Source organism: Populus nigra, chromosome 9, assembly GCF_951802175.1.
Source record: "Populus nigra chromosome 9, ddPopNigr1.1, whole genome shotgun sequence".
In the NCBI taxonomy this organism is placed as follows: Eukaryota; Viridiplantae; Streptophyta; class Magnoliopsida; order Malpighiales; family Salicaceae; genus Populus; species Populus nigra.
Genome location: NC_084860.1, coordinates 10654277 through 10798455, shown reverse-complemented (window position 1 = coordinate 10798455; position 144179 = coordinate 10654277). Strand labels below are relative to the sequence as shown.

General features: G+C 32.0%; 8 protein-coding genes and 2 pseudogenes across 20 annotated transcripts; 4 read left to right on the top strand and 6 right to left on the bottom strand.

Annotated features, from left to right (window-relative positions):
• The first annotated feature begins 4083 nt into the window (after positions 1 to 4083).
• On the top strand, positions 4084 to 4582 carry LOC133702744 (cytochrome f-like; annotated as a pseudogene).
• Positions 4583 to 24965: 20383 nt separating this feature from the next.
• On the top strand, positions 24966 to 32531 carry LOC133703727 (ubiquitin carboxyl-terminal hydrolase 15-like). 4 transcript variants are annotated; one of them, XM_062128351.1, is made up of 13 exons: positions 24966 to 25206; positions 25939 to 26357; positions 27428 to 28068; positions 28148 to 28293; positions 28429 to 28517; positions 28947 to 29032; positions 29135 to 29297; positions 29416 to 29539; positions 29684 to 29841; positions 29999 to 30083; positions 30376 to 30588; positions 31349 to 31410; positions 31534 to 32531. In XM_062128351.1, the coding sequence occupies exons 2-13, from the start codon at positions 26071 to 26073 to the stop codon at positions 31970 to 31972; spliced, it is 2493 nt and encodes an 830-aa protein (XP_061984335.1). In that variant the 5' UTR covers positions 24966 to 25206; positions 25939 to 26070; the 3' UTR covers positions 31973 to 32531. The 4 variants fall into 4 exon arrangements, with proteins under 4 accessions (XP_061984335.1, XP_061984334.1, XP_061984333.1 ...); XM_062128350.1 differs by having other exon boundaries at positions 24968 to 25214; positions 28145 to 28293; XM_062128349.1 differs by having other exon boundaries at positions 24969 to 25206; positions 28145 to 28293.
• Positions 32532 to 34954: 2423 nt separating this feature from the next.
• LOC133703835 (putative callose synthase 8) lies at positions 34955 to 53685 on the top strand. Of its 2 annotated transcripts, XM_062128532.1 has the most exons (41): positions 34955 to 35301; positions 36125 to 36225; positions 36593 to 36711; positions 36799 to 36886; positions 36996 to 37106; positions 37358 to 37471; positions 37655 to 37747; positions 37836 to 37927; positions 38182 to 38308; positions 39749 to 39865; positions 39953 to 40029; positions 40116 to 40275; positions 40945 to 41070; positions 41159 to 41276; positions 41459 to 41787; positions 42686 to 42738; positions 42830 to 42890; positions 43900 to 43981; positions 44067 to 44116; positions 44339 to 44425; positions 44506 to 44637; positions 44726 to 44820; positions 44903 to 44987; positions 45070 to 45230; positions 45443 to 45566; positions 45663 to 45757; positions 45856 to 46015; positions 46387 to 46538; positions 47417 to 47523; positions 47621 to 47806; positions 47916 to 47984; positions 48137 to 48305; positions 48392 to 48503; positions 49306 to 49425; positions 49496 to 49611; positions 50457 to 50540; positions 50835 to 50947; positions 51022 to 51251; positions 51827 to 52675; positions 53000 to 53185; positions 53255 to 53685. In XM_062128532.1, exons 1-41 carry the CDS (start codon positions 35073 to 35075, stop codon positions 53486 to 53488), a joined length of 5913 nt encoding a protein of 1970 aa, XP_061984516.1. In that variant the 5' UTR covers positions 34955 to 35072; the 3' UTR covers positions 53489 to 53685. The 2 variants fall into 2 exon arrangements, with proteins under 2 accessions (XP_061984516.1, XP_061984517.1); XM_062128533.1 differs by lacking the exons at positions 34955 to 35301; positions 36125 to 36225; positions 36593 to 36711; positions 36799 to 36886 and having other exon boundaries at positions 37020 to 37074.
• Positions 53686 to 57102: 3417 nt separating this feature from the next.
• Positions 57103 to 59035, bottom strand: LOC133703935 (uncharacterized). Of its 2 annotated transcripts, XR_009843956.1 has the most exons (3): positions 58348 to 59035; positions 58132 to 58230; positions 57103 to 57464 (listed from the first exon to the last, which is right to left on the bottom strand). XR_009843956.1 is itself a non-coding variant. In XM_062128683.1 (2 exons), exon 1 carries the CDS (start codon positions 58835 to 58837, stop codon positions 58352 to 58354), a length of 486 nt encoding a protein of 161 aa, XP_061984667.1. In that variant the 5' UTR covers positions 58838 to 59035; the 3' UTR covers positions 57984 to 58230; positions 58348 to 58351. The 2 variants fall into 2 exon arrangements, 1 of the variants encoding a protein (XP_061984667.1); XM_062128683.1 differs by lacking the exon at positions 57103 to 57464 and having other exon boundaries at positions 57984 to 58230.
• A 10981-nt stretch (positions 59036 to 70016) lies between these two features.
• On the bottom strand, positions 70017 to 74151 carry LOC133702580 (calcineurin B-like protein 3). The gene is made up of 10 exons (XM_062126888.1): positions 73959 to 74151; positions 72385 to 72465; positions 72159 to 72301; positions 71669 to 71751; positions 71426 to 71485; positions 71194 to 71302; positions 70902 to 70954; positions 70704 to 70784; positions 70456 to 70568; positions 70017 to 70250 (listed from the first exon to the last, which is right to left on the bottom strand). Exons 3-10 carry the CDS (start codon positions 72268 to 72270, stop codon positions 70193 to 70195), a joined length of 669 nt encoding a protein of 222 aa, XP_061982872.1. The 5' UTR covers positions 72271 to 72301; positions 72385 to 72465; positions 73959 to 74151; the 3' UTR covers positions 70017 to 70192.
• A 6779-nt stretch (positions 74152 to 80930) lies between these two features.
• Positions 80931 to 84149, bottom strand: LOC133703001 (E3 ubiquitin-protein ligase At4g11680-like). Of its 3 annotated transcripts, none has more exons than XM_062127379.1 (4): positions 83459 to 84149; positions 82797 to 83339; positions 81746 to 82136; positions 80931 to 81605 (listed from the first exon to the last, which is right to left on the bottom strand). In XM_062127379.1, the coding sequence occupies exons 2-4, from the start codon at positions 83273 to 83275 to the stop codon at positions 81459 to 81461; spliced, it is 1017 nt and encodes a 338-aa protein (XP_061983363.1). In that variant the 5' UTR covers positions 83276 to 83339; positions 83459 to 84149; the 3' UTR covers positions 80931 to 81458. The 3 variants fall into 3 exon arrangements, with proteins under 3 accessions (XP_061983363.1, XP_061983362.1, XP_061983364.1); XM_062127378.1 differs by having other exon boundaries at positions 82797 to 83351; positions 83459 to 84147; XM_062127380.1 differs by having other exon boundaries at positions 81746 to 82127; positions 82797 to 83351; positions 83459 to 84144.
• Positions 84150 to 92808: 8659 nt separating this feature from the next.
• LOC133702678 (small ribosomal subunit protein uS4y-like) lies at positions 92809 to 95367 on the top strand (annotated as a pseudogene).
• Positions 95368 to 105154: 9787 nt separating this feature from the next.
• On the bottom strand, positions 105155 to 107616 carry LOC133703889 (glucan endo-1,3-beta-glucosidase 12-like). Its single transcript, XM_062128615.1, has 3 exons — positions 107463 to 107616; positions 106058 to 107368; positions 105155 to 105360 (listed from the first exon to the last, which is right to left on the bottom strand). The coding sequence occupies exons 1-3, from the start codon at positions 107545 to 107547 to the stop codon at positions 105326 to 105328; spliced, it is 1431 nt and encodes a 476-aa protein (XP_061984599.1). The 5' UTR covers positions 107548 to 107616; the 3' UTR covers positions 105155 to 105325.
• Positions 107617 to 113895: 6279 nt separating this feature from the next.
• LOC133702830 (protein NOI4-like) lies at positions 113896 to 116716 on the bottom strand. 2 transcript variants are annotated; one of them, XM_062127142.1, is made up of 3 exons: positions 116556 to 116716; positions 115144 to 115329; positions 113896 to 114302 (listed from the first exon to the last, which is right to left on the bottom strand). In XM_062127142.1, exons 1-3 carry the CDS (start codon positions 116691 to 116693, stop codon positions 114258 to 114260), a joined length of 369 nt encoding a protein of 122 aa, XP_061983126.1. In that variant the 5' UTR covers positions 116694 to 116716; the 3' UTR covers positions 113896 to 114257. The 2 variants fall into 2 exon arrangements, with proteins under 2 accessions (XP_061983126.1, XP_061983127.1); XM_062127143.1 differs by lacking the exon at positions 113896 to 114302 and adding an exon at positions 114439 to 115016.
• Positions 116717 to 125640: 8924 nt separating this feature from the next.
• LOC133703438 (E3 ubiquitin-protein ligase UPL1-like) lies at positions 125641 to 140939 on the bottom strand. 5 transcript variants are annotated; one of them, XM_062127945.1, is made up of 16 exons: positions 140805 to 140939; positions 140353 to 140448; positions 140053 to 140259; positions 131904 to 139826; positions 131514 to 131831; positions 130241 to 130442; positions 129872 to 130155; positions 129403 to 129686; positions 128046 to 129171; positions 127807 to 127953; positions 127599 to 127679; positions 127233 to 127458; positions 127009 to 127148; positions 126717 to 126823; positions 126421 to 126611; positions 125641 to 126312 (listed from the first exon to the last, which is right to left on the bottom strand). In XM_062127945.1, exons 1-15 carry the CDS (start codon positions 140838 to 140840, stop codon positions 126509 to 126511), a joined length of 11280 nt encoding a protein of 3759 aa, XP_061983929.1. In that variant the 5' UTR covers positions 140841 to 140939; the 3' UTR covers positions 125641 to 126312; positions 126421 to 126508. The 5 variants fall into 5 exon arrangements, with proteins under 5 accessions (XP_061983929.1, XP_061983928.1, XP_061983932.1 ...); XM_062127944.1 differs by having other exon boundaries at positions 125641 to 126309; XM_062127948.1 differs by having other exon boundaries at positions 125641 to 126309; positions 127233 to 127341.
• Positions 140940 to 144179: the final 3240 nt, after the last annotated feature.

The window sequence follows — 144179 nt, the reverse complement described above, 5'->3', positions numbered from 1 at the left end:
CCACTATTTTCTTGTAAATTAGTAGCCTTCCCTATTAATTCGAGAAATCTTGCTTAGATTTTCTTTGTGGGTTAGGATCCCATTTAATTTATTTGACCTTGAATGACTCAACAAATCAAAATAAATTAAATTAGATAGATAACATAGTTTACCAATCACATCTCTATGCGACTCCTACATTAGTTAGGTGACTTGTTATCTAAAAACCCAATGTTGAATGACTCATCCAAATCATATATCTTAGTTAAGTAGAATTTAATTTTATAGCATTAAACATATTCGATTAATGGTAACCTTGAGTGACTCAACAAGTTATCCATGAATAAAACTTTGGTTTTATGCATATAAAATTGAAAGACAGCTTTTCATGTTCTCAACATGTACTTAATATTTTAACAAGGGATTTAATAATTAAACAAGTCTTATTCAATATATATACATAATAATTTATATATAAACATATACCCATAGCATGTCATTCTAATTAGATGATTGTGAACATATCTAAGCTAATTCTCTTGAGTCATTAAAAGGAATTAGATGGTCAAATCTTAAATAGTTGCTGCAAATCTTTATAAGTCCTTTGCAAACACCTCGGTTGTAGCCTTTATTGCTATTTCTTTCTTCGTCTTGAATTATAAAATAATTTTCTATCCAATTCCTACATTTCTAAATTACATAATATTTACATAATTAATTAAGAAACTTTGAGTTATATTATAGAGGAATTAGATGAGAAAATAATTTACAATCTAGAAGAAAAATAGAAATAAAATAGGACACGCAAACCCTATTTAATAAAAAATTATAATCATTCGACCATAAAATAAAAACACAATCACATTGGTCGTTAATATTTATAATTATCCATCATGCATAAAAACATTTTAATATCACGATAAATTACGTCGCATGCTTCAATTTTAATTATTGGCTTTGTGTGATACTATAAAATAATATTTCTAACACTTAGAAATATTCAAACAAATCTAATTCGATAATTTCCCAACAAAACAAATTTTATTTTACATAAATTCCATGAAAAATATTTTTCAAAATTTAATAAGAAAAATAATCACATTAAAATTCTTATTAATATCCTAAACTATTTTAGGATTAGTTAAATAAAGTGTTCTGGCTTAAAAACTCATTATTTTATAAAAACCATTTTTTCTACGTATTATATAATTAAACCATTTAATTAAATCTTAATCCTATCAGGATATGACAAAACTAAAAAAGTTTGAATTAAACATTTTAATTCAATCATAATCTAATTAGCAAAATTAATTCTATAATTAATTTAATTTAGAATTTTCATATAAAATCATTATTTTATATATGGAGGGGTAAAATCATAATTTCAACCTCAAATATACCTAAGATTAATTAGATATAAATTGTAGTAGAATCATAATTCTACCCTTGAAAACCCTTAACAAAGCTTAGGGGCAAAAGTAATAGTTCTATATTCCTTGTGCTTTATTATGTATACTCATTTAGATATAGATAGTATCATTATATAGGAATTCTAATAATTTTAAATGATCTTTCTGTTTAATATATCTTTCTAACAATATAATATAGCGATAAGAGGTAAAAAAAATTAATATAATAATAAATAAACAATAGGTACAATTATTAAATCAAGGTGCCTATTCTATGACAATTCACTTACCTTTTATTTTGCGTCTTTAGTGGGCTTATTATTTTCGGCAATTGCAATGGCTTCTTTATCTCTTCATGTTAAGAAAAATTAGATTTTTTAGATTTGATGGGAGCAAATTTCATCTATTTTTTTAGGACTTAGATTTGGATAATAATATAGATATCTATTCAGTATAATATGGTATAACTTGTGGCTTCTTTCAAACAGAAAAAAAAGGACAGGCATAAAAATAAATATGATATATGAGTAAATGAGCTATTTGAAAATAAGTCGTGATTTAAGCGGATGCTTGAAATAAATGCAAAATCCATATATGTATGGATAAGGGTGTTAGAGAATGATATAAATCATATCATGGAATCTCATCTAACAACTTAAGCTATTGGGCTGAAATAATTTTTTTGATAAATGGATCATATGAAGGGGCTCCTATTATTTTACTTTTAGATCTAATGAACTGCTTTAAAAGATTCGCAACAGAATAATGCAAGTTGATGAAAGTTCATGTGGAAACAAAAAAACATAAAGTAAAATTCATTTTGGTCGATCCCCCACTTCTAATAAAATGCAACTAGATCTAGTATGAGTTGGCGAGTAAAACATATATGGATAGAACTTATAGTGGGGTCTCGAGAAATAAATAATTTATGTTAGGCCGTTATACTTTTTAGGTTTATTAGGGTTTTTATTGATTGAAATTTCCAGTTATCTTGACAGAAATTTGATATCTTTATTCCCATTTCAGCAAATCATTTTTTTCCACAAGGGATTGTGATGTCTTTTTATGGGCTCGTTGGTCTGTTTATTAGCTCGTATTTGTGTTACACGATTTCGTGGAATGTAGGAAGTGGTTATGATTGATTTGATAGAAAAAAACGAATAATATGTATTTTTCATTGGGAATTTATAGGAAAAAATTGTCGCATCTTACTCTAACTCTTTATGAAAGATATTTAATCTATCAGAATAGAAGTTAAAGAGGGTTTTTATGCTCGACGTGTCCTTTATATAGAAAGCAGAGGCAAGTGGGCAATTCCTTTGACTCGTACTAATGAGAATTTGACTTCACGAGAAAATGAGCAAAAAGCAGCAGAATTGGCCTATTTTTTGCATGTACCAATTTGAAGTATTTTGAAATAAAACGAAGCTCTTTTCTTAGTAAGAGGTAAAAAATCAAAAAATCCTCTTTGTTTTCTTTCTATAACATAATTTAACTGAAATTTATTCATAATACTAATGAACCGAAAAAGATGTGTATTATATATATATATATATATATAGAAAACATAAAAATTCAAAAATGAAACTTTTTTTTATCCGCAAACTATTTTTTATGCGTATGTAAATTCACAAAATTCAAGGACTAATAAAAAAGAGGGAATATATTTGCGGATTCAAAGCTTTTTATTCTAAATTCTAATATTAGAATAGGACTTATGCTTGATAGAAATATTAAATCATATAAAGTTGATGAATGAAGCGGATTCATAAAAAAATCACAGATGCAAAAATGAAAATAAGAAAATAAGAAAACCATTCATTCCCTTTCTATATCTTACATCTATAGTATTTTTTCCCTGATGGGTCTCTATTTTATTTAATAAAAGTTTTGGATCTTGGAATATTAATTGGTGGAATACTAGTAAATCTGAAACTTTTTTAAATGATATTCAAGAAAAGAGTATTCTAGAAAAATTAATAGAATTTGAGGAACTTTTTCTATTGGACGAAATAATAAAGGAATATCTTGTAAACACTTCTACAAAAGTTTCATATCGGAATCCATAAAGAAAAGATCCAATTGATCAAGATGCACAATGGAAATCATATAGATACAATTTTGCACTTCTTGACAAAATGGTTATTCTTTTTTAGTTAATAAAGAACTTTGTATTCTTAATTCTTGGGTTCAAGAATTCATATATAACTTAAATGACACGATAAAAAGCCCTTTTTTATTTTTTTATTAATCAACTTATGTATAGGATTCCATTCACCCCATAGTTGGGAACTAATGATTAGCTCTTTCTACAAGGATTTTAGATTTTCTCATAATAATCAAATTATATCTGGAGTTGTTTCCACCTTTCAAGTCATTTTTATACAATTTTTAAATATTGGATTTTTTTTATTTAAATCGTGTATCTCCATCACTTGTAGTGATTTATTATTCAATGAATGACTAAATAATGATCAACTAATCTAATTAAAAAATTTTATTTTGTCCATAAGTAAAATAAAACATTCAAAATCTTTTTTTTTATACACTTATTTGTTCTATACATCCAAGAGATTCAGATTCCTCCTATATTTGAGTAAAAAAAATTCAGTAACTAGTAGCATCGTGGATAGGGAACTATCCTAACAACCTACCTAATTTTATTGTAGAAATTTTCTAGATCAACAAATGGACCATGCAAACTAGAAAGACCCTCTCTTGGATAAAGGAAAAGATTACTCGCTCCATTTTTGTATCATTCATGATATATTTAATAATTGAGGCATACATTTCAAATGCGTATCCTATTTTGCACAACAGGGTTATGAAAATCCACACGAAGCAATTGGTTGTATTGTATGCATGAATTGTCATTTAGCTAATAAGCCCGTAGGTATTAAGGTTCCACAAACAATACTTCTTGATATTGTATTTTAAGCAGTTATTTGAATTTTTTATGATATATAACTAAAACAAGTTCTTACTAATGGTGAAAAGGGAGCTTTGAATGTTGAGGCTACTCTATTTTACCTGAAGGGTTTGAATTAGCCCCTCCTGATTGTATTTCTCTAGAGATGAAAGAAAACATAGGTAATTTCTTATTTTAGAGTTATTGCCCCGCTAAAAAAAATATTCTAATGATAGGTCTCGTTTCTAGTAAAAAATATAGTGAAATCATTCCTCAACTAGTTTAAATAAATTAATTTTTTATTAATAATAAATAGATGTTTACATAAATAGTGTAACTAATTAACTACATACAAACTTGCAACACTAGATAGTTATTTTCATGTCACGGGAGAACATGTTCTTATCAACATGTGCATGAATGAGTTAAAGAAAAAAGACACGTGGGAGAAAAAAGAGGGTCGTCCCTTGTTGACTGGTCATGGAAGGAGAGGTGAAGCAAGGAAGGTGGGACCTCTAATCAAGAAGGTGGCTGAGGTTTAAGACGTAGACCCCTCAGAAAGAAAGATCCTTTTGTACTCTCTTTTTTTTCTCATGTTTGTTTCAATTTAGGGACAGTATGCACACGTGTTTAAAGGCCAGCCTCCAGTCCAATAGTCTGGTTACGTGTTACGCGTGGAACCCCTCTCCATCTTTATCTTCTATTACGTGTCCTTCTCTTATTCATAAGTTTCATTGTCGGTCAATTATCACTCGAGTTAGTTTACTGTGTAACCCTTCTTACTTTAGTTACCACGACTCACGAGATCTCTTTATCTCTCGTCCCATTACTAAAACATTGTGGCGGTAAGCACCTTTACTTTTTTTTCTTTCTTAATTTTTCAACTTTTTTCTTCTTCTAATTAGACTATTCTAAAATTTAATTCGTTAAAATTAGACTCTTTTTTTTATGTTAATTGCATATTTGTTTTCTTTTAATTTCATTATCGTGCTTTGAAGATTAAGTATTCGGATTGTCGTGTAATAAGCATATTGAATCACGTCAAAGCAATTTTCATACAATTTAATTTTAAATTTGAGCCAGATAAAAAATCACTTCAAGATGGTTTTTCCTTTTAATTTCATTTTTTTTTCTAAATTTCATTTTCAAAATTTTTTTACTTGATAATCAGATTATTTTTGAATCAATCAAGTTGACTGGATTATATCAGAGCAACTCTTACATGATTTAATTTAAAGCTTGGAGTAGGTAATAAGCTCGATCAAAATTATTTTTTTTTCATTTTCATCTTTTTTTTTTCTCAATTTCATCATCAAGATATTTTTTTTATCGATCGATCATGTTACTTTTAAACTGGCCAAGTCAACTAAATCATATTAAAATAACTACTAAATAATTTTATTTTAAATCTAAATTAGATAAGGAATCAAATCGAGAAATTTCAAAATTGATTTGATAAACTAAATTTAATAATAATATAAAATAATTCTTTATTATCTAATTTTTTTTTTAGTCAAGTGTAAATTTTTCTGGATCCCAATCACAACATTACGTACGTTGCGTTGGCTTATAAAAAGCCTGTTTGGGAGTGTGGTTGCGGAGTGTGGTTGCAGTTGTTTTACAAAATGTTTTTCATGCTGAAATATATCAAATTATGTTTTTTTAAAAAACAAAAATTATTTTTGTGATTAAAATATCAAAACGATCCAAACTACAAAAAAAATATTAATTTTTAGTAAAAAAAATAAATTAACCACATTTCCAAACAATACCTAAATAGTTAAATGCGACATTGTTATGGTAAGATTTCACCATCTCCAAAGATTCTTTTACACTTAAAATTTTTAAGGAACTACTATTATTTTGTTATTTTGTGCCCAAAATTTTATTTAAATATAACAAATTACACAGTTTCATTTTTAATATTTTGAATATCATATCATGTGATTATATCAACCTAAAAATTTAAATTATTATATGAAATTTCAAAAATAATTTTTATATAAAATCTTTAACAATTATTACGTACTATTATATCACGGTTTTGTTTCTTTGCTTTTTCGCTTTTTTTCCTTACTATCATATCACTTTGATAATATATAGTCATAATTCACGGAAATTTTCAAAACCCAAATGAGCATATCACTTTGATAATATATAGTCATAATTCACAGAAATTTTCAAAACCCAAATGAGCATATCACTTTGATAATAGTTATAATTCACATAAATTTTCAAAACCCATATGAGCATGTCGTGGTTTCATCCTCAATTTGAATTATACCCATGTCCCAATCTCAATATTCTATGCAATAATGTCAGATTATCTTCACAACTCATTTAAAAAAAATAATAAAATAAAATAAAACCCAACATTATAAAAACTCAAAAAAGCAATCTTGAGATAATTCGGAGCAAAAATTAAACAAAAAGAGCATATAAAAGGAATATTCCTCTTCTTACTAATATTAAAATTGATCAATCTAATCAATTACCAATGACATGACAACTGATATTATTTATTAAAAAATATCAACCATGTTCTTAAATGTGTTATTTTAGCACATCAACCAATTAAATCATTTTATATAACAAAGCTTTAGCTATTTTAAGCATGATGTTTATAAAACTACAAAATACATATTTATCCTATAATCAAATTGCAAAACTTGTAATTAATTCCCAACGCAGAATATCCTTCATAAAATCCTCAAATCCTCACTATAAAAAATAATAGATTTTTCTAGAAAATGATATGATCTAAAAACCCTAAACCGTTAAAAAAAAAAACACCTTTTAACTATAACATCCCTTACATTTACAAGTAGTTTAGAACATATAACCAAACCACTCTTATGAAAAATAAGACCATATATATTCATCTTTTTAATTTTAAAATGTTTCTTTCCTGCAAATCACATAGTATATTCCTCTTTTGTATTTTAATCATATACAAAGTGTATTCATAACACAATTTTCTTTTTCATTTATGAACCTATATGATGATGATTTTCATTCATTGACTTTCGTTTAAGATGGTTATCTCTAATTGTTTATAGCATTCACTTGTAATGTCATGGCATGCATAATATTGAATGACAATTTTGGCTTTTACATCGAGGGGGATTTTTGATGTGTTGAGATAAATCATAAAAAAATATAATTTAAAAGGACCTAATATTATGGTCAATAGAAAATCTAATGGTCTGCGAGAATTTAGGTAAGGAAACTAGTTATGCATGGAGAAGATATATCAACCCTAGTGTACTCTATTTAAGGTAAGTTGCATTATTGATTGATTGATTGTTTTTTTTCTAAAGTAATGTTTCTATTAGCTGGTTTGTCTAACATTTAAGAAGGTCCTCCTTAATAAGGAGGTTCTTTTTTTATCAGGCTAAAATCTAACCGTTCTAAAGCACTCTAAAAAAAAGTAAATCCATATCCCAAAAAAATAATTAAACAAAATGATTTTTGTGGTGTTTTTGAGATTTTAGTCAAATTCTAATGGATAATCACAAATTTGTTACGATATCCATTAGTTTTTTAATTTTTTCAAAGTATGATAAAGATGCAATTTTTTTGTATTTTTTTTATAAAAAACATGCATGAAAGTTTTTTAGAAGTTGGTCATACACACACAAATAAAAACATATTTTTGTGTTTTTTGATAAGAATTTTTATTATTATTATTTTTTTAAAATTTTAAAGAAAAAAAAATATATTTAATATTGGGTCAGTATCTTACAATGTAAGTTTACAATCCAAATATTAAATGAAAATATTGGAAAACACATGAGAGACCTACAAATAAATTTAAAATGATCTTTGATTTTTTTTTCAGAATTTTTAAAAATCATTTAAGGTCTGTTTAGCAAAAGCATAAAAACAAAAGGAGAAAATAAACGTTGCTGGAAAATTAGTAGGGCATCTTTGCCAAACACGTCCTTAATTAAAAATCAGAGGCTTAAAAAATATCTTAAGGCAATGTTTGAAAAACACGTCTTAAGGAAAAAGTATTGTGTTTTTTCTTTGATAAAAATTAAACAAGCAAAACATAGTCTTAAGCTAATAAACATAGCACAACTACATGGGCTGGGCTTTCTTGCCTAAGCCTAAAAACACAGTCTAGAAATAGAAACCAAAAATTGAAAATCAAACGACGATTTTCTTTTATTGAATGTCATCAAGAATAGTGGAGAACAATATGAAGAACCCATAAATGTGAATTTTAGTTTAGACCATATTATATTAAATTAAAACATTATTCAAATAAGAATTTGAGGTTGGATCATCACAATTAACACCCAATCATCATGATTAATTGATTTTATGCAAAAAAATATATATGAAATAACCGAAGATCAAATGTCATGATTTCTATATTTTAAAGACATTAAGACCCTAGATTAATGATCAACAAGCATGCACGCATACGTAAGAACCAATAAATTATATAACAAAAAGAGAAGTAAATCAAGGACCTACGACAATCTTCGACATGAAAACTAAACTTAGAAAGAATGAAAACCTAGAAACCCAACAGTAAGCGCTCCCACAACATTTGTCAAAATAGAAACGACATTGAATAACAAAGCAATATGAGCATGGTGTTTTGCCACACCAATAAACGCTAGTTACAATTGATGGAAAAAATAATGAATATAATATGCAGATGGATTCTCCTTCATCATCAAACCTTTTAAGCCAGTAAATCCACCTTGCAGGTTACTAGCTCCATCATAGCCTTGTCCACATAGATGTGATATACTTAGCCCATGATTGGCAAACAATGCCTCAATTGCCTCCTTAAGCGATAGAGTGGTTATGTTTTTAATTCCAAGAAAGCATTCAATAATGCATCCCTTCACATCTACATAACGTAGAATGACAGCCATGTGTGGACTTTTGGTTTAAGTGGTGTGGGCATGATATATATTTCATTTGAATTTTTTTGGACTATATGGAAAAGTGGCCACATACTGGATTCGTCCCTATGTGAAGGGTTCACTCAATATGATCTGGTCTTGGCAGGTTGAAAGGCAACGTGGACAACTGACCAAAACCTTATTGGACTTAAAAACAATCAAGATACCATTATTTGTTTTTTAAATATTTAGACGATATGTTGGATTAATAACATTGTTTTTTCAAAACTAACTTTTGTTTAATTATATGATAACAAAGGCCCCGTTTGTTTGCTGGAAAGTAGTTTCTTTTTGGAAAGTGAATTCCGGAGAAAATGAATTCCGGAAAAGTGAATTTCGAGAAAGTATTTCCGATGTTTGGTAATGTAATGGAAAATAAGTTGAAAAATACTTTCCAGTGTTTGGTTATGTTATGGAAAATGAGCTGGAAAATAACTTATTAATATTTTATTTTTTTCAAGTTTATTAAAATAATGAGGAACAAATCTTACAAATTAAAAAGTTGAATGAAAATGAAATTGAAAATAAATATAATTTCATAAATTATCTCAGATAAAATAAATAATAATTAAAATAATAGAGATCAAATAAAAAATAAAAAAATTGAAAGATGAAGAAATTAAAATAATAATAATAAACATTTCATAAATTATTTCAAATAAAATAAGTAACAATCAAAAGAATGAGGACCAAATTTGATAGATAAAAAATTTCAATAAAAAATGATAAGAAAAAAGCAAATAGTAATTATAAAAATAAGGACCAAAGTTAATATAAAAATTAAATTTTAAGAGAGGAAATTAAAAAATAAATATTCAAAACAAAATATATTTAGCAATCAAAAGTTTGAGGATCAAATTTGATATAATCAGCAAATAATGACATTTCTAAATTTTTCACAACTTCCGGAAAGTGTTTTCCGCCCAAATTTTTCAGGAAAACACTTTCCTAAAAACCAAGAAAAATTTTCCTTTGACTGGAAAGTGTTTTCCGTTGACCAACTTTCCTAATGGCAAACAAACACATGAAAGTTTGGAAAGTGGTTTTCCAGAAATCACTTTCCGGAAAACAAACACAGCCAAAAGGGAAAATACTTTCTTGGAAACCAAGTAAAATTTTTCTTTGACTGAAAAATATTTTCCGTTGACCGGAAAGTGTTTTCCGTTGACCAATTTTCCTAATGGCAAACAAATATAGATTAAAGTGGTTTTCCAGAAATCACTTTCCGGAAAACAAACACAGCCAAAAGGGAAAACACTTTCCTGGAAACCAAGTAAAATTTTTTTTGACTGAAAAATATTTTCCGGTGACCACTTTTTCTAATGGCAAACAAATATAGAAAAGTTTGAAAAGTGGTTTCCCAAAAACTACTTTCCGGAAAACAAACATGACCAAAGATAGATGCACGCAAGAAACGAACCACCTTAATTTTTTTTTAAAATAAAATAATAATGATGGATTGTACAAAAAAAAAACGTTTGCTAATATTGTAAAATACAACTATAATTTTATTAAAAAAAAACAAAGTAAAATTTGAATGGCATTTAATAAAATAATATCTGAAATATATCCTTAATAAATTTAAAAATATATTCAAATAATATATCTAATATATTTTTAATTATTTAATTTTAAATAAATAAAATTTAACTTGGATGGAAAACATTGAAAAAAAATTAACAATAGGCTAGAGGTGCAGACTTAGATGTCCCAGCATGCCTAGCTCATTAAAAATAAGGCTAGGTGCATGAGCCTATTAGGTGAGATCCACACGCCTAACCTTTTTTCTATTTTTGAATTGGGCATATGGCTCGTTGTTCGCACAATGTTTTTCTTGAAAAATAGAAAGTTGATGATGTGTCGTCTATAGCAGTAAAGAATCGTCGTCTTCTAGCTCAAATGTTGTTCGCTAGGGAGGTAGCTGAAAAATCATGTTAGGGTTATTTGCCCTAAAAAATCAATTTTTAACCCATTTCACCTAAAAACATACAAACAACACTTTTATAACTTCAATAAACTATTTTTTCAAACTCCAAAATCAATTCAAAAAAATAAAATTAAACTAAAAAAGTCTCGCTCAACGTCAATTTATTTTTTCTAGAAATATAAAAATTTAAAAACACTTCAATAACACTCTTTTCATCAAGATGAATACTTTAACAACAAATTTCTTTTTTTTTTACAACGAACTCTTACCAACAGAATATCTTCTCTCTCATCTGTTATTTTTTAGTGAATCTTTTTCTTTTCTCTCAAACTTAGAAACTCAAATGCAACCAAAATGAAGTTTACCAGCAAAATGATAAATTTTCAAATTAAAAGGACAAAAAATGAAAGTGAAAGAATTCCTTAGGCTAAAATCTTTCAAAAGACACACATTCATTAGTAATAAGAAAAACCCTAGAATGGTTGTCTTCTTCTCTAATTTGGTTCCGAATCTTTATTTTTAAAAAGAAATAGAACCAAATTATTTTTGTATAAATAAATAACAACTAAATTTCATGATTTTTTTATGCCATGTTAACATAATAAAAACAAATCAAAATATATTTTAAAGTTTAATTCTCAATTAAAATATTATAAAAAGATAAAATTAAAAAATATATATTGGATGACTACAGTAAAAATAACTTAAAAGAATAAGAAAACAAATGTTATTTCAACTATAATTCATAATGCATTGTGTTTTGATCACAGTGCTTTTCATATTTCTTTTAGGTTTTTGTTTATACAATTAAAAATATAATATATTTTTAAAAGTGTTTTTTAATTAAAAATATTTTGAAATAATTTTTTTTAATTTTTTTTTAATATTAACACATTAATATAATTAAAAAATATTTAAAAATATCAATTTAATTTAATATGGGATAAGAATTCTTTAATCAAATTAATATATACAAACATGAATTAAAAAGTGTGGGTACAAGTTGATTTGACGTAAAGATGAAACAAGAAAATAATATGAATATTACGATTAGTTATTAGGCGATGTATGTGAATTGTGAAGAAACAAATGAGAAAGATCCTCCGAAGATTCTCTGAAGAAGTGATCATGGAGAACGATGGGGACAGTGGAAGGTTGTCCCCTTTTTTCTCTATAGTCAACAGATCAGACATTGACCGCATTGGATTCTACAATATCTGAGTTTATTGGCATGCCACGTTGTGTACTTTGTAAATGCTGTTGACGAGGAGCAGAAGTCTTATGCTTGGCTCCATAACTCAAAAAGGATTTTATCCAATCCTACGGGTATAATTTAATTATTTAAACTTTGATTTTATTCCTTAAATATTATTAGTTAAGTCCTATATTAAAAGTTTATAAGATAATTAATTTAAAAGTTTATAAAACTAATTGAAATACATGCAAGCTGATTTCAACACCTATATTAATTTTAAAAATATATATTTGATCTCGAAAATCAACAACCATTGCCAATTACTCTTTGCCCCTCTCAAGTGAGTAGGTTTTCTTTGGAATGGATGCCTGTTTTGGGAGTGTAATTGTGGTTGTTTTTTAAAATATTTTTTGTGTTGAAATGCATCAAAATAATATTTTAATAATTTTTATTTTTTAAAAATTATTTTTAAGATCAGCGCATCAAAATGATTCAAAAATACAAAAAAATTAATTTTTAACAAAAAAAAATAATTATGAAACATGATTTCCACCTTATTCTATTCATGTGCGTGGATAAGATTTTAAAACAAATCTTACCGAGTCGAAGAAAAACTGCTGAGGACGATCCTTAATAGAATAGAATCATCTGGACTGCAAACAAAAAAACAAAGATGCAAATAAGATTTTGGCTTTGGACGATATGATGGCCAGGAAAGTTGTCAAAAGGAGAGAGCCGACAAGAACAAAGTCAAGCTCCTTTCAGCCAAGGATATATTTATCAGATTAGGATAAACTCTGCTAAAGCCTCGTCCAACACGTATAAAAGGTGAGACCATTGTTGATGTAGATATATTCCCATTCATCCACTACAAGTGTCCATGTTTTTGTTTGGATTTTTATGTTCTTCAAGGATTGACCGTTCGTATTTTAAGGATTTGTTCTTGTGTGTCCAGATGATTTGATTAAATTTATCATGTTCTTGGTCCGTGGTTAAGTTTTCATTGGATATTTTATTATGATGAATTATCATGATTGAGCCTCAACTGTAAAATAATTTTTAAGATGCTGTTTTCCGACTTTCATTGATTAAACCCTAGTTGATTTTATTGTTCATATGAACACTAAAACAGTTAAATATTTTTTTAATTTTTAATTTTTAAAAAATTTCAATGAAACCTTTTATAATCTAATTATATAAAATCAGGTTTCAAATTATCATAAAAGTAAAAATTTAAAAGAGAAATGACTAAAATATAAAGCATTAAAAAAATACATAGTTAATCTCAAATTTACTATAATTTCTATTTTGATTTCAAAATTTATTTTTCTTAATTTTCAGCTCTCATATTAGAGAGAGGAGAGAGAAATTCACTTGAAACAACTAAAAGAGAAAGTTGTTGATCGAACCATTTTTTGGTGAAGAAACTTATTATTTTTTGTGTTAATATGTTTCATTTGACAATGAGGTTTGTTGGTGGTGGTGTTGAACATTTATATTGCCTGAAAAAATATATCAAGTTCAGTTTAGAGATTTTTTATTCTATTGTTTTTTGTTTTATTGGGTGATTTTAAGGTCTTTTGGGATTATTATATGGTTTAGGAAGATTTATATAGTGTTTAATAAGTGTTTTTGGGTGAAAATTAATTTGAAAATAAATTAAAAAAACCCTTAATCTATTTTTCACACCACAATAGTGAATGGATTTTGGATTGGTGCCCAATAGGTGACATATCATTTTTTTTTAAAAAAAAATTATATATGGTCTAGGCAGATAGGCCTACCTCAGACCTAGTGTCCGAGCTTTTTTTTTTCATCCAAGTTTGCACACCTAGCTTTGTTTTTTTTTTTCATATTTCATCCTTCAAATTGAGTTTTTATTGGTTTTTCCTTTTAATTTTATTGTTCAATATTTAATTGATTTTGAATTGATCTTTATATTTTGTTTATCATATAATTAAATTAAAAAAAAATGTTATTGAACTGAATAGAGTTCATGACTTAAGTCACGAGTTTGACGGGTTAACCTGGATCAACCAATATATTTCCATCTCAATGTAAAAAAAAAACTCGTCTTGAGATATTTATTTAAAGTCAAATCATATTTTTACTAATCATTTAAGTTTTTCTTAAACCTGTGTACTTGGATTTATTTTTTTTTTAATTTTTTTTTCTTTTGATATATTTTATTTTTTAACTAGTCAAGTCAACTAAATCATGTCAAGATAACTTTCATATAATTTTATTTAAAACTCAAAATAAATAAGAAATCAAATAAGAAGTTTGATTCACTAGAATCAGGTTAATAAAATGTCAAAGAGTTCATGGTACTTGAATATTTCATTTATGTTGAAGAAAATTTTCCTTCAATCCGCAGTGAAATGCCGCAAATTATCTAGTAATGTTTATGAAAAAGGGAGAATATTATAGATAAATGCAATTAAATACGCAAGGAGATATGAAAACAATTATAAGGAATATGAATTGATCAGCTATTTTTTGTGATTTTTTATGCATAATGATTTTTTTCTATTAGTCTCACTTGGCTGATATATATTACATGGTATGGAATCAAATATAGAGAAATTATATATATATATATATATATATATATATATATATATATATATATATAGACACACACACACACACACATGCCAAGTTGGATCAAAATTCTATTTGAAGTTGATATTTATTTAAGATTATTTCTTGGTCCGAGGGAGAGGGAGAGGGAGAGATTTACAACATTCATCCAATGGCTTCTCAGTTTTGCCAGTCTGAGATTATGGCCATGACCTGGTGATTTGTAGCCAGGGATGGGCTTGAAGGACTCGACCCAGTTGATTTCCCACGTTATTTAAGAGTAATGATTCATGCAGGTGAAAAGTTAACTATCAGATAGCCCTAAGTTTTTGAAAATTGAGTAACGTTGGTTTTTTTAAAGTATATTTTTTAATATATTATAATAAATTTTTTAATATTAACATATCAAAATTATCTAAAAATATAAAAAAAATTAATTTAAAATAAAAAAATTTTAATTTTTTTTAAATAATTTTAAAACGTCACAATAAACAGTTGGCTTTCTGCTTCTCTTCCATTATTTTTATTTTTGTTTTTATTTCTATCTATCTATCTATCTATTTATTCTTTCCTTTTCTTATCTTTTATTCAATTTAATATTTCTTTTATTTCCACACCATTAGCCATGCCTTAAAAGGACTTCTTTTGATTATTTGATTGATTGAACTTACGTTAATTTAAACTCACTTCATAACAAATTCAAAAAAGCACTAATTGATAAATGATTTATGGTAGAGTTAATTATAACTTAGTCCCTATTTCTTAGCAAAAATAGTAAATTAGTCCTTTTTTTAATAAAATATCATTCAATCCCTATGCTCTTATATTCATATATAATTTACTCTTTTTCGTCCATTCCATATTCTTTTTCATTTTATTTTGATTTTTTTTATACAAAAGGTTAAAACCTAGTAGACATGATGGAAAGTTTGAGATAAAAGAAAAATATATTTGAAATAAACTAATATTAATTTAAGCATGACAATTAGGGGCGGGCAAAAAACCCAAAAAAACTGATTAAACTAAGAAAACCGAAAAAACCGAATCATGAAAAAAAACGATTAAACCGATTAAAATTTTAAAAAAATTGACCGGTTCTGTTCGATTTTATAAGCCTGAAACTGAAAAAACCTAACCGAACCCAAACCGAAAAAACCAGAAAAAACCGAGCCAAACCGATCCAAGCTGAAAAATTAAGCCAAAACCGAAAAAACCGAGCCAAACCAGAAAAAACTGAGCCAAACCGGTTTGAACCGGTTTTTTCCTAAAAAACCGAACAGAACCTAACCGAAATCGGTTGGTTTGAACCAGTTTTGGTTTTTTTATATCAATTTGGTTATTTTTTTTTATAAAAACCGAACCGAACTGAAAATGATTATTTAATTTTAATATTACAGGAATTAGTTTGTTTTTTTTTCCTTTAACGTACAAGGATTAAATAACAATCAACTCTTTAGTTTAAGATGTTTTTAAACTCCCCTATTAATGTCTCAAAAACTATAGATAGGTAACCCTTCTATGATGCAGAATTATAGGTTAAGGAGCATAGAATATAGGTAAAATAGCACTCTGCAGACAAAACATAAAGTTAGGAGCTTAAACTAGCACAAAAGGGTAGAGCCACCAACAGCTTAAGAAAATCTCCGCCCGGACATGGCTGAAGGAGTGAGGAGGAACAAACAGAAACCAGAAGACAGGATCCATCCCCAGAGAAAAGCCAGTGAAACACGATGACCTTAGTGGCAGCTAAATAAAATAATATGATTTATTTGTACAATCTTCATCAAGCGGCCACCTGCCAAGATGTAACAGCTTTTTGTCTTTTCAATTTTTTTTTTAAATAGTTAAATTAATTTTATGTCCTTGGAGACGTATATAATAAACATGACAATGGTTTTTTCTTCGCGATTTTTTTTTTAATATAATATTAGTACACGGGCACGTGAAGGGTCATCATGCCATCGAATATTGCCTTGGTCTGTCTGTTTACGCGACAGTTTTTACTTTTAAAATAAATCACACATGGTGAATGTTTGATAATGTTAAAACATATTTTACTGTTTACATGAGATCCATATAAATTTTATTTAAATCATAAGTTTGTGGAAAGCAGCTGTGCGGACAATGGAGAGTGAAACTCCATTGTTCACATGAAGAGTGGAGTTACTCTCCACTATTCTGATCGAACCAGGTCCGGTACAAAGCTAAATATATTGAGCTGGGTTATAAACTCAGTTAAAAAAATTTAATTTTAATTTTAATTTTTAATTGTGTTTTATTCAAAAAATTAGAAGGAAGTCGTTTGATGATGTCGCATTTGTAAAATTTGATCGCAATCCCAATTTTATTCCTGATGATATTTTACCTGATGTTGTTACGCGCTTAAGAAACCAAGAAAACTGTAGTCCTTATCGGATGGATTTCGTATGCGATGAAATTGTAGATAGTTTAATGGAACAATTAAAAATGTTTGATATAAGTATTATTTATTTCATGATGTAATAACAGTAGTTAAATCTACAATATTTAATTTAAAAACCATCAATATATATTTAGCCTCAATTTGAAAAGCATTCTTTTAACCAAACACATTAAACTACTTTTTGTTTAACCTCAATTTCAATTACAGTTTTAACCAAACATATATAAAAGCCAAACCAACCTCAACTAAAAGTACTTTTTGTAAAACAACTTATTTTCAAACCACAACCATAAAAGCTACCACAATACCAAACACACGTGGATTGGAGACTTGACTTCAATTTCTTAGCTTTTTTCATGTAGAATGTTTTGGTGATCTTGAAAATAAACGTGTTATCTCGGATCTTTTTATTTATTGTTTTTTGTTGGGATTTTTTGGTTAATTCTTTAAATTGATATTATTTTCATAATTTTATCCTATAATATTTGAAATGATTTTTTAAACAATTTATAAGATTATAATTATTTTTCTATTTCACCCCTTTATTTTTTTATCTTTCAAATTTTATTTTCATTATTTTGACTTCTTTTTTTTTTTACTTAAGATAATCTTCTTAATTTATTGTTATCTATTTGTTTTCTCTAGGATTTTTCATTGATAAATGACTCTGGTTTTCTTAGATCTTTTTATTTATTGTTTTTTATTGGATTTATTTTGGCTAATCAATATTAAGTTTTTATCGGGAATTGAGATTCTTAATTAATCCTGATTCTAGGATTTCATGAGTTGTGAGTTTGAAATGTATGTCCAAGTTTAAAAGATTCACCAGGATTTTTTTTCATCTTTTTTTTTAACTCATGTTTTTCAATTTTATCATTCAATATTTATATCATTATTTATTAGGCTTTGTTTTTTTTTTTCATTATTTTCCTTCTATATGATTTTTTTAACCATTATTTGGTTGTGGGTTTCCATTTGTTTTTAGGTATGTCCATATGTCAACCTTTTTTTTCCTCAGTCGAGTCTATGCCTCGAGTCATATTTTTAAAAAAAAAAATTTAAAACACACTTACATCATAAAATTATAAATATTTTTTTAATTTCATCCCTTTTATTTTTTTAATCTTTTAAATTTTATCCTCATTCTTTTGTTTGTTATTTGTTTTGTTTTGGATCATTTTTATATTTTTTTTTACACTTTCATATCATTTTTTTTTAAAATTTCATCCTCTACAGGTTTTATTTCCTATCAAAGTTGATCCATTTTTTTTTATTGCTATCTTTTTTTACTTTTGCAAGTTTTTAAAATTGATATTTTTATTGCAAGATTTCATCCTTCAAAATTAAATTGGTTGAGAATCAATTTTTTTATTCAACTCGGGTAAAGGATTTTACCGGTTGGGAGGTTTAGAGCTTAGATTAGGTTTAGGAGGTTTGCTAGAATTTGTTTAGTTTTTTTTTTCATTTTTTAAAGCTAATGTTTTTTTTCACCTTTTTTTAGAGTATTGATTTATTATTTTTTATGGTTTGTCTTTTATGGGATTATGACCAATGTCACCGATTTCAAAACTTAATATATGTTAACTTTTATTTTTTAGTTTTTTCTAAATTGATTTATTTCTATTTAATCATTTAATATTTAATTTATTAAAAATTGGTCTTCACACCTTTTTTGCCTTTCCTTTCTATTGGGTTATTTCAATCTTATATCCCTAGTCATGAGGTTTGAAAATTAACCCAAGTTGACTCTTTTTTTTTCCTGATGCTTTAATTTTTTTTAGTTTTGTCCTTCAACATTAAGTTGTTCGATAATTGAGCTTAATGATTTTATTCAACTTGCTTTCAAACGCGGTCACTCTAATATCATGACCAAGTCAGAGATTTTGCATATTGACTCGAGTGGGCTTGAATCAAATTGTTTTTGTCATTTTTTTTAATTATATTTGTTCTTAGTTTTTGTCCTTCAATATTTTATTTGCTAGAGATTGAATTTCAACTTATGTTAAGCTTTATAATTTGTTTTTTTTTTTAATTTATGTTCTATGATGTTATCCCAATCTTATCCCCCTGGTCATGAGTTTGGATGGTTGAATCAAGTTGACTTGGGTGGTATTTTGTGTTCTTTTTTTAATTATTTTTTTCAATTTCATCTTTTAATATTAAGTTGATTGAGAATTGAGCTTCATAATTTATTTTGATTTGCTTTCTATGAAGTTATCCTAGTCTTATGACCTAGGTTTGACAGGTTAACTCAAGTTGACATGACTTATTTTTTTAGTTGAATTTTATTTTCAATTACATCCTTTTCTACTACATCATTTATATGAAATACTCTTTTGTAGTTTATGAATGGAGAGATAATAGAGAGGTAGCCTTGACAAAGCTAATTTAAGTAAACATATTCTTCCACCTAAAGAAAGCATTTTCCATTCCAAGTTAAGAAGGCCTGTTTTTTTATCTTTTAGAAAAAAGGATTCCAAGTAAAAAATTATTTCAGACTCCTATCCAATGGAATACCTAAATACTTAAAAGGCAGAAACCTAACTTTCATTTCAGAACATGAGCCACTTTCACACAATAGTTCAAAATCAACATTTAGACTAATAAGTGAATTTTTGTAAGAATTTACTTTCAAACCATAACATAATTAAAATAACCTCAAAATTCTTTTAAGATCCTTATCTATTGGGATAAAAATTATCATGCCATCAACATATTACAAATGAGAAAGTGTCATATCACTTCTCAAGGTAACTCCTTTGAAAATTCCACTCTTTGCAACCTCATACCCTTTTCCATTGCAAATTATATTGTAATAGAGCCATTAATCAAGACTGATATCTTAGAAGTACTAATGCATTTTCATCCAACAATACCATGATTGACTAAACCCTATGTATCTCATTATCTCCATCATAAAATCCTATAAAACTGAATTAAACATTTTATGAAAGTCAATTTTTAAAATGAAGCTAGTGATTTTTTTATATCTTCATGCTATGTAATATCTCATTCCTAATAAGAGCACAATGTAGAATTTATCTTTTTACAATGAAATATAACTAAATATCATCAATTACTTCATACATTACATTCTTCAAATTAAATGAGAACCTTAGTAATGATTTTATATAAACCAGTAACAAAGCTAATAGGTCTCATTTAAGAAAATTTATCCTCTCCGTTAACCTTTGATATTGGTGTAATAAAGGCATTACTAATATCTTTTGGCATAACACCCAAGTTGAAGATTTTCAAAACCATGCCAAAAATTTCCTTGAAAATAAAATTTCAAGTTCATTTATAGAAGTGGAAATTATTATTAGTGATAATTTAAAGGTTTCAATTACGTAGCTTTTATTATTTAAAATTTTATATAACAAGGTAAAAATATATATTCTTGCATTAAAATTTAAAAACAAAATCTAATATCTATGTTAAGCATACATTTGAATATTTAAGGTAACACTTGAATCAAACCAAGATACTAAGCTAAAGTCAGTGTAGATGTAAGATACTTAATTGTTAAAGCACTTAGAATTAGATTCAGATAAAAATATGTTTTTGTCAAGAATAAACCTTTCATTCTTAAAGCTTTATCGATCATTTCTTGATGCAAATGGAATGATTGCAATTAATCTCCCGAGATTTCAACAACATCACTTTTTTTTAATTGTGCTTTTAAACAAGGTTCTGGATGTCATGAGAACAAGACTCAAAATATCTCTACAAAGGATAAGAACCTGAGCTCTAGAACAGAGGAGAAAAGAGGAAAAATCTAGAGGCAAAATAAATTGGAAAAGATTAAAGGAGAAGACAAATAAAATGTTATAAAGGTGCACAAAACATCTCTCATTAAACCTTTTTTATATTGATTTTTAGAACAATGAATAATAAAGAATTACCACAATTAACTCTCGTCATTTTTCCTAATTACCTGTCATAAATAGATGAAAAACCTTACAAGTGTTGCCTTAAAAACTAGATGTTTTTACTTAGAAAATCAAATTTTTGAATAGTGAAAGGCCATTATTCAAGTTGTTAATTCTTAGGCTGACCAAACAAAATGAGTTGGCAAAAAATAATTCTTTTATAAAACAATAAATTATTTTACAGTAAACCAAAACCCAAGCTCAAAATCTATTATGAATAAAAAAATCTATTGGTCTCCTAGAGTCTGAGTAAAGGGATTAGTTATACATAGGGAAGACGCATTACCTCTAGTGCACCCTACTTATGATAAACTACATTATTGATCGATTGTGTTTTCTAAGTTATGTTTCTATTCGTTGATCTGTCTAAGGTTCAAAATATATCTTCTTTAGTAAAGAGGTTTCTGTCTTATCATGCTAAAACCTAATCGTTCTAAAGCCTAAATTGCAATGTTGTATTTATTTCTACTTTGTATCTTTAATACATGGGGATATACTTTACAATGTAATTTTATACCCCAAATATTAAAGTCTACAACTAATTCCTATAATTTATCTTTATTAATTCATTTAATACTGGAAATATACATTACGTTGTAAAATTCATAGCCCGAATATTAATTAAATAAATAAATTTTTATGGTATTTTTGAGATTTTGGTATAATCCTAATGGATAAACATAAACTGGTTGTGATACTTAATATTGTATTTTTTTCAAAGCATGATAAAAATGCAATTTTTGTTTTTTTATATAAAATATGCATAAAAAAACTTTTAGAATTTGATTATATGCACACAAATAAAACATATATTTGTATATTTTGTATATGGAATTTGTTTGATTTGTTTGTAATTTTTTTAAAAGAAAAAAGTATTTTTAATACTAGATTAGTATCTTACAGTGCAAGTCTTCCTAGCCTGAGGACCAAACCCATAAACATAATCCAAAGACAAAAACAAAGCAAATGAAGATCTAACAAAAGGTTTTTGCTGGAAATTCATGAAGAACACGTTGAAGAACCCAGCAATATGAATCTCGTTTCAGATTAGATCATGTCAAATTGAAGGTACTAAGACATGTAAAACCAACATTCAAACAAGATTTTGGGGTTAGATTAACACGATAATCAACCTAATATCATAATTATTGGATTTTTTTGTAAAGAAGAAAATGAAAGAACCGAAGATCAAATGCCATGATTTCGGTGCTTTTAAACCCTTAGGATCCTAAATTAATGATCAATAAGTTAAAATACGTGTAAGACCCGACAATTGATCCAAAAGACATAGAAATCAAGGGCCTAAAGTAATGTTCATCTAATGAATATCAACCTAGAAACCTAGAAAAACCTAGAATTGCCGAGTAAAATTTTAACCAAAAAACAAGTATTAAGAAGCCAGGAAATAACCTAAACTTAGCAATCATAGCTTAAGCATGCTCAACACAACTTGTTTGAACCATCAAAACAATAAGAAACCGAAAATCATAAGCGAAATAGTAAGCAAAGTCTATACTACCTATAACAACCAAAAACACATTTCAACATTGTTCCATTTACTATTTTTCATATTCTTAATCATAAATAACATGCATTTGACTTAAGCAAACACAATCAACCACTAACAATGACCTAAGGGAAGTGTCAAGGGTATATATAAAACAAAATTCATCAATGATTAATTTAATGATTTAGATGATAGGGTTGGTGTTGAGGTTAACCCTTTTCTTTTAAGATAGTATGGAATGTTTCATTGATTTAGCTAGATTGGTTTCATGGATGTATTTAGTCATTTTAAAAGGATTATAATAACAATAATTAGGTACTAATTATTGTTTTCATGCCTTGACCCTTTGGTGTGCTATTATAGGCGGCCAAATAAAAAACCAAAGCTCTTAAAAATACATGTAGTGGTGCAAGTAAGAATCGTTGTCACAAAGAGTATCTAGCTTGGTTTTATGCTACGTGAACAAGGATGAGGGGGGGTCTAAATATAACAAAAACAATTACAAGAAAAAAAACTAGGGAACAATTCTAAGTAAAGGATCGAAATTAACAAGAAGAACAAACACTGGTTAAGTCAACATCTACCATTAGAATTTTACAACTGATCATCGATGCAAGTATATATCAATTCACACTTTGAATTTTCACAATTGAAATTATTTTTATATCTCTTCTTAATTGTAGTTAATTAGAAACAAGCGATCTAATTAATCCCAACTACTAAATAACCTAAGACAAGCACTGAAAGTATAATCTAATAAGCAACTTTGAGAATTAAAGAGATCGATAAGACTAAACAACATAAGCACAAGTGTTTGCATTTAATTTAGTTGAATATTTTTTCTAAGATTTAATAGTTTATAACGAAGCAAATCATTAAAACTTAGTTGCTTCACAAATTAAAGGGATAAAATAATTACATATTTGATATTATCAACAGATTGCGATGAATAATACATTAGTAGACCTTTTAGTAATTAAATGAGACAATTATGAAAATATACACATAATAATATCCATTACTCAAAATGTAAATTGAACAATAAAAGCAAATCAGATCTCATAGTCTTATTGTTTCCAAGGCTTTTATCTTTTTTAACTAATTATAAAAATTCAACCATGCAAGACCATGATGAAAACCTAAAGTAGTTGTTAGGGAAAAAGGGAGAATGAGATGTCCCTAGTATGTTGATTTTCTTTCTTTTTAAAGTTTATTCCCAAAAAACTTGATATGTATGAAACTTGATATGTATTAAAAAAATCTTAATACCATAAAATAATTTGGCTTTTTTCATATGAAAAAAAACATATTTTAAGCTTTTAAAATTGAAAAAAAAATTAATAGGTTTTATTTATGAAAAATTTCACAAGGTTATATCTCTATAATATTATATGACATATATAATTATATTTTATAAAATAAGTTATATATGAATATAAGATATAATAAAAAAATTCATCATTACACTTTTTAGATTTTATTCTTTTATTGTAAGTGATTAAATATTTATATTTAATATTTTTTATATATTAGACAAATTTGAAAAAAAATATTTAATTCATTAATAAATTATTTTCCAGTTCATTTTCCATAATATAACCAAATACTGGAAAGTGTTTTCCCGTTTATTTTCTATTACACTACCAAATATTAAAAAATATTTTTTCAAAATTTATTTTTCTAAAATTTATTTTCTCTGAATTTTACTATAAAAAAAGAGATTATTTTCCTAAAACAAACGAGACATAATTGCATCTGACATTCATTTCATGGGCTCTTTCGTCTGAACACTCAGAACGACACTGTTCAAAACTTAAATTACTTTTCGCTTTACCATAACTTTATGCATTTCACACACTGTAATTGTACTATCTTTTCTTTTTCTTCTTTCTTTATTATTAACAGAATTACAAAATTCTTCTCTGCCCAACCCACCATTTATCCTTCACGATCGATCCCACACGTACACGTGGCTCGAGCGAAAATTATTGGGAAGAACATGTGCTATCTTTCCAAGACCACCCCCTGTCCAAAAGCGCACCCCAAAATTCAGAATATCCAACGGTTTATACTCAATCAGATAGTCTTCTCACCATCCCTATGTAGAACTACAAAATGGGCATCTGCCACGTGTTGGGGCAATGACTAGGGTGTATAGTTTTTGAGTGAGTGATAAGATATAGAAGAAAACCCTAAATGTTGAAAAGTGAATGAGAGGGTAGAAAGAAAGAAAGCGTGAAGCTAGAGAATTTGGTGCAGTTTTGTATGGTACTGCGTGCTTAGTTTTTCTATATGAGGAATCAATCAAGGAATCTTTTTGAAGAGAAGGAGAAGGAGAAGAAAGAAGTGAAACTGTTGTTTCTTTTGTGGGCTTTAAGATTTCTTTCCGTTTTTCTATTTTTTTGCTTCATGACTTGAGGTAGGCATGTACGTATTTGTGGATTTGTGAAAACATCTTTTTTCGTTTATTGTTTTATTTGTCATGGTTTAACCATTTTGTACTTTAATTTAATCTGAGAACATAAGTGAACTAATGTGTAGGATTTCTTTGCTCATTTGTCTCAAACAACATTAAGTATTGTTTTCTGAGGTTGTTTTAAAGGTTCTTGCTTCTAAAATGTTGGACTTTGTGGTTTTTTTCTTTGTTAATAGATTGTGTAGAAATGTGAAATTGGAGATGGGGGGGTTTTCACAATTTTTTTTTTAATTATTGGATTACAATTATTTTTCCTTTTGGGGGTCTACATAGAAATGGGTCACGCCAGTCTTCATTTGATTGAGGGTTTATATTTTGTGTAATGCGAGTGTTTACTGACTCCTGGGTTTGAAGGGACCTTGTGAACCAAAGTATCAGATTTCTAAAGATAGTACTAGTTGGCATATTGCCACTGACACTTTCTAGTTATTATTTTTTGAATAGTTTATGCAAATTTTAGAAAATGTTTCCATTTTGTTGTATTCTGTTAAGGGGGGAAAATAGATTTCTTGCTTCTCTTCTGATTTAGTACAAGTTTGCGCATTGAAAAATACTAACTCTATTAATATGTGTTCGTTTATCTATGATTGACTCCGAGGCAAAATGGAGAATGTGATTTCCTATTTGTAATGCCATGTTGAGTTGTGAGGATTCACGGCTTGAAAATTTTGGCAGGTTGAATGGCGGAGGATGATTTTCTTATTTGTGGCTTTGGGTGTTGATTTAGCTTCGCTTATGTAGATCAAAGGGACTTATTGTGGGTAGTGATTTTGGGAGGAGTTTGGATATGAATATTCTGGTGGGGACATGCTTGAACCAAGGGAAGCTGATATACCTGTCCTGTTTCTTGTCTTGGTCGTGCTTCCTCTGGTTGCTTACATTTTGCTTGGGAAATGGAGTGAGTCTGCAAAGAAGAGAGAGAGGATAAGTTTGCTTGCTCAACTGGCTGCTGAAGAAGCTTTTAGAGCAGAAGTAATGGCTACTGCATGTATCATTCCTCCCGTGTCTACTTCAAAGAATGTAATTCATGTTTGTGCTAGATGCTTTAGTCCAGCTACAACCCGCTGCTCCAGATGCAAGTCTGTTAGATATTGGTACTTTACTTGACCTTTTTCTCTAGATAAATGTGTTTATTTCTTACTTGTACTAAACTATCCTGTTTCTGTCCGCCCTGGCCTCAATAAGGAAATATTTGTCATACTATCTGTATTTCCTTAAATTTGCACAAAGAAACTCCACTGTTTAGAAAGCAATTAGAAAGGCAAGATCTTGACCGTGAATGGTCTAAATAATGTCTGTTATAAGATTTCTGTAATTGTAGACAAGTATTTGCATTGCTCATAGAATATGTCAGTTTCAAAACCATCCAGGTCCTGTGATTGAGTACCAAATGCTTCTTTTCAAAGCTTTGGAGGTTTTATTTTTTCGTTAATTTATTAAAGTAAATGAAACAAAGAGCCAAATGTAGAGAATTCATCTGAAGGTTTTCTGAGTTTACCAGTAATCACAAAAGCATCAGAGCTACAAACCTGGTTTGTTGCACTGATTTTTTTTCTTCGTATTCATCTGTCTGTTTTCTGTCTTCTATCTGGAGAAATGAATCTATAGGCTAATAAATCCTTGGCTTCAGGAGTGAAAGGCAAATAACAGACCAGTTTCACTAGGTAAAATCTCTGATTCAACTTGATCACATTCTTTCCCTCCACATCCCCAAAGTGCAGGTCAAAAAACCATAAATCATGTTCACTCCCTGCAGTGTTGACCATGTAAGAAACTGTTGCCCTTCCTCAGACAAACAAGCATAGGGTTTAATTCTATGGGAAACTTTACACAAAATTTCTGCTGTATGCATGCAAGGGTCTTTTTCAGATATAAAATGAGTTTTAGTTGTTAATTTCTTGTTGCAATTTTGCACAGATCATGTTAATAAACATGCAAACATGATTTCTTGTTTTTTCTTTTGACCCCCACCCCGAATTTTCTCTTGACTCCCCCACCCCAAATTGATGTGTCTCTTATAGCCTGTTAGTCTGTTTAGCATCAACCATGGAGCTGGGGAACCAAAGTAATGCATGTGATGCACATTTCCTACTTGTAGATATAAACCATAACTTACTGAACCAAGTTTCAAGTTTGTTAATTTTCATCATAAACCCTCATGCAGTTCTGGAAAGTGTCAAATAATTCATTGGAGACAAGTCCATAAGGAAGAGTGCCAACGGTTGGAAACTACAAGTTCATGCTCATCTCCTATGGCTACCTCATGTGATGAATCCATCTCTGAGAAGTTATCAATCAATGATGGCTTGGACTCATTTTCCTTAGGGTATAATAGCAAGCAGCCTGCAATGGATACTGGTCTTTCAGATAATAATGTCCATCCTTTAACAAGCACCGGTGCTTGTGCTGCTGGTAATTGTCCTGCAACTGTTACCTCTCAAGAAGCTATGCTACACAGAAGAAGTCCAGACAAGCAAGTTTCATGCAAATCAAACAAAGAAATGGACTGTGGGTCCTCAAGCTCATTGAATGCAGGAAAATATGGGATAAATGCACATGATATTGGAACAAACTTTGTTTTTAATGTAGTAGATTTCTCTAATGCGGAAGAATCAGTTGATGGTGAAATGGCAGGACCAAAATGTTCTTATGAAACACCTGTTACGAATGGAAATGTGAAAGCTAACACTGCATTGCATCCTATGGGAAACAAATCTTTGAAATCATCAAAATCAAAGATGAAATTCTCTGGAGACCAATCCTATTTTAAAATAGATGGAAAAGGACAACTTACAGATGATTCAAGTAGGTTTAATGGATCACCTTACCCAATATATCAGTTATTCTCTGAACTTCTTTTAAATGTATACCTGTGATGCAGAAGTTGCAAGAATGCGCAATGCAAACCCTGCAGCAGGAACCAATGGGGTTACAAGCATTGGTATTATGAAGATGATGGATTTAAGGAAGTCGTTAAAACTTGCTACTCAAGATATAACAGAGGTTAATGCTATTCACAAAAAATTAACGGTCAGTTTTGAGTTCTCTTTAAGCTTTTGAGAGTTCAGTTTGCGCTGTCCTTTTTTGTGTTTTGGTTATTTGACATGGCTATGAAGTCAGTCATAATGGAATATTTCTTCGTGTTATCATATCATTTCATCTCAGATGCTGTTCCCTTATGAAGAATTTGTGAACATCTTCAATTGTGAAGTTATTGCCTTAACACCTAGAGGACTTGTAAATTGTGGAAACAGGTATGAATGGATGTTTCTCTAATGCAAAATAAAGATGTGTGCAATGGTTTTTGTGAGCTAAAGAAAAATGAAGAGAATGTCAATTTACCATGCTGCCGTTCATAAACTGAAACATAAACTAGCTGCTAGTTTGAATTTTACTGCACGTAGATTGTGAGCAGTCAACTTTTGCATGGGTGAATGCCTGTATTGTAAATCTTATGTTTGAATATTGACATTTATATGCTAGGCAGTTACTGCTAATTGATGAAGGCTTACATGTACTTAACGAGACTAACTGAAAGTTTATTTACCTTTTGTGATTGTAAGTTCAAGTATAAAAGGAGCAAGTTTATATAAATTTATAACAAGCTAGGCTCTTATTTCTGAATGTAACAAGCTGATTATTTTCTTGTGCCTTTTCTATTACTCACATTTTCTATTTTGCAGTTGCTATGCCAATGCTGTCCTCCAATGTTTAACCTGCACAAAACCTCTGATCGTCTTCTTGCTTCGTAGATCACATTCAAGAGCCTGTATTCTTCTTTTCTCATTTTTCCTGTTGTGTGGGTATTTAAAACGTACAGTGGTAATTTTCTCTGATATTTCTAATTTTCATATCTGCATATGCTTGTTAGGTTGTGAGATAGATTGGTGTCTCATGTGTGAACTTGAGCAGCACGTAATGATGTTAAGAGAATGTGGGGGCCCTCTGTCTCCTAGTAGAGTCCTTCTGCATATGCGAAAAATTAATCATCAGATTGGCGATGGAAGTCAAGAAGATGCACATGAATTCTTAAGGTCGTCTAAAGATTCACTAGCTGATGTTTTTCTCTTGGTTTCAAATTTCATATTGGAGATGCTAGTCCCACTTTGCTTCATAATTCTTTCCTCCTATTTATGCGTGCTCTTCATCCAGGCTTCTGATTGCATCAATGCAATCCATATGCTTGGAGAAACTGGGTGGTGAAGACAAGGTTGATCCCAAATTGCAGGAAACAACTTTCATACAGCATACTTTTGGTGGGCGTCTTAGGTCGAAGGTGTTGCTTTGGTTCTTTGAACTGTCTTTTTGTTTCACTGTAAATATGTTTATTTCTTTTTTGTGCATCCTCATTTCTGCCATTTTAGTTGAAGACTTATTATCCCACACAACAAACATGAAGAGGTTAAATGTTTGCTAGTAGGTCAAATGCCTGAGATGTCATCATGAGTCAGAAAGATATGAGAATATTATGGATCTTACACTGGAGATATTTGGTTGGGTTGAGTCACTTGAAGATGCATTGACTCAGTTTACAACCCCTGAAGAACTAGATGGAGAAAACATGTATAGATGTGGAAGGTTGGATATCCTATTTCCTTTTCCTTTCCTTTCCTTTCTTTTTTTCCTTTCCTTTCCTTTTTTATTGTGTGATCACTACCATGGTATGTATTAGTGTCTTAGGTTTGGAAGTAAAAATCAAGTTACTTAATGGCTCTGGAAATATTTTGATGAAAAGGTGTGCTGCATATGTCCGAGCTATGAAGCAGTTGAGCATACATGAGGCACCAAACATCCTGACAATTGTTTTGAAGAGATTCCAGGTTTGCTTGCATATTTCAGTACAATTACTTTCTTTTCATATGTTCAATCTACTTGCAGGAATTATATAAGGGTGCCTGCCTTTAGCGTTAAGTTCACTATATTAATTTTGAGTCGTGGCATGATGTTTCATCACTTAATTTTTTTAGGTAGCAATTTACCAAATTAAATGTTTCTAACCCACCTAGACTGTGTAGGTTTTGATATCCTTTCTGGGATATTTACATTTTATATTCTTTTGGATGGATGATTTTAATTGTTTTGATTCTTGGATTGTTGGTTTTGCTTCACCAGGAGGGAAAATATGGGAAAATAAACAAATGTATCACTTTTCCTGACATGCTGGATATGATCCCATTTATGACTGGAACTTGTGATGTCCCTCCTCTTTACATGCTTTATGCTGTTGTGGTACATTTGGATACACTGAATGCCTCTTTTTCTGGACATTACGTGGCATATGTAAAAGATTTGCAAGGGAGCTGGTTCAGGATAGATGACACTGAGGTACACCCATTTCTTTATTTCAGTTCATTTCTATAGTAATTGGATCATTCATCTCTCTCTCTCTCAAAATATTTATGCTTTGTTGCATATTGTTTTCTGGAAAGGGTGAAACCACCTTATAATTCAGTGGCCTTAGGTTTCACATGTCATATTTAACTTATTTACCTTGGTTTCATCTGCTAACCAACTTTGAGATAGAGTTGGCTTAGTTTGGAAAGTGGAGAAAACAGAAGATGGAGATGATGTTATAAACTACAATCTTATAATATTCACTCTACAGTCAGGATGTGACCATACAATATACAGCTTTAAGACTAAGATGGCATTTTATAGACATGATATTCTGCACTGGTTGTACTTCTATCATGTCCAATATGGCCAGAAATTAGAACTGCTATTTGTCTATCTTCTAATTAATCTCCAGTGAAAAAAACAATCTTCAATTGTTTTTTGTTATTAGCATCTCAGGTTTATAACCGTACCTTCCAAAGGATAAACTTTTTTCTGCATATTTATGTACAGCTCTACATAGCTGATGAAATTCATGAAAGTGCTTTCCTTAGTTTCATGAGATCACCACAAGTTACCTCTCTCATCTCTCTTTCTGTTCTTCTTTTTCCCTCTTACGTGGTTGCCCATCATATGGATATTAAATAACAAGATCAACTGTATTTTAAAATTCTAATGTTTTAATTGTTTCCCTGATATTCTATATTGATGAATTGGGATTTCAATGATTTGGATCACGCTCTCGTAACAGGTTCATCCAGTATTGATGAGCCAGGTGATGTTGGAAGGAGCATACATTTTGTTTTACACGAGGTAAACATTGGGGTTGAAATTGACTACAATTACTTGGTCTCTTCTTTTCAGGAATGCTACTGTTAGTTAATGTTTACGTTTGTCTGTACTTCCCTCAACTTCTTGTAAGTGTTTATTTCTTAGGTCCTGTCCTCGCCCTCAAAAGGCAATTTGCGAGAAAGCCAGCAGGCAACAAGTTCCATTATCTTTGAGACACTGCATGTCAAGAACTCAGAAACCTTCTAGACAAGGACAGAGCAAATGCAGCAGCCACTTTATTGGCCCAGAAGCTTCATTGGATGTCAAACCAGAAAACGGTTCTAGCCTTGCCAGCTATGCTAATGGCATTCCAAGGAGGAGTGCAAACAAAAATACCACTCAGGTGATGGATTTCTCTGATGCTACATCAAGTGATCGGTCCCTTTTTACAAGCTCTGACGAGGCTTCTTTCACAACCGAGAGCACCAGAGACTCTTTCAGTACTATAGATTATGCTGATGCATGCAATGCAGATGCTTTCTCATCGATTTTCAATGATTTGTATGCTCCAGAATCCTCTTATCAGAATACTCTTTGCCGTTGAACATTTTCAAATAGGAGGCCACAAACTAGGTTCATCTTGGAGGAGAGAGGCCATGTTTTGGATTCATCCTCATCAACCCAACCTCCAGAGCCTGGAAAGGAGAAAATTACAAACAGGTCTGTGATTCATCAACCAAACTCTTTCCGGACAGTTCCTGCACCGTGTCTGTAGAAAATGGGAGAATCACAAAGTGTGGTCTTGATCGATCTTCTGGTCATTGTAGACTGTAGTGTGTAGATCCAAATGATGATTATTGACTTAGCTAGGTAGAAGCCCTGCCTCGAAATTTTTGTTTTCAATACTAAGTTGATTGGGGCATGTGGATTGTTGTTAGAGTACCCTAGGAAAGGAATATTCTTGTTATTATTGAAAATTGTAAAGTGCCACCATATCCTTGGCTCCATTTGTTTTAGCTTGTAGTATTATCACTTGCTTAGCTCATATTAGATAAGCTAACAGTGAGTCTGTGCCCGACAGTTGTCACATGTCAGCCGGGCCAGCAATCTAACTTGTTGTACTATGAAATACGAATGACAGTTTTCTTTGTTGTGTTGGGACACTACTTTTCTTCAGTTTATTTATTTAGGATTTGGTCAGGTTGCCATTATTTAAATTTAATTACCATGCTCGTCAAACAAGCAGTGTGCGCTTCTCGTAGGCCATTGTTCATGGCTCCGAGGAAGTTCCGGTCTTGTAGTGCGAATTAGCACGTTGTTATACCTCATGAAAGGCATCGATCCAACCAAGAATTTGGATTCCCTGCGGCCATTGCATGAAAACTGTAGCAGTCTCAGAAATGTTTTTCCGTTTAACTGGAGTTTCATCTTAAAACATTGAAGGGTGTAGAATTAGGGCAATATTCTCGTGCTGTTCACGGAGTTGTCGCTCGGTTTCCAGGTTCCACGACCCCACGAAGATTTTAAACTGCTTGGCTGTGGAAAGACAATTAAAGTTTCATTAATCATTGATCATGAATTATGCAATGCCTTCTGACTAGTGAGAGGATTAGAAGCATTAGAAAATGAATTATTAATAATAATGATAGTAAAAACTAAATTAATAATAAACACAGATAAATTGAAAAGGAGAGGGTAACTTGCTGTAAGAATCCAGTTCTGGTGGCATTAATATTTTTTTAACCCAACAGTATTCATCCAGCACCTTTTTGGAAAGATTCTTCTCAATTTTTATTTTATTCCCTTTTGGTTTAAAGGTTATATGTTTTGTCCAAACATTCATTTTATTCATATTTAAATGCTAGTGTTTAAGAAAGCATAGAGAAATCAGCAGAAAATAAAAAGGAAGAGAAAAAATTATTGATTATTCATATTCTAGCAATAAAAAGTTAATTTAATTAATCTTTTTAGAAAAGACATTAGCTGTATATTCTTGTTTTACATTAAAATTGTTTTTTGGTCCAATATTCTTGTTTTACATTAAAATTGTTTTTTGGTCCAACACATGGGATGTATGTTTAGAAGTGTGGTTACAGTTGTTTTTTAAAGTATTTTTTACTTAGAAATGTATCAAAATAATATATTTTTTTATTTTTTAAAAATTATTTTTGATATTAGCGCATAAAAATAATCTAAAAAAATTAAAAATATATTAATTTAAAGTAAAAAAAATATATTTTTTTAATTTTTTTAAATACTTTTAAAATGTAAAAATAAATAACTAATTAAAGAATAATGAAAGTACTTGGAGGAATTAATTGATAAAGACCAAATAAATTGAAACAACTCTGACAAATAGAATGAAAGTACCCTTTCTTTCCTTTTCCTTTTCTTTATATATATATATATATATATATATATATATATATATATATATATATATATATATATATATAAAGTTCAAACGTAGAATTAATGGTATTGAAGCAACTCAAAGACCAATCTCGTAAATAGATGAGTGTATTTAAAAGTATAGTAGTAGTTATTTCTTAAAATATATTAAAATAATATTTTTTATTTTTAAAAAATTATTTTTAATATTGTATATTAAAATGATCTAAAATAAATACGAAATTTCTTATTTTAAAAAATAACATGGGGGTGGAGTTCATTACGCTCTTGTCATCCGGGAAGAACAAATTTGCAATGAAGAAACAGGATGACAATAATCCCAACACGTTACTTTTCAAGTAACTGTACTTTTCCGTTTCCATCTCCCTGTTGGAAATCTGATTCAATCGAAAAGAACAAGACAGAGCACACTAATGCTGCAATTATATGAGCCGCGGTAGGCTCTAAAAAGTTACAATGAGCACTAAGCTCACAGGTGAAAAGCAGCCATGCATGCATGACCCATAAACATGCACGTTCTCCTTTTATATTTCTTAATTCGTAAGCAAAAAAGGGAAGGCATAAGCTTTCCATTAGCAAAGGGGTTTGCCCACTAAAATATTAGGTTTTGCTTTGCTTTATGTCCTTTTCCAGCATTCCTTAGCAGAGGGGCTTTTGCTTCTTCTTCTTCTTTTTCTTAAAAAAATACATATACACATCCCTTGTTTGGTTGGAAGACAACTAATTAATGGAGAGCAAATGAATTTATTGTAATGTAGAGGATATGTTATACAATCCAAGAACAAGAAAGAAAATAAATGTTGGATTGGAATCTGCAGAAGAACCCCCTGAACATATTGATCTTGGACTGGAAGCAGTGGAGCTGCAAAAAAAAAAAAAAAGAAAGAAAGAAAGTAAAGGGGAAATTAGCATTAAAAAAAGACCGCGTAATGGCGATAGAGTTTCGAAAGGAACTCTTTCTTCACAGTCTCACTTTTTTTTTTTGTTTTTTTTTTCTGAGACTAACACCAAGCAAAGCAATAAAGCAAAGCAAAACCCTTCCCTCCTCCCGTAAACCCATCACCAAAAGCAAAAGCTAAAGAGATCACAACCATACCAAACCCACAAAAAGCACTCTGTAGTCAGTCTCCTTCAAATAAAGTGTGCACTCTCCCTTTCTTATTAAGCAAAAACAAACAAAAGATGAAGCAGAAGATCCCACTTATATACTCTGCAGTATTATTCACCATATCCTCTCACTCTCACAACTCTTCCTCACGTTTCCCACCAACCCTTTTCACCATTTCATCAAAATGTCAGAAATTGTTCTCGCTGACCCTGTCATTGAGCCGCAGCGAACAGACCGTGCACTAGTAATTGATCATGCTGCTACTGCTGCTAGTAGTAGTGGTGGTGGTGGTGGTACTGGACCTGAGCCTTTTGATAGTGAGAGGTTGCCTCCCAGTTTGTCTAGGGAAATTCAAAAGTTTCTTCGTGTTGCTAATTGGATTGAAAGCGAGGAGCCTCGTATTGCTTATCTTTGTAAGCCATTTGGTTCTTTATACTATACGTTTTGAATTATCTTTCCTTCTTGGCGACTTGGATTTTGTTTTATGGAGTTTGAGTTTGGGAATTTCTGTTGGTTTTACTTGTTTCTGCTTTGTTTTGTTGAATTTGATTATAAAGTGCTGTTTGAAAGGTTTTGACTTTGGAGTGTGAATTACTAGTTGATGAAAGACGTTTGAAAGATTTCGACTTTGATTTGTAACTGATCAAACTAATGGTCATGATCAAATTTACCAAATCTTAATGAAAGACGTGTGAATTATGGTTTTTAATATTGTTCAGAGCAAGTTTTTCATTCTTAGTCTCCAGGTTAAAGGTATTTCAAGATGGTTGTGTTAGTTATAAGGAGCAACTGACAGGATTTTCTCTTTCTTTCTTACTATTGCTAAGAACCGGGAATGGCTAATGCAATGCAGATGGAGTATTATTTCTTCAATCTGCAGTCATTAGGAAGCTAGTTAGGTACCTGGGAAATGGACAGTGAATGAACTGAAAAATCTTACCACTTGGATTTTGTATAGTTGCTCATTCTTAAGTGACAATCTGATTTAGTTGATTGAAACTTCAATCTGCAGTCATTAGGAAGCTAGGTAGGTACCTTGGAAATGGACAGTGAATGAACTGAAAAATCTTACCACTTGGATTTTGTATAGTTGCTCATTCTTAAGTGACAATCTGTTTTTCTATTAACTTCGGTGTTGGTGGCACTCTATTTTTTTTCCAAGTAAAAATGAACTCTATTACAAACTTATACCCCCTGTTTTTTCTTATTTGTTAATTATGTGGGTTTCTTGGACAGGTCGGTTTCGAGCTTTTGAAATAGCACATGGCATGGATAGCAATTCAAATGGACGGGGTGTTCGCCAATTTAAAACGTCTCTCCTTCAGCGACTTGAACAAGTAAGAACTTGATGGTAGCTCATCATATAAGCATATCAAAGTTCTGCTGTCCTTGCAAGCTCCAAGGATGCACTGGGTTGAAATGATTGTTAGATCAAAGAAATGATGAGCATGTTGAAAAGATTATTAGATTAAAGAAATGATGAGCATGAGTGTGCTCTTATGTAACCTCTTGTACACTTTGCCTTCCTTGGTTTTCCCTTAACTGCTGCGTAGTGTTTGTATCTGCTTGATTTCTGTGCTTCACCACAAGTTCATCTGCTGCTTGATTTACTTTGTTTTGAGATACTTTGCGAAGGCTATCATCTCCTGTTCTTTTATTTCCATTTTGAAACCTTTTGTCTTTCTTGTCTTTTACAATGTCTAGGACGAATATCCTACCGTAATAAGACGGAAGGAGAAGAGTGATATGCGTGAGCTCAGACGTGTTTACCATGCATACAAGGAGTGTATCAAAAGTGGTGGAGAGTTTGATTTGGATGGCAGGTAAATGCGCCTACTGTATTCGAGCTGAGACTTCACTACATACTCTTCTGCTACTAATTTAGTTCGTGGAATTTTTATCTGAATTAGTCACAGAAAGAGGTTGACAAATGCACAAATGATTGCTTCTGTACTGTTTGTAGTATTAAAAACAGTAGCAAATGCTGCTGGACCCCAGGTGCTTTTCTCATTTTTTTTTTCATTTATTAATAATAGGATGCAATGACTAATTGCAGATTCCATGATGACTGCATGTGCTTCTTACTTCTATTCGTCTTTCTTTACAGGCCCTTGCTGACACAGATGGTATTCGTGCAAAATCCGAGCTCTATGTACCATATAACATTCTTCCTCTAGATCAAGGAGGTATTCCGCACGCAATTATGCAACTCCCTGAGGTCTGATGCTGTATGGATAATATAAGTGATTTCCTTCTTAATATTCTTAAGAATGGCCTGTCCCCATGATTTTAAAGACTTTTGAGTTTTCCTATAAGCTGCTAAAACTGCAAATTTATGTAGTTTGACAAGATGTTAGCCTACTTGCAATTTTACCTGTACCCCCCCAACCCTCCCTCCCACACCTATGCATCATGCCCGAGGTTTGATTAAATGGAATAAGTATGTTGACAGACTGATAAATAATACAGATTAAAGCTGCTGTGGCATCTGTTCGTAACATTCGAGGCTTACCTTCAACCGAGGATTTGGGGAAACCTTTCATGGATTTGTTTGAATTTCTAGAATTTTTCTTTGAGTTTCAGGTATTCTCTCTTAACTATTCCTATTTGATTTTGCTTTTCTTTTCTTTTCCTTTGGTTTGTTCTCTAGAGTTTGCTATTGATTCGCAAATAAAGTTGGAGTTGGGAAATTGGACATGTGTGACATAATGCTCTTCTTGCTTACATTGACATGAAAGGTATTACACTTTCTGTATGTTGTGTCAGGAAGGAAATGTTGCCAACCAGAGAGAGCATCTAATTCTACTGCTTGCCAGCACCCATATTAGGCAGTCTCACAAGGAGACATCTATTAATAAGGTCTATAAGCTATATGGCTCTTGAATTTTTGGTTAAGCTGCACTTATCTTTTGAATTTGAGATATATATATATTTCTCATGATATCAGCTAGGAGATGCAGCTGTGGATGGACTCATGAAGAAGGTTTTTAAAAATTACACTAATTGGTGTAAATTTTTGGGGAGAAAAAGCAGCATCGAGTAAGTGACCTATTTTTCTTGTTGCTTAGAGCCAGAGATGTTACAAATCCGTCGTCCAATTTCATTCTGAAACAGCATATCTTTCCCTTCTTTCTATTTTGCCAAAATATTTTGACAACTTTTTGCTGCTAATTTCTCCACATCTATGTATTTGGTTTTCTTTGTCCATTAATTCTATTCAGAAGACCTGTGACATGTCTGTTATATTCATTATCTTCAGGTTCTTGCAACAAATTTGATACTTGTATTTGCAGGTTGCCATATGTGAAACAGGAAGCTCAACAATACAAAATTTTATATATTGGACTTTACCTTCTTATATGGGGGGAGGCAGCAAACTTGCGGTTTATGCCAGAGTGTTTATGCTATATTTTTCACCATGTAAGCTTAAAATGTGTTTCTGTTGATTATTTCCTGTATAATCCACTCACAGGTTTGTGACCATATTGGTTGAATACTTTGTTCTTTCATTTCAATTCCCATGGGGTCTCATTCTTGGACTTCAAAAATAGTTTAACTTCATTAGCCAAAGTCACAGAAGCCTCTTTGCCCAACATTTCGAAACCACAGTTTCTATTGACTACATTACAATTCACTAATAGGAATAGATATGTTTCAATTTTTTTTTATCTGCAAGGAAATGACATTAATCAAAGGCTCTTCTAATGTGTTGACAAAACAAGATGAGATGTTTCTTAGAAAGTAGAGGAAAGCAAAGAATATAAATGAATATTGTTTGACTTCCTGTTGTTAACATCAAGCACAAATAACTTGTGTATGATGTAAATTGTGTACAATTGTTTCTTTCATGTCTAAATCATGCGCTCTGTGGAAATCTAACTTTCCATAGATGGCAGTAGTATTGGTTTCTTTTTTAATGTGGATAAAGAGTTGTTCAAAGGACTATCCAGAATTTCCACATCTAACATATCATGTCCTACGCTCTTCCATATGATTTATGAGATGTAGTAGTGTAAACCCAACTGAGAAAATGAGCACATGCATCAGTATTGGTTTCTGTTTGATGCAATTAAATGGTTTCATTGGAGCATAGATCATTATGAATCTAACTTGTGTCTGATTTGCACATTCCTTTTTCCTCATTCATCCAGCTAGGAGAAAGGTAAACTTTCTTGCATTCATAGGATAGGAATTGTAGATGATTTCCCTGCAGCTCGCCTAGTGTCTGCTCTTTAATGACGTGGATAAAGCTCTACATGCCTGCGGTCAACCTTGCTCTAGCAAAAAGTGTACTCTTATTCTGAAATGGAGTGCTACGCCTTGGTTTTTGGAACTGTTTGGTGGTTTCTGCGAGGTTTTATATATGATTTCCAGTCCTACCTTCATGCCTGAGGTCAACCTTGCTCTAGCAAAAAGTGTACTCTTATTCTGAAATGGAGTGCTAGGCCTTGGTTTTTGGAACTGTTTGGTGGTTTCTGCGAGGTTTTATATATGATTTCCAGTCCAACCTTCTATGCAAATGCAATTCTGCAAGACGGCAGCCCATATCATGTTTATTGGTGAAATGAACAGAGAGCTGTAGGAAATGTTATGATAGTGATTGAAAGCCCTAAAATTTGTGCTAGAAGCAGCATCTGATCTTTTACCTTGGTTTTTTAATGTTTTGGTAATTTGCACTGACACTCAGTTTATACTAAATGGCTATTGAATCATGACTGTCTGCTCTTCTGGGAGGCATCTTCGAAAAACTTGGTGTTCTTGAATAATATCTTTAGTTATACTATCAAGTTTATGAATGTTAGTTTCATATGATGATCTTAATAATTGAACAAGCGTGGATCTTTTCTTGTTTGCTTTCAGATGGCAGATGAATTGCATGACCTGTTAATTGGAAAGAAAATCACAACAGCATACAAAGGAGGGTCTGAGTCTTTCCTTAGAAATGTAGTTACCCCGATATACAGGGTTATATATGAGGTATATTCCTATTTTCTTTATATCTTGGTAAATATTTCCATATAAAAGCTAATTTTCTAGTGAAATTAAAAAAAAAAAAAACTGAAGGAAACTCTGAAAAGCAAAAATGGGACAGCTGATCATTCTACATGGAGAAACTACGATGATTTGAATGAGTATTTCTGGTGAGAATTGAATCCTTATTGTTTCAGTCAGCTTCAAAAAGTTAAGATCTTGAGGATACATTGTTATGGCTACAATATTTTTGCAGGTCTCGTGATTGTTTCCAAATAGGTTGGCCCATGCGTCTGGATCATGATTTCTTTTGTTTCAAGTCTTTAAATAAACGTGAGAATAATATAGAAGAAAAGAGAGAGAAAGAAGAAAACAAGGATGAAGAAATGGGATTAAACGAGGATGAAGAACCAGGGGTAAACTCTATCACTCTCGGTCATTTAAGCATTTTTTTTCTGTTTCCAGATTGCTATTGATTTATAAACTGAACAGATTTCATATAATAGTTTCAGTTCTTCTGTTTGTCTATTGTCTATTTTGAAATGTAGCTTCTGTTATTTCTAGTTTGTGAAGGGACACTAGTGCACTACATTCGAGCCATTAACATGCACATATAACTATAGTTGATATTCTCATTTCTGCAACATAAATTGATGATTTTATGTTGTGAAAAGGGAAAGCCCATTTTGATTTACACTTAGATAGCTAGTAACGTTCCGCATTTTAAGTCATTAATCAGAGGGTTTAGTGAGGTGAATCTTGTGTTTATATGGGTGTTGTGGGTGATCCTCTCAAACTTTATCTGTTGAATTTATTGCTTTGAACCTTTAATTCTTGGATTAAAGTGCCTGCATTCAGGAACATATATAATTTTTGATAGATCAGCTTTGATGCAACTCATCCTGTATCAGTAGTGAGAATAAGGAGAGAAGGATACCTTGTCTTCTGCTATATTGTGGCTTTTATATGAGCATCTAATTTTGGCGAAGTAGAATAATTTGATATCTCCAACATTGTTTTGGGAAGTTGGGTTGTCGTCTGGCATTTGATAATCCAATTTCTAACTTGCTTTTCTTTTCTATCAGGCTACTGTTGAAGAAATACATGAACCAAAATGGCTGGGAAAGAAGAATTTTGTAGAGATTCGCTCATTTTGGCAGATTTTTAGGAGCTTTGATAGAATGTGGAGCTTTTTTATTCTATCCCTTCAGGTCAAATACAACATACAACTGATTTGTTGGTTAGTTCCATTCTATGATGAATTAGCCGTGTCTAATAGTAATTTTTGTTGCATTTCAGGCAATGATAATTATGGCTTGCCATGATTTGGGGTCTCCACTTGAAATGCTTGATGCAGTAGTATTTGAGGACATCATGAGCATCTTCATTACATCTGCTATTCTTAAACTTGTACAAGGTATGTTACTATTATGTGCTAATAACTAATTTACTAGGAGTACTGTTAACACCAGGAAGATACAGGGTTTCGACAGTGTTAGTCACCCCCACCCCTTCTCAAGACATGCCTGCACAAACTTCATCATATTGAAGAAGTGATAGAGATCAATAAATTGATAAATAAATGTTTTTTTGTTGCAGCAATTCTTGACATTGTCTTTACATGGAAAACAAGACTCACGATGGATATTTTGTCAAGAAGGAAACAAGTTCTGAAGCTGTTAGTTGCAGTCATGTGGACTATTGTTCTACCTGTATATTATGCTAAATCTAGGAGAAAGTATACCTGTTATTCCACACAATATAGAAGCTGGCTAGGGGAGCTGTGTTTTTCTTCCTATATGGTTGCAGTTGCAATTTTTCTTACGACTAATGCAGTTGAGATGGTCCTATTTTTTGTTCCTGCGATTCACAAGTACATTGAGGTCTCGAATTGTCAGATATTCAAAATATTTTCCTGGTGGACACAGGTATGATTAATCAAGTACTTTTTGTTTTTAATTTCCCTCAGCATATGGTTTTTCTATCTTGAAGTGATGTGCTTTCCCCAAAATTTTCAGTAATTAGCCAATGCCAATTGTAAGACTGACTCTGATTCTGTGTTTTAAACTTGACTGGGGATTACAAGTTTCAAGATGTTAAAGGCATGCAATTAAAAACCACAGTAATTATTAAAATGAACTGTGGAGAGAAACTTGTCTTTACATGGTCAACCTTTTTCTATGATGGGATGACTGATAGCATTATACATAACATAAGATCATTCAGTTCTAAAGTGATACTACAAAACATGAATCCATGATCAACGTGTTCATGTTGAAAATCTAGGAGCACAATTGAACTTCTAAACAACTACATCATTTTTAGAAGTACAGGTGTAAAGTGAAACCATTTCATGATTGTAAATGGAAGAAAGAGCATCACTATTCTAAGAAAACACTAGCGATTTAAACATTTGCTCTACCAGATCTTTGTGGTGGTCATCCATGCATAAATATTCAAACTTTTGCATATGCGCATGTTTGTTTGTGGGCGAACACTAGGTTGACGGAGCCTTTCTCTATATCCATAGTGATGACTGATGAATAGCAATTACTTTTCATCAACTGTACAAGCACTATTTCCTTGGATTTAAGAAAACTGCTCCAGGGATAAAGTGTTATTCTTGTTTGTCAGCTATTTATTTTAATTCATTTGTAATCCACTCTGTTTCTCTCTAATTAACTGAGAATTAATTTCATACAAGTTCTGGTTCTTATCATTTTTATGCCATGTGAAGCATATAAACCTAACATTTATCCTCTTTTTTTTTGTTTATTATTAGATTATTGTATCCATAATTCAACAACTACTGTTTCTATCATGCAGCCAAGATCATATGTTGGACGTGGGATGCAAGAAACCCAAGTTTCAGTTCTCAAGTATCTCATTTTCCCATTTTAGAAGCTTTTCATTAGCCTTTTTTTTCCTTCTTTATTCTTCCCTAAACACAAACTCTTTCTTACTTACCAGATATACAGTATTTTGGGTGCTGGTATTATTGACCAAATTTTTATTCAGCTATACTTATGAGGTTAGAAGTGCTAAAATTCTCTCCCTTTTCTATGATTATCATTCGATATGTGATACATAATCCACAACTAGTGGCTGTTTTGAACTCTAATTTTACACAACAGACTGATTGTTGTAGATGACATGGATATTGTAATATTAAAAAGTTATTTACTGTGCCATCAAGGCTGAATGAGTTAGAAACATGCAGTACATTAGAAAGGAATCTGCACTTAGTTATGGCTTATTGGCACGAGATGAAAACTTGGGGACATGAGCTAAATACACTAAAGTCTAAACACTAAAATTAATGTTTACTCGGAACAGTCTTAATGTCTGCAAGAACATGTGTAGCAAGTAAATTATATTCTCTAGAATCATATGTGTATGTGCAAAAACAAATAAAAAAAATGCAAGTTAATATGAAATATAGAAGACCTGATTAACCAAAAGTGCATTTATTATCAACTGAATCTCAAATCTTTTCTGATACAAAGGACTATTCTGGTCTTGATTGCTTTGAATATTACTGTCTTTGGTGAAACAGAAGATCTTATTTTATTTCTTTCATTGCATCTTCTATGTCCTTATAACATGATTCAAAAATATTATACCAAGAGGCCACATAATCTTCTCATTATTGTTCAAATTTGTAATAGACAATTTATCACTCCTCTTAAAGTTTATATGTCCAGTCTATGTGCTAGTACAACTATTCTTTTCTGATTCTGGATTAAGAAACAGGACTTTATTTTTCGTACCAACTACCGATACAAAATAGGTCTTTCAGATTCATAAAGTTTTCCACTTGGGAATTGCAATTGAAGGAGCCATAAAGAATATTTTGAGAAACATTTCTGTTTACTCAATATGATAGTTGGTTGCTTATAAATGTGTAGTATCATGCCACTGCTCTTTGTGAAAGCTTAATTCATCTAGCAGTCTTGTAATATGATTTCACTATTGTCATGATGAGAGGTGTGGCAATAAAAGCAAAGATACTGATTATTCCTATCAATGGAAATATGCAGATCAAACCACTCATTGGACCAACAAGACTAATCTTGAAAATAGGTGTGCAAAATTATGACTGGCATGAGCTTTTCCCCAAAGGTAAACTTCATTTCATTCTGCATTTAGCTTCTGAGAGTTAACCACTTTCTTTATGTATATAGTAAGTGAGTTTCTTCTGTTGCAGTGAAAAGCAATGTTGGTGCACTTGTGGCTATATGGGCTCCAATTATAGTTGTAAGATTCTGATGTTCCTTTTCATTTTGGCACTGCTCTTTTAGTTTGATGCTCTGTTACAAATCTTTCTCTCAAGCTAACCCATGAAAGTGGAAAATCAAAATATTAAAACAAATACATTACAGTCACCAAGGCATGAATGATATTGAAGTTCTTGGATCATTGTACTTTCCCTAGCAAACATATAATGCCTCACATTTGCTTAGTTTGCAATTTTCTCAGGTGTATTTCATGGACACACAGATTTGGTATTCTGTTTTCTGCACAATTTTTGGAGGACTTTATGGCATTTTAAATCATCTTGGTGAGGTAAGTCTGGTGGAGTTTATAGCTATAATTTTTTCTCGCCAAATATTGGGGTTGGCTCTTATTTCTCCTATTATTTGTAGATTCGAACATTGGGGATGCTGAGAAGTAGATTTCACGCTTTGCCTTCTGCATTCAATGCTTGCTTGATCCCACCTTCAGCAAAAAGTGGTCAGAAAACAAGAAGAAATTTCTTTCTCCGGAGATTTCATAAGGTATGGGATTTGTTAATGTTAGAATATCTTTCTTAATTGAGGATCTCCTTTTTTTTCAATATGACAATTTACTGGATTTTATTTTCAGGTTTCTGAAAATGAAACAAATGGTGTTGCCAAGTTTGCTTTCGTATGGAACCAAATAATCAATACTTTCCGGCTAGAGGACTTGATAAGCAACAGGTACATTTTACTTGTTGGAGTACTATTCTGTTTCCACCTCTATCTCCAAGAAATATTTTATAGGTCATGTTTTCATCAACAGGGAGATGGATTTGATGACAATTCCTATGTCTTCAGAGTTATTTTCTGGCATGGTTCGTTGGCCTATTTTCCTCCTGGCAAACAAGGTTCGTTCCCTGTGTTCAAAATTTCGTAGTTTTGTTTTGATAGCATCATTCATCTATAAACAAAGCTCTTTATTCTTACTAGTTTTCAACAGCACTGAGCATTGCAAGAGATTTTGTGGGGAAGGATGAGATTCTTTTCAGAAAAATTAAAAAAGACAAGTACATGTATTGTGCTGTGAAGGAGTGCTATGAGTCACTCAAGTATGTCCTTGAAATGCTCATTGTAGGCGATCTGGAGAAAAGGTACAGAAGATTCAGCTTTTGATTGAATGCAATCTTCAATATGAAAAAACCAGACATTGATTTTTGAGTTCCGGCAAGTTTTGTATAGCATAGTTCTTTTTTGTGTTTTCTTGATTGGTATGGAAGCCGAGTTACTTCCCTCTGCTTGCTTCTCATATGTATCCTTTAAATACTATTGCTGACCTTGTGGTGTTGCCTGCTTCGGTTTTCAGAGTTGTATCCAGCATACTAAATGAAATTGAAGAAAGCATGGAAAGGTCAAGTCTTCTTGAGGATTTCAAGATGAGTGAGCTTCCAGCCTTAAAAGCAAAATGTATTCAGTTGGTTGAACTTCTGGTAACTATAACCATTGAGAATGAAAGTGTTAAGATTGACTATGCAGTTATTTCTCATTGCTGGTTATTAAAATACAATATTTTGCAATTTCTTAAGCTGGAGGGAAATAAAAATCAAAGAGGTAATGTTGTGAAAGTTCTCCAAGATATGTTTGAGCTTGTGACCTACGATATGATGACAGATGGTTCCAGGTTAGGTTTTCTCAGGGGCTCTTGTTTTAGGGATTACTCCAAATTTTAAGATCAACTTAATGCGTCACTTTACTCCATTTCATTTTCATTTTGAACAGAATATTGGATTTGATCTACCCTTCCCAACAGAATGTTGAGCAGACAGAAGAGAATTTAGTTGATTTTTCCAGAAGAATTGAACCACAATTATTTGAATCAGCTACTGAAAGGAATTCTATCCAGTTTCCGTTGCCAGATAGTGGCACTTTCAATGAACAGGTGATACTATTTTCTCCTTCCCTTTTTGATACAGAAAGTGTGTCATTCTTTCCTCTTGAGTCTGTTGAAAATATATGTCAAAAAGTATATATATCTACTTAATAAAATAGTTGAGTCCCTGCAACTTTTATCAACCATTGGTTATTTCTATGGACTGTCAAAAAGAGCTTCTTTCTGGGACGAAGAACTTGCACTCTTTTTTTCACCTTTTTTTAATCCATGGTTATTAGGCAATAAGCAACAGGTGTATTTTATCTGTTCTAGGAATCTTTTCCTTTTTTATGATTGCTTAGGAAACAGCCTTGCTATGCAATTCATTTTGGCAAACCTCACATACATATTACTAAGTTGTTTCAAACTTTAAATCGCAGATCAGGCGTTTCCTTTGGCTGCTTACAGTCAATGACAAGGCAATGGACATACCTGCGAACTTAGAGGCTCGGAGACGTATTTCATTCTTTGCTACTTCACTCTTCACTGATATGCCCGTTGCTCCTAATGTGCGGAATATGCTATCTTTCAGGTTAAGCTCTTAGTTCTTACCCTCTGCTTATGTTCATGACAGTTTTCCTGCTTCTCTATTGGCCAAGGCTCTCTCTGTTTGCCTTTTGATTTTTCATCATCTATATTTGGATCAGGCATTCAAGTTTCTATGTCACCTGATGATATATGTTGAGTATTTAGGAGGATTGAGACTTGCATTGCAGCACTACTAATGCTATAGAAATCAACTTGATTCCATTGAACTAAGGCTCAATGTGATATTAATTGAGGTGGACCACATGGGTCTTCTTCCTAAGATTTTCAACATATTCTTATAAAAAAAAATCCGCCCTCTTTAAAGGTGATGAACTCTTGTTTATTACTTCAATCCAATTCATTTTCAATCTAAAATGAATTTATCTTTTTCGGTTATTTTGTTCAGCAGAATAAACTTGAATACTGTTTTATGCTAGTGACCACTCATTGCAGTCCCTCTTTTACCCAGCTTGAAGACCACGGCTGCCAGGATAGGACACTGAAACGTAATTGAGTTTGAGTTTGTGATGTAATAATACAGTGCATAATAATTCAGGATTCAATAAATAATAACCTCTACATTAGACATAATATGATATCTTTTCATCTGCATTGCTTGAAAATTTTCATCATTGTTATGTAATTTGATTCTTTCAATTCCTGGAATATCCTAATAAACAATGAATCTTGAACATGTGCATGGATCAAAAGGGGAAATCCAACAAAGTACTTCTTGAACATTTATATAGATGGTACTAGTTATCCCATTAAGATGAAAAAAAATTATTATGCTTAAAGAAGCATGGTGTGGAATCTTGAGTTTAATAGAGAAATGATTCTAAGCCCATGTATACTTTCTCACATTAATATTCTGGTTACCAGTGTTTTAACTCCACACTTCAAGGAAGATGTTATTTATTCAATGGATGAACTTTATTCAAGCAAGGAAGGGGTTTCCATCTTATTTTACATGAAGATGATTTATCCAGGTGAGAAAGGACTCCTTTTTTATTTGTTTTTTACTTGTTTCTTCATACTAGTCCAAAAACAACTCTTATTATGTCTCTATCCTGTTGTTTATCTTAGATGAGTGGAAAAATTTCTTGGAACGCATGGGATGTGAAAATTCAGATGGAGTAAAAGATGAAAAAGAGTGTGAAAATTCAGATGGAGTAAAAGATGAAAAAGAGTGTGAAAATTCAGATGGAGTAAAAGATGAAAAAGAGCTCAGAAATTGGGCTTCTTTCCGTGGTCAAACATTGAGCAGAACAGGTGAATAGAAAGATTTAGTAATATTAATGTTTGTGGCCATTGATTTCAATGTGGCGGATATAATTAACTTCGATATAACCTCCAGCTTTGTTTTCTTTGCTTATAACAGTTAGAGGAATGATGTACTATAGAGAAGCCTTAAGAGTTCAAGCATTTCTTGACATGGCTGACAATGAAGGTTCGCTATGTAGACTCTAGCAGATAGCATCTGATAACCTTTGTCCTTATTACAAAAAGGAGAAAATCATTAGTGCATTACTTCAGATTCCTACGTATGAACATTGTATTACATAACATGGTCTTCGCCATTTTCTGGCTGTGCTTATCCAGATATTCTTGAAGGTTATGACGGTGCGGAGAAAAATAATCGTAAATTATTTGCTCAGTTAGATGCACTAGCAGACTTGAAATTCACTTACGTCATTTCATTTCAAATGTTTGGATCACAAAAGTCCTCTGGAGATCCCCATGCACAAGACATACTTGACTTGATGATAAGGTACTATTTTACCAAAAACAAATTAAATATTCCCAAACTGAAAGCATCAATTCATCTGATTTTGACCACACAATTATCACTTGAAGGTACCCCTCTGTCCGTGTTGCTTATGTTGAGGAGAAAGAAGAGATAGTGGAAGATAAACCTCAGAAGGTTTATTCTTCTATATTGGTTAAAGCTGTCGATGATTTTGATCAGGTAGTGACTTATTCAGATTGTATTACAACATGCTGTGAGGATTAATATAGAAACTTTTGGTTTGAGAAATATGTTAAGTCGAGGATTATGAAAAATTTACAATGCACTTAGCATCTTAAGAGAAAAGAACAGCTGAAGGTTGATTTAAAAGCTTACATTTTAATAAACTTTCAAGATGTTTAAAGATTTAGACAGTTTTTGAGAGCGAAATTTGCTAAACTGTAAGATTTAGACATTTAAGTAGGAGTACTATATTTGCTTGCTCAGGGAGGTTCAACGAGCCTGAACCTAGTCAGTTTTTCACTATGTTCTGTCTCATTAGTTTAGCTATCTTTTTACGTTTTACATGCAGAGTGATGAGTGTTTGGTTTTACTTAGTTTGCTATCATAATATGAACTTGAAAAGAGTTAAGTCCTATCAGAGGATACAACCATAATAAATTTTCATGCTTTTGAGTAAAGAAGCAAAAAGTCTACAGTTAGCTTTTCATTCACATGCTCAGATTACGTACAGTTTATCGCGTTTTTTAGATGCTAGAATTTTACAGAGCAGATGTTTGGATGAACCACATATCTGGCATATGGGATGTATCTTAGTGATTATATTTTAATTAGCTAGGTCCATCCTTCAAATTCTAAGCCTAGCTGTTATATTTATCTTATTGAAATATTTTGCTGTCAACCCCCCCACGAGAGAGAGAGAGATGCATGCAGCTAAATCAACATGTTTTTGTTCGTGTGTGTGAAGTTTTTTATGCACAGCAGCATATTTGGGCTGAATATGTTGTATGTTTTTCTATAGGAAATTTATCGAATAAAACTTCCTGGACCACCAAATATTGGAGAAGGGAAACCAGAAAATCAAAACCATGCCATAATCTTTACACGTGGTGAAGCTCTTCAAACAATCGATATGAACCAAGTACAGTTTCCACTGGTACCTATAAATACACATATCTTGCATTTTATACTTAAGTTCTCTCTTTTTGCAGGATAATTACTTAGAAGAAGCTTTCAAAATGCGGAACCTCTTACAAGAATTTCTTCGGCAGCGAGGACGGCGACCTCCGACTATACTTGGTTTGAGGGAACACATATTCACTGGAAGGTTAGTCCATTTCTCCCATAAATTAAACGAATAGATCCTGTGCCTATAGAAGACCAAAGTCATAAATTGATGAAACTTTATACTTTTAAAAGCCACAGTGAGGTTCAGTTCACAGCTAGACTCATTTACTATCAGAACAAGAGCTAGAGAATACCGACACAACCATTTATAAAGATGCCAGCTAGTTTATCTTTTAATTGCTTCATGCGCTGGTAGCTTGTCATGCAATCATTCTTGAAGCCACAGACCTAGAATCAGTCTGACCTTCACCAGTTTGGGAGACATAGCTTGATGCTCTACATAGTACAAAAGCAATTCAATGAGGAGCCCAAGCATTAAGGAATAGCCTTCAATTTATAGTCTTCAACACTAAACTAAGGATTCTGGATGCTGATATTAGCAGTTCTTTAAACACTTTGCATTACTTCAAACAAACTTTGAAATGCATTACTTTGTATACTTATGGAGCTGAGGAATTACAACTAAAACCTGCTTACCTGCCTGAACCTTCGAAAGAATCTATTTTCTTTTTTCTTTTTTTCTAACTAATGAGGTTGGTATATGCAGTTACTATTCTTTCAAATCTGAACTCTGTTGCACATATAAGTTCTTTAATACATAATATGTATCTTGCTCTAATTTTTCCTATAAATTCAGTGACATAAAATAAGGTCAAAGGAAATCCTCACATCTTCAAAATATGATTGTTACCGAAAATTACTTTTTTTGAACATCTGATGTTTTAAAAAATCATCCATATACAGGAAAGAATGTTGTCGATTTAGATGTCATGCCATCATTTTAGATCTTGAGTCGAGAATCTTACATTATCTTCGAAACTGCAGTGTCTCATCTCTAGCTTGGTTCATGTCATATCAAGAGGCTAGCTTTGTCACCATTGGTCAAAGGCTTCTTGCAAATCCTCTCAGGTACCCGTTTCCCTATTTCTATTAGCTTGTTTTTGGATCCTTTGTTATGAATCTCAGTTTATCATACTCATCAGAGATCAGATCCAGAAAATTGAGGAAAACTGTAAAAACAAACTGCTAATAATGTTGCATTGCATTGTAGGCTCATCCATTTTCCATATATTTGCAATTCCATTCAGTTGTCCTCTCCAAGTTGTTCTCGAGGCCTTTTAATTCTATGCACAAAAGTGATTTTTGCCCATGTGGTCAATCTTTACTAAATTATTCTCTTAATGTTCATCATCTTCTGCATAGGGTAAGGTTCCACTATGGGCACCCAGATGTATTTGACAGGTTGTTTCACATCACAAGGGGTGGCATAAGCAAAGCATCAAAAACAATAAACTTAAGTGAGGATATATATGCAGGTACGGACCAGTACTTTCACAAGTTGCTCTCTGTGAAGGGTGATTATTCATAGCTACTTGTGTATTATCTGCAGGATTCAATTCTATTTTAAGACGGGGATGCATAACTTACCATGAGTACCTGCAAGTTGGAAAAGGTCGTGACGTAGGTCTAAATCAAATCTCGAAGTTTGAAGCCAAAGTAGCTAATGGAAACAGTGAACAAACAATAAGCCGTGACATACACCGACTTGGACGCTGTTTTGATTTTTTCCGGATGCTATCTTGTTACTTTACAACCACTGGGTTTTACTTCAGTAACCTGGTATTTCTTTTGCACCCCGAAATAATCCTACATTCAAAGAAAGAAGTAAATTTAATGAGAACCATAAATATTTTTATCTTTGTGGAAAACTGTGCCCACATATAGGTTCATGTTCGTTAAGCAAGTATAAAAGCTAGATTTTATGTTAAAAAATTACACAAGTAAACAAGCTGGTATACGTGCATGGGGCGCATAGTAAGATAAAATTCTTTAGATTATTATGCTTATCCACTGTAGTTTGTTCTGAATTTCCTGGATTAATACTGCTCAAGTTTCCTTTTCTTGTCTAGCCTCATGCATATATAAGTTGTTAGCTTATGAAGAAGAATGATTCCTCGCTGTTTTTGATTTGCTAATTTATTACCAGTTCAAATGGTGTTTAGGGTTGTATGCTACATTGCTAATTCATGAACCAGATGATAGTTATTCTAAAGTTAAATTTAACAAGTTCTCTTGTTACCCTGAAAACATTTTTATTTGTGTTGCCCTCTCCATCTCTGATATGTAATACCAGTCAGTTTGCTCCTTGTTTGATAATTATATATTGACTCAAACTCCGCATGTAAAATCCACAGATTTCAGTAATTGGAATTTATGTGTTCCTCTACGGTCAGCTATACCTTGTCCTAAGCGGTCTACAAAAGGCATTCCTACTTGAGGCTAGAGTTCATAACATACAATCATTGGAAACAGCTCTTGCCTCCCAATCATTTATCCAGCTTGGCCTTCTAACTGGCTTACCGATGGTGATGGAGATAGGACTTGAGAAAGGATTTCTCACAGCCATCAAAGATTTTGTCCTCATGCAATTGCAACTAGCTGCTGTTTTCTTCACCTTCTCACTTGGGACAAAAATTCATTATTATGGTCGAACAATGTTACATGGGGGTGCTAAGTACCGGCCAACTGGGCGCAAGGTGGTGGTATTCCATGCCAGCTTCACTGAGATTTATAGATTATATTCACGAAGCCACTTTGTTAAAGGATTTGAGCTAGTACTCCTTTTGATTGTCTATGATTTGTTTAGACGGTCCTACCAGAGCAGCATGGCATACGTCTTAATCACTTATTCCATTTGGTTCATGTCGATCACTTGGTTGTTTGCACCATTTCTGTTTAATCCTGCTGGATTTGATTGGGAAAAGATAGTAGATGACTGGAAAAATTTGAATAAGTGGATCAGGCTGCCAGGTGGTATAGGAATTCAGCAAGATAAAAGTTGGCAGTCATGGTGGAATGATGAGCAGGCCCATCTTTGCGGTTCAGGATTGGGTGCTAGGCTGTTTGAAATGCTTCTCTCTGCTCGGTTCTTTATGTACCAGTATGGTCTGGTGTATCACCTCGACATCTCCCAAAAGAGCAAAAATGTCCTAGTTTACATTCTGTCATGGTTTGTGATTTTGGCAGTTTTTCTCTTAGTCAAGGTAAATAATTCCCTAATTGTCCTGTATTTATTTACTTGCGTTTCTGGTTCCCTGGTTTGGATCCATGCATTTCAACTATACTACATGATTAATATGCAGTTATGTGCTTGAAATCCTAGTTAACATCCTTCTAAAAGTTACATTGATCTTCAAATCTCCCACTAGTTTCCCGCAGTTAAATAACCACATATTCCTTCACTCGATTTAGTAGGAAAGTTCAGTGTTCCCTTGAGAACTGAAGCAGCTGGTTTGAATATCGATGGTCTCAGCTCAAATTGCAGTCTTACCAATTCAGTTTTAACATAATGTCGTGATGCTATGCAGGCTGTGAACATGGGAAGGCAACAGTTCAGTACTAATTTCCACCTAGCTTTCAGGCTTTTCAAAGCATTCCTCTTCATTGCTGTTCTGGCTATTATCATCATCCTGTCCAGCGTTTGCGACCTATCAATGAAGGACTTGATTGTCTGCTGTCTAGCATTTTTACCCACTGGATGGGGCTTGATATTGGTAAGCACTAATTTCTTCTTGAAAACACATCTATCCTAGTTCATCTGTGCTCATATTTTGGTCTGTCAGATTGCACAGGCTGCAAGGCCTAAGATAGAGGAAACTGGATTGTGGCATTTCACTCGGGTTCTTGCCAGGGCATACGATTATGGAATGAGCGTGGTTCTTTTTGCACCAGTAGCAGTTCTAGCATGGCTTCCAATCGTATCATCCTTCCAGACTCGTTTTCTTTTCAACGAGGCCTACAACAGGCACTTGGAGATCCAGCCAATTCTTGCAGGGAAGAAGAAGAAGCAGACATGATTCTTTTGATATCCCAATCTGTTCATACCATATTTGTACAGTCTTTTGCAGCGCAATTAAGAAACACATTTAAATTCATACTTTATATATAATAGAATTGTCCAGGAAAAATCATAAAGAGTAGGAGAAAAATTGATGTGTGTGTGAGAGAGATAACACATATTCTTAAATTAATAAAATAAAAGAAAGTTTGCAGAGGGATATTTGTGAAAACAAAATTTAAGTTGGTTTTATCGTCATTTTGATCCTCTTTGTTCCTTCATTTTATTTAGAAGAACAAAAAACTATTTACGAGAAAGAATTAAAAACTTAATTTTTATCTGTCTTCATCGTCTCTGGAGTACAAATGAGTAGGGTGATTATTTTTTGTTTGGTTCGGTTTTTATCTAAAAAAATAATTAAATTAAAATTTTTTATTTGAAAAAAAACCAAAACCGAACGGAAACCGGGTCAAATCGACTGGTTTCGGTCCGGTTTCTTAGGGCAAAAACTGGTTCAAACCGGTTTGGCTTGGTTTTTCCGGTTTTGGCTTGGTTTTCTGGCTTTGGCTCGATTTTTTCTGGTTTTTCGGTTTGGCTCGGTTTTTTTCTGGTTTTTTCGGTTTCGGTTCGGTTCGGTTCGGTTTTTTGCTTATAAAACCGAAACCAAACTGAATTGGCTGGTTTTTTTAAAATTATAATTGGTTTAATCAGTTTTTTTATTTAATTTTTTTTAATTTTTTTAATTTAATCAATTTTTTAAATTTTTTACTTACCTCTGAAAATTAGATCTCGGCCTCATCTTATTAGATGTTGTGGGCTTGCTGGTAAAGGGCTGTTATTTTAAGGTATGAGATTCGATACCTTTTATACTCTCAAACTGGACCACGTTCATTAGTTTGCTAAATATTTAAATCAATGGTTAAGATTTGATTGCACCACTTTCTAAAGATAAATCTACAGTTAAATGGAAACATAATTTTTTTTAGTATACTCCCTCCGTCCTCTAAAGACCACGATAATATTTAAAGAAAAAAAAAAAGATGGGCCATGTTATGCTGCTGCGGCCTCGCACTTTTTTTTTTTATAAAATATTTAGGTGTCATGAAAAAGTTTCAAATAAATAAAAAGTTTTAATAACTTGACTTATAATCTTAACCAGTCAAATAAGTTGATTTTATTTGAATTAGATTGAGAAAGAAAAAAGTAATCATATCGAACAAACAATTATTTTTTTAAAAAATACAACTATGATAATTTGAGAAAAAATCTTTTATTCGAGAGAAAAAAATCAATTTTATTTAATTTTCAGCCAATTAAATATGAAAGCTTGAAATAGAGTAAAAATAAAATAAAAAAACTAGTGTAAGTCAACTAGAGCAGCATGATAGACATGTAATCTGGGGATTAAAGAGTAAGTTAGTCCGGGTTAACTCGTCAAACCAATATCTTAAATCATGAGATTGTGTTAACCCACCAAATCTACATCTTAGGTTATGAGATCGTGATAACCTGATAGAAAAAAAAATAAAAAAAATAACAAAGTCATTCTTGAGTTTGTTACAAAACCATCATCCTAAAACCATTGATGGTGCAGACCTCACGGCTGTAAAACATACCCAAAACTCTCTCATCTTGATCAGAGAATCAAGCTTTGATGAATGTGGATCACTCTTTGATCAAATACATAAAAATCCTAACTTGAAACCCTATAAATACCCTTGGAAAATCAGTATAGAGAGGAAAGAAAGAGAGAGAACAAAGGAAATGGAAGAAAGGCAATGGAAAAAGTGAGAAAACGGTGAGGAAATGATTAATAACGAAACTCCAAGTGTGAAGGTTTAAGAACCTAACACAAGGATTTCCTCAACTTCGCGAGAAAGTAGCAAACTTAGAAGAAAAGAAAACAAGGGGCAGCAACCACCATTATGAGTTTCAGGAAGGTAAATTCCTTCACTAACCTAACAGATGATGCCTGTGAGATACATCTCTAGCTTGTTTTACATGTTTAAAGATATTTTTTTAACTTTTTTTTAATGTTATGATATTATTTAGTTTTGATTTCAATTAATACATAAAATGTTTGTTGTTATTATAAATCTTACTTAGAGTTGTTGTTGGTGTTATTGGATGCCAAGATAATATGTTAGTGTTTGATTTTGATAAAATAAAATGGTTTTTCTATTATACCAGTAGGTGTTTGATGTCTTTTTTAGGGCTTGCTGATGCATGTTATAGGTTCTTGGTTTTTTGTTTTAAGTTCTTTTGAATGTTAAGATATCAATTTTGAATCCAAATTACATAAATATGTAGGCTATTTTAAGTTGCAGTTTTGAAGATTGAAACCTGTTATATGATTTGGATGTTTTGATGTTATTTGTTAGTTTTTGTTTTATTCAAACATATTTGGTTATGGTAATATGACTTGTTAGAATGAATAAAACATGTTTTAGAGGTAAAAAAAAAAAAATCAGTTTTGGTGGCTTGATAATGGCTGGATTTATTTTTCTGGGTAGTGGTTGGGTTTAAGCAATGTTCTTAGAAAGAACATTGCCTTAACCCCAAGATTTGGACCAGTTTTAGTTCAATTCTTTGCACTAAATCATTCGGGCAACTTGACTAGTAAATAATCTTAGATTTATTTGCATCAATAACAAGTTTTGAAAAGTTTTAATCTGAGGGTTTTTGTTTTGAACCAAAACCCATTTTAATAAAATCGTATTAACTCTTTGATAATCAAAGTGAATAGATGCTAGATTATGGATACTTTCATGATTTCTAACATTTCTATATCTTTGTTTTGATTGTATCTAATTTAATTTGGGATCCACATTGTTGGGTTTTCCTTGGATGTTCTTCGTGTTCTTAAGTTGTTCTTAATTTTTCTGTGTTTGAACAGTTTTTTGTGTTTTTGTGTTTTTTTTTTAAGTTTGATTTGTTTTAAGTTTTAGTTTCAGTTTACTTTTAGGGTCAAACCAGTGTTTTTTGTTCGATTTATTGTCGAAAATATTTTTAGGTCAAACCAGTGGGGTCAAAATCAGTTCAAAGGGTTAAGAATCTGTTTGGCTTATAATACTTTTGCTAAAGGTTTTTTGGGTTTAAGGGTGTGTTTGGCAAACACCTCCTTAGACCTATTTTGACAGTTTTGATTTTAAGGAAAATGGGTTTATGCCAAACAAAATCTAAATAAAATAATAAAAAAAGATTTTTTTTCCCCTATCATATGGCCAAAAACCCTTAAAAGTATTTGACAATTTTGTTTTTTAAAAAATCTAAGATACTTTGGCATGTTTTTTTTTTAAAAAAAATAAATGTTGCATAGAGTTTACAAAAAAAATTGTAAAATTTCAAAGGAATTTGGTGATTATTTTAAAAATATTAAAAATATATTTTTGGCAAGAAAAATATATTATTCACTTATAATATAATGATAAAAAAACCTAAAGGGGGTTAATATCTAAAATATTATTAGGGGTAATAATTTATTATTACTCACTTTAATATAAAGATAAAAAAACCTTTATGAGGTTAATATCTAAAATATTATTGAGAATAATACAACTCATTCATTCATAATATAAAGATAAAAAAACCTGCAATGTATTTTATTTGAAATATTATCAGAATGATGCAATAACTAAAAAATTCAAGTTCACCCCGAAAGAAGCTTCAATGATAATTGAGCACATTTTACTTTTCTAAACCAAGTTCTTGACCTAAAAAATTTGAGCTTGTTCATTGTAGCAAACCCTTCATAATAAGTTGATAGAAATAGAAACATTATCATACCATAGCACACAAAGAAAAAAAACAATGCAACTTATCTCGAGTAGGGCGTACTAAGGATACTAATACCTTTCTTTTACGCAACCAGTTACTTACCTAGAATCTCTAAAAAGACCAATTAGAGTTTCTAGTAACTATAATACTAAGTGATGACTATTTTAACCAACCAAAGACCATTCTAGAAACACCGCTCGAGAAATGTCGTCGTGGCCCTGCAAGGAGAGAACACCACGAAATATATCAAACAATTTATTAAACTTGAAAGATAAATTTAGAAGTAAAGTACTTATTAAAGAAATATAGAATTAGTGTAAGCTAACAATAATTTGTTGTCAACCATTTATCTTTAAGATCTTTATTGTTCCTATCTTAGGTGCAAAGTAATTAAGTCGTCTAACCTTATAGGATTTTAGCATCATGTGGTTTAAGTTTATATTACTTTACTTAGATTTATTTATAAACTTTTAATTTTTCATCAAATAAACTATAAAAAAATCTTGTATTTTTTCTAGGTATGATAAAGGGTTTTGGATTTTACAACAAATATGTCAACTAATAGTTTCTTTAGATTAATTTTTTATTAACCCATATTATTTTAATCATGTTAACAATTATGGTTAAATAACTTAAGTGGGAGAACACTACTCAGCAAATGTTTAACTCTAAAAATAACCAAAACCAACTATAAAATTAGCTTAATAGGTAGTATATGTTAGAATTTATAAACCAAAGGTTAAAAATTTATTCGTTTGATTAAATCAAAGACTTTACAAAATTTTGAATGACTTTTGTAACAAGCTTTTGATTGAAATTTAAAATTTATATTTTCTATAAATGAAAAGTTAAAAATTAAATTAATATGTAAAAGTCATTACAAACCTGACTTAATGTGTTTCACATGTCAAGTTAAGAACAAAAAAAACACCAACTAGATCCAGCAGTTGCTCAAAGTAAACCAGGGGACTCCCAGATTGAACACTGCACATGTCGACGTTTTTAATAAACAAAAATATAAATATAAAATAAAGTCTTCTTCTCCTCCTCCTCCTCCGAACTAAATTAAAAAGAATACAATGAAGCAAGAGTACGACTTACCAGCTTATACAGTAATACTCCTATTATTATTATTATTATCTGTTGCTGCTGATGATGAATGTTTGTTTTTATGCCTAATAAAGCAGTAGCAAATGACAGCAGAAGAAACTAACAAACCCAATCCCGTGACCCCACACACCAAACTTGCCACCAACAGCAGGTGCCTCACATGATCATCACCACCGCCTTTACCACCACCACCACCAGCGGTTCTCCACCACGTCGTGTCGCTTGAGTTCTTTACTTTGGGCAATGCAACACCAGTTGACGGCGACATCGTATTTCTCGTCGCTGGATTAGATGCTCCAAAGAATTCTTTCATGTCAGGTGGGAATTTCGCCCCTGTTGGTGGCAGGCTCTGGTGATCCAGCCCGTGATCTGACGGTCGTACTTCCCTGGCTTTCGAGTGCTGTATGATGGTGATCGTCATGATGATCGACAGCTGCATGTAGATAGCCGTTACTTTGGTGATTTCTTTTAAAAAAGCCATTTTCAACTGTTCAGGCGATCCTTGTTTGTCTCTCGCTATCTCAAAGATAAAACATAGGAGGAGGAGAAGAAAACAACCGTTGATATGCAAGGAAGGATCATCTTCTATCTAGTGTTTGTTTATTTGTCGGTTAGGACTTAGGATAGGATGGTCTTCTCGTTTTTCTTGTTCTTGAACTAGTTTAAAGGCATTCGGGTTGCATAAAAAAAAATTAACATAACAAAAATACCTAGATATTGAAAAATTATTTAATATTTTTATTAAATTTGATTTCGTGATTCAATCTTAAAATCTTTTGATTTGATTTTTTATTTATCTCGAGTTCAAAATTAAACCATGTAAAAATTATCTATACATAATTCAATTTACTTTATCCATTCAAATGCTTCTTAGTCGATTCAAATATTTTCTACGTGTTTTAGATAAAAAAATGGATCGAAAATACATTTTTAGGTAAACAAAAAAGGGATTCTATTAATTTTTTCGGTCAAACCAGTGACCAAATTCAGTATTAGCAAACGATGTGTTGTTTGTTTTTTGCTTTAACTAGCTGGGACCGATAACACGTTATCCGTCCCATTAAACTTTTGAAAAAAATTAAAGGCCCACCCGCGGGCCTTTTTTTTATTGGATCAGGTGCTAGGCCTCATTTTTTTTCAATTTATTTTTATATTAATGGTTTTTTGTGTATTTTTTAAAAAATAATTTTTAAATTTATGTTTTTATTAATACCCTTTCTATATCATTCATTTGTTGAATACCGATTATTTTTTAATTATATTGGATATGCTTAATTTATTTATTTTGGGTTAGTATGATTAATTTTTAATTTTTTAATATATTTTATATAGATTAAATATTTATTTTTTATAATTTTTTTAATATGTGTAACCTTGAATAATATATTTTTTCCTTTTATTTTTTTGTAATGTGTGTCAATCTCTATTACAAATTGATTTTCATAAACAAATTCTTTAAACATTACTTAGTATATGATCCGTTTTGAGATATTAAATATCTTGATTTATATTTATATCTTAATTTTTTTAGAGATTTTTTATCATTAATTACTCTTTTTTAATTTATTTAAACAATGGTTTAGAAAAAATAATATAGATATACAGAGTAGGGTGGATACCAGGTAGTTATTGCATAAGAGCCTGTTTGAGATTGTGGTAGTGGTGGCGGTTCAAAGTGTTTTTCTTTTAGAAATGTATTAAAATAAAATTTTTTATTTTTAAAAATTTATTTTTAACAACAGCACATCAAAATATCTAAAAATATAAAAATAAAATTAATTTTAAACAAAATAAAATTAAAATTTTAAAAAACACAGCGCGGAAACACACCCTAGGTAACGTAATAACGAAGAAACGCGTGAATTGTTGCTGAGGACCCACTACACAAAAAGTCGCCGCCGCTTACTCTGTCTTTATAATATATACTTGGCACTCGCACGTGCTTGCTACTGCTGAAGGACTTGGACTGATAAATATAATAAAGAGCATTAAAGCAAAACGATGCAACAACTACACGACAGCAGTTTTCTACTCTCACATCACTCTGAATAGTGAAAAAAGAAGAACACATTGGAAAATAATCTTGTTTTAAATCGCTGTTTATGATTCTGGTAGCAGATAATTTTTAAAATAATTTTTTTCATTAAAAAATATATTAATTATTTTTTATATTAATATATTAAACAATTTAAGAATATAAAAATATATTAAACTTTTGTTTTGGCCGCACTTCCAGGAGCTAAATTTTACAGAAAATAAAGGATGATTAAAATGTAGTAATTATTTATAAGCCTTTTTCTCTTAATGCTAAAATTATGGGGTATCAGTGGCATTGATGATTTGTTTATCATCAAATCAAATGAGTGGATTCGTGGCCTGCCTGTGTTATCGTCTCTCTCTCTCTCTCTTCACTCTGCCAATTGTTCTCTAAGCTCACTCAGAAACAAATGTGGGAGTAGCTTTAGATGCAAGAGTGGTTCTAATTTTTGAAATTATTTTGGGTAATGTGAAGAATTGTACTAGAATTTTTGAAAATATTTTGGGTAAATCATGTCATGGTACAATTCTTGACCTAAACTTCTCCTAAGTAGGTTTCGGATGGAAGAACTTGTAAGGCAATTTGAATATCAATAAATAATTTTTTTGGAAACTTTTAAATTTAATTTCATTAATAAGTTCTAGAATTCATCATATAGTCTTCTTATCTAATATGAATGGTCTAATTAGGATTAGATTTAGGTATTTACATTAAACTCTACTATATTAATATAAATAGGTCATCTAGCTACTCAAAAATATGGTTAACCTTGTATATGCATTTTTTTTCTTTAATTTATCATTTTTATAGTTATGTTTTTTCTTTTAATTGCTATTCTTCTTCATTTGTTCTTCTTCTCATATGGTGCAACTACTTGGGATAAACATCCCTTTCTTAAAGTTTGAAACCTTGAAACACTCGCATTGTGTTTGATTTTATGAGATTGCTATCTATCTCCTCTCATGATTCAATTCCTAGATATACTTGAAACCTTGGCACATATAATGTGACAAAATTAAGTTATGTCCCATTAACCAAAAATTATGTATCTATGTCTCAAACACAAATGGGTATATTGATGTATCTACGTCTCAAACACAACCATATACATATCATTTCTCTAGGTTAGACAGTGTTATTTGGTAGTCATAACTAGTTATTAAAACAGGTCCATGTGGTATAACTAGTATTAAATGTGTCATGAGATGACTTTTCATCGTTTAACTATTCTCTACAATAATTGTATACCGATAAAACTCTAATATCCAGTAAACGAAAAAGAACATATATGATTATGAAACTTATCATTGGCTACTTCAACAAGGTCACTATACCTCATTCAATGGCCAATTCAAACTTTGATAAAGAGTTTGAATAAGTTTAGTAACAACTTATATCAATTATGAAACTTATAGAGAGAAAATAATTGAGATCATCATATTCAAAAAAACCCAAAAAGAATAACAAATCTATTAGTAAAGAAACAAAATAGACCAAACAGTCAATAAAAATAAAGAATACTCGAACTCTTTTCCTAAGCTAGCAACATCAGTGTTTGCTCCTAAATTAGTACAACTTCTTGGTAAAAGAGAAATGCAAGAGACTAGGCCTCATCGACCATGACAAAGGATGAAGTAGATTAGTGATGCTGCTATATGTAAAAGGTACATAAATTATGGTAAGGCCAAAGTAATGGTACAACATAATCATGATAAATATCTTTATGAAGTATATAAGTATCCTATTTGTGATACAATTATACTTAAAGAAGAAGACTTAGGGAGTAAAGCTAAACAAATTAGTATATAGTGAGAGTCCAATACCTTTAGTCTTAAAAAGCCTAATGAAAAAGAATGGCATAAGCATTTGCCACAATATAAGTCGTCAAACATGGTGATGAGGATGGAAAATTGTATAGTAATCACCAACATCTTTTAAACCTAGAAAAAAGGTGGCAACAATTGGATTCCCAAATATCATACATGTAGTGAAAAACAATAAAATAAAATTATTCAAAAGTCCATAGGATCTCGTTAGACAAATCTAGAGTTGTTTAAGGATTTATTAATTGAAGATTTGATCTTCTTCAGCTTTGAATAATTCTTTAAAGGCTAGTCACAAACCATAAGTCATCCAATTATCTAGTCTCCAATGGTAATTCACATGAATCACTAGTGAGAAATCTTTTAAATTCTTATTTAGGATAGAGAGATTGTTATACCTAGAGTGCTAGCTCTCTATTCTGTGACTTAAGTAGTTTTTTTTGTATAACAAACAATCACTTAAAAATAAGAGGCATAACTTACTATTTATAAGAAAATATGAAAAACCCTATAAATTGACAAAATATCAATTTGCCCCTTGAATAATATTCATATATTAATTCAGGACAATTTTAAAAATTAACTCAATCAAGTTCTTACTTGATTTTTCTAGTTCTAGAAATATAATCTATGTATTAATTATATTCTAGTCCTTAATTTCTAAAATATATTTTAATCAAGTCATACTTAATTAAATCATCACTATTTAATTCATGACTAATGGTTTTTAATGTGTGTAACCCATTAGATTTCTAATATGTTGACTCAAATATAAATTATGATTCTAATTAAATAGAAGTACATTAAATAAACAGATTAGTTTATTATAAATTTAACAATTGATTAATTATACTTGAAGATCATATGTATCGTCTAGCAACGTGTCATGATCCTCCAATATTAGAAAAGTTATTAGTTGTTTGACTTAACCTTTAAGTAACCGATTTCTCGGTGTAATTAATATCATTTCATAAATAATGTTTCGATTTAACATTAAAACATGGAGTATGTCTGTCATGTTAAATCATGTTTGTTCTTTACACAATATTCATTGATCATTTGAATAAGATTTTAAAGTTTTTTCAAATTTCATTCCATCTTGACTAAAGATTTCTCAGTCAATACTATTTGAGAACACATGAAACATTTTTCCTTTCATCAATCCTCTCTTGATCACTCAAGTACCTTCATATAGTTTGTTGTATACTCAATGGTTGCCCCTTCGTTACCTCGATTAAGATAACATGTAACATGATCAAAGTATAACATTTTCTATATAAGATAACTTAGTGATCTTAAGTCGAAGATTATTTACACAATCATAACATAAGCCTTTCCACAGACATAAGTGATTTCTCCATATGAAATTCTTATATGGGTCAGTTCAGTGTGCATATCTTATAACAAACATCTATATATTAGTTCTAGGTATCCCTTATATCTTAGCTTATGAGAACAATTGCTTCATTTCATAAAGAAAATAATATAATATGTACTAGTCTCTACGACTCTAATAAATGTCTAGTATTTAAAAGAGCATCAACCATGAATATTTTAAGAACAATGCTTTGATGTAATATGAATCTCATAATTATAATAATTTTATAATTTCATTTGCAAAGTATTTTTGTCCCATGGAATTTATTTTTACTCAAGATTTATAAATCAAATATTAGATTCATTAATCTAATATTATATGAATATTAAAGATAAATTAAGTCTTTATTAATAATAAATATGTATTTACATTAAAATAATAATGTCACGTATAACCAATCGATTTTCTACAAGGCATATTAAACTAAAAACCTCTCATTTGCACTTATGTATCTAATACCATATTTCTCCATGTAGCATTAATGTTTCTGTATGGATAGTGACTTAGTAAGAGGATCTTCTAGATTCTCTTCAATGGATACTCACTCTATCTTTACATCTTTCATTTCATTTATTTATCAAATAATGGAATTTCTTAAGTATTTGTTTGGATCATTGATGAGACTTTAGTTCTTTTATTTATGCAATGACTCCATTATTATCATAATTCAGGGCAACTAGATCAACAATGCTAGGAACCAACCTAGTTTATTGATAAACTTATTGATCTAAACAACTTCTTTGTTTCCTCAAACGTGAAGGTGTATTCTTATTTAGTTGTAGAATCAGTTGTGCTCTTTTGTTTAGAACTCTTCCAACTCAGAGTACTATCATTTAGAATAAAATATAAATTGACTAGTATTTACTATTTTTCCAATATTTCATTAAAAAAATCTTAATTCAAATAATTTTAAACTTCAACTTTATCTTCTCCATTGATGGATCCTATAGCCAAGTATAGGATACCATTTCCTTCATATATCTCTCAATTATTTCTTAAAACACATGTCTTTGGAAGGAGGTGGTCCATACAAAATAGATAAGAATCCAATCATGGATTCTTCCATGCTAAGCTATTTTAACATCTAGTCTATATGCATGGATTGATACAATCTAAGCAACCTTCTAGATCTATCTTTATAGATCTTTATATCCAATATATAGGTTGTTTCTCCCAATTTCTTTATAGAGAAATTCTTGGACAACCAAAACTTTACTAATTAAAGTAAAGATATGTTGTTTCTTAACAATAATATGTCATCTATATATAATATTAGAAAATAACACCACTCCCACTAACCTTTTATAAACACAAAGTTTATCCATATTTGTTTTATAAAATCAAATTTATTGATTATACTATCAAAATTGGATTTCCTACTCCTTAAAGCATGCATTGTATATTAGCACATTGCTTTCATGTTAGTCTTTCTCTTAAAGACCTACTTAAATCCATTGGATTTTATCCCTTTAAATGGATCAACCAAGTTCCAAACTTGATTAATACATAAAGTCCATAGCTTTAAGTCATTTCTTGGAATAAATATTATATATTACTTTCAAGTAATGCTTATCAATTATGAGCAATATGTCATTCACAACTTCCATGAGAGATACTTATCTCATTAATGTATGACATGTCCTCCTAAATTTATAAAGATTTTATATTTTTTAATGTTCAAGCTAAATATTTAATGTTTTAGCCTTGAGAATATATTTCATCTGGATTTAGTGTTCCAAAAGGTGTAGAGAGTCTCATTTTTTTTTAAATAATCCTTAAAATATTTGGTCAAATATTAACCACCTTGATCCAATCGAAGTTTCGTAATACTTATTCCAATATGTATTTCAATTTCATTGCAGTTTATATTAAACATAAGCATATTAAATTTAGGTATATACAAACCATTCATAAAATTACCAGATCTATAAAAACATCATTATTATAAATAAATAAAAAACAACATTTATCCTCAATAATAAATTTAAATCCATTTAATACTAAATAAAATGGAAACAATGTCTTAAAATACTAGAATAAAATAACAATTATCTTGCATCAGTTCATTGGGCAAAACAAAATAATTGGTTCTTACAGCTAATGCATAACTAGTTCCTACAACTAATGTAGCAACCCTTGCTCCATTACTAAGTTATAGGTCCATTTTTTTCTTAAACTAATTTTTTATTTTTTTTAGTTCCTACATGCAATTATAAATGTGAAAACCATATTCGGTATCCAATACCTAAGAACTATAATGCAAAGTAGTAAGATAATTTTCAATTATAAACATACATGAAATAGAAGCTTCATTAAACTTCTTTTTCTTCACGGTTTTAGGGTATTCCTTGCAATTCCTCCTCCAATGTCCTTCATTGCCACAATAATGACAGGCTTGTCTTTCTTAATGCTCTTAGTAGGTTCGTTTACTTTAGAGACAACAACTTTTATTATTCTTATCCTTATTCTTAGACATTTTAGAAGACTGAACTAGAAGATATGGGTTTTTTTTCTTCTTAAAGGCCCCTTCAACAATCTTAAGCATATTAAGTAATTCTAACAATATACTATCTAACTTGTTCATGAGATAATTCATAATGAATTGGGAAAAACTTTAGGGTAAAGACTATAAGACCAAGTCAACACTTAGCTCATGGTTCATGAAAAAACCCAAGTAGCTCAATTTCTCAATATAGCCAATCATTTTCAAAACATTGGTGCTTATTAAGAACCCTCTATCATCTTGCAATGAAACAATTACTTATAGGTCTCATACCTCTTAGTCCTACTGGACTCATCAAATAATTTTTTGAGATGCATAATCATAATATGAGCATCCATATTCTCATGTTGTCTTTGAAGTTCAGGTGACATACTGACTAACATCACACATGCAACATGTTCATCATCATCAACATGACGTTGAAGTTCATTCCTAACTTCTTGTTCAGCATCCTCAGCGGAGGCATTTAGAATTGAATTTTATAGAACATACAACCTCTTTTCTTTCTTGAGAACAATTCTCACATTTCAGTAACAATCCAATAAATTTGGTTCAATCAATTTGGTAGCATCAAGTATGTTTCATAGAGACATGTTACTACTTATTTTGATCTACCAATCTATTTATATAAAGATAGAGAGCATTAGTTCCATGCATATATATTTAAATTCCAGATTTAGATAAGGTCTTTAATTCTAATTTGATCTCCTACTATTTTGTTGCAAATTAATAGCCCTCCCTATTAATTCAAGAAATCTCGCTTAGATTTTTCTAGTGGGCTACAATCCCATTTAATTTACCCAACATTAAGTGACTCAACAAATTAAAATAAATTAAATAGTTTATCAATAACATCTCTATGTGACTCTTAGATCATTTAGGTGACAATTCTTTATCTAAACATATCTTACATGTTTCGCCTAACTCATGCCTTTAACCTCATATGATTATGAGTGACTCATCCAAATCATATAGGTTAGTTAAGTAGAACTTAATTTTATAGTATTAAATATATTCAATTAACAATAATCTTAAATGACTCAACAAGTTATCCATGAATAAAATTTCGGTTTTATGTATATAAAATTGGAAGGCTACTATCATATTCTCAACATGTAATTAATATATTAATGAGGGATTTATTATCAATTAATTAGGTCTTATACATAACATAACATAACATAACAGGTATACATTTCATACATAATAATTTATATATAAACATATATCCTTAGCATGCCATTCTAATTAGATGATTATAGATATATCTAAACTAATTCCCTCAAGCCATCCAAGTAAATTAGGTATTCAAAACCTAGGTAGTTGTTGCAAATCTTTATAAGTCTTTGGTGAGCACCATAATTGTAGTCTTTTTCGTCTTTCTTTCTTCATCTTGGATTACAAAATAGATTTTTCTATCTAAATTCTGCATTTCTAAATTACATAACATTTACATAATTATATAAGAAACCTCAAGTTACATTCGAGATGAATTAGATGAGAAAAGAATTTTACAACCTAAAAAAATAGAGAAAAAGCAAAATACGCAGACCCTATTTATTATTACAATCATTCAACCATAAAAACATAATCAAATTGGTCTTTAATGTTCATAACCATCTATCATGCATAATAAAATTATTGCATACTCCAATTCTAATTATTGGCTTTATGTCTAATTTTTAAAATAATATTTCAAAACTTTAGAAATATTAAATCAAATCCAATTTGATAATTCCCCAAATATGATAAATTTTATTTAATATAAATTTTCTTTAAAAAACCATTTTTTAAAATTTAATAAGAAAATTAATCATATTAAAATTCTTATTAATATTCTAAACTATTTTATGATCAATTAAATAAACTTTTTCGACTTAAAAACTCTTTTTATTTTAGAAAAATTATTTTTCTGAAAATTATTCAATTAAACATTTTATTTAAATCCTAATCCAAATAGGATATTACAAAACACAAAAAATTTGAAGTAAACATTTTAATTAAATCTTAATCCTATTACAAAGATTAATTCCACAATTAATTTAATTTGTGTTCTAATTTTTAAAGATAGTAATTATACCTAGAAAGCCAAAAACAAAAACCCATAAAAATGCACCAGGGGCCTTTGTTTTTTCAAGTGTGCATTGCTCACGCGCTTTGCTAGCCTTCTGGGCATCCATGGTTAAAATGCTCATATTGCTTTTTGATGACTTTAAGATTTGCGCTACTGACTTTCTGGTCTGTCTTAGCTAGCACTCTTTTGTTAGGGACATGTCTTCTTCACCAAGCTGTTCACTTTACTTTCCTTGATGCTTTTCAATTTCGGCCACATACCATCCCATTCTCGGCGAGGAATTAATGTATTTGAGGAATTAAATTAGTTTTATTTTTTCTAAATTCAATTTGATCAATTTGTTGTGACTAGAAAAGGAAAGTGTATGAACATTCTATGTGGCTAAATTCCTTCCTCCCTCTCTTTTTATTAAATAATTAATTTAGATTAGATTAGAACAATTATAGACAAACCATGCTCACAACACAAGACGATCTATGCTCTTTATTTTGTGTGTTAATCTAATCTACTATAGGCATAAAATAGTATAATGATAAAGCATGAAACATGCAGATAAAGGTCGACTCTAAACTCTTGGAGAGAAACAGACCGTATCATGGTGAAACATCAATGTATAAAACAAATTGTCATTTCTAATCACAATATTTTGTTGAGGACGTGCAAGTTGTAGTTTATGCTTTGATTCTGATTCCATGCAAGTTTTGGAGATCGAGGATAGCATCAAATTAGACACATAATTTGTTTATCATGGACGTGATTATGTAATTATATGTTATTATGTTTTTTTTTTTATAATTATAGATGTCCGGGCTAGCTTATATATATGATATTATATTGATTCTGCATTAATGTTGTATATATCATATCAGAGGCGACCAACACGTCTTTTACTCTTACCAAGAAGGAAACAAAAATATTCTCACATATATCTTTGGTTTTTTTAGGCAAGCTCTGAATGAGCTTCTGGGACTAAATCTTACAGGATTATACCATTGATCTGTAGGTGTATCTCCTTGTGGGATTTGCTGTTTTGCTATGATCTTTGATACTGTCAATCCCAAACCTCATGAAGGTATCAAAATCTGGTGTTAGGAGACGAGTTACAAAGTAAACTACCTAAAATGGTTAGCCGTGGATTCTTACATCATTGTTGTAAAACAAAAGGGCATGTTTGCTGGAAGCTTGGTTGTATGAATGCAGAGGCTATAATTACACTTATCACATAGTTTTTCTACAGGAGGACTAACTCTTCGCCATGCAGTGCTAACATTTGCTGGGAAGTTTTACAAATGTATCCTTGGCATCAAAATCTGATCTTTTACAGACCAAACACCACCCAATCAGAGCTGTCGTTTCGCCTTTTGCTTCCCCAGCAACACTTTTGTCTCTTTTGGTTTAAATGACTTGTGATCTTAGATTAGCTTGGCATTAGTGATGCTGCTCATTGCCATTGTAGCGCTTGCTTCACTGCCACTGTTCGTTGTTTAGCGTTGCCTTAGCCTTGCTTCTATACACTTAGATCGCCGTATTCAATTACCTATACACTTGACTTCTGTTTGGAATTTCTCCCCTATTAATGGAGCATGCCTGAAGCACGTCGCTATTCTCAATTTTGTACATTTTCGTTTCTCAACATTGTTGAAGAATTTCAATGCAGCCCTACGCAAAGAGCGAGCTATCTATCTAGTATAATACTAAAACATGTTGACATGCTAATTTTATATAAATTCTAATACAGCGCTCGGCAAAGCGGAGGCAAGGAAGTCGCTATCAGACCAACCGTTCAATGGCTGATCGACAGTGTCCTCGGTACAAATTGCTAGGAGGCCTTAAAGAACAATAAATATTGAAAAGTGATGGTCCAGGCATTCAATATAAATAAAATGTAAACAATCAAAGATAATCAAACGAACAAATAAATACAATATAGACACTCTCTCCCCCGCCCTTCACATATGAGAAGACCACATTTTATGTGGAGAAACAAACCATAAAAACCAAAGTCTATTATGGCTTGAATTCAGGTATCGTCCACTTGTGAGTGGAAGACAAAGCTTGGGAATGTAGTGGTGATGTCCCTGCCCAAGGAAATAAAGAAACTGAGTCATAGCTTGCCACTAGCATCATGTTCAACATGGAAATATTTGCCTAACCATTTACATTTTCTCACCCATCAATGGGGTTTGAAATGTCCAAAAAATTCTTTGGTTGACATGAAAATCCCATAACATTAGAGCAACACCTAATGAGAAAGGGAAGTAGGCACGTGTATTTTGAACTCACTTGAGGTATTGAAGTGTCATATTCTTCAAAAGGGATGGATGGCGTAAAACAAGGCTTCTCCACTCTTCCTTGTCAATCTTCCCGTCATGTTTTGTATCAGCTTCCTCAAAGGTCTGAAACAAGACTCCAAAATTCAGAATCTCAAAATTTTCCAACAAGCACTTGCAAGAAAGTAAAATAGTGTCGAAAGCTTTCAAGAACCATTTATTTAGCAAGAAAGAAAAAATTTGATTGAAATGAGGGAGCACCTTGTCAATTATACTTTCTATAACATCATCTGAAAGGTTCATACCAGATTCAGCAAGAGTAGCTACTACCATTTGCTTCACCTATGCATCAACAAGTTGATAAAAGTCTAAACACACCAATCAAATAAATAAACAAACAATTGAAAGGAGTTCAAGAGTCAAATAACCTAAAGTTAACCCTTCGACAATTAAATGTACCTCCTGTCTTTCAATAAAACCTTGCTGCTTTAGATCATAAAGTTGGAAAGAAACTGCAATGGCACATAACAAGTTAGCATAAATAGAGCACCAGGTATGAACGCCTGGAAAATTAAGAGCAGTATTTCAAAATTCATCATCCTAGTTACACGCTAAGACATGTCAAATCTTTAACCACAAACAGCATGCAAGTTAGTGCACATCTGAGGTATGCTCAAAATAACTTTGACCATACACAAGGGGCAAAGGAAAAGAATGCTTATGATGACAAAATTATCAATCCCAGACATACACTCAATCTTCTCCTCAATTGGGGCATTTGGATGAAATACGGAGAGGGCACGGGCAAACTCTTCAAAACCTAGTATCCCATTGTGTTTTGTATCAAACAAGTCAAACACCTGCAATCAATACGCAACAGAAGACAGTAGCAAACAAAAGATAATTAACAAATGGGTCAAATACCTCATGTATTCATAGGATACAATTGAAAGTAGATATTGGAAATGACAGGAGAAAAGTACCCTATCTGCAAACAAACTCTCCTTTTTGTTTGTCTTGAACAACGCCAATTGAAACTCCTCCTATATCAGGAAATTAGAGAAATATTCAAATAAGCATTTTGGAATAATTATAAGTAGCATTTACATGGAGATAATGAAACGTGGCATTGTTAGAGGAACCACTAGATTCATATGAAGACAAAAACACAAAGCAAGCTATTCCAAGAACGAATTTTGTATGGCCAGCTTGAATAATAAACAAACCTTATTGATCAGCCCATCATCAATCACGGCACTGCTGATCTTCTTAAAGAGCTCATATAATGCCTCTATTTCACTTACACTGACTGCATCCAAGGTTAGCAAAAACACAGTTGTCAATTGAATTATCAGTAAGGTTAAAGATATTATATTCATCATACATAAAACAAGACTGTTGTATGACTGTATCCTTTTTTATAGGCAAATAAAAGAACTATTACTATGAGCGAACATCTTCACAACTGAAATGAAATCAACAACAAAAGGTATTTACAACATTCATCATCAGATAACTTTTCTGGCAAGACTTTCATAATCTAAAACAAAAGGTCAAAGTTGAAGAAGAAATAAATAGTGCTAAACCACTTACTAACATAAAATCTAAGCATTTTCTGTTTACTAATGAAACTAAGAATAAGAAGCAGAAGGAACCCATTAGCTGAATGAAATAAAAAATTAACAAAGTTATCGTAAAGATTTGGCTAGTACATACAGACTGTCTCCCTCGCAAGAAGCTCAGGATCCTCAAGGCCTCTTGATTTGTATAGATCAATATCAAAACACCGCAGGAGGGAGGTAATGAATCCCTCTACACACTGGAACATGATAAATCATATGCTTGAAAACACTCCATACCTGTGACACAGAACTGAATAAGATACTCTTCACATAACTTTTATGTGAAGGTATAATAGATATCAAGGCAATCGATAGATAACCTTTTCACCATTTCCTGCTTCTGCTAGCCAATCCCACAATTAAGTTCAGCAAAAGAAAAACTTGGGCTCTCAAGAGTATATCTGTTTTTAGAAATAAGATTAATATATTGGTCGCTTCCTGATTTTAATAAAGAAATATTCAATCAAGAAGATGAACTGTAGTATATGAAAAGTGATAAGACATAATGCCTCCAGTTTAGTAATGAAAAAATGACCATGACATGGGACAGTAGGATATGAAAATGAGAAAAGAGATGGGATCAAAATTAGAAAAAAATGGAAAATCTTTTAATCGATGTGGTACAGGTGCATGTAAGCAGCTTATTTCATATATCAAGCTATATACATTATGTTATACACCAATGCGTCATAAAACATAAAGATTTGTTTTACATTTTCCCATTTTTTAGAGGGGGGAAAAAAAACCACCCCTTGATTTGTGCTTATGCACCAAGTAAAAGTAACTGTAAACCCAAGGAATATAAAAGAGGAGGAAAAGATAACAAAAGAAACAGCTACTTGTATCATTTCTTGATGCTCCTTGGTGTAGGTCAAATACTGCCTATGAGTAAAACACAATGCAAGGCTGGCCATTACATAACCTAGATGTCATAGCTCAAGACACAGAGTAGCAAGGGGGGCAAAACAAGTCAAGGCTATTGGGTAGAACTCAGTAGATTCTATTGTTTAGATCAAGTCTGAGGGCATACAACTTAATCCATTCCAAGAAAGTGGTTTTCACCTCCACGATGAAGCATGTAGAATGCTATCTAGCAATTTTCCAAGGCCCCAAACACAAGCAGGCATCAACATGTTGCATGTTAGCACAATTTCAAGCACTCACAAAATGCGACGCCACTAGCGCTTTCTATTATCGTATCTCCAACAATTACCACTCTTAGGTTTTCCCAGTTCTGTTTTTGGGTTGTTATTTACTTAAATCACACAGAAATTTCAGCTCTGCAATGAATTGGATAAGCTGTCTCCTTATTGTCAATAGGTCAATATCATGCATAACAATTTTTAAACTCGTACAAGAATTATTTCACATTTTATTCATCATTCTATCCAATCTTAACAATAAAAGAGTCGCCTTCATCATCCAGCAGTTGCAGCCACATGATCTAGGTTATTAGTATGCTACTCTATGCGCACCTAAATCATACCCATTAAATTTGACATGATTCCCGTCACTAAATAAATAAACATAAAATTCAACCTAATGCCTTCAAAATTCTGCGAAAGCAATTCGAGAAATCAGAGTAAGATCTTGATGTCTCTATGCTTCTACGAATTTCCAAAACCAAACCAGCACTCAAAAAAACATCGATCATCGTTTCTCCAAAACAAAATGCACAAAAATCATTAATATTCCAAATAACAGCATGATAGATCTGAAAAACACTTCAAATTTTCAAAATGTAATCATAATAACATAAAGTAGCTCAACGATCCGTTTGGATGCTGAGAAACCGCAGAAAAAATAGAAAAAAGAGAGAGAGAGAGAGAGAGATGTGGGTGCTAACTTGTGAGATTCCGCAGCAAACTTAAACACTAAAAAAAAAAAGTCTCACCTTGTAGAGAATCTTTTTAACTCGGAAAATCTGTGCAACTGCTCCTTCAAGGAATTTGATTCAAGTATGTAAACTTGGATTTGGAATACGAGAGATAAATTTAGAAAAAGAAAAAAAAATGGAAAGAGAAATTTGAAATTTAATTCAACTATTCAAAGCGACTCGTTATTTAGGTTGTGTACAATTGCGACGCTACTACATCATAAGATATTGAAGATTTTGTTTTACTATATATATTAATACCAAATCTACAACATTAATTTTTTACTTTAGTTTATAATGAATATTATTTTTTTTCACCAAACTTAAAATGTTATTTTATGTAATTATTAAAACCATGTTAAAAAATGATTTATAATCATCATAAGAAAAAATAATTCACTGTTAATAATATAATATAATTAGATTATGATTTACTCGTTCATTAAATTATTTTTTAAAATATATTTAATAATAAAATAATTAATTAATTCAATCATATACCAAATAAAATATTTGTACTAAGACAAAGTAAAAATCCATTGATCATTAAATAGTTTTTAGATCAATTATGTCATCTATTTTTCATCTTTTTAATTTAATAAAAAAACTATAATTAAAAAATAAATCTTACAAAGTAAATAGTAGCCTCAAAATATGAATTCTAATATATTTTGTATCTTCATCATATCTCCTTCATAATAGTCATATGAATTCCAATTAGCTTGTAAATTACGATATTGTAAACTACTTCATACTCTTATTTAAACTAGAAATTAGTAGTCAATGATGTGAATTTTTATTTATATGATTCATTGGCTTTCCATGGATGATCATGTCTTCTAGCTCTCCTAGACAATCATGACATCTAATTCTCTTAGTCAAACATTTTTTATCTTTCCTGATTGATTTGGACTTTTCCTAGTCTTTATCGATTCATTATTAAAGATCAATTTTAGCTTTATTTTTTCATATAGATGTTTATTTTTCATCTAAATAATACCCCCTCTCATGTTGCTTTACTTTAGAAAAAATAAAAAAAATATCTTTTTATCATTAATATGATAAAATTGATGAAACAAATTGACCATAAATAACATGGCAAATAAGCATAGTTATAAAAAAAAAAAAATGTTGATCATGCCAGTCAATCTGAAATGTGAGCCAATTAAATCAATTCAAACAAGCATGCTCCAGCTATTTAAGCATGAAAATTAGGTTTTTCAAATTGCAATGTTTAAAGTGTAATTATTACCTAGCTTTGCTAACTCTCTTTCATAAAAAAATCATAAATTTTTGGAAAAGAAATGAGACATAAACCCTAAGTTTTCCTTCTCTTTCCGACTTTAGAAATGGTGCCTTCAATTTATGTTCATACCTTTATAACCTATTTTCAAAATATTATTGATTGTTTTCTCATATAAATTGGTGTGTTATCAATAAATACATCGACAACTATGATTGGAAAATACCTCAATTCTCTCTAAAAAGAAATCTCCAATGAAGGAAACAATCTATTTATTGAAAGAGAATGGTCTCACTTTCAAAACTATCATATAAACTGCAACAATAGAGAAAAATATATTCCCTTGTAGCCTAGAATTTCTACTGCAGACTATATTGACTAATTGAATAAAATGTAGCAATGTTTTGGTGAGATATTAAAATGCTAGAAAATTTTTGTCAATATTCAAATGTTAAGTTTCTTAAAACACATGAATATAGTCGTAACACTAATTTGGAATTTTTTAGGAGTTTTATGGATCTGTTAGACAATTTGGGGTTAATTAGGGTTTCTTTCAATATTTCTTCAAGATCATTTCTTCTTTTTATGTTACATGAACTCTTCAAGGCTGAGTTGTCACAAACCACAAGTTATCTAATTATTTAACCTCTAACATTAATACACACAAACCACCTGTTCAGAAAATCTTATAGGGATTGTTATGTATTAAGTATTAGCTCTCTTTTTTTCTGTGTTTTTTAGGTGTGTCTAATGTATAGTGAAAAGGATGAGGCATACAATTTTATTTATATAAAAAACCTGATAACCCTATCAATGCAAAATATAATTTTACCCCTTAAAAATATCACATTATTTTCCAATAATTATAAAAAACTTATGCAATTAAGTCCTTACTTTATTTTTATAGGTCTAGAATTCTAATGTCCAATATTAATTATATCTCAGTCCTTAATTTCTAAAACTTGTTAAAAAGTTAGTTTCATATAATTAATCAATATAATCTAATTTCTTACTATGAATTCTTAATGTATATGAACCATTAAGTTCTTAATATGTTGGCCCAAATATAAATCTTGATCCTTCAAAATATAATTAAATAAATTAAACAATTTAATATATTATCAATTTAATGAATTGATTGATTTATATATAAAGATCAAGTGCAATGCCTAAAAAAATATCATATTTCTCAAATATTATAAAAGTTATTTATAGTTTGACTTAATCGTTTAATTATCAGTTTATTAGTGAAATTATTATTTCTTAATAAAAAATATTATGATTTGGACATTTAAGCATAAAGTGTGTTTGTTTCGTCAAATCATCAATATCATGGTCATTTATTTGAATTAGATTTGAGACCCTTTTCAAATTTTATTCTATCTTGAAAAAGAATTTCTCAATTAATACTATTAAAAAACATATGAAAAATATTTTCTAATTCATCTAGGGTGATGAATTATATCTTGATCATTTAAATACCTTTATATAGTTTATGTTATACTCAATATCTACCTATTTAGTACCATTGATTAAGGCAATATATAGTTAGGATCAAAACATAACATTCTTTATATAAAATAACTTAGTGATCTCTAATCTAAAGATTACTTACACAACTGCTATATGAGTTTTTCCGTAAACACAAGTAATCTCTTTAAAGGAAATCCTTATGCAAGTCAATTTAGTATACTTGTTATTTCACAAGCACCTTAATATTAGTTTCAATATCCCTCATACCTTATCTTATAAGAATAATTTCTTCTTTTCATAAAAAAAACATAATATATATCAATCTCAACAACTATAATTAATATCTAGTCTTAATTAGCATTGACCAGGAACATTTAAGAATAATACTTTGATGCAATATGAATCCTTAAAATTACAACCACTTTTATAATTATTTTTTTCCAAAACCTTTTTATTTTAAGAACTTTATCTTAATCTAGACTCATTAATTAAATATAAATGAAAATTAAAGATAAAAAATTCATTTATATATATAAACAATATAAATATCATGTGTGACCAACCAATTAATTATAAAGTATACACTGATAATCTCTTTTTTGCACTAAAGTAAATCGCTTATATATCTAATATCATATTGCTCCTTATGGTTTATCAGATTTCATTTAAAATAGTGCCTTAGGGAGAGTATGTGCAAAAACATTTTCGGTTGGTACTCACTCTATTTTTGTATTTTTCTTTTATATGGTTTCTTTGATAAAATAGAATCACCTAAGTACATGTTTTTGTTGTTAATAAGAGCTTGATTCCTTTGTTTGTGTAATGGTTCCATTGTTATCATAATTCATAACTACTAGATCAATAATGTAAGGAATGACTCCTAGTTTAATATAACTTTTTTATATAAACAACCTCTTTTGTCTTCTAAGATTCAATTATAGAATTTTTTATACTCTCTTGTCTGAAACTTTTTAAACTCACAACACCACCATTAAAAGTAATTTTTTTTTTATCTATATTAGGATTTACTATCATCAATAACTGATTAAAAATTAACATTAAAATATCCATGACTTACCAATTAATCTCCTTCATGGACCAAAAATAAATTATTGGTTCTTCTTTAGTACTAATGATGTGGACACGTCCTAATATATCTTAAAATTATATTTGAATAGTTTGTAACTTGATCTAATAAGAACTTGCCTTGAAAAGCCAAAGTTATATGTAATGATCACCCCCACTCACGTGCATAAAAAGACGTGAATAATTACTATAAAATCACAATGCAATTGATTAATCCTTAAAAAAATTTGCAAGTTCAATTAAGAATTTAATATAAGAATCACTCAACTACACAAAAGATAACAAGAATGTCGATTTCTTTATTAAAAATAGTCTTTTCCTTAAAAGTCTTTATAAAAGAGTATTTATACTATAAAGAATTTTATGTCTAATAATATCTCTAATAGATATGGATAAACCTAATAATAATAATAATAATAATAATCCAATGAAACTAAATTTAAATAAAGGCTCTAATATCTCTAAAATGCCTAATAATAACTAAAAGTTAAATAAACCAATAGTCTAACTAATTTAAATTAGACTAAATTTATTTTTGCAATCTCCTAACAAAATCGAAGCTCAACTTTAAATGCACGGTTATCTCTTATCTTAATGAATTAAAATGTGTGCCATATATCATTGAAAAGTTATGGATGTCTACTTTCCAATAAACTAGAATCTCATTAAAAATCCTTCTGTAGATCCATTTATGATAAAAAAAAAAAAGTAGTGAAAGGTCAAAAGTAACAGATTTGAATCTTTTTATTCTAATCTTTTTGTAATGTTTAAAAGCCTACCAATAAGCCCTTCTGAAACATTAATTAAATTAATCAAGACTTGTTATTCATTATTTATTATCTTTTTAAAGCCTACCTTAACTCATATGTCTTGAAGAAATCTTTTGAAAGCCTCTTAGCCTTAAGTCTCGTCATTAGACCAATTAGAGCCTCTAATGAATCTTTGGTTGTTGCTTGGATCGCATCATTCCTTCTCTCATTGAAAGGATTTATTCTTGAATCATCACCTTACTTATTTGCATCATCTATTAGCCTTAAATGAATATTTCTTATTCTTTTTCTTTATTTATTGTTGTCACAAGTTCACAATGGAAATAAATTTAACTAAAATCAATATCATCAGGATATAATTCTTTTGTGATAATGCATCTACAACTAAATATTTCTTACATTGCTTGTATTTGATGACATATGAAAATATCTTAATAAATTTCACTCACTTGGCATGTCTACGATTCAACTCACTTGGCATGTCTACGATTCAACTTACCTTGACAACTTAAGTGTTTCAAAGATTGGTGATTGATATGAATCACAAACTCCTTAAACCAAATGTAATGTTGCCAAGTTTTTAAAGTTCACACTAATGTATACAACTTTTTATCATATGTTGGATAATTTAGAGTTGCACCATTAAGATCGTTACTAAAATAGGCTATGAGCCTTTTATCTTGTAGTAAAATAACTCTAATACCTACACTAAAAGCATAACATTCAATCTCAAAACGTTTTATCAAGTTAGGCAAAACAAGTAAGGAGTTGAAATAATCTTTTCTTTTAACAATTTAAAAGCTTTCTCTTGTTCGATCTCTTATTTAAAACCTAATGTTTTCTTTATAATTTCAATTAAGAGAGAAACTATTGTACTAAAATTTTTCATAAATCTTTTATAAAAACTAGCCAATCCATGAAAACTTCTTACCCCACTTACCATCTTAGGCCTAAGCCACTCTTTTATAGCCTTAACCTTAGCCTCATCTATCTCAATACCTTTCAAGATTGTTGAATTTTCAGGGTATAACATTGAAGATGTTGAATTTTCTCCTGAGATGAGATTTTATAAGTTAAAACTTCATTTAAAAACAAAAGTTCTGATTCTAAAATTAACAATCAGAGAAAGCCCCAAAAAAGTTCAATAATATATAGTGAATTGAGAATGGAAAAATGCTAAACTCTACTGTTACATATTCCTCTGTAGCCATTTGATCAAGAAAAGAGAAGAAAAAAAAATTACTAGATTAAAGTGCATATATTAGGATTGATATACTTACACGAAAGGAACAAAAATTTACAACTATCGGCAATTATCATCTTTGTCGTAAATTTCATTCGAGTCATCAACATCATTAATAACAACAACCTTAAATGTACTAATCCTAAAAGAAGATGATCGAATCTTGAAAGGCAATCTTGCATTGTTGCTAATCGCAACATTATCACACCTTTTTTAAAAGATACTAAACTGTGGGGTTAATATTTGAATCTAACAGGGGTGCAATTGAATGCAATTAAAAGTTGGGGACAATTACAGGTGCAATTAAAAGAAATTGGAAGAGTAGAGACCAAATTAAAACTAGCCAAGTCTCAAATTAAAAAACCCTAAGTTCTAGGGTTTAATCTAAACGACGTGTTTTTCACTCATTGCTCATCTCCTTCCTTTGTAATTTTAGATGATCAAGTGAGCATGTTCAGACAAATGAATGTGCGCATCTCCGACCATCTTAGAGGCTGTAACCACCACCATTCAACTAAGAAACACCTCTTCTACAACCCAATGCCTATGAAATTAGACGTTTACACTATTTTTTATTCAAGAAGATACCCCGTCTCGGTCCATTTTTAAAAGTTATTATACCATGTAGTTTAAATCCATAAAATTGATTTTTTTTCTAATTATTCAACGTTACAAATCTTATTTTTAAATTAACCAATTTCATCATCAGGTAAATTTTTCAATATTTCACTAAAAATGTAAAATTTTAATTAGAGCCTTATAACCCGAAAGCTTTATCTTCTTTTCATTTTTAATGTAAAAAATGAATATTTAATATCCTAACTATTTACTTCTATTTTATTTTATTTTCTCATTATTCAATTAACAAGATGAGGTTTTTTATCGGGATTTACAAACATTGTAAAATTTTCTAATTAAGGGCTTACCAGGAAAATAGTAATATTGGAGTCATATTTTACAATATATATATATATATATAATTGGCATGTGTGTGTATTAATGTACAAGAAGATTATTAATTTATATATAAGTGAGAACTATGTGTTTTTTTAAATATATTATCTTATAAATTTAATGAATTATTAATTTACCCTATTGATCTCAATTGAGACCAGTGAAAAAATATTATTTAATCACGATGTGAGTATTAATTTATCAAGGTTATAATATATGCATTATTTAAGTTCAATTACATGTATAACAGTATCCATTACCATTACCAAGGAAAAAAGAAATCAAGTACAGATTTTGGGGTATATATCCTTGAGGAAAGGAATTCCCTACCCTATTTTGGGGTATATATAATTCTAGTGCCATGTATAACCCCAAGACAAAGTTGTATATATATTTTTTTAGTTTAACGTGGATGTCCGGGTCAGCTTATGTGTATCTCGACTAATCCCACGGGCCCTGAAGTTAATAACCATATAAACCTCTAGTGGCCATCATATGAGCAACCACAAGACTCGAATCTGAGACCACAGAAAGAGCAAACCTCTTGATCCCAAACTCTCACCACTAGGCCACCACCTAGTAAGCTCCTCTATACAAGCGAAAAAACTCACTGGAATAACCATACAAATACATAATCTTTTAGCACAAAAAGAAAAAGAAAAAAAGAACCTTGTAAAAAAAAAATTAAGAATCGCACACTGTGAAGAAAGCTTAATAAAATCTTCAGTTCTCTATTGTTGCCTTGCCCTCTATTTTTCCAATTCTTGTTTACAGAGAGGGCAGCAGGATATAATTCGAAGCCATTGATCTACACACTTGAGGTGAAACATATGGGAGCATGGCAATTGCCTAACTTCTTCTATGTCTTTATACTTGGCTAGGCATATGCAGCATTCCTGTCAATATCATAACACAAACATAAGAAGAAGAAAGGAGAAATCATTAGGAAGATGATCGTCCATGGCTTTTCAGCTCATGCTCTGAATGCATGCTGATAAGGTAGTTTAGCTACGTGTGTTGACAAACCAGGACTTACCAGATCTTCACTTGCAACGGTTGAATCACAATCAACACTGTTGCGAAACTCCGAATCGGTGTCAACAGCTTTGTACCTCCGGCTTGGTAGTCTGGATATTTGGTCATCGGACGCCCCTCTCTCGGCAGACCCCATGCTCATGTTGTAACCAATGACAGTGCTAATGAGCGGCACACAACAGCATAGCAGTAGAAACAACAGAAATGGAAACGAGTAACTGAGAGCATTCCAGGCAAGCAGAGAGATGCAGAGCACATGGAGTTTTGGAGCACGGAAGTAAGATCCAAAACGAGAATCGAAGACCCAAACATTACCCATCACAAACCATATCGCAAAGAAGAGTTCGAGCGAGGTCCGGCACTTGTTCATCAAATGTGAGTACCTGCATACACTATATATATATTAATCAATAGGAATACAAATAGATTGAAAAAATATTTTTATCATTCTATTATATCAGCACTATAGTTCTGTCATTTTACTTATTCTTTGACATAGAAACATGGTGATTTTGATACACTTCATCCCTCTGCTACTATTAAATATTTTTTTTTGCTTTCCCTCTAAAATAATTTGTTTATTTAGTAGCAACCTTTGTGACATTGGTTGTTCATCTTGAAGGCAAAATCCAGAATAAAAGGATTTGCAATGGCCAATATTTTTTTTATTAAAAGCCATCAAAGTCGCACAGAAAGTACAGTTTTTTTGGTTATAGTAACTGAAATTATTATTTCTGCAACAGCTAAGTCTGATCAAGAGATTAAGAAGCACCAGCTCACTACCCAATGCCATGCAGAAAAGTTTTATTTGCTAAATTAGAAAAGTTCCAGAGTATAGCCATCAGGAAATTCTAAATGCACTGATGATCCCGAAGCTATTTGCTAGATCACACAGAGATTATGCATCCTTTTCCTGTTCTTTATGCTGCTGGAAATCTATTCCTCGTCAGCCAAAATTCATATTAGTCGCATCATATTATGTAGTAACGCTTGAATACCAGTAAATTTTCAGCATAGATATAACTTGGGATGAATAGCTTTTAACAAAATACCTGGATTCCTCACTGCCCCCCTGTTGCTCCAAATCGGGTAGGCCAAAACCATCGCCTTGAGTTGCGTTAAGTTGCCGGTAACGACCATAGAGCAGCAGCAGACTAAGGACACAACCTATATTATAACCAATAATCCATATTCTCACAGGCCAAACAGGGTTCTCTGCCTTCGAAATAGCCAGGGTGAACGTGGTAATGCATATTTGAAGGAGCAAAGCTACAAACTCCAGCATCATCCAAGAGCTAGAATTGAAAGGATTAGACCCAAGATTAGACCTTGAGCCATTCTGGTAATGGAATACTCTCCTCAAGAAGGTGAACCATCTTGCTCTAGATATTCTCATCGCTGTTCTTACGAATAATGATGACGGGGCAAGGCGAGGAGACCTGTTTCTGAGAAACGCAGTTCCATGCTCTTCTCCTATTGGAGAATTTGAACTACCGAATGAATCTGTTGGAAAGGAGCACCGCGTATTCATTGGGAACGTTTTAAGCAGAGATTTTCAGGTACAAGCCTTTGGAATTTGAACGCCAGCATGAATTCTGTATATGGCACTAATATAGAAATCACAAAATTTCTATTATTGGGTATCAGAGAGAGTAGACAAACAGCAAGTTTTGATTGAAAGCTTTAGATTTCAGCAAGGCAAAAAGGCAAATACCAGAGCATGGTGTGGCCAGAGATGGCTCCAATTTCTTGAAAGTTGACAACACTATATTTTAACCGACAGGCTCAACCTTGAAGCACAAACAAACTATAGCTTCTTCATGTTCGATACAGCTCCTCGATTGAAGAACACTACTTGGTTTGCACCAGTTTTAGAATCTCTCGGAGCTTCAATCTTGACCAAAAAGAAAAAGAAATAGAAATAAATACCATCGAACTTTACAACGTTCGAAACTTAAAAAGGGTATTTTATCAATAGACCAGGACTTTTTCCCTCAAAAACCTTGGCTTTAACCAAGAACACAAAAAACACACCAAAGTTGAAAAACTGAAGTGGGCATTTATTTAAGCTTGGAGGGCAACATAGAAAAAGGAAGTTCGAGAGATGGTTGTGGAGTGAATACGACAGGAAGGTGAAGGTTGGGTTTCAGATGGTGACCAAGAATCAACTGCAAAAGCCAAAAGAGCTTTGCTTTGATATCAAGGGAGTAAGCTTTCTTTCTTTTTTTCTTTTGCTAACCGTTGGCCTAACTCCCCTCTGGTTTTTGATTATCAAGCAATCAAAGCTAAGCTGATAACAGACAAGCTAGCAACCACTGCTTCTTTGCGACGACACAAAATGAGGACTGAGATATTTTTTTCCAGTTAATGTCTACTTTTCTCTGATGAATTGGATAAGAGTCTATTAAATTAAGTGCCGTGTTGATATTTGTTTATGAAAGTGTTAATGTTAACAAGAGGAGAGATTTTGAAGCATGGCGGGCACAGTGATTGGGGGATTCTAAATCCATGGTGGGAGGTTGGCCACCTAATCGAGCTAGCAATTTCTTACCATATTTGAGGAGCAGTCTCCTCAGTTTTAGTTCCGCTTATATCCCCCAGCCGTCCTGCTTTGCGGGAGCATTTGGTCTTCTAATGTTTTGCCCATGCCCATGATCCTTCGAATGTTGTTGTCTCCTTTTTTTTTATTTTTCTTACTTCGTTATTTTCAACTTGTTGACTCTAGAAATCTTTAGTCAAGTCAGTAAGTCATTGCATGAGCACCAACCATTAGTTTACGCTATATAGATACGCCGTCGGGATAATTTTTTTTAATGGTAAAAAAAATATTCCTTCAATTTGTCCAATTCTGCCGGGCATCGGAAAGAAAGGAAAGGTAATCCGGGTCCGGTGATGCAGTAAAGTAATCGACGGCAGTACTGCTAGAGTTGGTAAAATGTAGTTAAGGTTGTTTTTTAGAATGTTTTTTTGTGTTGAAATATATAAAAATAATATATATTTTTATTTTTTTAAAATTATTTTTCACATTAATATATTAAAACGATTCAATACATATAAAAATTTATTTTTTTTTTAAATTAAATTTTGATGAAACGTTTCCAAACACTTACACGGCTGCTGGTTGAGCTAGCAGGCTGAGTGAGAGCTCCTACCAAGATTAGGGACGCTAACATAACAGGGGCAGGAGACATATCTTTAAGATCCAAGAACGGGATATTCGCATAAGTCAAGATAATTTAAGTAACTCCGTTTAAATTTACTAAAATATAACCTGTGATATGTTAAAAAAATTAAATCAATTTAGATTAATTTGCTAATAGCAATGGTGAGATTGAAATAAAAAAAAAAGTTAATTTTTTAAAGGAAAATCTTGTAAAAAATAAACTGAAATTAAATAATATTAGTATTTGTGTGATTAATGTCATGGGAATATCTAACATGAAAAAATTCAACCAATTATTAAAATCTATTTAGTATAAAAATTCCCCCGATTTAATTAGAAAAAAAACAAATCTCACCAATAAAAGACAATTACACTAACAAATTCTATGTCACCTAGCCAATAAACCGAAGCCGCGTGTGAAGCTCATGTTAAAAGCCTGTCGTTTTCAGAAACATACATGTGTAGATAAATAAGACGCAGGTGTGCGATAGGAACATATATACGATAAGAACAACTGGGACTTTTAACAATTTTGGCAAACTTATCTTTGATTTTTCTTTTCTATTAAATAAATAAATAAATGCTGAAGCCTGAAGGGAGAGGGCGACACCCGACCTTTGCTTACACTCAATGCTTATTATGCACAGGATGACGTGTAGGGTTGGATGCACCCATGCATGCATTTGCTTGCTCTGGCGGCCCATCATGTTTCTTTCTCAGGCGGCGCGTCAAGACTGGCCAGACAGACACACTTCATGATCTCCGTGACGGAGGTGAAAGCTGCCTTTTTGATATATATATATATATATATATATATATATATATATATATATATATATATATATATATATATATGTCATGATTAAGAGCGTGTTTGGTAGTGTGGTTGCGGGTGCTTTTCAAATAACTTTTCGTGCCAAAATACATGCCAACGATGTTTTTTCATCTTTTAAAAATCATTTTTGACATCAGCACATCAAAACGATCCAAAACATACAAACCATATTAAATTTTAGCAAAAAAAACAATAAAAAATTTTCAAATTTTTTGAGAACGCGACCGCAGCCGCGTTTTCAAACGGTGCCTAAAAAGATTATATTCCATGCTTATCTTTTTTTTTTTTTTCTGTCTAATGCAACATCCTAACATTATCTTAAGAATAAATATTATAGCTGCTTATATATATTTTATTATATAGCCCCAACAACATTAAACCTTCTTATATTTAAACAAAAGAAACTTAATTAACCATTTTATTAATTTTCTTGATCAACAGCATTACGGTTTGTTATTACTAACCTATTAATACTGATTATCATGTTGTAAATGTCCCAAACCGTATATAAAATAACCATTAAAAAAAAAAACGTGAGATAGATTATTATATTCTTAACACAATAAAAGCACTATAAAATATTCTAGTATTAGTATTATTTAGATCATTATTCATGTTACGCTGCGAATCAAATTAAATTTTTCTTGGACAGAAAAAATTATTGAGGTGTTTTTAATGTCATTTTTAAAAAAATTATTTTTAACTATTTGGAAATTAACATGATATAACTTAGTTGACTTGACAGGTTTAAAGACAACCTGAATAATCGATAAAAATATAGTTTGACATAAAAAATCAAGACAACATCTTTTTTTAAATATTGAAACAATAATATATTATATCAACTTAGATAAACTCGGGTTAACCTGTCAAATCCGTTACCTAGATTATGAAATCTTGACAATTCTATTGAAAGAAAATAAAATAAAAAATTGTTTTAAACATAATCTTTAATCAACTCAATATTAAAGGATGAAATTGAAAATAAAATTCAACTAAAAAAATGAATCAGCCCAGCACGACTTGACTTGCCAAACATGGATCATGAGACTAACATAACCCTATAGAAAACAAATCAAAATAAGTATGAAGCTCAATTCTCAATCAATATTGAATGATGAAATTAAAAAAAATCACTTAAAAATATGTTAAAAACCACTCAAGTCAACCGACCAAACTTGTGACCTAGGTCATAATACTTGGATAACACCATAGAATGCAAACAAAAAAAAATTATGAAACATAATTTCCAATCAATCCAAAATGGAAGGATAAAATCGAAAACAATTTAACTAAAAAAAGTTAAAAAAAAACTCAAGTCAACCGGCCTAACCTACAATCCGGATCATAAAATGGTGATGACCCCTTAGATAGGAAATGATAAATTATAAATCTCAATTCTCAATCAACCTAATGTTAAAAAATTAAATTGAAAAAAAAGGACAAAAAAATAACCTCAGTCAATCTAGATCAAAAGACTGGGATAACTTCATATAAAGCAGATATAAAAAATTATAAAATTTAATTCTCAATTAACCTAATGTTGAAGAATGAAATTTTAAAAAAATAGAAAAAAGGACAAAAAAACCGGAGTCAACTTAACTAACTAGCAAAACTTTCAACTCAGGTCATGAGACTATGATAACCACATAAAAAAAAGAATAAAAAGAACTATTATGAAGTCCAGTTCTCAATCAAATCAATGTTGGAAGATGAAGTTAAGAAAAAAATAATTAAAAAAAGGATAAGAAAAATAACTCGAATCAACATGGATAACTCGCAAAACTCATGACCTAGGTCATGAGACCAAGATAACTACATAGAAAGAAAATTAAAATATATCATGAAGTCCAATACCTATCAAACCCAATATTGAAGGATGAAACTGAAAAACAAAATTAAAATTAAAAGCAAATCCTAAAAATATTTTAGAACCAAAGTGAATAAAACCTTGATATTTTACTATTCATTGCTACAATGAAATTCCAAGTCTATTGTATATGTTAATACGTAAAACAAATCTTACCTCTTATTTAAAAAAAATACAAACTAGTATCAATGAAATTATTTAAAAAATCTTGGCAATTCCTAAAAAAATAGGTTAATTTTATTTTTCATTTCTTCAACATATACAATCCTACATGACACAAAAACTTTTATTATTGTTTTAGATTAGCTTAGACTTATTTGAATGAAAGGATTTTGCTAACCTGCATTTGATATTGTAAAGTGGAATCATACTAAAGTATAGTGATGAAGGAATATTGGCTCAAAACTAGCCACTTGAAAGTGGACTTAAAACTAAACCTATTGATGGTCTAAATAGGCTCAAAATCAAGCCTAATGCTAAATAGAAATAAGTTCAATTCATGAAACTGATCATTCAAATGAAGTGGGCTCAGGTTACACCTAAGGAGCCTAGTCCATTTTTTTTTTCATGTTTTAAGCAATTGTCCCTTTCAATGTTGATATAAATCCTTACCATCATGGAGCCCACCAAACAATGTTAAAATACACTTATACCATGGGCATGCCCATTTGAACATCCCATTATGTAGTAAAGAATGTAGTCATCAACTTGAATGTCTTACCTTACAAGTTAAAAGTGCAACCACCTATTTGAACATCTTATTTTATAAGCTGGTTGTGTGGTTATCTACAATAAAGGTAATTATGCTTCATGATTCTTCTTATGGGTAGGATACACAGTATGTTTGCATCCCTTCTCCTCATCATGCAAAATCATATGATGAATGAGTGTTTAAATACTCATTAATCATTATAGGCATACTATGCTCATTTTTACTCAAAACTACATATAAAAGAACATTCTCTTGCATTCCATATTCTCATTTGACGCATTAAATTACTCGTACATATTTGGTAACCTAGTCATCGAAAGGTCCTCTATCTTATATAAAGAACTTTTTTTGTAAGATATTTTTGGTTAACTAAGTCCATTAACTAGTTGTGGAAAACCCATGATTATTAAAAGTTTGTTGTAGGCTTTGTCAGTAGCGTTGCTTGTGCAAAATTAAAGAAAAAATAGTTCATTTCCTTTCCTTCTTATATATTTATAGTTTTTTTTCATGGTTAACAACCTAGAAACGCTTTCATGGTAAAGTTATTGATCTCCCTATGGGTCTTCTAGTATGCCCTCCAAAAACCTTTAACAACTAGCCTTGTAAATAAGCGTATATAAGAACAACTAACCTTTGACAACCTTTATTAGGTCCTTACTATGGTTATTATAGCTATACAAGAACAATTTGAAGATTTGCCTTTCCATTACTAAAGGGCTTAACTACAAGCTCTACCACCTACACCATCAAACACATGTTTACAACTCCAATTTCTAAAAAAGGTAGATCAAAATGACATGCAAGAGAGTAGGCAAAAGCGTCATCACTCATAAACTCTATTTAGAAGCCACTCTCTTTATTGCCAGGAACATTCTCAAACTAGGTATTTCATCATTTAATCTTTAAAAGTCTAGAAATAAAGCATAAACTAGTCATAGATATACAAGTGATCATCTTCATCGCTCCTCCTTAGAATCTTACTTGGTAGTCTTGAGTAAAAAAACCTTGACATGAGGTAAGACTTATGATTATACGATGTGCTAAGGATGAATATAGCCTTAACTAAGACGAGATTATTTAATATATAAATGAGTATTGGACATCTATCTTTTTAAGGATTTTATCCTTAAGAATATAACCTTGGATAACTATAATGAGCTCGTGAAGCTAAAGGAACGTATACAAAACATATGAAATAGCCTAGAACTCGTTATATGAGATAGCGAGGTATGTGCAAGACCCTCTTGTACATGTTTCATAGATTCGTCTAAGCATGGTATCATAGATTTTTTTAAAAAAGAAATGAACCAGTAGGGACATAAAGAAAAAGTCAAAACTTTGAGGACCCCTATCTCCCACCATAAGAGGTGGTGAATGACATCGCTTATACAAGAAGGAAGGCAAAGAAGCAACACACTTTAAGTGGTGGTTAAAGTGCCTCTACCCCTCGCAGGCACATGTAAATATGCATTACAACCCTGGAAACTCTTCTGCGTGTGTCTAATACATGTTGTCATTTTCATAATTGATTCTAGCCATTTTCGCCTAACTCTAGCATATTTGAAGGTCAATTTTAAACCCCTAATGGATTTTTGAACAATTTTAATATATTATTAAATTCTTTATGACAAAATATTGATTATTTTTGATGATTTTTAATTTATTATGAATTATTATAAATATTTAAAGTGTTAGGATCCATACCATTATATTATAACCTTAGGGGTATGAAGTTGTCAAGGAATTGTTTTAGGTTGAATAAGGATTGAAATAAATACCCTACGATGGGTTGGGAGGATAGGAATTGATTTTGGTTTATTTAAGGTGTATTGGTTTGGTCTTGGAATGAAATTTGATATGTGTTGATATGTTGTGCGTGGATATTCTTTTTGATTTGTTATGTTGATATTTATGATAATTATTTTTTATATGTTATTTGTATATGGATGTTGTTTTTTATTTTCCATATAGTGTGTTCATGGTTTTAATATACAATTTCTTTGTGTATTAATTGCTTTATTACTCATGAATCCATCTAAAATAAATGAACCATCTTTGGGTGTTGTCCTATATTAATAATGAGCGAGTAATAAATTGATCAATACATAATTTTATTGTGTTTGAAAATATTATTTTCAAGATATGTTTCCTTGCAATTTAGTTATATACTAGTCACTTTATTATTCATAAATTCACCTAGGATAAATGAATTGTCATTGAGCATTGTCTTAGGTTAATAATGATTGGGTAATAAATTGATTAGTACTTAACTTTACTACATTCAAAAATATTATTTTTTTAATATATGTTATAATTTTTTTGTGTATTAGTCACTTTATTTTTTTTAAATTCACCTAGGATAATTGAGTTGTCAATGGGAATTGGCCTAGAATAATGATAAATGAGTAATAAATTAATTAATACATTACTTTACTATTTTTAAAAATGTTTTTTTAGATATGTTTCATTATAATTTTATTGTATATTAGTCGCTTTATTATTTATAAATCCACTTAGGATAAATAAATCATCTTTGGGCAGTGTCCTGTGTTAACGATGAGTGGATAATAAATTAATTAATATTTCATTTTATTATTTTATTGTATTAAAAATATTTTTAAAATATCATTATTTCTGTGTAATTTTGGTTTTTCAGATATAATAATATTTTTTTCTTTTATGAATTTCACTCGTGGGGTTAATGGTGTCCTTAACAATATATTTCTAAACTATTATTCTAGTTATCTACTTAGTCATTTTCAAGAAGCAGATTCACTTATGGTGGCCACATTGTTTTTAAATTATAAAAAGTACATTATTATAAGACCTTTTACATTATTTTTTTAATCATAGATTTATTTATAAGTATTCAGTTGTTATTCAAATTCTAATATTTTATGCTGTGTTTAAGTTTATTTTGTACCTGTTTTTCTAGAATCCCTTTCTTTGATCAAGCAAGCAAATTTGGGCTAGATCGGTGTGATCCCACGTAGACTCATTAAGTGGCTTTCAACCTCATTACAATCAATATGATCTTGAACAAATTTATATCTATAGTTACAATAAAACTAAGTGCGACTATTTTCTTTTATTTTTATTGTTTTTACATATAGTTCGCCTAGATATCCACTATGACAAAACAAAAAGGAACAACTTAAAACAATGTCTGACCTTTAGTATGTGAATGAACATTTCTTTCAAGGGTTTACTTTGTTTATTGGGTAGCAAAATCTCAATTATTTAAGTGAAAGAGGATGCGTGAGAAATTTCTCACGCATGCACCAGTACTAGTTTCAGCTCAAGACTTGATTAGTAAGAGACTTGTAGAGTGGCAAATGCTTCAGTACTTTACTAATGTATTAGTATTCGACGAAACCTCCAAACCAATAATCATACATTCCTAGAACTAACTAACTAACAGTTGTTTTTCTCTTTGCAGCATATACCAAGATTCATATGGTGGTTGAAGTACTTTTTTTTCATTTACTATGGGTTTAGGCTTTTGTTAAAAGTTCAATATGATGGTGATGAATTGTATGAGTGTGAAAGCAAAGGAAGGTGTCAGCCTCTTCAAGCATTAATAAAAAAAAAATAGCTTAAAGTATGTTTAAATGATAGTTAGAAGTTATAAGCATTTGGATTGCATCAATGAATAATAAAGAGAAAGTTGCACTTTTATATTTGGAGGCTATGATTTACCAATTTGAGGTAAAAAGCAAGGAAAAATCAAAATTGACAGAAGAAGTCATATGGTATACCGTATGATGTCTGTACATGAATTAAGACTTCATCTAGTTAGTGCCTTTTATCCAGTTAAAAATGGGTTAATTTTTTCAAGTGTTTAACTTGTCTTAAAGTGGATTTAAAATTTAAAATTGGTGAAAGAACAAATATAAGCCCTTCTCATTCTTTTTCAAAGATAAGATCCAACAAAAAAAAAAAGAATCTTATAAGAGATAAATGGTACAAGGTAAAACACCACTGCTTAAATTTACCTTTTTTACAGGAACCTATAAAAATGCCTCTGCTTAAATTAAAAAGTTATTTTGGCTTCTTTGATAACTGCTCCGTTGGAATAACTTAATAAAGATCTTAAAGACAAAAGTACATGTTTTTGGATTTAGCTCTCTATTTGCATCTTCGGTTGAAGATGCTCTAAGATTTGTTTCTTATTATTTTAATAAATTTTTTAAAAAATAAATTATTAATAAATTATTTTTCATAATATAATCAAAAATTAAAAAATATTTTTCAATTTACTTTTCATGATATTATCAAATATTAAAAAATAATTTATTTTTCTGAAATTTATTTTTTAAAAAATTATTTTTTAGAAGAAAATTATATTTTCCTATAAGAAGCCCGTGCGCTTCTTGCACTCTATTCCTCGAAAAGCTCATTAAGGTTTGCAGGTCTTCCTCGCTGATCTCCGCTTACTCTGCTCTCTTGAAGACAAGCTCTCTAGAAGACAAGCCGACTAAACCATGGTTCACGTCAATTTTTACAGAAACTGTATACCCTCTTTCTCTATGTCGCTACCTCCCTAATCTGTTTTAGGCGTTTGTAATGCTTAGTTCGATATGTGGGTGAATCTTGAATATTTTTTCTTCCTTACATCCTCTTGGCTCTAATTATTTTTGTGGATACCATTAGTCGCCGTCTTCGCACATAATATCGTTTTGTAAGATTAAATTTTATCTGATTCCGTGCGTGTCTTAAAAAAAAATCAGATGAGAATGAATATCCAAGCCCGCAAGATTATAATTTTTACCCGATAATGGTAGCAAGGCAATGGTCTTAGATCGCGTGGTTTTTTGTGAGACAGGCATTTTGTCTGCTAATTATTCAGGACAGACAAAACACTAGATTTGAAAATTGATTATGAATGCTAGGTAGTAAATATGATATTGTTTATTAGAAATTGAGTAACTCTGTATCAGTTGATTGGAAGCATCGTGCTGTTCTAGTTACTTGATTTTGTTTATTAGAAATTGATTATGAATGCCAAGTAGTAAATATGTCAAATTGTTGTCTCCTCGACATTGCGTTGCAAGATATTTTCTCTTCGTTAGCAATAAATCGAAACCTAAGTAATCGACCTTTTATTTTTAATAGATATGAGTTTGGGTCAGCAGCCCATTTAATTTTCTGATCCAGGACAAATCTTAGAAACTCATACCTTTTATTTTTATCCCCTTTTATTCGTCATCAAAAGCTTAAAATAGCTTCTAAATTTGGTGATCTTATTTTTCTGTCATTAATTTGAATGTGCATTTTGGGTGGTTCTAGATGGGAAGACTTTCAAGAAGCCACGGCGTCCATATGAGAAGGAACGGTTGGACGCTGAGCTGAAACTTGTTGGAGAGTATGGGCTCCGTGCTAAGAGGGAGTTATGGAGGGTGGTTAATATGCCCTGAGCCGCATCCGTAATGCTGCAAGAATGCTTCTCACCCTGGATGAGAAGAATCCACGCCGAATATTTGAAGGTGAAGCCCTTCTCCGCAGGATGAACAGGTATGGTCTTCTGGAGGAGAACCAGAACAAGCTTGATTATGTCCTGGCCCTCACTGTTGAGAGCTTCCTTGAGCGTCGCCTCCAGACCCTTGTGTTCAAGGCTGGCATGGCGAAGTCTATTCACCATGCCCGCGTGCTCATCAAGCAGAGGCACATTAGGTAAAATTAGTTATTTTTTGTTTGCTAGAATAATATTGTTGTTTCTTACATTATTTTTATTGTACACAATTTGGTTGCTTACTTAATAAAGTGTCTTTCTGAATAGTAGTTGCTCTTGTTCATTAGTTGCGTACTGTGTTAATGGTGTTCTATGCTCCTCTTTGGTTGCTGTTTTTTAATTAAGGTACTTGCTAGCAGCGGGGCAAGTGTAGATGAGTGACTGTTTGTTTATGAATGCGAGTATTTTATCATCAAATTGACAGCTTAGAAAAAAAGTCTTTACAGCATTTCTAATTTTAGGCATGTAAGATTGCCCTGTTTTTTTTTTATTTTTTTTATTTTCATAAACTTAATTTGGATTAATTAAAGTTGTGGTTTAAATACCAAAATATCTATTTCATATTAAATAGATTTTACTCTTGTTTCTTCAATTAAGCACAGCATAACAAGTTACTTTCCATGTACCCTACTCTCCAATGCCATTTGTTTTGTGGAGTTCCTCCTTTTGCCATTCTTTCCAGAGCTTTCAAAAATTGGAGAGGTGCCAGTACAGGGGTGAGCAATGCATTTGTTCCTTGTCATCAGTGAGCTCGACTAGAATTATCAGTGGACATATTTTATTGCCCCTAGTGTTTTACCTTTTTTTGGTTTCCTGTATGTGTCATATAGGCTTGTTCTTAACTGGGAGCCTAAAATCTGCAAATCCACAACCCATTTTTAGTACGTTAATAATTCATTTTTATACATCGAGGCATATATGAGGAACTAATCTACGAGTTTTCTTTCTACGAGAAATATGATAATAAGACTGGTAATTCATTGGTATTACCTCAATGGTCAATTTATCATCTTTCTTACTCGGGGATTTTTCTGTTACTATAGTTAGGAAGCACTATATTAGAATATGGAAGATTGCGTGTGAGAAATGCCACATTCTGGATCAAACTTTGGTTGCCAATGCTCTGCTTGCTCTGGGCTGTTTATCCCCTAGAAATAGTAAGAGAATTTTGTTGGAAGATGCTGATGTAAGTGTTTTTCTTCCAATGCTGATTTTATTTATTTTATTCTCAGGGTTGGAAGGCAGGCTGTTAACATTCCATCTTTTATGGTGAGGGTTGACTCCCAGAAACACATTGATTTCTCTCTGACAAGTCCACTTGGAGGTGGCCGTCCTGGAAGAGTGAAAAGAAAGAATCAGAAGGCTGCTACCAAGAAGGCTTCTGGTGGAGATGGTGATGAAGAGGATGAGGAATGAATACCTGAATAGTAGGCTAGTATCTCTCAGAACCTTGTATTCAGTCCCTTTTTAACTAAATTTTCATAAGGATATTTGGTTGTATTCGAACTAGAACATGATTTTGTTTACTAGCGAAAAATTAAGGTCTGATGCAGATCTGTATTTTTCTGTCAAATGCATTAAATGCCTCTTCTTTGTAGGGGGCCTTATGAGGGCGGTTTAATAAGGTTGTATTTGGAAAAAGTGTTTTTTAATTGTAAATATATTTAAATATTATTTTTTATTTTTTAAAATTTATTTTTTATATTAGTATATCAAAATAATTTAAAAAAACAAAAAACATTAATTAATTAGCCCTAGTTTCAAAAAGTATTATTCATCCCAATAGTTTTGAATCCATTTGTCATTATTATTTTCCTCATTTTCATGTTTTTTTTCAATTTATTTTTAAAAAATAGAAAATAAGAGAATTTCAGTTGATAATATGAAAAATGGAAAGATGTTATTTAAATAAATAAAAAACTACTAAATTAAGTATAGCTTAAGTGACTTTATTTGTTACTCCATCCTCTCCAACTAAATCATTTAATAATAATAACATTTAATATTTATTGTCTTTCATTCCCTTTTCTAATTTATTTCTCCACCATTAGCCTTCAAATCTATAAAACTATCCAATGCAATATCAAATTTAAAGTTCAAGCCATAAGCTTTAAAGACCTTTCAGTTTAATTTTGATTTGAAGTTTTAGAATAATTTATTTTTATCCTTTACCTCTTCTATTTTAAGTTAATGAAAACTTAATTTTTATAGTTTATCAAAATTAATTTATTAGTTCATGCAAAAATAATTAATTAATTTAAATAAAAACTATTAAATTAAGTATAATAATTTAAATAAAGAGCTTGACTTGCAATCGACTAACAACCCTATTATCACCTTATTATCATGAGCACATTGAATGTTAAGGCATATAAGGTACTAGCACGACATATAATATGTCTAGCACGGCATATAATGTCTTTGGTTTTGAATTGATTGAAGGGGAAGTAGGATTTCTTGATATTGAATTTAGATGACTTTGATTTCATCTTTGGTTTGAAGAAAGCAAAGGTTACTTTAATGTCATCAATACCTTCACGGTATCATGGTTACTAATGAGGTATGTCCTTATTTTGTTCTTATTGATGGTTAACAATATTAATAAAGGGTAAGACATGGTTTTCAACCATTTCTATTAACGAAGCAATAAGTAAGCGTGAGGAAGTCTTCCTTACAAGAATAATGAATAAGAAATTGGACCGGAGTGGTGAGGTGTCGAGTGCTACTGCATAAATGCCTGGATAATATAAGTATGTAATGCTTTTAGAGTTGTTGAAAAAACATCTATTTAGAAGGGGTATTGATAACTGAATTGAGTTGGTTCTAGGAGCAACACCACTATCTCATCCCTCATATCGTATGTCACCTATGGAATTGGTTGAATTGCGAAAATAGTGGGAGTTAATTGACATTAGATTCACTCAACCTTCCAAAGCTCTATATGGTGCTCTTGTTTTGTTTTCGAAGAAGACAGATGAAAGTCTTAGGATGTGTGTCGATTACCAAGTACTGAATAAGGTGACTATCAACAACAAATATATAGTACATTTGATTCAAGACTTGAAGGAGAGTCTAAGTGGAGCGTCTATCTTCATAAAATTGGATTTACAACTAGGTTATTAGCAAGTGAGGATCGATGAGAGAGATGGATAAAAAATAATGTGTATAACGAGGTATGATGCATGCAAGTTTTTGACAATTCCTATTGCTTTAAAAATACTCTAGCTACATTTTGTAACTTAATGAATTATTTGTATGAATACTTAGATGATTTTGTTGTGGTTTATCTCGATGATATTGTAATCTATAGTAGGAGTATGAGAGATCACATAATACATATTTCAAAGGTTAAGCAGGTTGAAGGAATATAAAATGTATGTGAAAAGAGAAAAATATGAGTTTACAAGGGTAAAAATTATGTTTTTATGTCATTTGATGGATAAATATATGTTGCGGATGGATCTTAGAAAAGTACATGCTATTTTAGATTGACTAGTGTCAACAACCATCCTTGAGTTGCGGTCTTTCCCTGGACTAATAATCTATTACCATAAAAAAAGGCAACTCTTATCTGATTTGTTAAAGAAAAACTAAAGGTGGGAATTGATAGATGGATGTCAATGAGCTTTTGATAAGTTGAAAACAATAATGTCTTTTGCTCTAATGCTAAGATTACCAAATTTTGAGTGTTTAAGGTGTATATTGATGCTTTAGATAAGGTAATTGGTGAGGTATAGGTACAAGACACATGTAGTGGCATTCGAAAGCCAAAACTAAATGGGGCTAAACAAATATACTACACACTTGAGAAAAAATGACTAACAGTTGGAGCATTGTCTTGGTGTGTAGGGAATGTATCTATTAGGGCCTATGTTTATGGTAAAGATGAATATTATGACAAATACTTACATAAGAAATTGTCATAACGGCAAGCTCGCTGGCAGGAGTTTCTGACTGAATATGATTTTGTGTGGGAACATAAGCCATAACGACACAACTAGGTTACAAATACTTTAAAGAGGTGAGAGGTGCTTACTACTCTATTTTTTATTGTGCAGGTGAAATCTGATATGCTGGAGAGATTACATCAGGTTGTCAAAGAAGAAACAACCTATATGAAGCTGATTGGTCTACTAGGAGAGGGAAGTGTATGATGATATTGGTTGGAAAATGGCATTTTTTTTTATACAAAAGAGGTTGAATATATATGCCCAATGAGAAGCTAAGGAAGCATTTGATCATGGAGACTTATGATCTATAACGAGTAGGTCATTCGGGAATGGAAAGAATAATGGCATTTTTGTTCCAAACCTATTACTAGCTAAAAATGGTAAAGGAAGTCTCTAGGACCCACGAACTTGGAACTACGATCAAAATGGCAGGAATTGGGTCATGACATGAACTATATGTAAAATTATATCTTATGTTCCAACAAAACAAAGTGTTTTGAAAAAAAAAAAGGTGAGGTTGTTGCAAACATTACCCTTTCAAAAAAGACCATGGGTATTGGTTTTAATGGATTTTGTTGTTGGGTTTCCAAAAGTTCATGTTGGTAATGGACAAGTTTACCAAATATGCAGTATTCATTGCTACTCAACAATACGAATGAATAAGGTAGTTGCTGGTTTGTTTTACTAAAATATGGTGATCAAGATGTACAGTTCACAAGCAAATTTTGAACAGTTTTGTGTTGCTGATGGGGATTAGGCTGAAGTCCTACATTACCAATCATCCTCAAAATGATAGGTAAATAAAGAGAATCATCGCCTTATTAGACCATGGTTATTGGTTTTAATGGATTTTGTTGTTGGGTTTCCAAAAGTTCATGTTGGTAATGGATAAGTTTACCAAATATGCAGTATTCATTGCTACTCCAACAATACAGATGAATAAGGTAGTTGTTGGTTTGTTTTACTAAAATATGGTGATCAAGATGTACAGTTCACAAGCAAATTTTGAACTGTTTTGTGTTACTGATGGGGATTAGGCTGAAGTCCTACATTACCAATCATCCTCAAAATGATAGGTAAATAAAAAGAGAATAATCATCTTGTTAGAGGATTATTTGAGGAACTATATGATTGCAATGCAAAGGAATTGGTTGGAGTACTAGATAATTCTCAATTTTATTTTAATCTCCACGAGTCTTCTACAATGAAGGCATGCTCATGGGTACTCTAAAAAATTACTCTACTGTTTGAATTAGTATTGGAAGCACAACCCCAAAATCATTTGGAGATAGCAATGAAAAAATATGGCGAAAAGATTCTAGTTGCATAAAACTTTGCTAGGGAGAGGCATTAGCTGTTTGAACGCCTAACATAGCTTTTGCAAAGTGAATAAGTTACTTGAACAACTGAAACTTTGTTGTGCAATATAAATAGACCATACCATCAATTAGAAAAAGATGGCCAATCCTTATATATACAATTTCGATACAAATTTATCTTTTTTTAGATGTTTTATAACTTTACTTACCACTTTTGTTATTCCTTTCATTATTTTTTTAGTACTTTTGAATTTATGCAATTCATCTAATCTCTCTTCTTGTTCTTCTTAACGTGTAGGCAAAATTAACTTTTCTTAAGGTTAGAAAATCTAGGTATTCCACATTCCACTTGATTTTTTGAGGTTGCTACTTGTTTATTCTTAAGGCTAAGTTTTTATTGTATAGTTTCTCCTTATTGAAAGATATTTTTGGAAGGTATAAATAGTTAATTAATAGTGTAACTGATTAGAAGATTATTTGACATATTAGTACTTGATTTAGAATGATAAAAAAAAGAAAAGAAAAGTGAATTCATTGCTTGTAAAGCCAATAAATATTATACAATGAATTCAATTACACACTTGATTCAATATTGTTTCAACATGCAAAGATAATTAGTTCCTTTCATCAACAAGGATAAGATACAAAAAATTGGTTAAAAAAATCTATCAACATTACAACAAAACAACAAAGAAGTTTAAAAACGAGAAATGTATAAGAGGTGTTACCCTAAAAGCACTTTTGATAAATTTAATAAATTAGATTACATTAATTTGTTAGAATTTCATGTAACATTAGTCATCTTTATTTTATGGAAAGTTTTTAAATTAAAAAAAAAAGAACATAGAGATTTTAAATATGCATTAACTATATCAAAATTGGCAAAATTAAAATTGGTGTTATTTGTCACATCATACTTGGTTGATTTGATCAATCAATTTTAGTACAGGTGTGATGGGGTTAATATTAAATAATTTAAGAAATAAATTAATATAGGGAGGCATTGTTTACACCAAAAATAAATATACATGTATCAAATATAAAGAACATTGATTGTTCACCATGAAGTAAAGGAAAAGTGCTGAAATCAATCATGAAATAGAAGAATTGACTAAGTTGAAAGAGTCCTCGATCGACTAGAAGTGTTGAAAGAGCAGTCGATCAATTGACTAGAAGTCATGATCGATTAGGAGTTTGAATATATGTATAACTAAAGAGATACAATGCTATTCATGTCGCATGGTGACGTTGAATGGCGAGCTAAAGTGAGCCTTTTAAGAGGTGTTGTTGGGAAAGGAAAAAGGTTTTGAGTATAATCATATGATTATGATTATAAGGTTTAGGAGTTGCCATCTAGTATTAAAATTACTAGGAAACATATGGTTTGCGAGAGTCCGGGGTAACAGACTGGTTGTGCAAGGGGAAGATGCATCACCCCCAATGCAACTTATCTAAGGTAAGTTACATTGTTATTTGATTGTTTTTCTTCGTCAAGTTTTTATTCGTAGGTTTTTTTATAAGGTCTAAGGTAGATCTCACCTCGTGAAGGAATCTCTACCTTATTGGGTTGAATTCTAACCATTCTAAAGGCTAAATTTCAAAATTGCATTTATTTCTTTGTATCTTTAATACTTGAGGGTATAATACTCTAGAGTGTAGTTTTACACCCCAAAACATTAAAATCTACATCTAAACCATAATATAAAATGAACAAAAATGATTGGTGAAGGGTTTTTGATATTTTGGTCAAATCCTAATGGATAACCATAAACTGGTTATGATATTATTATTTTTTTGCATTTTTAAAACATGAGAAAGTTGCAATATATTATTTTTTTTTATGAAAATATGTTTGGAAAACTTTGAGGATCTGACCGTATGCATGAAAACAAAATATTTTTTTTTTTGAAATGAGAAATTAATTTAAAAGTTTTGAGATTTTTTGGATTTTCAATTTTTTTTAAGAAACGTCTTGAAGAAAACCGAGTATTTTAATACCGGATTCATATCTTACAATGTAAATATACAACCCGATATTATGCAAATTTGATAGAAAACATGTGATAAAATCATAATTTTTTTTAAACAACTTTTAATTTTAAAAAAATTATTGTTTGAATATTATATTGTTTATTATTATTATATTGGGCTAGGCTCGGCCCAACCAACTAGTTCGAACCCGGCTGGGTTGGGTTAGGCCAATTGGCGACTCAGCAAATTCGATCCTTATTTTTTTTTTACATTGGGCTGAGTTGGGCTGGAAAGGAGTCTGACCCGCCTAATTTAATAGGAAAATACCATTTGCATGCAAAAGAATTGTGCATGCAAATGGCTATAGAGGGGTTCCAACAGGAAAAAGAAGAGGAAAGCTTGTTTGGATGGGGGAGACAAAAGGTTGGCGATGATCTTGGTGTTGCAGGGAAAATTAACAAGTGGTTGGTGGCGGCGGAGGAAGTGGCCAAAGTGGTAGCTGAGATGGGAGGGAAGAAAAACTGGACAGAAATGGTTTTTTTTTTTCACAACTTTAGCTTCTCATTTCTCCTTCCTCAAGTCATGAAATCCACTCTTATTCATAAAGGGTGGAAGATGGATATTTTATATTTAATAATGTCAAAGCTTGACAGAAATCCATTATTATTCATAAAGGGTAGAAGATAGACATTTTATTTTTAATGGTACCAAAGCTTGACCCTTGATTTGAGCTAGAAGGATCTTAATTGTTGATTCAAAGTAGCTATTATAGGCTATCAGATTTGTTGCAGGAAAGGGTTGGTCAGTTGGTCACTTTAGGGTAGTGCCACAACCGCTATGACATCAATAGTCAGATGTCAGGTTGTCATTTGCATGCAAGTTTTACCAAATTTGATGGATAGATGAAATATTAAATGCCTTGGGAAGATGACCCCCTTAGTAGCCTTTTTAGGTAAAAAACCTGAAGAAGAAGATAAAAAGTTAACCCAAAACGGTGCTATTTTGATAAAGTTTATTTTAATCTCTCGATTTATGATTTCCCTTAATTACACCCCTGATTGACTTCAAACTTTCAATTTTGTTCAATTTTGAATCTGGCGAACTTCAATTTCAATCATAAATTTCAACATCTTTTTTATTTTGATCATTGATTTTGGATTTTTTCAATTTAACCATTAATTGACCATTAAACTTTCAAATATCTTCAATTTCACCCTTGATTTGAGCCAATTAGGTCCTTAGAGTTCGATGCTTTTTTCAAAATGGTCATTTGCTGTGAATTTATTCAATTAGCCCTTAATTGATCCTAAAACTTTGATTTTCTTGCATTTTTTACCACAATTTCAATCAATTGCCTTGATAAAAATTAAATTTGGTCTCTTAAAATTTCAATCTTCTTAATTAAGTCCAAATTGTGATCCCGAACTTAATTGTTTACCAATTAAGCTCCTAATTAAATTAATTTGACCCATTTAAAGTATAATTAAGTCCTTGCACCTAATTAAATCCTTTAATTGGACCCAAATTAATTCTTAAACATAATTGAACTTTAATGTGGCCCATGATTAAATCAATTTGGCCTATTAAAAATTTAATTATGTCTTTAGACTTAATTTTTATGGAGATTCGTCTAATAATCATGTAACCTGACCTTGAGTTTGCGTTGTCTCTTTAGTTTTGGGTAAAATGGGGTACAATAAGGCATCTAATTTCATTCAAAATTATAGCTTAATGTTTCTATATTTGAAATCCTCTCAGCTTGCTTTTGCCAAAATACTAGTCTTCTTGTGGTTATTATTTTATTTTTTATTTTGGAAAAAAAGTAAATTTGGAGAATAATCCAAAAATAAGTTATAACAATTCAAAATAAGAATCCTCAACTATATAAACTAATTAAAAGTTAGAGATTAGACTATGATTTACATGTGTATTAATATAAGAGAAGTTTGGCTTCTATTAGTCTCTTTATCTAATAAGAATATTTATATAGGATTAGAATTACCAATGTAAATGAGATTTAAACTCTATACAATATAAATAGGACCAGATACCACCATAAATGATAGCCTACATCATATATTTAATTTCAATAATTTATTTATCTTTTTTTTCATAAAGATTTATAGTTTTCTTATTTTTTAAAATTATTTTATTTATTTTCTCTACACTTTGATTTCTACAAACTTATCCTTCCTTAGAACTCTTGTATTTTCTATACATGGTGATGCTTTTACAACAGGTTACCTTTACTGATGGTACAAGGCTTGAAATCTCTATTTTGTTTGATTAGAGGTGGTTGTAATCTCATTGCAAATTCAATCCTAAGAAAATCTAATTAGGATTAAGAATACTTGTTTTTATTGAGATCCTATATTGCAATTAATAGAAAATTTCATCAATAGTTTTATCATTATTATTTGCGTGTTTTCAATTATAGAGTCTATTGTATATAATAATCCTTAAAAGGATGCTATGATGATAGATGATCATTTTATATCATGATTCATGATTAGCTAAGTCATTGGCTTTAATATTATTTTCTATCACTAAAAAACAGATTAAATAAAAAATAAATTATCGATAATATTTTTAGCTATTGCATAATACAACGTTAGAGTGGGATGTTCACATTTATATTCACCAACTAATTGATCTATAATAAGCAATAAATCCCCAGACCTATAATTAAGCCTTATATTCAACTTGGTTAATAACACGTGAAAAGTCAAGTTAAAATAATAAGATCACTTTATGATCTAGTATAGAAATTATTATCACTTCTATAATTTTATTCTGGTTTTTAACCTATCAAACCTTATTTGACATATAATAGATTTTGCAACAACACTATTTATATCTTATTTTGATTTAGGATCGATATCAAGATAGGGATGTTCAACAAAAAAATTAGCCAAAACTTGTCACTCTTTGTGGCATGTAACATAGATTAAGTTCAAATAATACTAATGATTTCTCAAGAAATGTTTAGATAACATGATTTTATCAAATCTATTTTATAGATTACATATAAATGAATTGGTGATATAAACAAGTATAATTGAAAAAATGCAAAATAAAATGAGACTACATCATTCTTCAACCTTTGTATGGATCAACTTGGCCTTTAAACATTCTTTATGGCATGTAACCACTAACATAGATCAAATTCAAATAATGCTAATGCTAATTTATCAATTTGATCGATCTCTCAAGAACTCTGTTTTACAAATTATGTATAAACATAGTTTTTTTTTTATTGAAATATATTATTCTTTAAACCTTTGTAAGGACATGATTAAGACGATACACAACCTATCTATACAATGATAAACATAGCTTTTTTTTTTTTTATCAAAGTATATTATTCTTTAAACCTCTGTAATTTACGGCCGTCACATTCAACCTCGTAAGAATTCCTGCACAACTGTTAATCATCTTATTAAACAAGTTACAAAGAGCGTACACTGCTATACTATGGGCAAATATCTTCTCATCCATCTCTCTTCTCTCTCAATTCAACAAGTCTTCAGGTAAATTGTCAAAATTGTTCCAGAGCTTGAAAACGAAACCCATATGAAAATTAGACGTTACAGGGTGAAATTATGCAAAAGAATTCTTGAACAAATTTCATACACGAAAATCTTATGCGTAGCAAAGTCTTCAGGTAAATTGTCAAAATTGTTTCAGAGCTTGAAAACGAAACCCATATGAAAATTAGACGTTACAGGGTGACTTATGCAAAAGAATTCTTCAACAAATTTCATACACGAAAATCTTATGCGTAGCAAAGTCTTCAGGTAAATTGTCAAAATTGTTTCAGAGCTTGAAAACGAAACCCATATGAAAATTAGACGTTACAGGGTGACTTATGCAAAAGAATTCTTCAACAAATTTCATAGACGAAAATCTTATGCGTAGCACAAGTCTTCAGGTAAATTGTCAAAGTTGTTCCAGAGCTTGAAAAGAAAACCCATATAAAAATTAGACGTTACAGAGTGAATTATGCAAAAGAATTCTTGAACAAATTTCTTATACGTGCGTAGAATAGATGATAAGATATACTATATACTCGTAACAATAAAAGAAATCTGTGTCTGTTCGTATAATAAATTATAAAGAGAAGAGCAACAACTCCACTTGAACTGTATGGAGCAAGAAAATTTGCTATAACATGTCTAGGACGACGAAAGAATTAAAACCAATCCCTCGAGCAAATCTCCTTCCAAAATTCGCCATCATCATGGCATGTTCAGTATCCAGTGGGGAACTTGCAATTTCCAAATCCTGCAACACACAGTATTTCATCGTGTCAGGTGATGAGTTTAACATAGATTACTTGAACATGGCTGCAATTACACACATCAATTAGGATAAAACAAGCACGTAATGTTGAAAATCTCAACATCTTATCCCTTCCTTGCTAATTTTCACACTCTTTTTTTTTTTTTTTTAATGAAGACTGTCTTATTCTTCAACGTCTACTCTATCTGTCCACAGAACGAGGTCAATTATTATCTCCTACTTGCTAATTTTCATACTCTTTTTTTTTTTTTTAATGAAGACAGAATGTCCTATTCTTCAAAGTCTACTCTATCTGTCCACATAACGACGTCACACTTATGACTCCAGTTATAAATAAGCTAATGTCTCCACGGTTCATCATGTCAGCGTACTGTCAAAAGTAATGTCTTTGTCTATTTTTCAAACTACAGGGTAACGCATAAATTGTTAACAAATATTTGCCCTCAATCTGTAATTGGTTTAAAATTATTGGATTCGCTGCATTTCATGTACAAATTCCAATACCCTAAGTGTATGATAATTTGTTGGGTTTTTTTCTTCCAAGCGGTCGGTGTTTTAGGAAGGAAATCAGATTCAAATCCAAGAAACATGAACTGACTCTTTTAATGGCGGAATCATATTTCATAAATCACAGGTTAACTGGTGAAAGTGGTGAAAAGATCATTGGTTAGATACTTACTAGGTTGTTGCGTAACCACATAAGCCGCGCCACCAAAATCACAAGTACCGGCACCACGAGCTTTCTTTTGATAATAACTGTTGAAGGCATACGATGCGTGCGCCTCCACCGTGTTTGGATTGTAGCACGTGGAACCGGCCTGAATCGGACGGCAATCAGCCCCTCCCTCGCCACAAGCATAATCGAGCCCAGCTTGGAGTTTCTCAGCTCCCGCCTTCCCATTGGCCACGCACCAAGTTTGACCCACTGATGATGTCGTCGATACATCACCGCCACTCTGTACGGACGGCGCCGGACTGGTGCTCTTGTTGACCGGCATTGACTGGCCATTCCCTAACTGCTCGAGCGTAAACGGGACGTCGTACACTCTCTTCTCATTTGGATAAAACAAACCATAGTTCCTTTCGGATGTGGGACCCGGTTTCTCGTTCTCATTAAACAATGCAAACAAGTAAACGTTAAGTGGTTCCTGCGGTCTCAGGGGGGTCCCATTTCCTGTCAGAGCTCTCTTCACTAAATTTCCGTTATACGAAGCCGCATTTGCTTCACCAGCACCAATCTCATCCTCGTCCCCCAAGGAAGGCCAACCAGTTTCTGTCACCACCATCTTCACGTCGTTGTATTGAATAGCTGACATGGCTGAATGAACGGCGTCGAGCTGGGCCTCCAAGAGGCTATAGTATTTTAACCCGTTACCCGAATCCACCACACCCTGGTTCTCTTTAAGCAAAGCATAATCCAATGAGATTACGTCAGAGTTTGCAGCGTATGCGAAGAAAGGGTATGCGTTAATCATAAGATATGACCCGGTTTGACGTAGAAAATCCAACATTGGTTTAATAACGGGTCCAATCAATTCGGTTTTGAAGGATCCGGCTGAAGACGGGTAGGAGCTTTGAAGTGCACTGAGAGCGATAGGAGATGAGATTTTAATAGAAGAAAGATTGAACTTGACAAGAGAATTGTGAACATTCTTCATGGCTGGTACAAGGAAAGGTGTTGTGTTTTTTGGGTCAACAAATACTTCATTGCCAACAGCAATAGCTTCAATCTTTGTTTGGGGGAAATGCTGAGAGATGTTGCCCTTGACCCAGGAGTCAGCAAATGACTGGTCTGCTGCAACAGAGGAGAGGAGCTCGTTGGGGAGCGCCACAACAACGTTAATGGACGAGCCGGCGAGTGCTGTCAAAACGTCTGAGTCTGTGTCGTAGAGCTTGACCCTGTTGATTCCATGTGATTTCAGAAGGCTCACCACTTCTGCTGGTGCTGGCAAGTTGTTGGCTACTCGGCCATAGTTCACTCCTATCGTACCTGCAAATTAATAACATTACTATATATACAAGATAAATGGGAACAAAACAATTACGCACTGCAAGAAACTAAACTTGAAGAAAGGTATACGTACCAGCAGCGAAGGCATAGAAAAAGGAAAATGAAGGAGAGAAGGAGAGTAACAGAAAGGAGAAGGTGAAAGTACTAAGGGATGTCATGCTCTGGTGGTTCTCAGAGAGAGTGCAGGGCTAGCTAGGGATGGGATGTGGTTGGTTCTTTTGTGCTGGGATTCATTTTTATAGGCTGAATTGGGTGGGGTTCGTCATGGGCAGGTGGGGTTGGAGAGTGGTAATTGTGGTGGAGCCCACGTTGGTTTTGCAGAAAAATACACAACCCGATAGGTAAATACGGCTACGCGGAGCCAACGGAAACCACCCACCACCCTTGACACTTTCTGGTGCGGTTGGCGTCGGGTTGGATATGATATCTTGGCTCAAACTCAAAGCCACACGGCCGTACACGTGTCTAATATCATTTAATGAGATGATATAGCAGGAGGACTTCTGGTGTCTCTGTTTACACAGTTCTCGTAATAAATTTTGTTTTTTTAAATTATATTTTAGATATTTTTAATGCGCAATGTTGAAATATTTTTAAATAAAAAATAATATCCGACGCTGTACCAAAACACACCACCTTATCATCTGAGGCGTGGTAGCAGTATGGTGGCCTACTTTTCTGACTGAAACGCATCATTTCATGGCGTTGGACATAACGGATCTTTTTGTACTGCGGATGGGATTTCTTTTTATTATTATTATTATTATTTTCTCTCGTCTTTCACCTCACAGAGATACAGACCATCGATCTTATAGTGAATTACTAAATTGGGTGCCCTTTCGAACGTTGGATTGCCAGCTGTATTGCTTTGGCTTGGCTGTCTTGTCTTGTCTTGTGTTCGTTAAGCAATGACATTACCATGTGGACATTGTTTTTTCTCTTCGTTATGATGACAAGTTATGTTTTTTCTTCGGTTGTTCAACTTAAGGTAAGGTAAGGTAAGGTAAGTAGGCTTGAATCCAGCTTGAATCCAACTATTAAATTCCTCTTCTTTGTTATTGCGTTAGTTAAAATTCCTTTTTTAAAAAAAATAATTAATTTTATATATATATATATATATATATATATATATATATATATATTTAGATAATTTTAATGTACTGATATTAAAAATAATTTTTAAAAAATAAAAAATATTATATTAATATATTTTCTGGTGAAAAACACTTTGAAAAACAATTGTTACCATAGTTTTGAAACCCGACCCGGCGGGTTGACTCGGGACCCGACTGACCCGGTGCTGGAACCGGTTCGGGTTGATAAAAAATAGGATATGACCTGGTGTGACTTGGTGACCCAGCAAAACCCGGTGAAAAACTTGGTTGCAACCCGTTGACTTTTGTTTTTTTTCTTCTAAAACGACGCCGTTTTGAATTTTTTTTAAATAGGGATTGACCCGGCCGACCTGGTGACCCGGTCAAAACCAGGAACCTAGGCCTTAAAGCGGGCCAACCACCGGGCCGGGTTTAAAAACTATGACTATTATCACATTTTCAAATACAAATAACATCGAAATATACTGATATTAAAAATAATTTTTAAAAAATAAAAAAATTATATTAATATATTTTTAAATAAAAAATATTATTAAAATAGAGAATGATCAGGTTTGTGCATGTACAAGGATGTGGTCCTAGCACCTGTGAAAGCGTGTGAAATGCAAAAGATGACCTCTGTAAGTTATCTTTTTAATGATTTTTTAATCTTATCTTTTAGTCATTTGATTAATTACAACTTTCTTTAACAATAATTATTTTGAGAATCGAAACAACAAACAAAACATTATATAAAAATAAGATAAATAATTGAAAATCTATGTCTTGTACTTGGTTTTTTTTAATCACCAACATAGCAATCTTAATGGATCAAAATTAAAACATATATATAGTTATTTTCAAAATCTATTGGGTATGGAAATTATAATCAATAAATAAAAACATATTAAACAAAACAATCAATAAAAGTAGTGACATGTGATCTCTTAGATCATTAGTAATCTTTTATTAAAGTCAATTTTAGACTTTTGCTCTTCTCTATCCAAGGCTTTCTATAAAATAAAATTTATTGTTGCATAATCTTAAATCACCATAAATTCATGAATTGACAAGTCTAGACTATATTGATAAAAGATCTTATCTCTTTATTATTACAGAAAACATCAGTCTTTTTTTAAATTATAAAATCTAATTATCAAAACCTAATAAGTGAATAGATAAAATTAGAATACTAGTAGGGAAAAAAATATAAAATTAGATATTGATATACGAAAAACTTAAATATAAATTTATTTAATATAGAAAAGAAGATGAAAAAGGTTGTCATTGTTGATTTCATGTAGCAATTAAGGTTTTTTTAAAGAGAGAGAGAGATTGATTCAATGAGTTATTCTTCTGTTTGTTGTTTTTAGGTGCTCATCAAGTATTATATATATATATATATATATATATATATATATATATATATATATATATATATATATATATATATATAGAAAGTATTTATTTTAGGTTAATTAAAAAAGAAAGAAAATTAAGAAAAGGCAACACTTCTGTGTTTTCTCTATCTTTGGACTTAAACCACGACGTTCCCATTCCATGCTTTGGTCGGTCCAAACTCCAAATTGGAGAATTTACAATTCATCTAAAATATTCAAATTAATAATTGCCATTAAAAACTTCCTTGCATTATCGTCAATTTATCATAAAAATAATTACGGAAATCACCCAAACAAGTATGAAAAGGAAATCCTTGCATCATGACGAGGGAGGTATATATATGTCTGGCGCAGACAAGGGATGGTCATATGTTCATACTTGAAGAAGGCTTAATGCGTACTTTGGCTGCCTGCTCGTGGAAATAATTGAGCTCTCTATTTCTTCCTTTCACTTCGATTTTCGTTGAAAAATATCGTACTTAGTGTCGTGTAATTGATGCATGATCACCATACCTACAACGGCGAGGGAAAACAAAATATATTTAAATATTAAGCATGGTTCTCTTGAGAGATAAAGACAGACAAGCCATGTATGAAACGTGTCCTAGTATAAGGATGGGCTCCTATCTGCCTGACCTTGGCCAATGATAAGATGACAGGTGGCCCGACCTCCAATGAAGGAACTTGAAAGTCCTGTAGTGGATGCCATGTGGTTGGGCTTGGGCTTCCTTAAGCGAGGTTAGTAGATTTGGGCCGACGAACCATGATATGAGCCCACCAGCCCAGTCCTCCCTAAAACCTCACGCTGTAATGATCTCTCTATCTACGTCTGATCTTGACCCAAGCAATAGAGTAAGTTTAACTGCTTCGCCAGAGAATCTTTGGAGCAAACCACTTGAAGATATGAAGGAATCAAACTAAAATAAATGACCTAAGGAGCTAAAGCTAGTGATGCTGTATAAACATATGGCATTATACAATAAATTAAAATAGCTCAGCATCATACCTACTCTACTATTGACAAATGAGACACCAATAGATTAGCGTTTCAAACCGTAACATGTATGCATATACTATGGGTTTGTTTGTTTTTACGTTTTAAAATGTTTTTTAAAAAATATTATTTTAATATGTTTTTAAATAAAAAATACATTTAAAAAAACAAAAGAAACACGATTGCATAAGCCTGGTGCATATCTGGGTGTAGAAAAGCTGACAATTACATTATAAGTTTTGGTTCATTATAAGCACTGCCAGGATTCACTGTCAGCGTGAACCAGAACAACCCTGTCTCTGGGAATTAGTGTTTAAATACATGCATCAGTGTTTCTGTGTTCTTGCATAAATTACAGTACTGTAGTGTAGCAAAATAACTTACATATCACATGAATGAAGTCCAAATCATTCCAGAATAGAGAATATCCTTCCTTAAATGCAGAAGATTATGTAGTATTTTTTGTGCGATGATTTAAACAAACATGCACTTCGAGGGAGGAATAGAGAAAGCAGGGAAAAGACAGACACTTTCCAGATACCAATTTAGTATTTACCTTCCCCAAAGCTTCTTGATGTTCCACGATTTGAATTGTGGAGTTGATTCTTGAAACAAAAACCCATTTGAACAGAAGCAAGAGCAAGAGCATTAGAAAAAGGAACTGGAACCTCTAATGCCTGATTGACAAGAAGAAGTGAGAATCTTTCACAATACAAGTACAATAGTTCATCTTGAAAGTTTTTCTATTTTTATTATTATTATTATTATTATTTTATCTAGAACTGCAGCTTGAGGTCAAATATTGGCTATGGAACTTGAGATCAATTAAAAGAAGAAGACAGATAATCCAAAATGCACACATACGAGCAACAGGCGGCAGCAGCAGCAGCAGGTTGAACAAAACTTCCAAAGAAAACAACTAAAGAAAACACATAAGCTGCATGAGATAAAACATGAGAGGAAAGTATATTTAAATGATTCACCGGAGGGAATGATTCAATAGGTTATCTCAGGTTTTTTTTTTTTTTATTATTATTAATTATATATTAACCCGATTTAATGAATTAAGTCAAATCAAATATTTTAATTTTAATTTTTTTTTATTTTTTAAATACATTGATTTGAGTTACTTATCATTCTAGATTTATTTAAGTTTTTTTTATATATTTATTTATTGAACGTTTTTTTCACTTGAAGCTTTTAATAATTAATTAATTTTAATTGAGGTTTCTATTTTGTTTTGACTTAGATTCCACGGTTGTTGTTACAAGTTCATGTCTTATATCAAGAATTTTACAGGTTAAATATAATATCTTGGTATTTAAAAAAAACATATCATCTAATATATTATTATCTTAATTTTTTAAAAATTCTTCATATGTTATACATCAAACTTTTAACTTCCTATCTTTTTAATTTTTTTATAAGATTATATAAAAAAATAAAAATCTACACTGCAGGTAAAAAAAACTAGTAGGCACTGTTTTTAGCTTGCGCTGATTTTTCATTTTTACCCAAATTGTAAAAACCACCCTTGAACTTAAGCACGAAAAACAATACCCCCTAAACTAACACTCGCTGATTTTTAACCCTAAACATAATTATTTCTTCAATTTTCTCCTCATTAGGTATCTATTGAGAAATTGAATAAGAAAACCCATAAAAATCATCTCAACTCCACCTTTTTTCTCTATTAATAAACATATTTTTTTTCTAAGTTGGTAAGAAAAGAAGAAGAATTGGTAGGACTTCCATGAGTTTTTTCTTCAATTTCTCAAAACAATTCTAATAGAGAAGCATAGTACAAAAAAACAAAGATCATATTATTTAAAATAAAAACCATAGAAATTTTTAGTTAAGAAGGATATTTGTTTTTCTACTTAAGTTGAGGGCTTTTCCACTTAGCCTTTTATATATATATATATATATATATATATATATATTAGCCTAGGACATTTTGAAAAAATACGAATTGAGTTATTTAATTTGATAGAAAATTTATGCTTGAATATACTAATAAAAATACCTTAGGCCGAGGGAAATGAAAATTGAAGGAAAATTTTGAAAACCAAAATATAGAGCCATTACACACCATGTTCTGCCAAAGTTTTAGCAAAGGAGAAAGAGTCAAATTATATTTGATTTCTTGTTTAAATAAGTTAAAATGGATGAAAAAGGAAGAAGAGTATATATATATCCCATAATCTTTCTTTTTTTTGTGTCTAACAAATTTCAATGGTTCTTGATGCAGTAAATGATGCAATGAACCGGGGGGACAATTCAAAAGGCAGCCTTCGAATCCACAGCACTTGTCGTTGCTAGTGTTCGTCAAGTTTACCTGCTGCGCCGCCTGTTCGAGCGAAAGCTTGTGATGCCCAGAGTTTAGACTGGGCATGCTGCAGTAGCTGTAGGAAAATGCAAGTTGAGCAGGATTTTAAACTTTCCTTCACTATTTTAATGGTTTAGTGGGGAAAGAACACATCTGTAGGCACCATCTCTTTGAAATTCTTTTGATAATGGAATTATACATGTATAGCTTTTAGATGGTTTTTTCTGTTTTTCAGGCAATCTTTGCCCTTGAGCTAGGTCTGCAAGTGCTTTCTTCCTTGTTCTCTCCAAATTGTCTGGGATTCAAACTCGACCTTCTCTTTAGAGAAAATATGCTGGTGCCAGGTGCTTTCACTTGGGTCTTAAACTGTTCTTGCACACCATCGGCCGCCAATTGAAGTCAGATTTCATCCAGTTGCAGCCATTTGGAAATGAGACAGCCTTTTATAAAAAGCAACCCCACAATTGCCTGTTGGGGCCAGTTAACCAGTACTGCAGATATAACCCTAATGCCATCATTAGAGTGTACTCCTTTTGGAAATGAGGAATGACCAAAGTTGTCCCGGTGTTTAAGAACAAGAAGGCGTTGAAGAATTTCCTAATAATTTGGAGCCAAGCTAACAAGATCTAAAATGATTCAGTTTTCTTGAAAAGTATTTAGTTATTATTAAGAGACAGAAAGTGCATGTCTTTTTGTATTGAAAGTTCAGCAATTCATTCCAAAACTATCTTGAAAACATTCTTTAACCAAACATGTTTGCTTTTTGTCTCTTCCCCATGTAACACTAATCAATCACAACCTTGGTGGCTTTTCTTTACTCACCAAATTGATTGAAAGCAAGGAGAAGAAAACATATCAGTTGCATGATAGATACAATTATTGTGTATTTGTTCATTCCCCCCCCACCATAACTCAGTTTTACATCACAAAAAAAAATAAAAATCCAGCAGCAACAATCCTACAGCTCCTATCATCTTTAGTAAATATATTGTGGGGACATAGATAGTTAAACATACACTTCGGTTGAAGCCCTTATGTTGGAATGACATCGTCAAGACTCCACATGCGGACTTTGGATGCAGCAAAACCATTTTTTCTGAAAATCAGTAAATTATCCATGTTAAAATGGAAAACATAACACCCATGAATTTATGAGATAGAAAAGATTGTAGCCGGCCATGAGTTTGTTGTGACATTTCTGTGCTGTTTAGAAGGAACTTAAACTGCAAAACTAAATAATGTCTCACAATATTTATTATTAGTCCATTTCCACCCATCTAAATGGACTTTCACAATGGTGCCATGAATTACAATTGATTAGAAGATAGCCACATCCATGTGGAAAAGAAGACCAGACCAGACAGTTCCGTGTTCTATCCTCACAAAATCTCTGAGCAGAAATCGCTTGCTCAGATGACATGGTTAGACTATCTGATCCTTTCCCCAGCATTTTTAAGGCCATAAATTCAGCAACTTTCCCCAATCACCCTAACTTCTGTAAAAGCTAAATGATATCCTTCTATTTATAATGCAAAATGATATCCACAATATCACTGGCCACAGGTGAAAACTCAACAAAAATCAATCCAATGATAGGCTACATCAAATTTTTTCCCCTCTGTTTTGTTGCATATTGATCAGGGTCTCTTAAGTTGTTGATATCAATAGTAAACCCCACACACTTGAAAATTAACATACACACAAGCATAGAAACATAGCCCATTCAAGCAAGATGTTACACGTTACTGGGAAAAGATCATGCTATCTTGGCTGGCTCATGTATGTGTCACTTGCAAGACACATGCCTTCCCTGCAAAAAAAGCATTATGTGATGGGGAAAAAACATGCTATCTTGGCTGGCTCATGTATGTATCATTTGCAAGACACTTGCCTTCCCTGCTAAAAAAGCATTATGTGATGGGGAAAAAAAAACTTACAGGCTGAGATTTGGCAGGATTTAATCCAGGCTTAACATGAGAATCAACAACCTTTCCTGGTGATTCCGGTTGGCCACCTGTCTTCTTCTCATCCCTTGCCTTGTTAAAAATTACAGTGAATCCCTCAGCTGATGCAGGATCATTGACATCCCATTCACCAAATTTTGGCAGTGGCCGACCTGTGTCCTGTAGACAAGAAAGAAATGCAGAGAGCAGCCATCAAGATTCTGGGAGCTGTATGAATCTGGGAAGAGACGTACATCGAGCAGCAGTGATTTTTCATTTAACAACAAAAACTACAAAGATTTAGAATTATGAGAACAGATATTCAGTACAGCAACGTCATACTTTCACTGTGGTCCAATTGAGTAAAAAAAGGAGCTCAACAAATAATAAAGACAGCCAAAAAAATCATACAAACCATGTGCTCTAGTTCTACAGAAATAATTAACCAGAACTGAAAACACAGTAATAAATTAAAACCTAAAGCAGACATCCCATCTAATACAGAGGAAACCACAAACATTAAATCAGAATTGAATATGATCTAGTGTACCATCACATATGCAGGGGTAGTAGAAGCTTAACAGCAAGCATTTATAATTCTTAATGCCCACAGCCATAAACAGAGGCAACACCACTATATAACTAGGATTAAGAAATCTATGATCCAATAAATGGAGCTCAAACAGGCCATTAAAGTCCTGAAAAGCATAATGCAAAGACTAGCATGTATTAGATAGGTGTATTTTCTTAAGCTATGCTAACATATTCAACTCATCAACTTCACTTTCAAGGATCTACTCGCTTCAGCTTCCCAATCATATGCTTGTTCATGTTAGTGAGGCAATTAATTATCTTCATTACAAAATGACATTTTCTTGATTCTCGCAGGCACAAAAGGGTCTAAAATCACCCCGTGATGAAAGAATTGCATAACATTTTTTTGTTGTAAGATCCAGCTCCTAAATCTATGAGCGCTCCTAGCAAGCTCTTAATAACTAACACGGATCATCAAAGAGAAGCAAAAAAAGATAATTTTCCAAATAGAAATTACTTCGTCCATAAATAACATGTAAAGTTCATTAATTAAAATTCATAAATATAAAATTAACGGAAAAGAAAAGAGACTGCTCTAACCATTAAATAACATTTCCTAAACAGTGGTAAAAAAAACCCCACAAAATAAGAAACCAAAATCAAATCAACATAATTCATGAAGTAAAAATAAAAAGAACATTTGTAATCAGCAGCAAAAGCCAAACCATAAAAAAAACTGGTACAGATAAAAAAAAAAACCAGCAAAAGTACAATTAAACAAAAAAGAACAAAAATAGAAACTTTAATACATACTCACACACAAGAATCGGTATGCATATAGGGATATAGACTATTATACAGAAACTACATACCGACATGAATTCTAGAGAGAGACTTTCAGGTGAAGCAGGGAATCGATATACAGCGAGAGAGAGAGAGACAGCGTGTGCCTTTTGGAGAGAGAGACAGTGTGAAATGGGCTTCAAATGGGCCTGTCTGTATTCTATCATGAAGGGTATCAACTGTTTATTTGTAATAATAACGGCAATGTTAATGGTGCCGTTACTCTATCGTCATCAACGACGTGGCAAGAGTGTTGATAACGGAACGGGTACTGAGCTGGCAAACAGCGTAATTGGGAGAAATGGTGCGCTCCATAGAGGCAATCTGTACAGTTAACTTGTTGGCACCCTTAAACTGTTTTGTCTCGTCTTCTGTTTGTTTTTTTATTTTTAAAAGTATTTTTGAAAAAATTAAAAAATATATATTTTAAATTAATTTTTTTATTTTTTCAAATTATTTTAATATAGTGATGTAAAAAATAAATTTTTTAAAAATAAAAAAATATTATTTTAATGTAAATAAAAAATATTTTGAAAAACAATCATCATCAAAATATCAAATAAACTTTTAACAAAAAAGTTGGTGGGTTGAATTTTAAATTATTTTTTAATGTAAAAAAAGTGTTGACATTGTAAATGCAATTTTTATACCATGAAAACTTTTAATTGGGAATTAGAAAGCTAATAAGTGTGCTTAACAAAATATAAAAAAATTAAAAAACCTAATAAACCATAACAAGAGTTATTAATACTAACGAGAAAATAAAACGAAAAGTTAAAAGATAAAAGCATGTGATAATATTTGATATCATGATGTGGAGTGCTTTTTGAATTTTTTTTAAATTTAATTATATGATAATAAAAATAAATTTTTATTACAAATATAATAATTTAAATTTTGTAGACAAAAATGGAATTGTAAATATAATTGGTGTTTACTAATGTTTTTTTTTAATATATCTTTCTTTAGATATGCTGTTTATTTTCTAGAAATTATAAGCAATTAAAATTAATATAGAAAAATTATAATGATATGAAATAGTTATAAAACAAGGATCTCTTTAATCAAGTTTTGTTTTCTTTATTGATACATTTGTTTTACAAAATACTTTTTTTTATTTATTTATCAAAAGTTCTATTTTTCAGACAAAAACTTATTAAAATCTTATAAGCAAGTTTTAATAAAATAAAATAACAAATATTGAATTGATAATTTTGACACGAATGTATTAAAAAGATAAAAAAAAACTAATATTGAAAAAAATTATATATAAAAAACTTACAATAAATATTTGTAAATAAGTATTTCATATGCATTTAAAAAATTATGCATGTTAGATTCATATATACATATCAAAAAATCAATTGATAATATTATCATAGAAAAAACTAATATTATTTAAAACTAATGATATATTGGATAATTATTTAAACATCATTTAAATAATTTTATTTTAAAACAATTAAATTAAAAAATAAAAAGAGAGAAAAAAATTAAATAAAAAAAACTTAAAGGTCAGGCGTGTAGGACATTCGCACCTGCCTAATATTAAAACTTAAGCCTACATGTCTTTATTTTATTTTATTTTTTGTTAAAGGGTGAACGTCATCCACCCTAATTTGTTTTTCTAAATTTGGAGAAATATTATATAAAAAACTTACAATAAATATTTTTTAAATAAATATTTCATATGCATTTAAAAAATTATGCATATTAGATTCTTATATACCTAACAAGAAATCAATTCCTAATATTACCATGAAAGAAACTAATATTATTTCAAAATAATGATAATTATTTAAACATCATTTAAATAACTTTATTTTAAAACAATTAACTTAACAAATAAGAAAAGAAGAAAAAAAAATAATTTTTTTTGAATATCCAGCTTGCATAAGCTAGATGCGCACCTATTCAACATGAAAGTCAAAGCTCGCATGTCTTGCTCTTTATTTTATTTTATTTGTTAAAAGGATACCGTTATCCATTCTAATTTGTTTTTCAAAATTTGAAGGAAAGGTATATAAAAAACTTACAATAAATATTTTAGAAATAAATATTTCATATGCATTTTAAAAATTATGCATATTATATACCTATTATGAAATCAATTGCTAATATTAGCATGGGAAAAAATAATATTAATTAACAATAATTACATATTGGATAATTATTTAAACATCATTTAAATAAATATATTTTAAAAGAATTAATTAACAAATAAGAAAAGAGGAAAAAACAATAAAAAAATTTGAAGTGCAAGTGCAAATAGACTAGATATACGCACCTACCCAACATGAAAGCACAAGCCCAAACTCGCATGCCTTACTCTTTATTTTATTTTTATTTGTTAAAAAGTAAATGTCGTCCACCCTAGCTTTTCTCTAAATTTGGAGAATAATGAGTTGTCTGTTGTTCATTAGCCATCTTCTCGTGTCACTAAAGGTGGTTCTAATGACTAGAAAGTCAAGGTTTAAAATTTTGGACCCTGAAAAATTAGATTTCAATAATTTTCTTGACCTAAAAGCTTGAAAAAAAAAATATCTAATAAACCAATATATCCTCATTTGTAATAGAAAAATACATTCTAATTAATCTAAAAATACAAAATCAAATAAAAAAAAACTTTTAAAGTCTCGATTTACTTTTCATGACATCAATGAAAATGAAAACAACTTCTATTGGGTTCCTCTCTTTAAGAAGAATTCATAAACATCAAATTCAAAGTATTTGGTGGACAAAATCCAACCATTCGATAGCTTTCTCTTTGTTTAAAATTTTCGATAACTTTTTTTATTCTCCCACATCTAGAGATTGAAATGTAAAACAAATAAAATTTGAGACTGAGATAAAAAAAATAAAATGGATCAAATACAATAAAATGTTAAAATTAAGGTACCAAAGTATAGATTTACACACCTTTCTTTTCTATTTTAATTTCTCTGTTAACCAGACAAAATACCCGCACGAGGCTACGTGATTATTTTTAAAATCATACCCGCACGAGGCTACGTGATTATTTTTAAAATCATCTTTCTTTTCTATTTTAATTAAAATAAATATTCATAAATTTTTTAATGATTTAAATTCTACAGAAAAATTTCTCTTGTCAAAATTTATATATAATTATTGAAAATAAAAAAACTCAAGGTCCCTAAAAAACATGGCGTGATGATAAAGTGCTTGAAATCTACACAGCATGTCTCGAGTTCGAGTCAGGGCGTACATCTCTTGTAAGAGTCTGGGACAGCCGGGGTTTTACTTACTCACCTGAACTCATAAAATGTGCTTTTTAGAGAGTGGAGTTTTCTCGAATCAAAAAAAAAAAAACTCAAGTTTAAAACTCAAATCTTATTTAAAAGGCATGAAATAATTAAATAATTTTTAAATATCATTATAATTATTTATCTAAATATAATTTAATTTTTAGATATAAAAACTAAAAAATGAGAGGATGGTCTGAAGAACATGGCTAGACGATATACTTGGCTTTAACAATAAATGTTAGGCACAGCTAGGTTTTTAAGTCCACGCTCATTTATCTGTGCTTTGGAATCGTAGCTAAAAATATTTTTTAAAGGTAGGGGACAAGGTGTTGTTCGTCAACGATCATCAGAGGTGACATATGAATTGGAGTTCTAATTTTAGATATTAAAAATTAAAATTTTAATTTTTTTAATTCAAAAATACGAAAGAAAAAAAAACCATCATGAGGAACCAAAGTCTTAGATTTCAATTTTAATGAAACAAATTTAATTAGAAAATTATTACATTTTAATAGGAAGGTTTAAATTTAATAAAGCTAACAAGTAAAACAAGTAAATATGATGAAAGGGTGACTTAACTAATCAGATTTTGAGTTTATTTCTAATGGTCACAAGTTCAAGTTCTCTCAGGATTACTAGTGGCTTATATGGTTGTTAACTTCAGGGTTCATGGAATTAGTTGAGAGACGCGCAAGTTGACCCAAATACTTACATTAATAATAAAAAAATATATATGGATTGATGAAATAAACAAAAGCTATAAATAACTTCATGATCATATAAGTTACATGTATTAATATTATAAATAAATTCTTGAATGTCCTCTAATCTACAAGCAGTGTTATGGCATCCATTAATTTTCAAATTCTTTGTTTTTTTTCGCAAGGAAAAAACTTCCACAAGTTATAAAGTAATTACAAAGACTTTCGTCCACATGTCCCATCATATTTGATGTCTTTATTTTATTTACATCATCAGGATGTTTCCACACTAACAATGTCGTAAGAGTGATTTTCTTCTTCTTTTTCTCGAACTTCAGACAACATATTTGTGTCATCAAAAACATTTTCATTGTGTTTTGGTTAGTTGTTATGAGACAGAGATTAATTTATATATATATAAACATAACTGGATGATGTAAGAGATCCTCTCACATGAATATGTAACATATTCTCAAGAATCTGTGACAATTTCTTATTTATTTTTTCATCTTTTGATTTAGGATTTGTCGAACAGCTATCAATGGAGAAACTTGGATGGCCAGGATTGATCTTTTATTCTTTCAATTTAGCCCTTGTTCTTGTTAATTCCAATTCTATAAGAAGTACAATTATTTTAATTTTGCCCTTATCAATTTTACTCCTTCCTCAATTTAAGCTAGACTCATAATTTAAAGTTGGTGGTCTTTTTACCCAAGGACTTCTAATAAGCCCAATATAGTAATAACAAAGAGAATTATGCTCAATACTTCTCAAACTTATCCTAAGTTGACATTGAACCAGCTCAAAGAAAATAAAAGACAAAAGGACTTTTGTTTAAGTGCAGTGGCAAATGCTACACAGGGCCTAAAGTTATTTTTTATGGAAGAGGATGTTGTAGTTGAAGGCGAGGAGGTTGTTTCAGATATGGGAACCTAATTGATTTAGTGGAGGTAGAAGATCTAAATGAAGCAGAAATTTCACTCCATGCCATGATTGATGTCCCAACTCAATTTTGGATTCTTCCCAAATTGCCTTTTTCCTTTTGAAAATATAAAAACATTTTAAAAAAAAATTTTAAAAAAATTGGCAACTCGAAGAAAACAGGTCGAAAAAAATTTCAAAGCATGAAGGAACCAAGCTGGAGTTTTGGATAAAATTAGAAGCTCAATTGTATCTTATTATACCTAAGACTAATAAGATAATGCATATTCAAGTTTGAATTAAATGATTATTGGACGGATATGCATAAAAATTAAGTCCAAGAAATTAATTAGATTTTTAATAAGCCAAGTTGATTTAATCATAGGTCCAATTAAAGGTTGAATTATGTTTAAGAATTAATCTGGTAAAATTAAAAGATTTAATAAGGTGCAAGGACTTAATTGGATTTTTAATGGCTCAAATTAAATTTATTATGGACTTAATTGGTGAAAAACTAAGTTTGGAAGACTAATTTGGGATAAATTGAGAAGATTGAAATTTTAGAGGACCAAATTTATTTTTTACAAGTCAATTGGGTGAAACCAGGGACAAAATTGCAAGAAAATCAAAGTATGAGGTCAATTAAGGGTCAAATTGAAGAAATTCACAACCAAAAACCTTTCTGAAAAAAAGGTACTAAACTTCGGGGACTCAATTTAATTGAAAACATGGGTGAAATTGAAGAAATTAAAATTTAAAGGTCCTTGAAGGATTAATTGAAAATATCCAAGACCAACAAGGACCACTTTATAAAAAGTGCAGAAATTGAAGAGTCTAGTTGAAGAAGGCCAATGGTGAAATTACAAGGAATCTAAAAGATTAGAGCTGATTGAGGGTTCCATTACAAAGTGCCAAGGGTTTAGGGACCAAATAAAAAAATCTAATGATTTCAAAATTCATTGTCTTCTTTTTCTAAACCTGAAAAGTTGTCCATAAAACCCCTTTTCATAGTCATTTAATGTGCCACTCATGCCTCAAATAGAATGAAAAAGACACTATATGGTAAAGTTCAACCTGTACCACACCCCTAGCTTGATTCCCGTTGGTTTGCCATAAACAAAACCTACAAAAAAGGTGACCCAAAAAGACTAACTCGATTAGCCTTTATAGCCTAATTTTGCAAATTGTGATTGTGACTTTTGGCTAACGATTGAGATCCTTCTCATTTGAATCAAGGGCTAAGATTTACACTCAATAAAAATTGGATGTCTTTTTGTCATCCTTTATAAATAAAGGTGGATTTCGTGCAAGGAGGAGACAGAAAAAAGAGGTTGAAAGTGAGAAAAAAACTAGTCTTTAAAGTGCTATTTACCTTCTTCCCTCAAACCCAACACCAACTTTTTTCTAGATAGAAGACATCCTTCATCGTTGCTCATCTTCTAAATAAAACACCTTTTGTTTCCCATATCTCATTGAAAAAACACACACTGGTCATTCCATGAGTCCAGCAGTGCCAACCTCCGCACCGTGACCAACAACAATAGCACCGTAGGCTTCCCCCAGCAACTTTAACCTCTACATTGTGACCAACAATAACAGCACAATAAGCTTTCTTCTAGCAGCACTGTCTCCTCTTCCCAGCAGCAACACTCCCCTTCATGCTAGGTAACCTGCTCTTCTTTTCTCTCTTGCTATTGTTCATTATAGGCAGGACGTAAATTATTTCACGTCTTTCAATTGCTAGCTTTTGCCATCAGATGCCAAGGGGGTTAGACCCTCAGCCCAGCCCACGTTAATATATATATATAAAAAGTTTTGGGCCTTCAGTCAGCCCAGCCCAACCGGGCTGGGCTTGGATCTCATGCTCAACCAGCCCAACTCCTAGGCTGAAGGTATGTTTTTCAAACACACCCTAGTGCATTTCCTTAGTTTTTAATTTGTTTTTATTTTAATGTTTAGCCAAATAAGCTTAATAAAAAGCCAAAAAAATCTAAAAAAATTGCAAGGACTATTTTAAAATTATTTATGGGTTCCTTGCTTGTTTTTCCAACAATTTTATTTAATATTGGACCGTAGACTTACAATGTAAGACATTGATCTAATATTAAAAATACATGATTTTTCTCAAAGATTTTGATAAAATTTCAAAAAAAAATAAAAAAACCCCTTATTTTAGAAAATAAAAAATATGTTTTTTTAAAATAATTTTATTTAATATTGGGTTGTAGACTTACACTATAAAATACAAACTCAGTATTAAAATACCTGATTTTTCTCCGAAATCTCAAAAATTCCAAAAACAATTAAAAAATTCCCTCATTTCAAAAGAAAAAAAAAATGTTTTATGTTTATGCATATGACCAAATTCTAAAGATTTTTCATGCATATTTTTCTAAAAAAGACAATCGTATTTTTATTATGTTTTAAATGGATATTATAACTAATTTATGATTATCCATTAGGGTTTGACCAAAATATCAAAAAATCCCACAACAATTAATTTTTTATTTGGAGTGTTAGGATTTAATTGTAGACTTTAATATTCTAGGGTATAAAATTATATTATAAAGTATACCTTCAAGTATTAAAGATACAAAAATAGAAAATAAATGCGATGTTAAAATTTAGGTCTTAAAACAATTAGGATTTAACCCGATAAGGTAAAGACTTCTTCACGAAGTGAGATTTGCCTAAAATCTTAAATAAGATCAACAAATAGAAATATGCATTAGATTAATAATTAATCAATGATGCGGTTTACCATAGGTAAGGTGCATTAGGGGTGATGTGTCTTCTCTTTGCACAACTAGTTCCCTTACTCAGACTCTTGCAGACCATTAGATTTTTTAGTGAACATAATACTAGGTGACGACTCTTGAACCCTATAATCATAACTTTATGATTAAACCTAAACACCTCTAATTTCCAGGAGGCAGCTTTGCCATTCAATGTCATGCACGTTATGACAATTAGCAATCCTAATCCTAGGACCATGAGAATCCAAATCATAATTAATATTTAGGTAGATGTGGCTTTGGTAGATACAAGGAGCACACATGATCATGATGGAGAAAAAAAAATACCTAAATCTATTTAAAAATTACTTAGGGAGTTTGGAAAAGTTTTTTAAGAACCTAAAGGACTACCTCTAAAAAGATCTCATGATCATCCTATTGTCATATAAAAGGGAACTTCACTAATAAATATGTGGCCTTACATGTATCCTTACTATCATAAGGTTGAAATAGAAAGATAGTCAAGGAATTACTTTAGTTAAGAACCATCCATTTCATCACCATTAGGCCTAACTAAAACCCATTTTCTTCACTAATTCTACTAGTAAGAAAGACTGATAAATCTTGGACAATATGCATAAATTATAGAGCCTTGAACAAGAAAACTATTAAAGATAAGTTTCACTCTTATGGTTCAAGAGCTCTTTGATGAACTATGTGGATTAAAATTCTTTTCAAAACTAGACTTGAGGTTTGGGTTTTATCAAATTAGAATAAAAAATAAAAATATTCCTAAGATTGTGAACATATGAAGGTCATTAAAATTTCTAATGATATCTTTTGAGCTTACCAATACCCCCATCAACATTCTAAGAACTTATGAATGAGGTACTCATACCTTATCTTAGAAAATTTTGTTCTTGTTTTCTTAGATGATATAATAGTTTACAATAAAACTAAGAAAGAGCATTTAAGTCATGTTGTTACTTACTTTTGACCTAAAATATAAAAGAATAGATAGAAAAAAAACCTAGAAAATTGTCTAAATTGATAGTGAATGACCAAAATGACAAGTGAAAAAGTTGAAGGCCTAAAATATACAAGATTGACAAAATTAACCCAATTCTGATTGACAAAATAGCTCATTGGTGAAATATTTTTATTTTTGATAAAAAAATACAAATTTGAATAGGTAATGATTCAATAAGAATTTTGAAAGGCTTACTTAATTTTACTAAGAACTTAATTACAAGAAAAAATGATTTTTGAAGTGATTTTAATTGGAAGAAATTAAAGTGAAAGTCAAATTGTAATTTTAAAAAATTGATTTGATTAAATCAAATTAATTGCATAAATAATAATTGAGTTTTAGTGTTTATATGAGGGATGAGTAGAAGTACCATGTTAATAAAATTAAGAAACGGGGAACCACATTAAAGAAGAATTTATAAAAGCAGAGGGACTTGGGATTTGTGAGCTTATCAACCACCCTTCAAAATAGAATTATACCATTATATTTCTCAAATCTAATTCAATGTATAGGAAAACATTGATAAAAATATATATTCAATATAATGCAAGAAAGTACAAGTGCTGACATTGATTGACGAGCGTTCGAGTCTGAAGTAACATGACCTGGTTCGTTGGAATTCTTGCCTTGGCCGATGCTTGACTGCAGATTGATCGAGTTTCGCAACCTGTCAAATCTTTTTGTTCTTAGCCTCTTGTTTGCAGTCTTTTAAGACCTCAATTTTTTATTTCTTTTTATTCAATTCACCGAAAAACCAGCCTGATTGCAGAAGTAGTTTGTATAATCTTCGACTGACAGAAATCAGGTATCCAACATTCGGATTGAGTTTTGGCACCAGTTGAAGAATCCTTTCAAGGAGAAAAGCAGTGAGGAAAGAAAACATGCAACTTCTAGATAAGTTATCCATCAAGATATAATGCACATTGAAGAATATTAACAGTAATGATCAAAACTTGTATAAACAATGGAACGAGAGGCTTATCCCCATATGCCTGACTTGGGCAAGTAACCCAAAAAAAGATATGTATTTCGCAGCTGATAGTTACAGCAGAGCTTCAGTTACCGTGCTGATGCAATTTTGAGGCACCCCTATTATGCTAATCCTTGTCCGCTTTGAGTCAATCCTCAATCTGCTGCATGGAAATTTAATCGAATAAAAAACAGTTACTGATGAGTTATTGGATACAGAAACAGCATATCTGCAAAATTTGTCCAAAAAAAAAAGGTGGTGGAAAACTTACAGATGATGTAAACAAGAATAAATATAAGATAATACATCATATCTTATAGACAGATTGTTGATTATCCCAGCCAACATGTTAAACTCGTTTAACCAAAGCCAAATCCTTCACTGGCTTCATGAATAGCAAGCAGCAAGCGTTCTTGAAGCTGTTCCCCGGAGGTATACTCAGGAAGGTCTAGCTGATTGAAGCTGGAAAAAGAAAAAAAAATTAACAAGGACCAACAGAAAATTCCAATATCAGGAGCAAATTTTGGGCTTTTAAGTAACCATAACAGCACAGGGCTTCTAGCTGACCATGTGTGAGCTGAAGGCAAACGCTCAGGAGCCCCATAGGCTTTGTGAATCTGAAGCTTTTGGGGACCAGAGATACCCTGCAATGCCTTGAAACCCTCCAATGGAACCTGAAAACCCACAGTTAGTTTTTACCAAATTCCAATTTTAGACACCATGCACAAACCTAAACACCAATTCAACAAAAACATTTATCATGCAAAATATACAATGAAGTGACCAATTATGTATCTGTTAGAATACATCATATGAAACATATTCATAGAATATCCACGTATACAGTACAACAAATCACCTTTGATGTTCCAGTGACGAACTGCAGTAGTCTGGCCATATCTTCCTTGTTAAAACCTTTGACAACCTCCCAAAACCATTGAACAACACCAGATGCTGGAGCATAGCCAGTATACTCAGTGTTGGCCTTCAGATCATCCACTGCAACAGCAGTGTTACTGGTCAGGTATTTCAAAGAAAAAAGAACAACATAAATTGAACGGGATAACAAAAAAGCCAACTCACAATCAATTTCAGGAAGTCCACTGATTAGTAGCTCAAGCTCTTTATCATTGAAAATGGAAATAAGTTCCCTTGGCACCAATTCATTAAAACCTTCTAGGAAGGAATTAATCTGAGGACGAATGGCATTTGTCAATATATGATCAGCAACAAGGTCTACATACTCATGCTTTGTTTCTTCAGTAACCCTTATGTTTCTTCCTCCAGGTTTAAGCTCATAATCAGTAACCTTTTTCCAAGCCAAAAAGCATGAATAAATGCAAGCTCAGGAGCCACATAAAACTTAGAACCATGTTCATGCCCAGGAAGAGGATAAACCCATAACAAGAATATTGATAACAATACAAGGTATCAAAATACTGAGTGTACCTGAGTTTTCTCATAAAGGATGTGCTTCTCCTCGTCAGCATCCATGCTGAATGTCAAGTCAGGTATATCACTCACATCATTCTGAAACAGATGAGATACAGCAGAAGATAACAACTGTCATGCACTGGGGAAAAACTCACTCCATAGCAAAATGTGGGCAAAAGCACAACTGAATTCAGAAGAGGGATCACAGATTAAATTCACTAACCTCCAGCATCCACTTCAAATTCTTGTAATAATCAGGATCAACAGCCTCTATGTCATGGTATGTCACCTTTGCACCAAGAATATGCTTGTAGAAAGACCGAGTAAAGTAAACATCCAAAAGTTGCCCATCAAACAGCGCCTTGGAAACCTACAAGCTCATAAGCAATAAAATCAGAAAACTACCTAATTCAACAACAGTGGTACAATCTAGTTCAGAAGAAACAAGTTCTGGAGCATTACCACACGGCCCACAAACTTGAAGTAAGACAGATGTTCTGTCTGATAAACAGAATTAGGGTTTGGCTGAAAAGTCACATCATTCCCGACAGTTGTGAAAAGCAATGCTCCCTTGTCAAATACAACCCTTGACAGCAATTGATACCATTCTCTTGTCAAACCCCCAGCATCAATACCCTCCTCACCTTGGAACTGCACATTCAATCTTCCCCTGAGATCCTGAGTAGGTCGCATCCTCAATTGATTGTATGAATCCTCCAAAACATATGCTCGCCGAACACTTATCCGCAGAGGACCAGAACGGTGTTGCTCATGCTGTTGCCTTATTCTGGAGCGGAAATATGCTCTCTTGTTATCAAAATCAATAAGTCTGGGAGCCTTCAGCATCATAGAGAGTGATTTCTCCAACAAGCCAGGATTGTGCCTTATAAAAGTATTCAAAAGCCGGCGATGCTTCTCTGCAAATCTGGAAAATGTGACAACACCATCAAGCTTTCTCTGAGAATCTCCGAAGCATGCAGTGGTAGAGGAGGAGCTCCCAGAAGATTCTTTGACTTCTCTTGCGGTTATGGTCACGTGATCTTGTTGCACAATGGATTGGTTTGCCTGTAGCTTTTCACACAAAACAAAGAAAGCTTCAATGAAAGGCAAGAGCCTCTGGGTTCCAGGAGGAAGAGGGGATGAAGAAGAGCCCCCCTGTACAAGCTCCCCTACATTTATATTTAATACAGTTGGACTGAAACTGCTCTGAACGAGCTGTGTCTCTGTCAAACTAATACATTCGCTCAATTCTAGCCACAATGGCTGAAGTGCAATACTTAAGTTCCACATGGTAGCTTGCTCCTCCTGTTCCCCACCACTCTCAAGGTCCATATTCTCATCAATAGTGGGTGAGGTGAGTGAGCTGAGTGCCTGTAGCACACGTAGGATTGCTGCCCCGGCCATGGAGCCAGCACTTAGACCTAGCATGTGAGTGTTCCTCAAGGTGACAAGCTCACTGACAGCTGAACTGCTCAACCCATGAGCTAATTCTGAAAGCTCTGAAGTAAAGAATTTACGATGGGTTGCAACAATTGAGGCCAACTTCTTAAGCACTTCTCCAGCTAGCATATATACTTTATCTGACAGCCTGAATTTAGTCAATGGAACAGATTAGTGATTCATTGACAAATTCACATGAAAAAAAGAACTAAAGAAAAACAGATATGAAGGGAGATAACTAAAAGAAAAAAAGATATATAGATAAATGAATGGCACATCGCTAATGATAGATTGACCAAAAACAATGAGCATGTTAAGTTGACTGATAAGACACGGAACTTTCAAAATGTTAGATATAAGAATTAAAGCCTGAAAGTACCCTTCACAACCAAGAAGGCTGCACAGATTGCTCAACTCAGGTTGTGGTAACTTCAAGAAAACACTGCATGCATCAATGCTCCTATTTCCATTAGAAATGGACCCAGAACTGGCAGCCTTGTCCTCTTGACTTGATTCTGCTACCAATGGCGGAACACTTTGAACACCACCAGGAACTTCACCGGCAGTTTGTTTTTGAGAAGTCTCCCTTGCCTGTCCAGATTGGGCATGGCTGTCTAATTTTGATGCTGCCGTGAAAACTACTACTTGAAGCAATCCCATGACCTGCACCACAATGAATTTGTCTCATGCGTGAAATCAAGAAACACATTAGAAGAAAGGATCAAGATTATACCATCAATATAGAGAAAACATGCTACAACGAAACATGAGCCAAACTACTAAATATGCAAATTGGATCAAGAAAAGTAAAGAGATGTCAAACCACTTCCGAACCAGATTGCTCATACCTGCTCAAGATGAGTAGTGCTGTGTAGAAAAAGTGGTCGATTCAATAGCTTCAGAAAAAGGATCAAAGGAACTTTATCAGTATCGCCCAAAGGTTTTAACGAATTATCTCCATCTCCAATTTTCTCCTTGCCTTTATCAATCTTGGTTTCCAGATATTTTGGACTTAGAGGCTCCAGAACAATTGAGGGATCAAAGTAGAACAACATATTGGCAATAGAAGAATGATTTGTAGCCAAATAGGTCAAGATTTCCAGAACTCGACGCAAAACCAAGGGAGGAAGACCTGTAAAGAAAACAATCAGAATTGATAATTTAAAACATAAGTCAATTGGAAAAATTATGATTACAACAGATGGGGAAAAAAATACCATCCATCAACTGCGATCGACCATAAACAACATTTGACAGACAACCATAAAGCCTCTGGGAGTTAATTGCTGCCAATCCACTGACTGACCCTTCAGCCTCGGGTTTAATCATATTGAGCAAGAGACAAACTAAAATTGTCCTTGTAGTACTATGTGCACAAAGGTTTAAAAGAAGTCTCTGTAGAAGGCCTTTCCCAAGGGGCTAACATCATAGAAATAATAATGATTGAAAAAAGAAAACCCAGGTTAGCAAAATATCAAGATGCAGTAGAGATATCATGACTATATTGTAAGATCATTATGCAGAAAAATCTTAAAAAAACCTTAAAATAAAAGATTTGGCATTATACAGTCTGAACAATGGACATTCTCAAACATAAATTCTTTGAATTTACATGAACTCCAAGAGCTCTAAGAGCAAACCTTTAATAACTGACTGTCAGAAAGAGGAACTAATTGTGATAAATGCAAGCTTCTATGGAAAAGAGAAGCGCATCCCTAATGTTACTGGAACTTTAGTGTCAAACAACAAAGTAAGCCAGAATCAGTCAAGCCATGCAGTACTTGCAATTCAGCTCCTACTAGCTCGCAGTACCAAAAAGAGATTATCTAGTATCGCATCTACCCCAATATAATAAAACCCCTGACTCATTATGAGCTCTGAGCACAGACAAATATTAATCCTCAAATTAAATCCCTTATCTACTTCCATTCATCCAAATCAATCAAAATTGAATATGCGGAAGCAAGAAACAAAGATTCATCTTTTCTCACAAACAGCCTTGAATCACTAGCTTTCTAAGAAAATACACACTGAACTGGGAAAAACTGCACAACTTTCATGGGAAACACAAACTCTTCAAATATTGTATAAAATGGCATGATACAAGTTACTATTAGGGTCCATCTAAAGTTTAATGTTCATTGATGAAGGTTTTAATAAAATGGATCATAACATTAAGGTTTTAATAAAATGTAACCTTGTAAAGTTTTTGATCATGAAGAACTACTTAATGGAGGACCACAGAAACAGAAGTCTACAGTTGCTTGAACAGATTAATTCAGTCACCATTCATTCTTTTGACTAGACTATTAATCTTCTAGAATTAATCAAAACACTAAAATTCAGAATTAATTAAAACTACATATCAAATAATTCTAAGCCATTTTTCCAGATTAAAAGAACAAGCACAAAATAAAAGTTCATCTCCCAAATAGCAAGAATGCAAGATTGCTTTCCAGTGAAACATAATATGCAGAGATCACCAATTACCTGTGCCATCCTTAGCAGGTGGATCAAAGCTTTCAATGCATTGGTATCCAAAAGTGGCTCGCCTTCAATTTCATTCATCTTCATGCCATCTGCAAAAGCAGAAGCAGCCCTCCGTCCAATTGTAACTCCAACACCCCTGTCCATCACTGTCTGCCTATCAAATCCCAAACCATTTCTACGACTATTTAGCCTGTGGCTACTACCAAACAGGCTGCGAGCCTGATAGTGACTCATTGCTCGGTCCCTTAGCATTTGGGCTTCAGCAAGTAATGGAGAAGGTAATGCTGATAATACTGCTTCTGAAGAAGTCAAAAGCACCTGGATCAAAAGCAATCATAAAAGGGTTATCATTACTCAAGAAGCAATTGCAGGCTAAGTTAAAAAACAAACCTCTTCACGCACATCAGCAGGAAAAGTAGCAATTATTGAAGCATTATCCATGTCAACAGGCTGTCCTTCAGCCTGCTGTGCAATCCGCTGTGCTCGTTGTTGTGCCAAAACCTCTGCTTGGATGTCTGGAGGAAGAGCAGCCAAAAATTCAGGATCAATATCTTCAACAGAAGGTGGAGCATAAGTTGGAGGTTGAACAGACTGAGCCTGCTGGGAAGCTAGAACTTCTGTTCGTAAATCTTCAGGTAATGCCTCCAGGAAAGTTGGGTCAATTGCGCTTGTAGTGGGAGTCTCATTATCTATACCATTTTGGTTAGCCTGAGTAGCATCCTGAGCAACCAATGTCTCTTGCCTGGATGACGTCTCGTCAGCACCTTGTTCAGAAGCAGGCATGGATTGCCCAGCCCGATTTCCTTCAGCGTCAGCACCAGTCATTTCAACATCAGCATTCATCTGATCCACATCAGGCATCATTGAAACAGAATTGGCCAACAAAGGATTATTGCACTGATCATCTGTTGAGGATCTGACATCCTGAACAGGTACATCATTGAGACTTGCATGTGCTTCAGGGACCCCTTCACATTGCAAAGAAGCATGATGTTCTGCAGAGTTGACATGCTCTGGCATTGTCTCGACTTGATCACATGCAGTGCCATCACCATCTCCAATTTCCATGTTGTCAAGACCATTTGGTGTACTGTTCAGAGAAATTGGTTGAGCTAACATAGGTTCATCCACCTGTAAATCTTCACCTGAATCACTGAATGAAGACCGAGAATCAACCTGCTCATTGGAAGGAATGGTTTCAGCTGTTGGATTAGGCTGATAGTGGGTAACTTCATTGCCATTTCCTTGCTGAACTTCATTTTGTTGACTGCTGGTGTTATCATCATCCACCACTACTTGACCATCATTGGATGGAGGATTATGAAATGGTTGATTCTCCTGGACTCCTGAATTCTGGAACTGCCTCTCAATGGGAGCATTGATTGTAGGTACACTGCACAGCTGTGATATGAACTGCTCCTCTATTGCTTGTGCAATTGCAGCAGATTGGGCACCTGCTTGTGGCTGACCATCATCAGTCCACCTTCCATCACCAGGCCCTCTCCGCCCCTGTGTACGCAATGAGTCCATTCCTAAAGAAGAATCAGACAAAGGTGGGGGTGCTGCCCTACCCAAACGATCACCAAATATACTACTAGGTACATGTTCAAATGGAAGAACAGGAGCATCAAACATATAAAAATGAGGTACATCAAAGCTCCCATATGACAAAGCTTCTAAACCCCTGGATGAATGCCCACCTGATGACCACATAGAAACCAGATCTTCTGACTGGGATGGCCTTAACAGCAGAGGATGCTGAAATCCATTTGCTTCTATGACAGACCGCTCCAAGGAAGACCTGCCACTCTGACGTTGACGATCAAAACCCAAAGGCCTGCGAAGACCAAAAAGATCATCCACATTCACCCTTTCAAATGGCTCAGCAGCAACATCAATCAGACCACTTGAAGCTCCAGGCTGACCGAGTACCTGCAAATGATCCAACCCATCAAGGGCCTCCCTCCACCTGACCTCCATAACACGATTCTCATGAAAATCATCTTCTTCGTCAATCATCTCATCATTATAGTCATCTGCCAAGCCAGTATCATCATGATCTTCCACATCAGTGTCAGCAAGAGACATCATGCCAGCACCATCTTCAGCGATATCCTCATCCTCCCCCTCATCATCATCCTCATCCTCATCCTCATCCTCATCCTCATCCTCATCCTCGTCACCATCATCTCCCATGTCATCATCCTCATCACCCATATCATCACCAGCCCTGTTCTCAACACGAAAAGTCATCTCAATTTGGTCAGTGTTGTGTAACACACCACCCTCTTCCATTTCTTCATGCATGAAATCCATTCCAATCTCCACCGATGGATTGGTTGGCATTGTATCTTCCAACTCTATCCTCATGTCTTGCTCTGCTGTCTGATTTTGATGTGCAGCATGATTACCCTCAACATGAGTAGTTCCTTGCTGTTGCTGAATGTCAGTATCCTCCTCGTCTGGGGCTTCCTGTGTGGCACCGCTATTCTGATTATGCTCTATGGTCTCCACAGCTGATGCAGCTGTCTGTTCATCACATCTTCCATTTGACACAGTTGTTTTCTTCTTGTTCAGACCCTCAGATTTAAGAACTTGTTCACTAGCATTGGCAGCCCTTGACAGACTTTCCAAAGCCTTCAATAGAAGATTGACAATTTTAGGAGCATCAGGATGGTCCAAATCAATCACTTGAAGAATGCTAGTAAGAGACTGCACCATTCCTCCATCTATCATGCTTTTCGCTATATCCGGTGAGCATCCGGAACCAGGTAAGTGGCTGGAGGATGCATTTTTAGACAAAATTGAATACACCAAATCAGAAAAAGCAAAAACTTTTTTATCAGGCAACAAAACGTTGTTATGTGAATTGCTCTCCAAGTTTGAGAATGAAGACATAGCTTTCACAAGTTCATTAATCACTCGCCTCCGCCCTTCACCAGATCGGCCACACAAAACAACAATGAACCAAGAAGCCTTTTCAGATAATTTGTCCCTCCATTCATCAGGTCCTGCAGATTTATCTGTAGATATTAGAAGCAACTGGTGTAAGATGTGATGAATTATCCCACCTTGCCCAGAACTATCTGTTTGATTAGATCCCCGCAGATGACACAATTCCAAGTCTCGTCTCAGTATGATCCCAACTGCATGCACATACATAAGAAGAACATCACTCAACAACTTGAGAACAAAAGTCACTTTAGCCAGTCCAGCAGATCTTTCAGATTCAGACTCCACTTTCTTTGTCTCGTCAACCTTGGATTTTCCCTTTAACTTGGTAGCAGGTTCATCCACATCCATCGAATTTAAATCACCAACACAACCTTCTGGACTTTTTGGCAAAGGATGTTTCAGAACTATATCAAGAAGCTGATCCATTACTTGAGTAAGATTGGCCGGAATCTTTTTATGGCCTTTGGCACATTTACCTGAACCATCATGCATCTTATTCTCAGAAATCCGGACAGATTCTTCAGCACCTGAAGTTTTTGATTTGTCCCTTTCCTTCTCTTTTTCCTTCAATAATACCACAAAAGTCCTCCCTCCTGATGATTCCAACTGACAAGCTGCAGCTGCAGCTTTCATAAAAACCACAGGATCTCTGGAAATAACAGGTGCCATAGATGTCAAAAATGTCCTTGGGAAAATACGCCCAGCATGGCGATTTCCGATCAAAGTTTGACGTATCTCCAATTCCATGGCAGTTTGTAGGGTATGAGGATCTTCAAGGAGGTGCCGAATGATGGCAGATGCAACAGTGTCATATCCAGGGAAGAAACAACTTCGTGGAATACTAAATAGAGCAGTTAACCCTCCATTTTCGAGAAATTGCAATGCTAAAATGTGAGTTTTTGTCAGGCGAGCACATAACTGCAGAATAGCCTGCATGATCACAGCAGGAACATGCTGTTTCATCAAGTCACAGGCAACAAGTAGTACTTCACGACTCTCTTCAATAGTCAGGTAACCAGTTGACTTCCCCAATAATTTCTCAAGTGCTGTGCCAGATTCTTTCTCAGGAAAGTCTGAAGCCACCTTTTTTTCTGTACCTGATGCCAGAACTGATGAGTCAGGCAGAGATACTGTCTGGGTTCCTCCGGTAGTTTCAGAAGAGATTCTAGGCCTGGATTGCGACATGTTATCCAAGATGAGCAGTAAAGCACTAATGCATTTTGGGATAAGAATTTCACTCCCTGATGCATTTCTAGCCTTGAAATTCATCAAGACATTTGTTACAGCAGCAACTATACCATTCTGTGCGGCAATTTCTCGAACAGTTCCATCCTCAAAAAGGAGCAATGCCAAAATATGTGATATCATACACAGTGCACTGGAATCCTTGGAAAAATCCAATGGGCAAAGCTTTAGCTGCTCAATAAGATAAGATGCCACCTTTAGACGGTCTTCTCCTTTGTTCCGATTGCAAAGGGTCACAAGCAAATCCGTCAACGAGAATGCCATCGTATCACTACTCTGAAACAACTTCACAGATGCAGCAAGAATATCTTCAACAGGAGGCACCGTCATTTTTCCTTCTTCTGTCACAGCAGCTATTGAATTATCCTCATTGTCAATTTTCAATCCTTCAGATGAATTTCCTAGTGATAGCGCAAGTGCCCGAGCTAACTCATCATCCTCCTGCACAGGATCCTCAGCATGACTAAACAGCCACTCCATGGCCATTTCAACACTATTTGTTTCCACCCGTCTCAATGCCTCTTCAGCTCTTGCCCTTGTAAAGCCCATCTCAACAATCATAGCAATTGTATTTTCATCAGGTGGTGGGAGCATGAACCTTTGGTTTGTACTTCCTGCAATGCCACTTCGATTCCTTTTGACATCTCCAACACCAGAGTATATGTGTGTAACAAGTGACACAATAGAAGAAATGAAGCCAGTGCTGCAACTTGGAAACATAGAGTGGTTCCAGACAGATAACATGACATCCAGAACCTGAGACTGCAGCATGCGAACAAAGACTTCAGGGTCCTTAGGAACAGGAAATAGCCCAATTGACAAACCAGCTGCAACAGGCTGAACAAGTAGTTGAACTTGGGATCCCGATGTTGAAGATAAAAGCAGAGAGGAGTTAACAAAATACTCAAGCACACGGCAGTAGCTGTGTAAAGTGTCAAGTAGCCATGTGCTGTGAGACAAATTATTTCCTTCACCTGCCTTCTCATGGTCAACTGAGGGGCAAGGAAAAGGGTAAGGTAGTGTCCATAACAGTTGACTTGTAGCTTCAAATGTAGTAAGCAGCTCCTTAAAGGTTCCATGTACATAAAAATTATTGACCATTGATGCATAACAAGTACGCCTCCTGCTGTCAAATGTGAGGGCTGCCATGTCATCAACAACCTTTCCAAGATATCGGCACTTAACTGACAGTAATGTATCAAGTCCAGCAGTAAAATACCCTGAGAAACTGAGAGCCTCAAGATATATTTTAGCCAAGGTAGTTCCAAGGGTCTTTGAAACTGCACTCAACAACCCTACATCAACCCTTCGACGGTTTGGAGATGTAAATCCCTTCACAAGGGCAGAAAAGAAAGAACGTAATACAGAAGCCAATTTGTTTAGAATCTCATCAGGAGTTCTACTTTTCAACTTTGGCAAAGATGTCTCTGGTTCATCTGATGGGATCTCAGAGTCAATGCTTAAAGCATCCAAGTGCTGGCCAGTCCTCCCACTTCGTATACGTGCCAAGCCATGTCGACTACGGCGGTGCAAGCCTACGCCTGAACGAATGACCGAGAGAAATTCACGTTCCCCACCCCAAAGGGACTGAGAACCATTCCTAATAGAAACTGGGTTCATGTATCTCACAACTGGAATGTTTGCGTCATCGTCACTTTCTCTTACCACAGCAGTTGATGAAGACAGGTCAGTCCCCTGTTCTGCATTTCTCTTTTCATCCACTTTGGAGTCATTGTACAGAGAAACTTGCCAAATTATTTCCCGGTATGCCAACCCAATATCCTTCAACACATCAGCATCTGCAGTGCCCAATTCAGAGACAAAAGTACTATTCCCCTTCAACAAAAAATTCGAGAGAGAAAGTATACCTTCAAGGCTGGAAAGATATCTCAGAACCTTAGCTTGCTTAGCAGATTCAACCACAGCAAGATGAGTCCCCGCAACTGAAACTAATAGTTCATTTGTTGATTTTAGATGTTCTCTCAAGAAGGCACATACTGCCCTAGCCAAGGAAGCAGAATGCTGATGTGAGAAGTTCTTAAACGCAACAGATATGATCTGACCAATCGATGTTGAAATAGGCATTAAAGGCAAAGTAAATAACTGCAGAACAGCATCAATTCCCTTCTTCTCAACAAATATATGACAAGTGTCAGAATTCTGGAGAACTGTTTCAAGAAGACGAGCAACATTGCTTAAACATTCAGGAAAAAGTGAGTCAACATTTGCTGCTGAAGTATCAGATGACTGCTCAGTGGTCTGCTCCAAGGTTTCCATCCTGAAACTTCCCCTATCATCTGACAGAACCAGACTCCTTTCTTCAGCATCAGTTTCCATTGGAACAGGAGCAGAGCTGGACGGATCAGTGGATGCGCAAGAACCATCGACCCTAGACCCAATTTTTGTGATGACATTTAGGATCTCAATCAACATATCCACTCCAGGTCCTCGTAATGAGGAAGCATGGCGCATGAGTTCATCCAGTCCAGTAGACAAGGACCCTGGTGTCTCACCAAAAAGGGCACGCAAATACGTTTTGGATGTAAATATTTTCACGAAGCACCTTAGAGCATTCCGATCCTTTACAGCCTGAAGACCATTATTATTCAGGCATAGGGCATCCAAACACTGAGGTATACACATTATGGCTTCTGAAGAGCATAGAACACCATCCATTATTGCATTCAAAAAAGCAGAAGGAAGACCAGCTGCATCTAAGATAGGGAAACAGGTAGGATCTTTGTGAATTAGATCACTCATGACAGTTGCTGCAAGTGAAAACACCCCTCCACCAAAATCTTTTGCTCTTCTGAAGATTAGACATAGGCATTGGGGCAACAAACTCTCCTCGGATCCATAAATACGAGAAGTGTTCCCAGCAGCATATGTTCCAAGGGATATCGCCCTTAGCAAAGCTTTCATCAGTAAACGTCGATGATAAGCAACTAATGCTTCAGAATACAGTGGGAGCATACTATCTAGCTCTGAGGAAGCACTTGCAGCTACTTGCAAATTCCTTGTCCTTGAATCAGAATCTTCACCTTGTTGCTTTGAACAATCTTCTACATGAGACACTTCTACCTTCAGTCGAGAGATGGTGTCATCCAAACCACCCAACTCTCTGAATAATGCAGTAGCAGGATTACTGTAATCCATGAATGCCTCTAGAATATGCACAGCTGCGGCTACCATATGCAAATGCTGAGGGTCTGTATCTTTGAGGAGGGGTAGAAGAGTAGGAATAAACCCTGCCTCGCGCATGGCTGAGCAACCTGATGATGATGAGACCAAAACAGTGACAAGAGATAGTAGAGCTTCAGCAAAATCAACAGACCATTTTGATGAATCACTGATAACAGAATCAATGGCTTTTTGCATGAGGCTGGACAGGATGCCGCGGTGACCACCAGATGTGACAGCAGCCAAGACAGTTGATTGGTGAGACCGATCTTGAGAAAGAGCGACCAATGATAACAAACAAAGAATTCGAATTTTCTCAGGCACTTCATCTTCATAGCTCAAAAGTGAAACTAATTCATTGACAAACTCAGGCTCAGAGTTGAAAAAAGAAACTAGATCATCAGCATCACTGCTTGATTGAACAAGAACAATGAAAGCATACAAACGGATGCATGTGTACAATTGGCGAGAAACCAAAGGGCGAAAAGCCCTTGCAAAGCGCAATCTCGTCAATAAAGAAAATCTTAAGCTGGGAGGTACTTTATATTCTACAACTAACTTATTCAAAAGCTCACAATCTGTCTCCGGACAAGTATCGACATTAGGTAAATGAATAATTTGTAAACCCTGAGTTGGCTGTTCTATGGCACTGAACTGACTTGACAACTCGTTCAATGCATAGAACTCAAAATGAAGGGTGCAACCTAACTCGTAAGCAACAGGGTCACATCCATTTTGTGTAGTAGACGCAACCAATCCAAGACCCTCATCCTTTCCTCCCCAGCCTTGTGCAAGACAAAATAACTTTGTATTCAAAGACAAATCTCTAATGGAATATCTTCCAAGAGTCTTGTTCAAAAAAGCTGCCAGAGTCTGCAAGCAAGCCTCTACTATGTCCGCATCAGTGGAAGCAAGAAGGTTAGAAAGATGCTGCTGCAACAACAGAGGAAATAGAGAAGCAATTTTTTTAAGGAATTGAGGGTAAAAAAGGCAAGTGTTATAGAAGCCCTTAAAACATTCCTGTGACGAGATTTTGTCACCACTAAAAACATACACAAAGGATACTGCACGAAAATAACTGATAAAAGTAAAACAGAAGCAGCACTGTTTGCCCAACTATTAAACACAAAGGATGCATTTCATATAGGAACAACAATACCTCATAAGAACTATAAAAGTGCTTGTTTGTGCAGTTCTCTAAAATTATTCTGATAACACGAAGAATTTGAAGAACAGCTTCTCTTGGAAAGGGAGGATCAGATTCCAAGAAGTTGTCCTCAACCTGCAAGTCTTTTCTTGGCTTTATGTGCTTCTCAAAATATGAATCAAAATGATTAAAAAGATCAACCCAATGATGAAAATCTCCCTGCAGCAGTGTGAAATGAAAGTAAATCAACCCATTCATAAATCTGCATAAAAGCAACCCTCATACTTTGCAAGTTAAAGGATGTAAAGTTACCTTATCGAACTCCCAAACAAAACCTTTTAGGGGTTCTTCTATATTCTCAAGTGGACTGGTAATAACACCATTGATGAAGGACTTAATTTTGGGAGGCTGACACAAATCAAAGGACACAACGTTATTTAACAGCGTGCAAACACTGTGGGAAAACAAACTCAACCAAAATGTTAATATATGGACATAAAAGACTTGCAAACCAACAGATTTCCTTTTCTATACAAGGGAGGCAATTCTCTAGAAAGAACCATTTCAAATTTAACAACCCCTTACAGCTATAGCATAAAATTCTACCGCTTCAAAATTATAAACAAGCAGAAGCGGATTAATCTAAAGTGAACTCCTGAATAATAAGTAGCATAGCAACCATAATTATGAAATTTTCCAATTAAAACAAAAAAAAAATAGATAAATTAATAAAAAAGAGTGAAAGAAAACAAACACCGACTGACCACTTCTGTAGACCTCCGTTTCTTAAGCTTTGTCATGGTGATTTAGACAAGCATTTATAATCAATTAGAGAAAGAGAAAGGGTTTGAGGTTTTTATATAGAGCATAAGAGACAAGTAGACAAGGACACCACTGCCTAGGAGAATAAAGCTAAAAAGAAAGACGGTTTTGCTTTTTTTTTTTTCTCTAGTTTAATAATTAAAAAATTGATTAAATTAAGAAAATAAAAAATAATTAAAAAATTAAATCATGAAAAAAAATAAAAAATTAATTCGATTTGATTTCGATTTTAAAAATCTGAAACTAATTGAACCAGACTAAATCGAATCGATTTAAACAACACTAAACCAAGTTGAAATAAAATATAAATACTAATTTTTCTCTAATCCTAAAACCTAAATCTAACCAGACGTCGTCCTCCAAGCTTTCTCTCAATTTCGTTGTCTCCCTACAAGCTTTTTTGTTCTTAAATCATAAATACTCTTTTGTTTTGTATCTTCTTTACCTCGGCTACATTCAAATAAATAATATCATTCTTTTTCCTCCTTCCAAAATAGTATCTCAGAGTTATTTGTTGCTCATCTTTAACAACTTCAAGTTATTATTTGTTTTATAAAAAAAAGTTTTAGGCCTCAAGCACCAAACCACAAATACTCCAAACAAATTCTTCATATCGCAATTAAACATTACTAAACAATTACAATTTATAATCAATTAGAGGTTGGTTGTTGAATGTAAGCTACTTTGCGATTGTGGTTTGAAAAAATAGTTTTTTAAAAAGTTACTAATGGTATATTTTTCTTAAACAAGGTTTCAAGAGAGAGTTTTTAGTGGGACCATCCAAAACTATTGCATGTGTTGATTAACCAAACTCTTTCAAAATTGTGATAGGAAAAGAAATGGATTTTTTAATAAAACACCATAAAAAAGTGTTTTGGGAAACAAACACTATACTTAAAAGAAAATAGCAAGTTTGTGTAACATAGTAGATTATGTCATTCTTAATTATGTAACCACTATTTTCAACCATGCAACCCATTAACTAAAAAATTAGGTCAACCCTAATTAAACACCAAATTCAAACCCTAACCTAACTAAATCCTAAACACAAACCTCAAATTCAAACTTTAAACTCCAAACCCTAAACTCAAACACCAAATCCTAAATAAATCTGAAAATCAACCCTTAACCATACGATAAAGCGCTAAAACCAAACACAAACCTATATCCAAAACACTAAATCCTAAACCTCTAACCTTCTACTGTAAAATATAAAAATCATGGTTTTGCATCTTTATCATCCCTCGAGATTTTTTTTTGCTTTAACTTCAATCTAATCCACCACCTTTTATTCCTCTTTCGCGTAACCTTTCTTTAGTTCTTTTACTTATATTAAAACCAACCTCACAATCTCTTATAGTATTTGTGCTCAAATAACTTTTCCCATCACATTTCTCTTTTTTTTCCCTAACATGTTTTACAAGTTCTAAGATATTCTATTATTCAAGTTTTATCATCAACGTCATAATGATCATTTGGTTATCATAATAGCAAAATCTAACCTGTGGAATAATAATTAGTGTAATGATATATCATAATTTCATTGTTTCACTTAACCATGTTGCCTTCATTCATCTGAAAATGTCTGATTTGAAATTCTAAACAACTTAATTATGAAAATTAAAAATTTGCTCAATAATAATAATTTCTTAAATTAGTACGCCTAAAATAATAATGATTTCATTGCTTCACTCAATCCTAATATCTTTGTTAACTTGGAAATGCTTGGTTAGAAATTCTTAGCAACCTGATTATATAAATTCAAATCTACTCAACAATAATAATTTCTCAAACTAGTAATTCTAAAATAATTATAAAAGTAGAATCAAATACAAGTAAAATAAAATAAAAACTCATCATTAAAAAATAACAAAATAATATATAATATCTATATATAAACAACTCTATTTATGCTTAGTACTTGTTGATGCCTGATTTAATTGACATCACATCCTAGGATTCATGTATGTCCTCATCTTTAAGTGGCTCGTCTTCAACCACGACATCATCTCAAAGGTTCTAGTTCTACCTATGTTTTAGTTTATTCATTTCATAGTTATTTGTTGAGTAAAAGATAGAATAGAGGAGCATATGCATTTTAGTACATCTCAACATGCATTTTTGAGAATACATCAATAAATTGAAAAAAATCAACTCGACATTCCATACAATATGCAAAGAGGTGTGAAATGGTCAATGAAACATTTCACATTCACCACACATGCATTTTTGTTCTTGTATGTTAATTATTCATCGAGTCTTTCTTCGAACACTAGTTTTAGGGTGGTGTTAACTTGAAAACATCCCATTTTAGCATTGAAAAGAGTTGTTGTATGGTCTCTCGATTTGTTTGAATATTTTATGAGTTCACAAAGTATTTGCGAAGGCCACAATATATGAAATGGAATGAAATCTTGTGCCAACGCTCTTCAACAATAAAACAAGAATTTGACCTATAAAAGTTTAGCTAGACTAAAGCTATAATGGCCAATGCACATCCACTTTTCAATAAATTATCAAAAACTATTAACATATTTGTTATCATAATGCCATAACGATAGTCCCCATCATACTGTTATTATAGTGCCCATTTTTCTTTCAGTTCATATTCAATTCATTTTTTTATTTGTGGGTCCTTCTCAATCATTGTATCATACCATATATTAATTTTTTTCTTTTTTATTTCATAACACATCTTTCCCAAAACTTTTTTTAAAGTCAGATTTTTAAACCTAGTGTTGAAGTTGTTGGAAAAGTGACGCCAATAATACCAGTGATGTTCAATTGACTATGTTCATATCTTTAACATTATATTCTTAATTCTAATATATCTATTTAATAACATACATATATTGGTATGACCACTAGTAATGTATTGCTAGAGGCAATCTAAGAACCATCTCTAGTTGTAATTGATTTCTTATTTAACTAGAGCATAAACCAAAGGAAATATCATATTATTTACATTAAAAACAACTTCACATTAAACATCTCATATAAATAGGTGCCGTCAACACTAAGCAGTAGTCTACACAACCTTAAACCCTCAATTATAACTCTAAATGCCTAGAAAACTCTTTCAAATATTGTTGTTTCAATATCAAAATATCCATTATGATCCCACTACATAACTATACTAGTTTTTTTTTTCTTAAAGAGTCAACAACAATCTAGACAACATTTCAACGGACTTCTCATGTGGATTAAAAAGTTGGTTAAGCACCTTTTATTTTGCTTGTCATGCTTTGTAGTATGAGATAGTAAACATATATTATGTACTTATAGATGTTTGAGTTGACCTTTGGGTCATATAATAA

What these genes read in the sequence shown, in the direction of transcription:
- LOC133703727 (XM_062128350.1), top strand. Translation starts at nt 26,071, where the DNA reads ATGCTTGAACCAAGGGAAGCTGATATACCTGTCCTGTTTCTTGTCTTG. An exon ending in CTATTCACAAAAAATTAACG is followed by an intron (nt 28,294 to 28,428) that starts GTCAGTTTTGAG and finishes ATTTCATCTCAG; the next exon opens with ATGCTGTTCCCTTATGAAGA. An exon ending in TAGATCACATTCAAGAGCCT is followed by an intron (nt 29,033 to 29,134) that starts GTATTCTTCTTT and finishes TATGCTTGTTAG; the next exon opens with GTTGTGAGATAGATTGGTGT.
- LOC133702830 (XM_062127142.1), bottom strand. Translation starts at nt 116,693, where the DNA reads ATGATAGAATACAGACAGGCCCATTTGAAGCCCATTTCACACTGTCTC. An exon ending in TCTCTCTAGAATTCATGTCG is followed by an intron (nt 115,330 to 116,555) that starts GTATGTAGTTTC and finishes TCTTGTCTACAG; the next exon opens with GACACAGGTCGGCCACTGCC. An exon ending in ATCCTGCCAAATCTCAGCCT is followed by an intron (nt 114,303 to 115,143) that starts GTAAGTTTTTTT and finishes ACTGATTTTCAG; the next exon opens with AAAAAATGGTTTTGCTGCAT.
- LOC133703889 (XM_062128615.1), bottom strand. Translation starts at nt 107,547, where the DNA reads ATGACATCCCTTAGTACTTTCACCTTCTCCTTTCTGTTACTCTCCTTC. An exon ending in TTTCTATGCCTTCGCTGCTG is followed by an intron (nt 107,369 to 107,462) that starts GTACGTATACCT and finishes ATTAATTTGCAG; the next exon opens with GTACGATAGGAGTGAACTAT. An exon ending in TGTGGTTACGCAACAACCTA is followed by an intron (nt 105,361 to 106,057) that starts GTAAGTATCTAA and finishes TGTGTGTTGCAG; the next exon opens with GATTTGGAAATTGCAAGTTC.
- LOC133703835 (XM_062128532.1), top strand. Translation starts at nt 35,073, where the DNA reads ATGTCAGAAATTGTTCTCGCTGACCCTGTCATTGAGCCGCAGCGAACA. An exon ending in GTGGCACTTTCAATGAACAG is followed by an intron (nt 46,016 to 46,386) that starts GTGATACTATTT and finishes TTTAAATCGCAG; the next exon opens with ATCAGGCGTTTCCTTTGGCT. An exon ending in TGACATGGCTGACAATGAAG is followed by an intron (nt 47,985 to 48,136) that starts GTTCGCTATGTA and finishes GTGCTTATCCAG; the next exon opens with ATATTCTTGAAGGTTATGAC.
- LOC133703438 (XM_062127945.1), bottom strand. Translation starts at nt 140,840, where the DNA reads ATGACAAAGCTTAAGAAACGGAGGTCTACAGAAGTG. An exon ending in AACGGAGGTCTACAGAAGTG is followed by an intron (nt 140,449 to 140,804) that starts GTCAGTCGGTGT and finishes GATTTGTGTCAG; the next exon opens with CCTCCCAAAATTAAGTCCTT. An exon ending in GCACTACTCATCTTGAGCAG is followed by an intron (nt 129,687 to 129,871) that starts GTATGAGCAATC and finishes ATTGTGGTGCAG; the next exon opens with GTCATGGGATTGCTTCAAGT.
- LOC133703001 (XM_062127379.1), bottom strand. Translation starts at nt 83,275, where the DNA reads ATGAATACGCGGTGCTCCTTTCCAACAGATTCATTCGGTAGTTCAAAT. An exon ending in GGGGGCAGTGAGGAATCCAG is followed by an intron (nt 82,137 to 82,796) that starts GTATTTTGTTAA and finishes ATATATATATAG; the next exon opens with TGTATGCAGGTACTCACATT. An exon ending in CCGTTGCAAGTGAAGATCTG is followed by an intron (nt 81,606 to 81,745) that starts GTAAGTCCTGGT and finishes TGATATTGACAG; the next exon opens with GAATGCTGCATATGCCTAGC.
- LOC133703935 (XM_062128683.1), bottom strand. Translation starts at nt 58,837, where the DNA reads ATGGCTTTTTTAAAAGAAATCACCAAAGTAACGGCTATCTACATGCAG.
- LOC133702580 (XM_062126888.1), bottom strand. Translation starts at nt 72,270, where the DNA reads ATGTTCCAGTGTGTAGAGGGATTCATTACCTCCCTCCTGCGGTGTTTT. An exon ending in TCTTGCGAGGGAGACAGTCT is followed by an intron (nt 71,752 to 72,158) that starts GTATGTACTAGC and finishes CCTTGGATGCAG; the next exon opens with TCAGTGTAAGTGAAATAGAG. An exon ending in AATTGAGGAGAAGATTGAGT is followed by an intron (nt 70,955 to 71,193) that starts GTATGTCTGGGA and finishes GTGCCATTGCAG; the next exon opens with TTTCTTTCCAACTTTATGAT.